General features: G+C 41.0%; 1 protein-coding gene and 1 long non-coding RNA gene across 2 annotated transcripts; both read left to right on the top strand.

The window, feature by feature from the left end:
- Positions 1–58,642: 58,642 nt before the first annotated feature.
- LOC120098206 (uncharacterized) lies at positions 58,643–105,188 on the top strand. Its single transcript, XM_039097309.2, has 2 exons — positions 58,643–59,963; positions 98,680–105,188. The coding sequence occupies exon 2, from the start codon at positions 98,941–98,943 to the stop codon at positions 99,958–99,960; it is 1,020 nt and encodes a 339-aa protein (XP_038953237.1). The 5' UTR covers positions 58,643–59,963; positions 98,680–98,940; the 3' UTR covers positions 99,961–105,188.
- An 8,812-nt stretch (positions 105,189–114,000) lies between these two features.
- On the top strand, positions 114,001–127,213 carry LOC120098243 (uncharacterized). The gene is made up of 3 exons (XR_005496371.2): positions 114,001–119,663; positions 122,401–122,551; positions 123,972–127,213. It is a non-coding gene; the product is annotated as an uncharacterized LOC120098243 (long non-coding RNA).
- Positions 127,214–144,179: the final 16,966 nt, after the last annotated feature.

Genomic DNA, 144,179 nt, shown 5'->3' with positions numbered 1-144,179 from the left:
TTGGTACAGAATTTCTTATATTGATACAGGTTAGGTTTTCATTGGTATAAATCTTTGTATATTAATACAAAATTTAAGATTAATTTTGTTACATTATGATATGTTTGTTTCAACTGTTAAATAGGTATTTTGCCTATGCAACTCATTTACAAATACAAGGCTTAGTTCCAGTCCTTTTAATAGCTGCTATTACAAACTGTTTAGAATAATTAAGTAATACAAGTTAATAGTCAGTCAAGTCCATGGTCATATTGGATACTAATTTAGTCAATTACGGTAAAATGTTTTCAAAGTTATTCAAATAGTAAATAGCTAAAAGTAAACAATGTTTAACAATTTAGATATGCTACAAATAGATAAATGGTCTTCAAAAAGTGTCAGAGATCCAAAGAATATGACATTTAAAATCATTTCATTACTAAAAAGTCTTTTGACTATGCGATAAATTTGCTTTTGACAGTTCCCCCATTCCACTTTAAGGAAGATGATGAGTATCAATAACTATCAAAAGGAACTGCTTAAAGTGTAGCAAGCTAGCCACTGGTGGGTAGGAAGCCCTGACTTAATACAGAATTCTGTCCAATCAGGAAAAACACTGGAAATTGATTGCTAAGCTCTGCCAATACAGGGTAAGCTATTCCTTCATAACGCTTGCTTGCCAGATGTTGTAGGGCAGAAGGATGAAGATAGATGCTTCAGTGTTGTAAGGAATATTGGGAAATACCTAAGTCATAAGTTTCTCTGTCATTTCTATGATTTTTGGAAGCATACTCAAATAATATTTATTCCTTCTCAGATCTCTGAATGGGTTGGAGACTAGATAGTTATAGTCCCACAATTAAACTTAAGTTGCTTATGATTTAAGAAGATGTTCTAGGTCTAAAATGGATGTTTTAAGGATGGTAACACAAGTTAAAATAAAAATAATTTACATACAAAATTCTAACTCACCAAGATATGATAGTTTATCTAAATTGCCAGATAAACAAACTGGACTTTTGAATATAATTCAAACTTAATAATATTCATAATTATTTCAAGGAAGTTCTTACTATATATTGTTTGTTACTATAAGAGAAAGAGCCTTTTTAATGGAGCAAAAAAGGCAGACTTAATATGTTGGCCTGATGTTGCTTGTATTCTAATGCTAATGCTGGCTCCTCAAGAGGTGATTGCTCCCAAGCAGACCGTCTTGCACTCAAGTGATGCCATGTGAACCTTCCCCCAGTTTAAAATAAAAGACTAGAGCCTGTGATTGTGCCGTGGAGGGGAAAGGTGGAACCGGAGGTTCAGGTGAGAGTTGCAGGTAGGGGGAGAGAGAGGAGAAGAAGGCAGAGAGAGGAGAAAAACACCATGGGTTACAAGTCAGAAAAGCATCACATAGGGCTGGCCAATATGAGTTAAGAGCAGCCCAGATGAAACATAGTAAGTATTAACTTGGGGTTATCAATAGGAAATAGATTGTCATAGCATAGAATGTAGATATCTGTCCACCCTTAGTGCTAATAAAGGCGTATTATAAATATAAAGGTTGTGTTTCTCTTTTATCTGGGAACTGAATGATCAAAGGCAGTGTAGAAGCCCTGATTTGAGATTAAATATTTTATACAACAAACTAGGCATGGATGGACGTTCTTGTTATCACAGCACTCAAGAAATGGGGGCAGGAGGAGGACTGCAAGTTCAAACTCATCCTGGGATCTATATCATGTTTGAAGCCAGCCTGGCACACACATTTGAGGTTCTGGATGTTCTTCAAGTCCCAATTCCACTCAGAGAATATTTGGGATGGTTTCATGTGTTCGAAGCCAAGAAGGCACGTGCTCCATAGCTACAAGGCAGGGTCTCTGACCCTTTGACGAGCAGATGAATAAGCGTTAGTCTTTCACTCTCTCCAGTTAAAAATCTTCCTGTTTGAACTGTACCCACCACCAGTCACTGTGTTCTCGCTTCTAGCTTATCATTCCCCCATTTCTGAAGAATGACATGTTAGAAAGGGCAGGCAGGGGGAATCGTCCTTCTTAGGCGGCCGGGGATATACCTACCCAAGGAAGAGGATCCTCTGAGGCTTGGTGACTTAGACTGAGAGAGGACGTGATGTGTTCCATGCCCTGGCCTGGCTTCCCCACACCTTACTTCTTGACCTGCTCTTCATGCGCTCCGTGCTTCTTCTCAGAGACTGAGATGCGTCATTCAGCTTTCCCTTTTGTAGACCACACAGTTCAGGTTCTTGTCTGGGGCTCTGATCTGGGAAAACCAAGGCTTTTGCCCAGTGAATGTGAGTTTATTTTGGTCCTGATCATGTGCACTGGAAAGTTACAAGAGCTCCCACACATTTGGATGACATTCTGATAAACCTTGTACTCAACGAACCACTCAGAGATTCAGCCATCCATTCACTCACTCTCTTCATTGGAGACCAAATATGCTGGGCACTAGATTTTGTGTTATCAGTTTACGTAAATCCTGCTCTATCAATATAGCTAAATTTAATTTATTTAACATGCTATTATATATATATACACATACATACAGTCAATATGATAACAAAAATATAGTTTATTTATCTTTAACTGCTATATGATATTAATGCATAAAATAAACATAACCACCTTTTTCATTTTCTTATTTATTTCATGCCTTGAATAATCATGTATTTATCTTTAACTGCTATATGATATTAATGCATTAAATAAACATAACCACCTTTTTCATTTTCTTATTTATTTCATGCCTTGAATAATCATGAATACAGTTCAACAGACTGAGACTCTCCTCTCAGTAGTGGGGTTGGTCAGAGTCTTCTCTGCATGTTTGTTTACTATGTCTATATCCTTGGGTAGAGGCTTGAAAATCTTAAGAGGGGGTGCTTCATCTCTGCTATACAACAGAGAGAGATGGACTGGAGAAAGGAAAACAGTGGCCACCTTTCAAGTTTGTCACCGAGGGCTGGGAGATGGCTCAGTGGTTAAGAACCCTCGTTGCTCTTGCACAGGACCCAAGTTTGTTTGAGTCCCTGCACCCACATGGTAGTTGGCAACCATCTGTTACTCCAGTTTCAGGGAATCTGAGGCTGTCTTCTGACCTCTGAGGGCACCAGGCACACATGGTACACAGACATAAATGCTGACAAAGCACACATAAAACAAATAAAAAGATCTAATTTAAAAACCAAGTTTGTCAGGGCTGGAGAGATGGCTCAGCCCCGAGTTTTATTCCCAGAAAGCAAGCACGTGGTGACTCACAATCATTCATAACAGTATCCAATGTCCTCCTCTGGTGTGGCTGAGGACAGGGACAATGTACTCATATACATAAAATAAATAAATCTGACACACACACACACACACACACACACACACACACACACACACAGAGTACTTTAAAATATTGGGTGATGGAAATCCGTACAGTAAATAACTTTGCAGAACCTTCTAATATATAGCTATCCAACCCAACTATATTTCTTTCTAGCTTAAAAAAAATCAAATTTGTCAGTTATTTAAGGAGTGTGATGAGTTCAAGTCCTTTGGCAAGCTCTCTCCTAAAATAACAATGTATATAAATATAAAAGATAGCAGGACTGGCAAAGTTAAAGTAAACGAATACATGTAGGAAACAGTAGAAAATAAGAAAAGACTGGCAAAAAGATTTTAGAGCAATATAAAAAAAAGTAGTTTATAGCACAGAATGCATCTGTTTCTTTCCGTTTCTTTTCTTTGGGGACCTGGTGTATTAATTACTTTTTTCATTGATATGTACCCAGTAAAGGCAGTCTATGGCAGGAGTGGTTTATCTTGGCTTACCATTTAGGGGACGGTCTACTATGCTAGGCAAGTGTGGTAGCAGAGGCAGGAAGGCTAGGCATGGTGCGCCAGCAGTTAGGAGGCTGACCAGTCCAGAGCTCAGCCTGCTTTTGCTTTCCTTCCCTTTTCTTCAAACTAGAATGCTGCCCACAGGTTCGTGCAGTTTTCATTTAAAGTTCACAGTGGAGATTAGCCTTCCCCGGCGGTAAGGAAGTGAGGAGGACATTGCAAAAAAAAATATTAAATAAAGAAAGAAGAAATGGTGCTGTTTTGCTCTGCTTTCGTACCTCTGGCAGAGAAGGTGCCGTGCATTTCAGTTCTCTGGAAATACTTTCACAGACGTGCCCACAGGTGTGTCTCCTAGGTGGTTTCCGGTCCCCTTGAACTAGTATTGATCAAGATTGATCATCTTACAGTGTCTCCTAGTGCGGCACAGGCAGCTTCAAACTCATGACCCTTTACCTCAGCTTTCCCAGTGCTGGGGGTGTGGGTATATGCTACTACATGCGCACTCAGGGCTGGGGTAGCGGGTAGGATGGGGGTAGTAGGTCTCTTCTTTAAGCCATGCCTGTTGGGCAGCCCTCCTACTGTGGCCCCTGTGCATGGTTTCTCAGCTGCCCGGTCTCCTTCCCTTCTGTATTGCTTCATCAACTCAGATAGACAGTAGAAAGGGGTCCTGAACCAGATTGCTGTGTTCAGACTGGAAAGTGGAGTCCAACATGCCTTCCATCACTAGATTGGTCAGAATCCCCTCATGTGATCCTGACTGCACTGCAGGGAATGCTGGGAAATGCAGTTTACCGAAGAGGCTGCAAGCACAGGAGTGGATTTGGATGCATGGCGCGGTCTCTGCCAGAGATATAAAAGCAGAGCAAAAACAACATTTCTTCTTTCTTTCTTTAATATTTTTTGCAATGCCCTCCTCACTTCCTGTCCACCAGGGAAGGGTAATCTCCACTATAAACTGTTGTCTGAAATAAGGCCACGTCATAATGGTAGGCTAGAAGGCCGAAGGGACAACGGAGTTCAGATACTTGGAGAAAATATGTTGGAGTCAGCAGGACTTGATGCCTTGCGCTGTAGGATACTGAATGAATCTTCAGCCATCATCTTGGGACTATTAGCTAGGAGAAGCAAATCACAGAAAGTCAGAAATACCCCTAAGGAGAGCAACAGGGTAAGGGAGGTGTCCATTTTTTTTTTTTTTTTTTTTTTTTTTTGAGAGGAGGAGTCAATGGCTCTGGAAATTTCAGGCCCATGAGCTTAACATTGATACCTGGGAACATATTATAAATCATTAATTAATGAGATAAGACCCCAAAAGATAAATTCTCTTTGGTGACCAGTGAATCTTCATAAACAGATGAGAGTATTATCAAATCAATTTAATGTCCCCCCATGACTGTTGTAGGCCATGCAGATGAGGAGAAAGAACCAATGCCATCCGTCTTAATTTCAGTGAAGACCTGGACATTTCAAGCAATATCTTCATTTGAACGTGGAGATAGGCATGGGAGTCTGCACCTCAGGGGCAGTATCAATGGCTGGACATCAATTGGAGGGACGGCACACATCGACACTGTCTGGAGGTATTGGGGTCAGGGTGTAGACTGCTCAATAACTATATTGATGGCCTTGATGAAGGAATGAAGACTGAATTCAGGAGGTCTGAGCTGCCACTGAATGGCACAAGATCTCTACTGCTTCACAAGACGAAAATAAAATTGAAAATGGCCTCACCTCACTGCGAAAATGACTCCACAAAATTGAAATAAGGGTAAGCAGACACCCAGAGCTCCCAGGACTAAGCCACCAACCAAAGAGTACACATGGAGGGACCCATGGCTCCTGCTGCATATATAGCTGAGGATGGCACTGTTTGGCAAGAATAGGAGGAGAAGCCCTTGGGTCTGTGAAGGCTCGAACCCCCACTGTAGGGTGATGCCAGGGTGTTGAGGTGGGTGTGGGAGGATGGGATGGGAAGCATCTTCATAGAAACAGGGGGAGAAGGAGGAACGGGAAAAGGGGATAACATTTGAAATGTAAATACATAACTATCCAATGAAAAAAGGAGAGAGAAAAATCAGGGTAAGCATAAAGTAGCCCAGGTATCCTGGCAGTCCAGAATGGGGCCTTGGGGATGTGTTGAGTCTCTTTAGTGCTGTCGCTGTGCTGCTGCTGAGAGAAGCAGCAAAGTGTCATCAGGGTGAAGACGTTCCCACTAGACCGCCACACAGTGCCATGAAAAGGTGCTGGGCTGCTACTCTAAGGAAAGGCATCAGTAAACGTGAGGAAACATGTCCTTGGAGAACACATTAAGGAAGCAGAGCTGTTTCCTGAGGAGAAGAAAGAAGAAAAAGGAATGATTTCATGAGTGTACCAATTTTAGCATAGTTTTAACATGGGGGACAATAACTTCTTCTTTATATGAAGGAAGAACTTTGGTTCCAATGACACAGGATAGCTTTCAGTTAGATGTGAGGAAGAACTTACCTTTTCTAGCTGCTGTCAGTGTGGGACTTTTTAGTCCATGGCAATTCCCTAAAAGTAGGATTTCTTCAGATCTCCAATGCTAAGAACAAAACTTGCTACACAGTGTACAGATGACAGGTATTGACTTTCAAGGATAAAAGATATTGCTTCAGAACCCGAGGGGTCATCATTCTGAAAGATCTTAAACGGCAGGAGCAACTGGACAGACCAGACAGCACAGCGGGAGATAGAGAACACTACAAAGCCTGTAGACCCGAATTTGGTCTCTGAAACCTGCCCTCTACACACATGCCATAGCAAGGGTGAGCCCTGCCCCCCAAATAAATACAAACGTGACAGCCAGTGTCTGCTTCTCCTCACTCCCCAGGCACAGTAGCCAGGCTGCTGTGCACTGGGTGGGACTGGAAGGAGGGGACGTTAGCTGGGCAGGTGGGTGCAAGCAGGACTTGGTCAGTGGTGAGTGTACAGGCAATGAACTCACATCCGGGAGAAGCATCAGAATATTGATACAGTCTATGCGTGGGGTGAGTAGGGATCCTGGGTGAGTGCTCATCCAGGGACCAGCACAGGGGATGCCTCATTAGCATGAGGAGGAATTCCAGCTGCTACTGATCATGACCTTATAAGGGGAAGGGAAGCTTAACCTGGCTACAGGCTATACAACCTCCTTTGGTTAGGCAAAGGTGGGGCACAGGGCTCTGTCTGCCAGCACATGCAGGCCCAGGGCAGGGGTAGGGAAGCAGTATTTCTATTCCTGCTAATCTCAGGATGAGATTTCAGGGGTTGGGATATGCCTTGACCCCACTCTTGCTCCAGGCCTGTTCCTCCTAGTCCTACAGCTCCCTGGCTACATATTCTAGAAGACCAGATGATTTTTATCAACAATGATTGTGTGATTATTTAGTATCATTGTACTATATGCTTTAGGCATATGATATAAGACAATTTAATGATATATTCTCTTAGCAAATACACCCAGGAGGAGTAGAAGGCAGGAAATAATCAAACTCAGAGCTGAAATCAATCAAGTAGAAACAAAAAGGACCATAGAAAGAATCAACAGAACCAAAAGTTGGTTCTTTGAGAAAATCAACAAGATAGATAAACCCTTAGCCAGACTAACGAGAGGACACAGAGAGTGTGTCCAAATTAACAAAATCAGAAATGAAAAGGGAGACATAACTACAGATTCAGAGGAAATTCAAAAAATCATCAGATCTTACTATAAAAGCCTATATTCAACAAAACTTGAAAGTCTGCAGGAAATGGAAAATTTCCTAGACAGATACCAGGTACCGAAGTTAAATCAGGAACAGAGAAACCAGTTAAACAACCCCATAACTCCTAAGGAAATAGAAGCAGTCATTGTTTTTTTTTTTTTTTCCCGGAGCTGGGGACCGAACCCAGGGCCTTGCACTTGCTAGGCAAACGCTCTACCACTGAGCTAAATCCCCAATCCCTAGAAGCAGTCATTAAAGGTCTCCCAATCAAAAAGAGCCCAGGTCCAGATGGGTTTAGTGCAGAATTCTATCAGACCTTCATAGAAGACCTCATACCAATATTATCCAAACTATTCCACAAAATTGAAACAGATGGATCACTACCGAATACCTTCTATGAAGCCACAATTACTCTTATACCTAAACCACACAAAGACCCAACAAAGAAAGAGAACTTCAGACCTATTTCCCTTATGAATATCAAAGCAAAAATACTCAATAAAATTCTGGCAAACCGAATCCAAGAGCACATCAAAACAATCATCCACCATGATCAAGTAGGCTTCATCCCAGGCATGCAGGGATGGTTTAATATACGGAAAACCATCAACGTGATCCATTATATAAACAAACTGAAAGAACAAAATCACATGATAATCTCACTAGATGCTGAGAAAGCATTTGAGAAAATTCAACAACCCTTCATGATAAAAGTCCTGGAAAGAATAGGAATTCAAGGCCCATACCTAAACACAGTAAAAGCCATATACAGCAAACCAGTTGCTAACATTAAACTAAATGGAGAGAAACTTGAAGCAATCCCACTAAAATCAGGGACTAGACAAGGCTGCCCACTCTCTACCTACTTATTTAATATAGTTCTTGAAGTTCTAGCCAGAGCAATCAGACAACAAAAGGAGGTCAAGGGGATACAGATCGGAAAAGAAGAAGTCAAAATATCACTATTTGCAGAGGATATGATAGTATATTTAAGTGATCCCAAAAGTTCCACCAGAGAACTACTAAAGCTGATAAACAACTTCAGCAAAGTGGCTGGGTATAAAATTAACTCAAATAAATCAGTAGCCTTCCTCTATACAAAAGAGAAACAAGCTGAGAAAGAAATTAGGGAAACAACACCCTTCATTATAGATCCAAATAATGTAAAGTACCTCGGTGTGACTTTAACCAAGCAAGTAAAAGATCTGTACAATAAGAACTTCAAGACTCTGAAGAAAGAAATTGAAGAAGACCTCAGAAGATGGAAAGATCTCCCATGCTCATGGATTGGCAGGATTAATATAGTAAAAATGGCCATTCTACCAAAAGCGATCTACAAATTCAATGCAATCCCCATCAAAATACCAATCCAATTCTTCAAAGAGTTAGACAGAACAATTTGCAAATTCATCTGGAATAACAAAAAACCCAGGATAGCTAAAGCTATCCTCAACAATAAAAGGACTTCAGGGGGAATCACTATCCCTGAACTCAAGCAGTATTACAGAGCAATAGTGATAAAAACTGCATGGTATTGGTACAGAGACAGACAGATAGACCAATGGAACAGAATTGAAGACCCAGAAATGAACCCACACACTTATGGGCACTTGATTTTTGACAAAGGAGCCAAAACCATCAAATGGAAAAAAAGATAGCATTTTCAGCAAATGGTGCTGGTCCAACTGGAGGTCAACATGTAGAAGAATGCAGATCGATCCATGCTTATCACCCTGTCCAAAGCTTAGGTCCAAGTGGATAAAGGACCTCCACATCAAACCAGATACACTCAAACTAATAGAAGAAAAACTAGGGAAGCATCTGGAACACATGGGCACTGGAAAAAATTTCCTGAACAAAACACCAATGGCTTATGCTCTAAGATCAAGAATCGACAAATGGGATCTCATAAAACTACAAAGCTTCTGTAAGGCAAAGGACACTGTGGTTAGGACAAAACGGCAACCAACAGATTGGGAAAAGATCTTTACAAATCCTACAACAGATAGAGGCCTTATATCCAAAATATACAAAGAACTCAAGAAGTTAGACCACAGGGAGACAAATAACCCTATTAAAAAATGGGGTTCAGAGCTAAAGAAAGAATTCACAGCTGAGGAATGCCGAATGGCTGAGAAACACCTAAAGAAACATCTTTAGTCATAAGGGAAATGCAAATCAAAACAACCCTGAGATTTCACCTCACACCAGTGAGAATGACTAAGATCAAAAACTCAGGTGACAGCAGATGCTGGCGAGGATGTGGAGAAAGAGGAACACTCCTCCATTGTTGGTGGGGTTGCAGACTGATACAACCATTCTGGAAATCAGTCTGGAGGTTCCTCAGAAAATTGGACATTGAACTGCCTGAGGATCCAGCTATACCTCTCTTGGGCATATACCCAAAAGATGTCCCAACATATAAAAAAGACACGTGCTCCACTATGTTCATCGCAGCCTTATTTATAATAGCCAGAAAATGGAAAGAACCCAGATGCCCTTTAACAGAGGAATGGATACAGAAAATGTGGTACATCTACACAATGGAATATTACTCAGCTATCAAAAACAATGACTTTATGAAATTCGTAGGCAAATGGTTGGAACTGGAAAATATCATCCTGAGTGAGGTAACCCAATCACAGAAAACACACACGGTTGCACTCATTGATAAGTGGCTATTAGCCCAAATGTTTGAATTACCCTAGATGCACAGAACACATGAAACTCAAGAAAGATGACTAAAATGTGAATGCTTCAGTCCTTCTTTAAAAGGGGAACAAGAATACCATTGGCAGGGAATAGGGAGGCAAAGTTTAGAACAGAGGCAGAAGGAACACCCATTCAGAGCCTGCCCCACATGTGGCCCATACATATACAGCCATCCAATTAGACAAGATGGATGAAGCAAAGAAGTGCAGGCCAACAGCAGCCGGATGTAGATCGCTCCTGAGAGACACAGCCAGAATTCAGCAAATACAGAGGCGAATGCCAGCAGCAAACCACTGAACTGAGAATAGGACCCCCGTTGAAGGAATCAGAGAAAGAACTGGAAGAGCTTGAAGGGGCTCGAGACCCTATATGTACAACAATACCAAGCAACCAGAGCTTCCAGGGACTAAGCCACTACCTAAAGACTATACATGGACTGACCCTGGACTCTGACCTCATAGGTAGCAATGAATATCCTAGTAAGAGCACCAGTGGAAGGGGAAGCCATGGGTCCTGCTAAGACTGAACCCCCAGTGAACTAGACTCTTGGGGGGAGGGCAGCAATGGGGGGAGGCTGGGGAGGGGAACACCCATAAGGAAGGGGAGGGGAGAGGGGAATGTTTGCCCGGAAACCGGGGAAGGGAATAACACTCGAAATGTATATAAGAAATACTCAAGTTAATAAAAAAAATGATATATTCTCTTTATAGTCTATGGTCGTAGGTTTGGCTCAGTAATACCCATGGATAGGCTGTCCATGGTGAGGGAGAGTCTGAGTGAAGGAGGGGAGGAGAGAAGACATTGATTTCAAGCTACTTACCTCCTACCCAACTGCAGAACCCTCACACAGAACAATGGTAAGAAAACGAGCTCTGACTCCCCTCTTAGTTTTAAAGTCACTGTTTTATACCTCAGCTGTTTGCTGCTACCTCTGCTTTTCTAGAACCTGTGATCCCGACCAGAGATGCCACAACTGGGGGCTCACATTATTTCCTTTGTGGATTCACCTTATGTCTTGTGACAGTGCCGGTGGCTAGGTAGGCTACTGTGAGGTTATTCCCAGCAGTATTAGCTGGGATTCTAGACAATTTCACCTCTCATTGAAGCTTTGTTTTTTTGTTTGTTTGTTTGTTTTTTTGTTTTTTTTTATAGATTATTGGATAAGTATAGTTATTCCTTTGCATAACAAGCAACATTTAATGGTTAAGTTTTACTCATAAGAACTCTCAAATTATGTCCAAAGGGAGTATTCTCTGGGACAGTCAGTCCAGATGGATGCCTTGGGTATTTCCGGTTATGATCAGTAACATCTTCTTTCTAGCTTTCTGGTTAGAAATTTGGTCTGAAAGTACATTGAGCTATACATCAAATTGGTAAGTTAAAACCTCTCATGGGGTGGTGATCAGAATGCTCTGTAGCCAAAATGAAATTTTCAGGGTCTGCGGGCGTATACATTGCTTAATACAAACTCTCATGGGATTCTGGGAGAGAGTCAAGCAATGAGAGGTATATCAACCAATCAAAATGGATGGTACCTGCACTAGGACATCTCCTCCTAGAGCTTCAAACATGTAGGCAGCTGAGGAGCTAATCACTTGGAAACCCCTGTGTGGTAAACGATGCCTGCTCACACAGAAGAGCCTACAAGTCCTAAGAGAATAGATTCTGACAAAAGGTTTGACAGTTGCAAGTTCTGTATATGTAAAACTATTTTATTTTTTATAAATTAATTTGATTAGATGTATATCTCACTGAGCTGGTAAGGAAGTTAATTATTATTATTTTTTATTATTATTAACTTGAGTATTTCTTATATACATTTCGAGTGTTATTCCCTTTCCCGGTTTCCGGGCAAACATCCCCTTAACCCCTCCCCCTCCCCTCTTTATGGGTCCTTGTCTCTTCTTTTGGTTTTCTATATCCGGGTTGTTTCAATGTGTTCTTTCTCGATTGCTTCTATTTCCATTTTTAATTCCTTCAACTGTTTGATTGTGTTTTCCTGGAATTCTTTCAGGGATTTTTGTGACTCCTCTCTATGGGCTTCTACTTGTTTATTTATGTTTTCCTGGAATTCTTTCAGGGATTTTTGCAATTCCTCTCTGTAGGCTTCTACTTGCTTATTAATGTTTTCCTGTGTTTCTCTAAGGGAGTTCTTCACGTCTTTCTTGAAGTCCTCCAGCATCATGATCAAATATGATTTTGAAACTAGATCTTGCTTTTCTGGTGTGTTTGGATATTCCGTGTTTGCTTTGGTGGGAGAATTGGGCTCCGATGATGCCATGTAGTCTTGGTTTCTGTTGCTTGGGTTCCTGCGCTTGCCTCTCGCCATCAGATTATCTCTAGTGTTACTTTGTTCTGCTATTTCTGACAGTGGCTAGACTGTCCTATAAGCCTGTGTGTCAGGAGTGCTGTAGACCTGTTTTCCTGTTTTCTTTCAGCCAGTTATGGGGACAGAGTGTTCTGCTTTCGGGCGTGTAGTTTTTCCTCTCTACAGGTCTTCAGCTGTTCCTGTGGGCCTGTGTCTTGAGTTCACCAGGCAGGTCACTCACAGCAGAAAAGTTGGTCTTACCTGTGGTCCTGAGGCTCAAGTTTGCTCGTGGGGTGTTGCTTATGAGCTCTCCGCGGTGGCAGCAACCAGGAAGATCTGCGCCGCCCTTTCCGGGAGCTTCCGTGCACCAGGGTTCCAGATGGCGTTTGGTGTTTTCCTCTGGTGTCAGAGATGTGTGCAGAGTGCAGTCTCTTCTGGTTTCCCAGGCATGTCTGCCTTTCTGAAGGTTTAGCTCTCCCTCCCACGGGATTTGGGTGCAGAGAACTGTTTATCCGGTAGGTCCCTTCAGGTTCTGGCGGTGTCTCAGACCCAGCGGACCTGCTGCTCCTGGGCCCTCCTCTACCGGAAGTTAATTATTTAAGGATCCTTTTTCCTCTAGAGACTTGAGAAGATGCTAGAATATTGATACTGAGAAGGCTAGGCTGACTCTAGGACAGGCTTCAAATTGACAGTCCAGGAGACTAGGCCTAAGAACTGGGTAAGTCCAGACAAGGCCAGACAAGTCAGTTACTAGAAACAAAACCCTAAGTTCTAGTCCCCATGCCCAAGTAATAGTTCTGGAATGCCTAGAGATAGAGTAAGATAAAGGTCATCTACCCTGGAATTCCTCAGCAACAGTTTCTAGTCCCCATACCCTGGCAATGGTTCTGGAATGCTGGAATTCCTATAACATGCTTTAAATCACTTGGTTGTCTCTCTATTTTGGTAGTGGGAGACCCCATCATGCTGGACTTCTGCAGAATAAAACATTCTTTGTGTTTGCACACTATTTGAGACCAGGGTATTACTCTTCCTCGAATCAAGAACCATTATAATACAATTTCAATATATAGAAAAACTTGTGGATGTCAGTCAAAAGTCCTCCAGGGTAGTTGTTGAGATGTTCACTTTCCAATTTGTGCCTGGATAGACAGTCAGGAAACAATAGTTTGTGTTCTGTGCCCATGGGAGATGGGCAAAAGGACTGAACATAGCACCATGACCCAGACAAAGCAGACACCGTGATAATTTCATAATTATTAAAGCAGAGAGTTTGATAATTGCATGACTGAGTCTGATGAGTGAACGGAAGTTGAATTTGGGGACAAAGTTGTGTTCGACGGTCATGACTGGGCCTGTAGGTGGTCTGGTGTGACTGAGCATGCTCAGTACAGATGGAGATGATTGAAAGAACTAGTTTAGGTGGAGCTGTCTGGAAAGGAGGGACAGGAAAGCCTGTCTGTGGAGGGCTGGAAAGACAGAGTTCTGAAGTATCCCTGTAGATACCAGGAAAAGACTGTCCAGACAGAGAAAGCTCGGTTGTCTATCACATGATGAACGTTGTTTACCTTGACCTCCTCTTAGGACAAAAGCTGTGTCCACCTGCCTCACACTTTATTATTTTATCTTAGTCCTTTCTTCTATATGAAAGACTTTACTTAGAAACCACTTAAAAATAACAGGTATAAAATTTCTGTCTTAAGACCCCTTTCCTCCCATCAAACTCTTTACCACTCTTCAAATTCATGGCTCTTTATCTAATTGTTATATCACACACACACACACACATACACACACACACACACACACACACACACACACACACACACACACACACACACACACTCACTCACTCCCAAATATAACCTGTTCCCTTGTTTATATGTATATTTTCAGGGCTGGTCATTTGGTACTGAACAACTAATTGGTGTGCTCTTCCCTGGGAAAGGTCCCCAGGAGAAGACTTTGATAACAAGTACATTGGAGCCACGAGACACTGCCAACAGTGACACAGTGCAGAACGGTGACACTGGTCTGTAAGCATCTTAACCATGGCCTTCCTTGCACCGGGACAGATTCATGCCACGGAATCAGTGTGGTGCTCAATGCAGAAGATTGAAGCCATTGTTGAAAACAATGCGTTTCCGCATCTACCCATCCCACAAGGAACCAAATCAAGGCACAGAACATACAGAAATGTTTCTCATGTCCAGTAGAGACACTGTGGCTGGTCTTCCTAATTTCCAACTCGCTCTATGTCCCCAGTCTTCAGGTACTTCCTCCTCCCCTCCCAGCTAATAGTGCGCAATGACTTCCGACTTTGCCTAGCTTTTTTCTTATTTACTCATTTTCCCTTGCTCCTCTTCTTTTAAACAAGAACAACCCCACCTGGAGTGATGCCGTACGCTTTTATCTCCACACTGAAGATGGTGAAATGGTGGCTGCGAGCTTTGGCGATGGCCCGCCTGTGGAAGGGTAAGAGGCAAGTGTGCCTGGGATTTATTTTCATCCTTAGATACCCAGATTATGTAATATTCAGAGTAATGTCCTCTGGAAAGTGTCTCTCCTGGAGGCTTCTGCCTCTCTCAGTGCATTTAAACCATGCTTCTCTGCTTTTAAAAAATGATTTTAAAATCCCCTTTCAATCAGTAAGTATTCCCAGAGAAATTTTGTTCCCATTCAAATAAAGTAGGGTGAGAAACTTAAGGGTGGCTGGGTTAGGGGGTCTGGATACTTGAAGGTAGCAGGGGAGATACATTTTCAGGCCACAGGAGAGATGAATGGGAGACTTCATATCCTATTGGTGAATATAAAATGTGTTATTGTAATATATTCCTCCAAGCTAATGTCTCCATTCTCAGCCAGAGCTGTTTCTGAAGGGATTTGGCTCCCTCCCATCTCTGGCTACCAGTGTTGACTTTTGCATAACAACAATGGTTGTAATTCCAAGGACAGCATTTAAGCCCCTGCTGTAAGCTGGGTGGTGAGGCCTAGTCTCAGGCTTTATGTGGGTTTATGTATGTGCGTGTTCATATATCTATGTGTTTGTTCATGTGTGTTTGTATGTGTAGGGTACATGTATATGTGCAGGTTTATGGAGGGCAGTCTCAGGTGTTGTCCCTCAGATGTCCCTTAGCTTGTTTTTTTGTGACAGGGTCTTTCTCACTAGCTTCGAGCTCACCACATAGGCTAGGATGGCTGGCCATGGAGCCCCATGGATCTGGTCCTCTCTACCTCTCTAGGGCGTGATGTGATTATTGCCAAGGTGATTCCTAGGCTCAAACTCAGGTCTTTAAGCTCCTGAGGCAAGTGCTTCCTGGACTGAGCCATTTCCCTAGTTCTTTACAATTCCTACATTTAAAACATGGATTTTTGGGGTTTGTTCTTCTCAGAGAACTATAGGTTCTTACTGTGCAAACTGCTTTGCATGTTTTAACTCACTTAAAATCAATAACCTTATGGCATAGCTAATATCATCCTTAATTCCAGGGCTGAAGCTGAGACACTCAAACACTGAGTCATTTCTCCAAGGATGCATTAGGTGCCTGGAGACTCAGGCAGCTGGCTCTGGGCTTTTCTCTGTTGGGTGCCTGGTATCTTCATGACAGTTTGAAAACCTCCTTACTCCACCACCTCCCTTCTTGTCTAATCTGAGCTTCCTACTGAGTTTTCTGCTGCAGCTTTTCCTTACAGTATCTCTTTCTTCTCATGCAAATGACCACAAAGCTGTCGCTATACTTCCCCTGGTGTCTGGGGTCTCCTTGTCTCATTATCAGGGTGCGTTTCTGATTTCTCAGCTAGCACTCTCAAGATATCCTTTCTCTCAACAACATTTATAAATGGTTTCTGTGTTACCCCACTTTATGTTTACTGTAACAAAATATCCAAGACTGAGAACTTATTAAAAAGAGAGAGGTTCATTTTGGCTCATGATGCTGTTGGCCAGAGGTTGAACGATTGTGTCCAGTGATGGCTCTTTGGTTGAGTTCTGAGGTATGTAGTGGAAACATAGATATACATGTCTCTTTAGGTTTCATTTTCTTCTATAAAGCCAACAGTATTCAGTCCACTAGGCTCCGTTCCGATCACATGAATACCAACTGCTTTCTAGAGGCCCCATATATAAATAGTACCAAAGTTGGTATTGAACACCCCCTTAACACACACACACACACACACACACACACACACACACACACACACACACACGGTTTCTCTGTGTAGCTCTGGCTGTCTTGGAACTCTCTTTGTAGACTAGACTGGCCTTAAAAATCAGAGATCTGCCAGTTTCTGCCTCCTGAATGCTGGGATTAAAGGTGTGGGCCACCACATCCAGCAAGTTCCTAATTTTTAAATATCTTACAATGAGGTGAAATAGCAACATACAGTTCCTTGAGGGACATATTCAAATGGTCCAGAACATAGCTGTCACATTGCCACACTGACAGAAGAAAAGTCCCTCTCCTAGAATTATAGATTTCCTATGCCCAGCAATGGGCTTTTCATGGTTTCTCCAGCAGGTACCCATTACAACTCAGATCTTAGGTTTGTCTGTCCTCCTCATCACCTGAAAGCTTTTGTTCCTCAATGCTAACTTAAGGACTCAAGCTCTCCTTGAGTCCCTGTTTATTAAAGATATAGAGTATTTGTTTTAAAGTTCTCTTGTGATCACTGAAAGTCAACATCTGATATGAAAAGAAATGTTTATCAGTGAAAAGTCTTGGATGGATTGTCTTTCTCTGAAAAAGGGTAGAAATCAAAGTTATAATAGTACCGAGGATTCAGGGATTATGTATTAGTTTAAGTGATTTAAGATGTTAAGAGATAAGTTTGTGACAGTCTTTTCCTACCTTCTGCTCCAACACTCAAACCTAAAAGAAAAACCTTCTCTTCTCTGTCTTAGCTTGGGCTGGGATAAACAAGAATGCCCAGGGATAGATTCCAGCTATGCTGATGCTGTTTAAGTAAGAAACAGTTTACAATTATTAGTTCTTTTTCTTTTGGTATAATAAAATAACATGACTAAAAGCAACTTAAAATGAGACAGCCTTCAAACTGGCAGTTCAAAAGACTAGGCCTAAATCTCTTTTCCAAGAACTGAGCAAGTCCAGAAATTGCACTGTTATCAGAAGCTGCCCTACCACCTGGCCTGAGGCAAAGGCAATGGGTCAGCAGCAGTATCCAGACTTCCCCAACACCAGTTTCCAGACTTCCCCAGACACAGTGTTCAGCCCCTCCCCCCTCAACCCCATTAATGGTTCTGAAATGTCCCTAGAGATACACTCAACAGACTGAAATAGAGGTTACCTACTTGACTCTCTCCTGGAATTCCCATAATGTCCTTTAAATCGGACTTTTGAGCTCATTAGGGTGTCTCCATCTTGAAATGAGAAACCCCAGCAAGCTGAACTTATGCAGAATAAAATGCTCTTTGCCTTTGCATACCTTTTGAGTCCAGAGTCTCATTCTTTGGCTAATCATGGACCCTTACAATAGCAGGAAGAATTTATTGTGGCTTATGATTCAAGGAGGAGAGTCCATAATGGCCAAGAAGGCACAACAGTAGGTGGATGCAGCATGAAGTTGGCTGACCACATTTCAGCGGCACAGGCGAAGCTGAGAGTGAACTGAGAGTGGGAGCAAGGCTATAATCTCTCAAGTCCTGATCCCAGTGACCCACGTCTTCCAGCAAGGCTCCACCTCCTAAAGGCTCTACAACCTCCCCAAATAGCACCACCAACTGGGGACTGAGTGTTCAACCTCCTAAGCCTATGTGGGACGTTTCTCATTTAAACCACCACACTAATATAACGAAGGAGAAAATGAAAGTCATGACGTGTACAGACGCACATAATGAGAGATTTAGACAATGTTTATAAAACCACTGAATGAAATTAGACATTAGGAAGGCAGCCAAGGCCTACAGGAAAGAAACCTGCAATCCCACATCTATGAAACCAGGAACTGCTTCTGTATGTTTGAAAACCACTTCTACACCTACACTGACAAAAGAGACCAATTTTGAGATGGAGATGTCTGGAACAATGTATATGACAGAGAAAATATCACAGAGTTAAGAAGGCAGATTCACAAAAGATGATAGTAATTAAGAATGTCCTTAAAAAAAATCCACAAAATGGAAAGGACCAAAGAAATTATGAGCATTGCTTGGTGGCATCCTTGATAGCTGGGACAATGGAGGACAGACTTGATGGGTTTGGAATGAAAGACTCTGGAAATTGGCAGAAACACTGTTAGTTCTGAGGCTTACTATCTACACATTTATATCTGAATGCAGCTCTTGTCACTGAAGAGGTGGCATGCTAACTCAAAGGTTTAGGAGTTCTAGGAGAACTGGAAAATGCTAGTATTCTCCTTTGGTTATCATTAGCATAAACTAGGGACATATGCCAAATAAAAAACAAAGCTGAAAACTTTAACATTAGATAAAATTAAAGAAAAAAATTTCTGAAATCAAAGGCATGTCTTTTAGCATGGCTAAAAGAAAAGAAAAAAAAGGGAATAAGAAAAAAGATGGCAATAAAACATATGGGATACCACTCAGCAAATGGATATACAAATTACAGATGCTTTAGAAGGAAAGAAAACAGGCATTAAAACCACTAACATAGAAAGATAGTTGAAAAAAATCCTCAAATGTTTGAGAGATTTGGATAGGCAGAAATGGGAGACCCTAAACAGAGTGGACCAGAAAAAGTGACACTGCAGCATATTATAGCTTAATGGTCTAAAATCTAAGACAAGATGAATTTTACAAACAGCAAGAGAAATGTATTAAATCACATTTTAAGAGAATTTCTATTAAAGTAACAGTAGATTGAGAAGCCTTCCAAGTCATGGAAAAATAAATGGCATACTCAAAGCCCTAACTCAAAAATGACCACTCCCAACAAAAAAAAGGCTAACCACACTGTTAATCAAAGATGCTTAACCAATAAAAATGTTCCTCAATTTTATGAAAATAAACAAAGTCTTCACAGGAAAAAAAAAAAGAGGAGGGAATTTATCACCACCAAATTAAGAGTAAGAAATTCCTATATCCACTAGTGAGGGCAGTCTTGCCAAGTGGAAACACTTTGAAGTATAAAAACCCACTAAAAGTACAGCTACACAAGAGAAAAAGGAAACCAACCCCCATCAATGCAAAAGAAAAAATTCAATCATAATGACTCATAAAAGAGGAGAAGAAGCAAAGGTCATAAAAAATAACCAGGAAAAATTAAGAAAATTAAAGGAGCAATCTATAAATCAATGAACACCTTAAATGTAAATAGATTAAATTTTCCACTTAAAAGACTTGGATTTGCTGAATGCATTAAAAATATGTAGGCTGCCTACAAGAAACATTTCACCAGTAAGGACATGAGCATGAATGGATAAAAAAAGAAATTTTACATGATGGGAAATAAAATTGAGCAAGAATATACACAGAAAATAAAGTATGCTTTAACTTAAAAATGTAAGGGAAAGACAAAAGTTCATTATATAATGATTAAAGGATTTATCTCACAAATAGAATAGTAACAATTTTCTGCATACTAGACATTGGGACACTAATTTATATGAAGTGAATATTAGATCTAAAGAGGCGCCCAGTAGAATCATGTCTGGGAACTTAAGCACCCCATTTCCATCACTGGACAAATCGCCCAGACAAAAATATCAACAAGCAAACACTGGGGTTAAACTGTACTGTGCGCCAAATGAATCAGCAGACCTCAGTAAAGCATTTTACTTAACAGCTAGAAAATTCCTCTCTTCAGTAGAGGGAGCATTCTCTAGTATACTCTCACAAGCCTAAAATCAAATCAAAAGTTAAAAACAAATCAAAATCATATCGTTATATTCTTGTCTGATTATAATGGAATAAAACTAGAACTAATTGAGACAAGGGGAAATGAAGACAATGTTAACCAAGACCTATAGGATCCATCCAAAGTAGAAGTGAATTCACTGCAACTTACAATCTATGTCAAGCAGAAGCTTTCAAAGAAACAACTCAAAATTAGTGGAAGAAAAAAAATACCAACATTAAGAGCAGAAGTAAATGAAATAGCCATGAAAATTTATATGAAATATCAATGAAATGAATTAATATTTAAGGATAAGCAAAACAAACAAGTCTTTATCTAGACCAAGATAAGGAGAGAAAGACTAATTAATCAGAGGTGGGAGAAGAGGCATTATGAATGACCCATACCACAGACGCACACGTCATTAGGGACCTTCAGGATCATGGGTCAATAGATAAAGCTAGAAAAAATGGACGGATTTGGTTGACTACAAGTCAACCAAAATTAGGTCACAAAGACAGAAAACCTAAGCAGACCAACAATGAATAATAAGATTCATTCAGTAATAAAAACTCCCTCAATGCTAGAGAACAACTTCTAAAAATGGGGCAGTAGGGTAAGTTGTTTTCTCTTGTGTCTCCATGAGCCTGGAAGAAAATCTTCAATTGACAGCATGAAGAGGTCAGAAAGGCAAGTGGGGTGTGCAGGGCCCGATAAAGTGGAGGAAACCAGATCAGTGCTTCTCAACCTTCCTGACGCTGAGATTCCTCATGCTGTGGTGTCACCAACCATATCATTATTTTGGTGCTACTTCATAACTGTAATTTTGCTACTGTTATGAATCATAATGTAAATATGTGTGTTTTCTGATGATCCTTGACGACCCCTGTGAAAAAGTCATTCCACCCCTCCAAGGGGTTGTGACCCACAGGTTGAGAACTACTGGACTGAACAAATATTGAACACTAGATCTGGAAGGAAGTCATGTGGACTATAACTTTGAGCCAAACAAAAATGGTTTGTGAATTCAGCACTCTGGATTCACAAACAAAAGAGAAAACAAACTCTCTAGAAATTAAAATAATAAAAGCAAGAGTATAGACAACAGAACAACAAGCTGCATGTAGCAGATAGTAAGTAACCAAACTGTCCTGGTCTCTTCCTGTTAAGGTCAGGAAGAAGCTAGAGAGAAATACTGCACTTGACCACTTGGCTGTGAAGCATAGAAAAGACTGTCACAACTGCATTTCCAGACTCTAAATTAACCAGTTCTTGAGAGAGAGAGAGAGAGAGAGAGAGACAGAGACAGAGACAGACAGAGACAGAGAGAGAGAGACAGAGAGAGACAGAGACAGACAGACAGAGACAGAGAGAGAGAGACAGAGAGAGACAGAGAGAGAGACAGAGACAGAGAGAGACAGAGACAGAGACAGAGAGAGACAGAGACAGAGACAGAGAGAGACAGAGAGAGACAGAGAGAGAGACAGAGACAGAGAGACAGAGACAGAGACAGAGACAGACAGAGACAGAGACAGAGAGAGACAGAGACAGAGAGAGAGACAGAGACAGAGACAGAGACAGAGACAGAGACAGACAGAGACAGAGACAGAGACAGAGACAGAGACAGACAGAGACAGAGACAGAGATACAGAGAGAGACAGAGACAGAGACAGAGACAGAGACAGAGAGAGAGACAGAGAGAGACAGAGACAGAGACAGAGACAGAGAGACAGAGAGAGACAGAGACAGAGACAGAGAGAGAGAGAGGACCCAGAGATTCAGAAACTAATGAACACCCCATGAGAGCTGATCTGATCTGTAACTCAGTGGAACAGGCTAACTTTGCCTTGGTAAGGTGAAAGGTTTTTTTTTCCATCAAATACGTGGGGGTGGGGCCTTGGGATTTGAAATCCACTCAGGAAGACTATCCACTCAGGACTACCCAGCACTCTTGGAAAACATAAGCTGGTCAAAGTAGTAAGTGCTCTAAAATTTATTTCAATGCCTTGAAAACTCCTAAGGGAGGAAGGGCCCTTACTGAGTCCAATGTGGAAAGTTAACACTCCAAGCAACCTATTTGATTTCCACAGAGACACTGCACACTAACAAATCTGGCCAAATATGTTTGAGCTAAAGACTCAGTTGAGGGCTCCATCACCAGAAGAGTTAAGAACAAGGCTCCCTCCAGGGAAGAGGGGTATTCTCTGGCAGTGTAAATAAGAAAGAAAATTTACTTGATGAAATCATACTTATGCATCTTCACTCTTGCATGAATCTTTGATTGATTTGCTTTTTTTTTTTTTCCAGAGCTGGGGACCGAACCCAGGGCCTTGCGCTTCCTAGGCAAGTGCGCTACCACTGAGCTAAATCCCCAGCCCCGATTTGCTTTTGTTTTATTGAGTTATATGATTATCCTGTTAGAGTCTAGTCTATTGTGTTTTCCTGTGTCTTGTACTCACAGACCAACTTTCTCTTCACACAAACTTCATTTTTCCTTTTGTCTCCCTGTCCCTTTATCTGCATAATTAATTATAACTTTCTATAACTTTAATACTCGTTAGGCTTCTTGTACACTCCAGTTCCCACCCCCACCATGCACTTACTGCTCTGGTGTTTCTCCAGTACTCTTATGTTACTCCCAGTTCTATCTCTGCTCTGTGCAATTGATATCCCAGTATCCACCATCCTACCCTTGTCCCTCCATTCTCCAGATGTGATTGGACTTGATGGGTAATTATTTTTAATCATCACTTACCAGTGAGGTATCTCATCAGTTGGAGTTGCTTCTGCAGTGAGTATTCTGCTCCAAGGAGTAAGCTGGAGGAAATTTAAGATAAAGGATATAAGAAGGCTAGGAAGCATCCTGATCACAGAATTTTACAGTGTATGGTACTCTAAGGTATAGATTTGTCTGCAGTGGAAGTTGTACATTTAAAGGAGGCCCTGTGTAGGTCTGCATGAAGGTCTTTGAATGTAACTGGTTGAGGATCCAAGAAGGGAAAGTGTCTAGAGGTGAGCCCATGTCCTAGGTATTTCCTGAAGCTCACTCATGGCTGTCAGTCCTTGGCTTTGGCAAAGTATGTCTGTTCAATTCAACATGAGTTTGAAGAAGCTATTTATAGGTCCTACAAAACATTTAATTGTTTTGAAGCAACTTTTCTTCAAACATTGAGAGCTGGGATAAATTTATTCATTTTCCATTTCTAATGGATTTGTTGCATGGTTTAGTTCATTACCTACTCAGTCATAAGTGTACTTGCCAGTGTGGGCACTGTTCAACATGGATACAGTCTGGACTAAGTACTGTCTATACAAGATGAGCGAAAGCTTTGTCTACCCAGGGAGAGAAGGGCACAGCCACTTGAAGAAAAGCACAAATGGGGGACAAAGATGGGCTCCTGTGGTGTGGAGATGGGCAGGGAGAAACTCATCCAAGAAAAGTGTTGACTTGAGTCTTGTAACAGGTACTTAGCAGGTCAGTGAGTTCTTATGCAGAGCGATTGGGAGAAGCATTCCAGGTAGCGCAGAGAAGCATACACTGAAAGCCAGCAGTTACGTCTGGCTTAGCATTGGACACTCATTTGGTTTCATATCGATGGAGAGAGTGTGGGTGTTGGTGAAGACATCTTCCATGCCCTACTCAGGACCATATTTATTATTTAGGTGATTGGAATTTTTCTTGCTTGGTTTTCAACAAAGCTAAAGATTCTTCATTTTCTTTGCCACTCTGGATACCAATGTCTTGTTCCAGGATCAGATTCAAATAAACATTGTGTTTATGTGGAACATCTCTTTACTTTTCTTCGGACTTGGATGATTCTTCGCTCTTTCCTTGTCTATGACCTTCGACCTTCGCATGTCCCATGAGTGTGAATATCCTGCGATTTGGACACTGTTTTGTGGTACTCAGCTGGCATTACAGATGTTCGGAGAGGATAACAGGTGCTTTTTTTCCATTGCTGTGATAAAAGCAACTTAAGGGAAAAAGAAATTAATTCGGCTCACAGTTTGAGCGTTCATCATGGTGGGAAAAGCATGGTGCTGAGCAAGGCTGTAGCTGTGGCAGCATGCAGGTTCAGAACCCGGATGCATATAAATTTTGGTGTTTAATTTTCCTTCTTTCCTTCCCTTCTTTCCTTCCTCCTTCTCTCTTTCCTTCTCTTCCACTAACCCTCCCTCTGTCCAAGAATATGAAGGACTGGAGTCTGTGGTGAGGAACCTAAGGGACCTAGCTCACATATGTGTGGATTGGGAAGCAGAGAACTAGATATGTTGGCTTTCTCGCTTTTCTCTTCTTCAGTCTGGGTCCTCATCCCATAGGATGGTGCCACGCACATTCAGGACAAGTCTTCCCACCTCATTCAAGCTCTCTGGAAATGCACCTCATGGCATGCTCGGAAGTGTGCCACCAGGGTGACTTCAAGCCTAGTCAAGTAGACAATGAGGTTTAATGGAGGTAAAATGCTCCACCCATGCACTGTTTTAGGAAAGGCTCAGACCAGCGTTTGTTTTGTGCTGCTGACCTTGACTCCTAGGTTAGTGGTACTCTAGGCAGATTTCTCTATGGGGGCTCATTATTTCTCCCTCTCACACTGCATTCTTCTGAGCATGTCACCATGCCAACACCCCAAGTAAGGAGACTTAAGCTCTACCTCCTACAGGGAGGACTACCAAAGATTTGCTGGCCATGTGTCAAAGCCGCTACAGCCATGAATTAATACATGCTATAGAGAAGATAATTCAAGATAACACAAGTATCTTGCTTCTCTTCGAACTTTTACCTTTTAATTTTAATATTTATCTGTAGGATTTGCATTGCTACAGCATTCTGGTGGTGATGTCATATTGTCTCATTGCTGTCCCGTTTGTTATCAGGAATTCTTTCGTAGGGCAGACTTATTCCTTTTCCACCCCTTATTTGGTTGTCCAGTTGCTTGTTTGTGCACCACCATTGATAGTGTACTGTGTTAGAACAATATTTGTGCTCTCAGATTGCTTTGTGTCCTGTGTCATAGTTACATGTTCCTGTAACTGTGAGCTTAAACATATCGTGTACATTGAGCACTTCCAAGATGCCCTTGACCCACATGGTATTACACTGGCTTCAGCTCTGGCATGGGCTATTTCTCTAGAAACTCTTGGCCTATTTATTGAAGAATGATACTTAAGATCAAATATCGTTACTAAGTGGACTGCTGCTACCCACCACCTCTAGGATGTTAATAGAGGAATAATGTAACTGTAATTAGAGAATGCTTTGATGGTTGACTGTCTTGGCAACAACTGAGGAGGCGTTGACCTTGGCTGTGGCAGCACTGACAGAAAGATCTTGAGGAATTTCAGTGGCTTGGACTGTTCTATGTCCTACTGTATTATTCGTGGGCTATGACCTTTGGACAATATGTATAACACTGGACAGGTTGTCCAACCTTTCTCCACCTTAGTTTTCTTACTAACTGCATTGTGGAAATTATATGAAGTAAATGTGAAAGTCCTTGTTGATTTCAAATCACTGTCCCTGTGGGAGGAACCTGATTTTAATATTCTTCAGCTCCTTCTAGTCCTTAGTGGTAGTAAAAAGCCATATTCCTTAAGGGGTCAAAGGAACATGGGATCCCTTAGAAAAGACAAACAAAGAAGGCCCAGGGGATCAGTAACGGTCACACAGACAGTCCCAGTGTAAGCCAGGAGTCTACAGCCCAGGAGCTGGGCAGAGCCACAGAGAACAACCAAGGCAAGAACAAGCAGTGAGGGCTGACAGGAAGGAGGCTGGGGAGCCTTGGTCCGGCATCGTCTGCAGGGTCAGTCTTTGAAGTTGCTGTGGGACAGCCTCATTCCCAGGTGTGGATGCCTGAAGTTGGGAGGTGAGAAAGTCTTGGTTCCCAGCATGTGGTGCTGCTAAAGGTGGTGGAATTAGACAGTGAGGCCTAGAGAGGAAATATGTCACTGGGGATGTATTGGGATCCCAGGTCCTTCCTCTCCTTTTGCTTCCTGGCTGCTACAGAGTGAGTGGCCTTGTTCCACCACCGTGTTCTGCCTTGTTTTAGTCCAGAAAGAATGGAGGAAAAAAAGAAACCTCAGACCAAAATCATAACCCAAAGTGAATTTTTCCTCTACAGCCTTGGAACTCTGTCCTACAGCCTTTGTCTAAGTAGTTCTGTGGAACAGGCTCACGGTAGACCTTTGCTTTCTCTGATTATGTTTCTTTTCTCTCTCCAGGGTAACGTTTCTTTCTTCTGCACCTCCTCCTTACCTCAGTCCCCCATGGGGCTCACTTCTTCACTCCTGTGTGTTGTTCCCACTCTCCTGAATGGCAGCTGAGTGTGTTGGAAGCAGAGTGGGGGAAACCCTATCATTAGCTTTCTGTCCTTAAGACAGAATAATCACATCAGAATAATCTACAAAATAATCACACCACTTCAGGGTTTTCCTGAACAATCCTATGGATGAATCAGGATAACAGAGATACTCCTATCTTTTGTCCAACTTAGTTTAGCATGTATATCTTTCCAGAGGAGAAAGAAGCATTATTATTGTCTAAGAAATCTATTATTTCTCAAGAATAATATATTAGCTAGTTATAGGATATTGTGTGACAAAATGACTTAAATGCCACTTATAAACCACAGAAACATATCTCTCACAGTTCTGAAAGCTGGGAAGGGCAAGATATGGGATTGGGAGGGACGCCCATTCTTTTCTCCTTGCTTCCTTGCTTCCTTTTCCTTTCTTCCTCCCTCCCCCCTCCCCCTCCCTCCCCCTCCCTCCCTCCTTCCTTCTTTCCTTCCTTCCTTCCCTCCTGTGTCAAAGCAAGGCTCGGTTCAGTCTATCCAACGTGAATGCCATGTCTAATATATGGACATAGAATAAAATTGCAGGTGGTAATCTAAGAAGAGACTCTGGTTAGGGCAGAGAGGTGTGCATTCTCAGTATCACTGATATCTAGAAGGCTGTTGTTGAGAGGAGACATGGTCATTAGAGAAAGAGGTGGGCTATGACTGCATGGGACAGGACCCAGGTTCTGCAAGTGTCAGAAACTACTCCTGGCAGGGAGGGAGATTTGCTGTTTCTAAGATATAATTTCTTAGTTTACTTCCTTTTCTTATGAGACCCCGAAGCGGCTTCCACAGCTGCTGTATTCCTAACCTCTTCCATACCATATAGTCTTCTTTGTAGTATAGGAACTTCTTTAATGTTGCATATTTACTGGGTTTATAAGCTGAAAGGTAATTTCAGAAGAAAATTCTTATGTGGGCTTAACGATTTTGTCTTCACCCAGGACTTTTGCCATCAGCTGACTGCTTTACCTCCATGAAAGTCAAGGCTGTTCTGAGCTATTTATTTTCTTAGCTCAAGTGACTCTCTGCTCCATTTGTGTTGATATAATTGAAATTGTTCACTCATACCATTTTCATAAATAGTAGAATGCCATTCTTTTTCTATTAATAATTGTTTTTTGAAATTAAAATATAATTATGTTACTCTCTTCTTTTCCTTCCTTTAACCCTCTCATGTACTATGTTTCTTTTTCAAATTCTCCTCTTTTTAAAATGGTTGTCACACACACACACACACACACACACACACACACACACAGTTGGTATGCTCCTCCCTGGGGAAGACTATTTCTCCGTCTCTCAGCATTTCTTGGTTGTCTGTAATTCTTCTTCTGTATCTGGGGCCCTGTGAGATGTTAGCATGTTGACGGCTGTAATCTTTGCTCAGGTTTTGTTTAGATTTAGTCCTGCTGTGGAGAGCTCCTGGGTGGAGTTTCCCTGATATTTCTAGGAGACACAGTCTCACAGCAAATGTCCTACTCCTCTGGCTCCTGCCCGCTTTCTGATCTCTCCTTGAGGTACAGAGCCTTAGGTGCAGGAATTGTTTTGAACGTGGTCTGACTGGACTGGGCAGCACATGGCCTCTGCTCCTTCATCTGGTGCTAGGAGAGGCCTCTTTGATGAGGGGTGAGAACTATACTTCTCTATGGGTAGAAGGATAAATATTTAGAATGCAATTAAGAGTTATACTAGCATATGAAAGTGACAGTCGTAGGCTCTCCTCTAAGATCTCTGCCCCAGGCAGTTGACTGGGTTTCCAGTACCTGGCTTCATTCCTTCTTATCGAACAGGCCTTACATCCATATAGAGGGCTATTGGTTACCACCAATACACGTGTACCACGGTTGCACTAGTAAGGTAGTGTGACCTGTGCGTTATTATTCTGGCATGTAGGTGTCATCCGTGGGGAAGGCTATTGGTTGCTTTCTTCTCTAGAAGGTAGAATGGCACCAAATACCACTGTTTTTATCTTCTTATTTTCTTTATAGTCTGTCCAGTAATGATGTGTGAATCACTCGAGGTAAATCACATACGACGTCAAGAAAAGTAGCAGTCTTTGAAAGTTAGTCTGGGCAGAATACCCAGAAATTTCTTCATGTTCATATTGGGCACATCAGCTCACAGGGCTTGACCGGCTATTTTTTTCTCTCCCCTGCCTTGGTTCTGCTTTTTTTTTTTTTTCCAAAAAATTTATTTTATTTTTTTAAATTATATGTGTGTATGCATGTCTATATAGGATTAAGCACACTTTAAGTGCAGATGTCTAAGGCGGGAAAGAGGTATCTGATCCCCAAGTTCTATAATTACAGGTAATTGGGAGCTGCCTAATATGGGGCTGGGAACTAAGCCGGGTCCTCTGCAGCACATTCCCTCCACTACTGAGTCGTCTCTGCAGTCCTGTTTTCTTCTGTCTTAGGGACCTCTCCTGTTCCTCGCAATAGAGTTGTGAGATGGGACTGCATAAGGTCACGAATCCCAAATGATGTCACTTACTGGAGTGAGGCTATCTTTGGAGGATACTAACCTTACAATAAAACCCCACTTACAGTAAGTCTTCTACAAGCGAAATGAAGGCACACCTCACCACAAGCTCTCTCCTCCTCAAGAGCTTGTCCTCTTTCGGCTACAGGGTTGGCGTTCTCGTGAATAAAATACCTCAAGACTTGATGCATCTAAGTCCTCTACTGTCTGCTACCATGGTCTTGGGTTGCCAGGGCTCTGCTGAGCAGTTCTTTTGCTACTTTTGATCTTGGTTGAGGCACCAGTTATCCAGTATGTGGCATGGCTGAAAGGTTTAAGTAGTCTGGTCTGTGGCTGGCAGTTGAGATTTACAGCCCAGACTTTTAGCATAGGCTAAGAAGCATCTATAATCCTTCCCCGATTCCTGGACAATTCATCATTGCTTCAGATCTCTATCTTGGCTAGTTAGAATGAGGCAAAGACAGTTAATGGTGTTTCCTTCGAGGTAACTATATATTGTTAGTGGTTAGAGGTCCAGGGCACCCAGGGGCTTAAATGATGTTATGTCACCCCTCATCCACTTTAGTAACCATGGACACACATCTTGTCTTTCTCTTACATGCTCTTAATCCTTCCTTCATGGTGAGTGAGATGTCCAGGATGGAAACTGTCCTTTCTTAAAGAACACATTACTGTTCAGACATTATGCTATCTGACAACTGTAGTTGCCAGGATTCCTGAAGTCCATGCAACATCTCTGGACCTTGTATGCTCTCCTATAACAAGCTCGCCCTTAACCCAGAGAGGCTTCCACGTATGCTGGGACCTGACTATGGACCAGCAGCAGAGCCTGACTCTGCTCTGCAAACTACTGCAGGCTGTGTGAAAGGTGAAAACTCCATGACAGAAGGCCAGAAAACAACACGTCCAGTCCTGTGTGCTCTCTTTGATTCTCTTAGCACAAGACAAATGTCACAAGGCTATAACTTGTGACATTTCACACTATCATTCGCCCACTCGGAAAATGAGGAAAACACACATTCTTTAGATGTCTGACTGAGAGATGATGAGAATCTGGGACAAGATCTCTGAAGTTTTGAATTCTATCTTGTAGCACCCAATACATCTTTAGCCTTACAGGTGCAGAGGAAGTGACTGGGATCTGTGTGCATGTTTGAGTGACTGCCACACTCCAAATGATGCCTCTGGGGCTAATGGAAGGAAGGCCTGTTGGGACCACCAAGTTCTTTTCCATCTGCAATTGCTGGACCCTTGCTTCACCCTGGGAAGGGTATCAGCAAATTCTCTGTAGTCTTGTGGCATTGCTGCCTTTAATTCATATTTGCGTGTGTTGTGAGACCAACCAGGCAGCTGAATGACTGCCCAGGAGTAGAGCTTGTGATGATGTGGAGAAATGAAATCACTGTTTAATGAGAATCGGTGAGATAAAGTCCACAGATGGACCATTCGGAGGGCTGTGTCTGAACCACAGTATTCCATTCATTTTATAGTACACCTTACTGTGGGCTCAAATTGCGTTCTTGGAAAATTTAGCCCAGCATGACTAGATTTCCTTAGAATAGCATCGCTAATGTAATGTGGTGTTCAACAAGGCTGTTGCATAAAAGGTTACCATGTAATTTTTATCATTACAAGTCTCCAGTGTGTCAAGGACTTCCTTCAGAATTGTGCAAGGTGATATTTCCTGGGCACACAGCTGTCTCAAAGTGAGATCTCGAGGCTGTGGTTGCCAGTCTCCCGACAGGGGTTACCATTTAGATCTGTTTTGTTTTTTAGGGAAGTTATTTTCACAGATCATTAAAAAAAATAGAGACACATATCAGTGGCATTTTTTTCTAGAGCACTTAATCTTTGATGTTCTCTGCCCCGCCCCCTTTTAATCTGTGCAGGATGTTGAAGTGAGTTTAGGGTTCAGAGTTACAGTGGAGTCTGAATCCCACCTTTTCAGATACTCGCTGTGATCATAGTTGCTTTTTTAGTTAATTTATTTCTTCACACATAACTGAAAGTGAATGTTATGTGAATAACGTAAGTTATTCACAACTGTGTAGTGCACACACACTTGTTTTGAAGCAGTAATTGTTTGCTTGAAGCTGGCTCTCACTAACAGCCTGGGGAGGCATTGAACTCACCGACTTAGACTCCAGCTCCACATCCTTCTGCCTTGGCTCGCCTGTTTGCAGTATGCATGTGCAGGAGTATGCCTGGCTTAAACAAGAACGTTTAAATAGAATTGAAAGGACTTGCCAAGAGGTAGGTTCAAAATAGAAAACATACTGCCTCTCTAGTTGTAAATATTCAACAACCAATTCTAGCAATCATGATTGCCAATAAGAAGGCAGATACTGTAGCCAATCAACCATTGGAGTGAGGTTGGGGAACCCTGTGGAAGAATTAAGGGAAGGACTGAAGGAACTGAAGGGGGTGGCAACCCCATAGGAAGACTAACAATGTCAACTAACCTGGACCCCTGGGAGCTCCCAGAGACCAAGCCGCCAACCAAAGAGCATACACAGGCTGGCGCATTTGTAGCAGAGGGCTGCCTTGTCTGGCCTTTATGGGATAGGATGAGCCTAATCCTGTAGAGACTTGATGTCCCAGGAGAAGGGGGACTGGGGGAAGGCACCCTATCAGTGGCGAAGGGAGGGGGATGTGGTGAAGAACTCTGGGAGGGGGACAGGGGGTGGGCAACATTTTGGTTGTAAAGAAATAAAATAATATTTTTAAAAAGGGAGAAAAAGAACGTTAAAGCTTCTGGTTTTGACATTTGAAAATTTCACCTGACATTGGTTCATCTGCATCCGTAGAGTGACTTTTCTCAGAAGATCCACTATACATGGCTAATTTCAGGACCAGGCGTTCTTATGCACAGTGGGAAATTAATACTTGAATTAAACATATATTTCAGAAGGGGGAACGCTGTATGTGTATACACACACACGCACACACACACACGCGCACACACACGCACACACACACACGCACACACACACACGCACACACACACACACACACAAATGGAAAGCAGTCATTAGTAGCTCATTTCCTGAGATGACACGACAGGAACACAAATAACAATGCCTGACTAGACAGCTCAGCCAAGGTTGAGCCTCGCGCAGGCACTCATGGTTGTCTATGTTACACTCATGCGGGACGCTGGATAACAGAATGGCTGGCCACAACATACATGCATTGTTGAAAAAAAAATGTTGACTAACTTGAAAAGAAAAGAAAAGCCTTCTAGAATTTCTAGTCGCAGAGAGTTCGGACCGAAAGAACGAATCTGCTGCCATATTTCTGGAAAAAGCTTAGAATTTTATATTGGACTAAAAAAATTGGCTGAGGGAGGGAAGGCTTCTCAGGATGAATCTTTTCCAGGCTCCCTCTTGCTTTGTTTTTGCCTGGGGCATTATTTTTTGTTTGCCAAGACCAGCTGCTTCCTCGCTGGCCAGGCTTCCGTTTAGCGGCCCAGGGCTGCCTCTCTGATGTGGGGGAATTTGCCCCTCTGAGCTTGGACAGGGCAGCTGCGTGTCCCCAGGCTGGGCGAGGGGGGTGAGCTGCCCTGAGGCCTGGACGGATGCATCCTCTCGGCAGCTCTTTCGCCAGCATCTCTTCTCGAGTCGTCTACAAATGTGACCCTTTGCCAGCCTGCCTGAGTTTCTCGGCTCTGCTGCCTCTGGGACCCAGGCCCGGAGACAAAGGGGGCTGGCTCAGCTTTAGATGCCAGCCAGCTCTTTTCCTTCCACATGGTCTCTGGGAACAGTTACTAATCGTATCAGACCCTGAAATGATTTAAGCCTTTCCTATCTGCTAGGCATGAGATCTGTTGCTGGCACACAGACAAATCCCAAACTACCTCCACAGGATAACATACACAATTTTAAATTTTAGCGTAAAATGTACCATTAATCAACCATCAACAAGTACTCGTTCATTTATTGCATGCTGTGCTCGCCAATGTGCAAGAGACAGAAAGGAAAGCTTGGTCTACTCATAAAACCTGGCCCAGAGCATTGTGGGTAATTCTATTCCTTCACCCCGCCTGAAGGGCCTCCTTCATCATCAACTTTTTGTCCTGGTTGAACTGTGTCTTGAGAAACTCATATGTCAAAGTCCTGGTTAGTAGTACTGAATAAAGATGAGACTTAATTTAGAAATAGTATGTTGCAGAAGCCATTATATGATAGATATGTCATCCTACAGTAGTGTGGTCTTTGGTAAAGTTTGGCTATATTTTGTTTCTTGGGACTTCATGGCTAGAAGCTTGGTCCCCAGTGTAGCAATGCTGAGGTGACAGCATCTAGTGAGAGGTCTTTAGGCCATTGGAGACATTTCTACTAGAAAGAACTGATGTTCTCATGGAGGATTATTAATAAGTGGAGGACTGGCACTCTCCGTACTGGCTTCCTGTCTCACCACATGCCTCCCCTCTTGTCCACAGTCCTGTTATGATTCCATCTATCATGTGATATGCCCAGGGCCGTCCTCACCAGGGCTGTGCTGTTTGGACTTTCAGGCTTCAAAGCTATGAGCTAAACGAACCTCTTTTCTGTATAAAACACTCAGCCTCAAATATTTTGTTAAAATAATGGAAACGGACTAAATTCAGTAGAACTGAAAGGCTAATAAAATGGAAATTTGGACAGGGGGTGTCTTAGTCAGGGTTCCTATTCCTGCACAAACATCATGACCAAGAAGCAAGTTGGGGAGGAAAGGGTTTATTCAGCTTACACTTTCCACATTGCTATTCATCACCAAAGGAAGTCAGGACTGGAACTCAAGTAGGTCAGGAAGCGGGAGCTGATGCAGAGGTCATGTGCAGAGGGGGATGTGACTTACTGGCTTGCTTCCCCTGGCTTGCTCAGCTTGCTCTTTTATAGAACCTAAGACCACCAGCCCAGGAATGGCACCAACCACAATGGGCTGGGTCCTCCTTCCCACCCTTCATGACTAATTGAGAAAATGCCTCACGGCTGGGTCTCATGAAGGCATTTCCTCGACTGAGGCTCCTTTCTCTGTGATAACTCCAGCTTGTGTCAAGTTGACACACAAAACAGCCAGTACAAGGAGAAGAAGGAGGAAGAAGAGGAAAGGGATGGAGTGGGGGAAAGGACATACGCATACTGGAGTTTTGCCACAAACCAGAACTCCCGGAGACACAAGATAGTCATGGACCAGCTCCGTGAAGCATCGTGAGCATAGGCTGGAGCACAGTCCTGCCGACACCTGATCGAGGATTTCTGAATTCCTGAATTGGGAGGGAGTTTTCCCTTCCTTGAAGCTACTCCATTGTAGAACTCTGCTGTGGCAGCCCTAGCAGAAGAACACACCCATGCAGCACATCGCTATCCATTTGTCCCGGGGTGGGGGCGGGGTGCTGTCCTATGACCCACAGCCCTGCTGCCATTGATCCTCACGGGCTTGTCATTGCAGACTTAGTCTACATTGCTCAAAGGTTTTTTGTTTTTTTTCAAAATGTATCTATTTTCTACACCAGAGTGCCTGTTTCAGAAGGTTCTTGCCTATCTAATTTCTGCGTTGGCACACAGTAGATACTAGAAAGCTTTTTTTTTTTTTTCAAAAGAAATAAGAACTTAAACTCCTTTGCCAATACAAGGCCTTCAAGAGCTGTGTTTCTGGAAATTCCTGTTTCCTTCTTTCCTCTCTTTCTTTTCTTTACCTTTTTTTTCTTTTATTGGATATTTTAAACTTACATTTCAAATGTTATTCCCTTTTACCCCTCTTCCCTTTTTCTAAGGGTGTTCCCTCTCTCAAAACACCCTCACTTCCCACCTCTCCTGACATTCCCCTGCACTGGGAGGTCCAGCCTTGTCAAGACCAAGGACTTCTCCTCTCATTGATGCCCAACAAGGCCAACCTCTGCTACAAATGCAGCTGGAGCCACAGGTCTGTCCATGTGAAGTCTCTGGGTACTGGCTTGGTCCCTGGGAGCTATGGATGGTTGGCATTGTTGTTCTTATGGGGTTGTAAGCCCCTTCAAGTTCTTCAATCTTTTCTCTACAATTCCTTCAATGGGGACCCTGTTCTCACTTTACTGGTTTGCTGCTAGCATTCACCTCTGTATTTGAAATGCTCTGGCCAAGCCTCTCAGGAGACATCTATATCAGGCTCCTGTCAGCATGCACTTCTTGGCTTCATCAATATTATCTAGTTTTGGTGGCTGTATATAAATGGGCTGTATACCCAAGTGGGGCAGGCTTGAATGGCCATTGCTTCAGTCTCTGCTCCAGACTTTGTCTCCATAGCCACTCCTATTAATATTTTTGTTCTCCCTTTTAAGGAGTGAAGCATCTGCACTTTGGTCGTCCTTCTTGAGCTTTATGTGGTCTATGGATTTTATCATGGGTAATTCAAACTTTTGGGCTAATATCCACTTATCAGTGGGTGCATACCATATGTGTTTTTCTGTGATTGGGTTACCTCAGGATGATATTTTCCAGTTCCATCCATTTGCTTATGAATTTCATGAAGTCATTGTTTTTGATAGCTGAGTAGTACTTCATTGTGTTAATGTACCACATTTTCTGTATCCATTCATCTGTTGAGGGACATCTGGGTTCTTTACAGCTTCTGGCTATTATAAATAAGGCTGCTATGAACATAGTAGAGCATGTGTCCTTGTTATATGTTGGAGCATCTTTTGGGTATATGCCCAGGAGAGGTATAGCTGGATCCTCAGGTAGTGCAATGTCCAATTTTCTGAGGGACCTCCGGGCTGATTTCCAGAGTGGTTGTACCAGTCTGCAATCCCACCAACAATGGAGGAGTGTTCCTCTTTCTCCTTTTCCTTGCCAGAATCTGTTGTCACCTGAGTTTTTTATATTAGCCATTCTGACTGGTGTGAGGTGGAATCTCAGGGTTGTTTTGATTTGCATTTCCCTGATGACTAAGGATGTTGAACATTTCTTTAGGTGCTTCTCAGCCATTCAATAGTCCTCAGCTGAGAATTTTTTGTTTAGTTCTGTACCCCATTTTTGAATAGGGTGATTTGGCTCTCTGGAATCTAACTTCTTGAGTTCTTTGTCTATTTTGAATATTAGTCCTCTATTGGATGTAGGGTTGGTAAAGATCTTTTCCCAATCTGTTGGTTGCCATTTTGTCCTAATGACACTGTCCTTTACCTTACAGAAGCTTTGATGTTTTATGAGGTCCCATTTGTCAGTGATCTTAGACAATTGGTGCTTTGTTCAGGAAATTTACCCATTGCCCATGTGTTCAAGGCTCTTCCCCACTCTTTCTTCCATTAGTTTCAGTGTATCTGGTTTTATTTGAAAGTCCTTGATCCAGTTGGACTTAAGCTTTGTACATGGTGATAAGAATGGGCTGATTTGCATTCTTCTACATGCTGTCCTCCAATTGAACGAGCACCATTTGTTGAAAATGCATCTTTTTTCTACTGGATGGTTTTAGTTCCTTTGTCAAAGATCAAGTGACCATGGGTGTGTGGGTTCATTTCTGGGTCTTCAGTTCTGTTCTACTGATCTACCTGCCTGTCTCTGTATCAGTACCATACAGTTTTTAATCACTATTGCTCTGTAATACTGCTTTGAGGTCAGGGCTGTTGATTACCCCAGAAGTTCTTTTATGGTTGAGGATAGTTTTCGCTATCCTGGGTTTTTTGTTATTCCAAATGAATTTTCAAATTGCTCTTTATAACTTTATGAAGAATTGAGTTGGAATTTTGATGGAGATTGCACTGAATTTGTAGATTGCTTTTGGCAGAATGGCCATTTTCATTATATTAATCCTGCCAATCCATGAGTATGGGATGTCTTTCCATCTTGTGAGGTCTTCTTTAATTTCTTTCTTCAGAGACTTGAAGTTCTTGTCATACAGACTTTTCACTTGCTTGGTTAGAGTCACACTGACATATTTTATGTTATTTGTAACTATTGTGAAGGGTGTCGTTTACCTAATTTCTTTCTCAGCCTGTTTATCCTTTGAGTAGAGGAAGGCTACTGATTTATTTGTGTTAATTTTATGTCTAGCCACTTTGCTGAAGTTGTTTATCAGGCTTAAAGTTCTCTGGTGGAATGTTTGGCGTCATTTAAGTATATTATCATATCATCCGCAAATAGTGATATTTTGTCATCTTCCTTTTCAATTTGTATCCCTTTGACCTCTTTTCATTTTCCAGTCCTGGCTAGGACTTCGAGTACTATATTGAATAAGTAGGGAGAAAGTGGGCAGCCTTGTCTAGTTCCTGATTTTAGTAGCATTGCTTCAAGTTTCTCTCCATTTAGTTTCCTGTTGGCTACTGGTTTGCTGTATATGGCTTTTACTATGTTTAGGTATGGGCCTTGAATTCCTGATCTTTCCAGGACTTTTATCATGAAGGGGTGTTGAACTTTGTCAAATGCTTTCTCAGCATCTAATGAGATGATCATGTAGCTTTTTTTCTTTGAGTTTGTTTACATAGTGGATTACGTTGATGGATTTTGGAATATCGAACCATCCCTGCATCCCTGGGATGAAGCCTACTTGATCATGATGAATGGTCCTTTTGATGTGATCTTGGATTCAGTTTGCAAGAATTTTACTGAGTATTTTTGCATCAATATTCATAAGGGAAATTGGTCTGAAGTTCTCTTTCTTTGTGTGGTTTCGGTACAAATGTAATTGTGGCTTCGTACATGGAATTGTATAGTGCTCCTTCTGTTTCTATTCTGTGGAATAGTTTGGACAGTATTGGTATGAGGTCTTCTATGAAGGTCTGATAGAATTCTGCACTAAACCCATCTGGTCCTGCGCTCTTTTTGGCTGAGAGACTTATAATAACTGCTTCTATTTCTTTAGGAATTATGGGACAGTTTAGATGGTTTATCTGATCCTGATTTAACTTTGGTACCTGGTATTTGTCTAGAAACTTGTCCATTTCATCCAGATTTCCCTGTTTTATTGAATATATGCTTTTGTTGTAGGACCTAATGATATTTTGAATTTCCTCAGATTCTGTTGTAATGTCTCCCTTTTCTTTTCTGATTTTGTTAATTTGTATACTCTCTCTGTGTCCTCTGTTTAGTCTGGCTAAGAGTTTATCTATCAGGTTGATTTTCTCAAAGAACCAGCTCCTGGTTTTGTTGATTCTTTGCATAGTCTTTTTGTTTCTACTTGGTTGATTTCAGCTCTGAGTTTGATTATTTCCTACCTTCTACTCCTCTTGGATGTATTTGCTTCTTTTTGTTCTAGAACTTTTAGGTGTGCTGTCAAGCTGCTAACGTATGCTCTCTCCGGCTTTTTTGTTTGTTTGTTTTTGCTTTTTTTTGTTCTTTGGGTTTTTTTTTTTTTTTGGAGGCACTCAGAGCTATTGGTTTTCCTCTTAGCACTGCTTTCCTTGTGCCTCATAAGTTTGGGTATGTTGTGTCTTCATTTCCATTAAATTCTAAAAAGTCCTTCATTTTTTTCTTTATTTCTTCCTTGACCAAGTCATCATTGAGTAGAGCATTGTTCAACTTTCATGTATATGTGGGCATTCTTTTGTTATTGTTGTTATTGAAGAAAAGCCTTAGTCTGTGGTGATCTGATAGGATACATGGGATTATTTCAATCTCCTTGTATCTGTTGAGGCCTGTTTTGTGGCAAATTATATGGTCAATTTTGGAGAAGATACCATGAAGTGCTGAGAAGAAGGTATATTCTTTTGTTTTAGGATGGAATATTCTATAAATATCTCTTAAATCCATTTGGTTCATAACTTCTGTTAGTTTCACTGTATCTGTGTTTAATTTCTGTTTCCATGATCTGTCCATTTATGAGAGTGGGGTGTTGAAATCTCCTACTATTATTGTGTGAGGTGCAATGTGTGCTTTGAGCTTTAGTAAGGTTTCTTTTATGAATGGAGGTGCCATTGCATTTGGAGCATAGATATTCAGGATTGAAAGTTCATCTTTCTTGATTTTTCCTTGATGAATATGAAGTGTCCTTCCTTATCTTTTTTGATAACTTTTGGTTGAAAGTTCATTTTATTACATATTAGAATGGCTACTCCAGCTTGTTTCTTCAGACCATTTGCTTGGAACGTTGTTTTTTAGCCTTTTACTCTGAGGTAGTGTTTGTCTTTGTCTCTGAGGTGTGTTTCCTGTATGCAGCAAAAATGCTGGTTCCTCTTTCCATGTCTAGTCTGTTAGTCAATGTATTTTTATTGGGGAATTGAGTCCATTGATGTTAAGAGATATTAAGGAATAGTGATTGTTGGTTCCTGTTATTTTTGTTGTTAGAGGTGGAATTAGGTTTGTGTGTCTTTCTTCTTTTGGTTTTGTTGTAAGGAGACTACTTTCTTGCTTTTTCTAGAGTGTAGTTTCCCTCCTTGTGTTGGAGTTTTCCATCTATTATCGTTTGTAGGGCTGGATTTTTGGAAAGATATTGTGTAAATTTGGTTTTTGTCATGGAATATCTTGATTTCTCTATCTATGTTAATTGAGAGTTTTGCTGGATATAGTAGTCTTGGCTGGCATTTGTGTTCTCTTAGGGTCTGTATGACATCTGCCTGAGATCTTGTGGATTTCACAGTCTCTGGTGAGAAGTCTGGTGTAAATATGATAGGTCTGCCTGTATATGTTACTTGACCTTTTTCCCTTACTGCTTTTAATATTCTTTCTTTGTTTAGTGTATTTGGTGTTTCACTATTATGTGACAGAATGAATTTCTTTTCTGATCCAATCTATTTGGAGTTTTCTGTAGGTTAAGGAAGTTTTCTTTTATAATTTTGTAGAAGATAATTACTGGCCCTATAAGTTGGGAGTCTTCACTCTCTCCTGTACCTATTATTCTTAGGTTTGATCTTGTCATTATGTCCTGGATTTCCTGGATGTTTTGGGTTAGGAGATTTTTGCATTTTACATTATCTTTTGACAATTGTGTATATGTTTTCTATGGTATCTTCTGCCCCTGAGATTACCTCTTCTGTCTTTATTCTGTTGGTGATACTTGCATCTATGACTCCTGATCTCTTTCCTAGGTTTTCTATCTCCACGGTTCTCTCCCTTTGTCCTTTCTTTATTGTTTTTATTTCCATTTTTAAATCCTGGATCATTTTGTTCAATTCCTTCACCTGTTTAGTTGTGTTTTTCTGTAATTCTTCAAGGTTTTTTTGTGTTTACTCTTTAAGGGCTTCTACTTGTTTACCTGTGTTGTCCTGTATTTATTTAAGGGAGTTATTTATGTCCTTCTTAAAGTCCTCTATCATTATCATGAGATGTGATTTTAAATCCAAATCTTGCTTTTCCGGTGTGTTTGGATATCCAGTATTTGCTTTGATGGGAGAATTGGGCTCTGAAGATGCCAAGCAGTCTTGGTTTCTGTTGCTTGGGTTCCTGTGCTTGCTTCTTGACATCAGGTTGTCTCTGGTGTTAACTTGTTTTGCTGTCTCTTGACCCTCCTGTAGGCCTGTGTGTCAGCACTCCTGTAGACCTGTTTTCTTTCGGCTAGATCTGGGGCTGCTGGATTTTTGTAACCTGAAGCCTCCAGGCGGGTTGCTTGATGCAGAAGAGTTGGTCTTACCTCTGCTCTCAGGCGTCTAGGCATTCCTAGTGTCTGGCTTTCAGCTCTTGGGGCAGGCAGAAACCTGAAGGGTCCTGCCCCTGACTGCTCCTAGGTCCCTCCTTCCTTTCTTTTCTTTCTCCCCTCTTCTCTTCCTTTCCCTCTTTCTGATTTGACCTCCTTGAACTTTGAAATCACAGTGGAGCCCAGAAGTGGCTCACAAAATCATTTGGTCACAAGATGACAGTGGGGCTGTGGCTCTGTTCACCAGGGAACCAGAGCTGCACTGGTGTGGGGGCAGTAGGTACAGGAGGCTCCTGGGGAAATACTTCAGATATACACTTGTGAGGAACAGGCTCAGCAGGTGGGGGTGAAGGTGGGAGGTATATAATGATTGATGGTGTGTTTGGTATTCTGTTTATGTATGGTTTATATCTCACCGGCTTCCCAGAAGGATTTGGAGGGCAGTTGACTAGTTGAAGGTGAAGGATATTTTGGGAATGATGCTGAGTCCTCAGGCATGAGTAATGAGGAAATAGAGGGGTCCTTATCACAGGCAGGAAGGGCTGGGAGGAGACAGTCTTTCTGAGCAGACAGTGATGTGTTTGGTTTTGGATTTCTTCCTCTTAAGGTGATGAAGGGACTTTCAAGTAGAAGACACTACTAGCTGATTGTAAACACATTACTTAGAGAATTTATCTTTTATAAGCAGGGTGCCTGAAAAAACAAATCTGTGTGATTAGCACATGAACAGATTCGAAACTGTGAAGCGGGAGGGGTTGGCTTCCAGTGTACTATTTGTGTTGTAAATGAAGTCTAATTCTGATGATCACTAATGTGTGCCTGAGCTAGGAGCAGGCTTCATCTGTAAAGTGTTTGGTGCTCAGGCAAAGACCTGAGTTCAATCCGTAGTGCTCATTTAAAGCACTTGGTGCCATGTCTTACATTTGTAATCGGAGTGCTGGGCACTTAGAGAAGGGCTCAGCCTAGACTAACGGTGAGCCACGGGTCCCACTTAGATATCCTTTCTCAAAAGTCAAGGCAGGGCTGAGGAGATTGTTCTGTGGGTAAAGCATTTGCTAACAAGCTCCAGCATTCACATATGTGTTGGGTGGGCACGGTGGCCAATCTGTGATCTCAGCATGCAGGAGGTGAAGGTAGGAGATTCCCAGAATCAGTAGCTAGACTAGCCGAATCAGTAATCTTTGGGTTCAGTAAACAACCTTACCTCAATAATAGGGTGGAAACGAGAGGGGTGTGTTTCTAACCTCAAGTGTCCATGCACGCACTCATGTGCACATACACACACATCAATATGCATACAAGCACACACACACACACACACACACACACAGACACAGACACACACACAGACACACACACACACACACACACACACACACACACACACACACACACACAACCAATTTTGTACATTTGTGTCCAGGGCTGTGAAGCTTGAGCAAATTGCTGAAAGTTTGCTTTCCTGGGTCCTGGGAGGACCCTTTGTTGTCCTGTCGTCTGGCTGAGCACCGCTCCAGTCCAGTTCAGTGGCAAGCACTTCCACGTATCCTCCTGTGATGTCTCCCTTGTTTGTATCTTGGGTAGCAGAAATGCATACTGGCAAGACTCACCCTTCTGCTGTGACAGATTGCTACACCACAGGGCCCATTCAAGCAACTTTTCTTCTGTCTGCCTTCATTCTGAGAGCAGCTTTTAGTGTCCTCCTTGGAAAAGCACATGAAATGATGTGTGGTATCCAGGGCCAGAGCTCAGGAAATGAGCACCAAGTTAGGACTTAGAAGCAAAATAAAGGGGTTATAGCCACAAGAAGTTTCCGAGGTTGCTGATGTGTAAAAATGTCTAATTGGTGAGTATGGTCTCCTTGAAGGCTGAAAGAGAACAGGTTTTGATTTATGAATTCCCCCTAGCCTGTGTACTTTCGCAGAGTCTAAGACAAGGCTTTATTTGTATTTTATGTGTGTTAGAACTTAGAATATGCCCAAATTGTAATAATATTTAAAATTTCCTATCTACCAACATTTCTCTTCAGACTGTGCTTTAAGACAAGAATTATTTTTATATTTATTTATATCCTCATGTGAATGTCTATGCAGGCACCAATAGATGCCAGAAGATTTTAGGTCCCTGGGACTAAAGTACAGGTTAGCCACTGATGTGGGTGTGGGGAACAGAACTTGGGTCCTTTTGAAGAACAGAACATGCTCTGAACAGCTGAGCTGTCTCGCCAACTCCCTGGTTATCCTGTTAGACAAGGCATCTCTCTAGCCCAAGCTGGTCTGGAATTCACTATGTAGCCCATGTTTACCCCACGTCTATGCTGACCCTACTATGACAAACTCTGAGTGCTGAGACTGAAAGTGTGAGCTGCCAACTCAGTCAGCCTTTTTTTTTTTTTAAACCTAAGGCTTTATAAACTTAAGTGCTTTCTTAAAAATATTCACAAGTAAAGAATATTCAAGCATAGAATATAGACTCACCAGTAAAGGCTATCCCCGTCCACCCAGAATTTGGCAGCTCTCTCTGGAAGTGACCTGTGAATAGTTTGGTACAGAAATTTCTATACCCCTATCTGCATATATGTACGTGTGTGTGTGTGTGTATGTATAAAAATATATGCCTGAAATGTGCTGCTCCGATGACCACTGTAGGAGGCCATTTTTCAGGGGAACATCTTCTTTGAAGAGGAAGTATGTTCTACAAGGCTCAGGTCACAATGTTCCAAGGCCATCATGGAGGCTTAACTCAAACAGTAGATTAATGCATGGATAGAATCATAATTTAGTGTTGTTACAAGGTATTGAAGCTTAGAGAAGGAAGCAGATCATTGAGGTAGTGTCTAGGAAAAGCATATACTGGCCTAGGTCCCTTCCTCATTTCTCTGCCTCCTGGCTGACATCAGTGGAACAACTTTTCCACATATGTCTGCTTCATATGTCTGCCTTGCCTCTGGCCCATTGTGGTGAAGACAATCATGGACCCATCTTTATGAAACTGAACCCCAATAAAATTCTCCTCTTTTTCTTTTTCAAAGATGTAGTCTCACTATGCATGCCTGCCCGATCTGATTCATGATCATACCACCTTCCCATTCTGAGAGCTGGTGGCATGTGCCACGCCATGGCTTGAAATCTTTTGTTCAGCTGTTTATGGAAGGTTTAGCCCAGTGATAAAAAGTGACAAACACAGAAGGTCTCTCTCACCTTCCAATCTAAATCATCCTTTCTATATACTTTTCGCTCATCATCATTTTTGGTTCCATTGTAGCATCATTTATTTCTGTGGGTGAGAAATCCATTCCCTCATCCCCACAACCTGTTTAGACATCTTTTTATAGCTAAATGTATTAAATATGATGTGATATTTAATACATTTGAGTTTGGGGGAGAGTCCTGGATTATTCTCACAGGTCCGACCTAATCATTCAAGTGTAGTCTTCCCTGAGTGGACAAGTTAGAAGAAAGACAAGAGATGCAGAAGTAAGAGTGGATTGGCCCATTGCTGTTGGCTTTGAAGGTAGATGAAGGAGATACCAGACCAAGAGTGCAGTTGGCCACTGTGGGAATGGCCCTCTGGGATAGCTAGTCAGGAAATGGGGTCCCACAACCTTGGAATTCTCGAAAACATTCAAAGGACAGAAGAGACTTCTTTTTCCCTAGTGCCATCAGAAAGGATGCAGTCATTTCTAGTGAGACTTGGGCTGGGTGTTAGACATGTAGATTGGTATGTTAATATATTCTGTTGTTGGAGACACTGAAGATATGGTGAGTTGTTATGGCAAAGACAGAAACCTAACAGACCCTCCAGTTGTTTAGGGTTTACATTGTTTAGCTGCTCAATAGACAGTGGACGAAGGGAGAGACTGATGTTGTCTCTTTGGCCTACTCTGTCATTACTTCTAAACAGAACTGTCCCTGCATGAAGTGAGCATCAATTGTTGTTGCTGTTCAATGGATAAATGAGTAAATGTGAGCACATTTGCAGATGGCACCAAGTTATATGTATTAATTGATGACTTCATTTTACATGGTTCATAATGGTACAGCTCTATCTTTTAAATTACCAGACTACTTCTAGTCCATAATTGTATGTACAGTTATTTTAAGTAGTCACTCATTAATTATAGCCATTTTTAAAAACTAGTCGTGCATCAATAATCATACAAGCTGCTTTTAGTTTTTCATTATCTGTATCTCTTGGCACTTGCCTACATATTTTTTATCTATCTATCTATCTATCTATCTATCTATCTATCTATCTATCCATCCATCTGTTTGTAGATCTATTATCTGTCTATCTATCTATCTATCTATCTATCTATCTATCTATCTATCTATCTATCTATCTGCGTGTGCATGCTAATGGCCCATGTGTTGAGATCATAGGAGTAAGTTGTTAGGCTTAGTGATGTGTACCTTTACCTGCTGTTTTTGTCGTTGTTGTTTTTGTTTACTCCAGACAGCAGGGAGGAAGGAACCTCCCCTGAGGAATTGACTCCAACCAACTGGTCACTGGCTATGTCTTTTGGGCATTTTCTTGATTAATTATTGGCATGGGAGGGCTCAGCTTACTGCGGGTTGTGTCGCTCTTGGGCAAGTGGTTGTGGGATATGTAAGTAAAGTAGCCAGGCAAGTCATGGAAGTCACCAGTAAGAAGCGTTCCTTCACTTACGTTTTTCTAAAAAGGCATTTCTGTCATCTATTGAGTCTCATTCATACCCTACATTATCTTCTGTAATGTGTTCAGTCACTGTCTCTGGTTTCTTGGAATTCATTGATATTTTGTAAGATCTTTTGAATTCTTTATCTGGCTTTTCATATACTTTGGAATCAGTTTCTAGAGACTTACTATAAACTTTATATTGGGATAAATATGACTTCTACCTTTATGTGAGACCCTGTATGGGATAGGAGAGAGGGATGGAGAGAATGAGGAAGAGAGAGAGAGAGAGAGAGAGACAGACAGACAGACAGACAGACACAGAGAGACAGAGACAGAGACAGAACCTCCAGTGGTCTCAGCATTGAGGCTTCCTTCTTACTTTGGTCTAATAATTGGAGTCTCTAGGTCTCTCAAACTCTCTCCAGAATTAAACTTGAGTATTTGCTCCTCACCACCTCAGGGAGAAGCTGTTGGAAAGCACTGCTGGCTTCTAATCAGCCTATTTATATATTTTTATGTGTTTTATGTGGAGCTCTTGAATTGCCTTGAGATTCATTTCTCTACAGGGACTTGAGTAGGAAACCGAGCACATGACACCTATTTTACACACCCTGCTTATTTTCTACCAATTTAATCTTGCAAAGGTTTGTATTTGACTTTCATGCATTCAGAACTGAGGCATTTCTAGTCATTCATCTCTATTTTTCCTGATGAATACTCTTATAAATACCACACCATTTTAGTTTTTGTAACCATGTGGCATACTTACAATCTGGTAGCATAAGTTCACATTCTTTGTCCTTTGTTTAAAAAATAAAAGAAAAAGCAAAACAACCATTTTCTTATATGATTTTATAATCCTGTAGAGTTCATTTCCAATGGGCTTTAACATGTAACTTTGAGTACAGAGATTACATACACACTATTGAGTCATTTAGCAATTCATTATTAAGTTTAATTGAAGTATTTTGTTATCTTAAGATCTTTGCTTATTAATTTTTCAAAGCAGATGCTATTGATAAATGGAGATGCTTTTGTGTTTTGTACATTGTTCTTGTATCTGGCTATCTTTGTTATTGCTCTGATTTACTGTAATACTTTCCTAGTTTCTAGTTGATTCTTTACATCTCTGGGCAGATACTCTGCACCGTGCACAAATAGTGACAATTTAATCTCTTTCCATTTTCCCATCTCATTTCTGTGACTTCTTATCTTGGGTAGGACCATCCATGCGATGGTGGCACTAGTGGAAAGATCTTTTTGTGTGGTTTTCCGTGATTTCAACAGAAGAAACTTTTCTTCCTTAGCTCCTGAGTAACTAGACTTTTTAGATTTAGCATGGTGAGTGGATGGTGATTCCTGCCATTGTAGATGATATGCTAACATAAGGGACTGGGAACGGGGCACAGCTGAGAAGAGGTGGAAGAATCAAAGTATGGAGTACAAGAGAAACATCCTGAAATAGTAGGAGAGAAGAGAGGAAATGCAAGAACAAAGCCAAATCAGAACAGGATTCCAGTTCCCAATCACAGTGGAGGACGTGGTGGCTGGACTGTCCATGCCTCGTAGTTAGGAAAGGCCACCTGTGGCAGGAGAGAGGAAAGCAGTGCACAGATGCCAGGTGAGCATGTTCAAGGACATTTCCTCGAAGCATCCTGTCCTAGATAGGGTGGTGGTTAAAGTCTCTGAGTCAAAGCTTTCTCAATAAGCTGCCAGAATCTGTGCTGGTCTAAGGGAGGCAGTGCCTACCTCAAGTCACATGTGGTCTATGTAATATTGTTGTGGTGTGGAGACCTGGACATGCCATCACCAGCTCTGAGTTTAAGACAGCATGTGCAGACTTTCCTCGGGAACTTGGGCTTTTTAGCACGTGTTTGTAGATTCCGTTAGATTCGACAACCTCCACCCTGACACAGGGCATGTAATAGGGTGTTGAATGCTTGCTACTGATTGACAATTTCACAGGATCTAGAACCACTAAGAGCTGCTTTCAACACTCTATCCTGTATCATCAATGACTCACTCTAAAATCAGGTACCATGAAACCTTTAAAACCTAGGCGTCAAGATAAACTTTTACTGCTTTGAAGTTGATGTCTCAGGCATTTTGTTACAATGATGAAAATATAATGAACACATTTTTGTTTCTGAGGGTGTTAATTCCAAACATAAAGTATTTCTATCTCTCTCTCTCTCTCTCTTTCTATCTATCTATATCTATCTATCTATCTATCTATCTATCTATCTATCTATCTATATATCTATATATCTCTATTTATCTATCTACTTATTTAATCTATCTCTATCTTCTATTATCGTTTATTTATCTAATCTACCATCTATATATCTAATCTATCATCTATCTACCTATATATCTATCATCTATCTATCACCCATTATTGATCTATCTATCTATCTATCTATCTATCTATCTACCTACCTATCACCTGTCCATCCATCCATCCATCCATCCATCCATCCATCCATCCATCCATCCATCCAATCACATCAAGTACAGGATTCTCAACAGATGCAGACTTTGGAAAGAGATTACAGAAAGGGTAGAATTACAAGTGTTTATAAAAGGATAAGGAGAGTTGGGAGATGTTCTATGGAGGTCTGGGGAAAGGGGATGCCTCAGCGGGCCCATGCTGAGACATCCCTTCGCCCTGAGGGACATGATGGGTATAAAATAGAGTTTATTCAGGGCATGGGAAAGGGAGTTAAGAGGGTAGTAGGGCAGAGGAAGAGAGAAGAAGTAGAAGAGTAGAGGCTGGCCATGAGCACATGGAGAGAAAGGGGGAAGGGAATGGGGAGAAGGGACAAAGGTGGAAGAGGGAAAGAGCAAGAGAGAGAGGAGGGGCAAGCAGTCCCCTCTATAGTGTCAGGCACACCTGGCTGTTTGCAGGTAACTGTGGGGGTGGAGCTTAGACAGAATGCTAACAAAAAGGCTGTGGCCCTACCTCTTACTAGACTGTCTCCTCTGTCACATAAACTGCTGTGTGGCTAGGACGATCAGTCCCCAGCAAAAGTCAGTTTAACCCTCTAAACTTTAAATGATCCACTCCTTAACTTCAAAGCTTTGTCAGGTGTAAGAAATCTCCCGGTCTTCCTGGTTGCTGCAGCTGCAGAGAGCCCGTGGGCAGCACCCCACGAGTGAACTTGAGCCTTGGGACCACAGGTAAGACCAACTTTTCTGCTGCAAGAAAGCTGCCTGGTGAGCTTGGGACACACGGAAGCAGAATTCCTCTAGGACCAGGCACGTTCTGTGTTTACCGGAAGTCCCACACCCGCGGATCCCGGCCCGCAGCAGCTCTCTGCTCCCAGACCCCGTGAGAGAGAGACCCAACCGCCTGGTCAGGTGGGCACTCCTGAGGCTGCAGAGCGGAAGAGACCACCAACACTGCTCACCCCTGCCCACATCCCTGGCCCAAGAGGAAACTGTATAAGGCCTCTGGGCTCCCGTGGGGGAGGGCCCAGGAGCGGCAGGACCCCTGCCTGAGACACCGCCGGAACCTGAAGGAAACAGACCAGATAAACAGTTCTCTGCACCCAAATCCCGTGGGAGGGAGAGCTAAACCTTCAGAGAGGCAGACACGCCTGGGAAACCAGAAGAGACTGCTCTCTGCACACACATCTCGGACGCCAGAGGAAAAAGCCAAAGACCATCTGGAACCCTGGTGCACTGAAGCTCCCGGAAGGGGCGGCACAGGTCTTCCTGGTTGCTGCCCCTGCAGAGAGCCCGTGGGCAGCACCCCACCAGCGAACTTGAGCCTCGGGACCACAGGTAAGACCAAATTTTCTGCTGCAAGAAAGCTGCCTGGTGAACTCAAGACACAGGCCCACAGGAACAGCTGAAGACCTGTAGAGAGGAAAAACTACACGCCCGAAAGCAGAACACTCTGTCCCCATAACTGACTGAAAGAGAGGAAAACAGGTCTACAGCACTCCTGACACACAGGCTTATAGGACAGTCTAGCCACTGTCAGAAATAGCAGAACAAAGTAACACTAGAGATAATCTGATGGCGAGAGGCAAGCGCAGGAACCCAAGCAACAGAAACCAAGACTACATGGCACCATCGGAGCCCAATTCTCCCATCAAAACAAGCATGGAATATCCAAACACACCAGAAAAGCAAGATCTAGTTTCAAAATCATTTTTGATCATGATGCTGGAGGACTTCAAGAAAGACGTGAAGAACTCCCTTAGAGAACAAGTAGAAGCCTACAGAGAGGAATCGCAAAAATGCCTGAAAGAATTCCAGGAAAACATAAATAAACAAGTAGAAGCCCATAGAGAGGAGACACAAAAATCCCTGAAAGAATTCCAGGAAAACATAAATAAACAAGTAGAAGCCCATAGAGAGGAGACACAAAAATCCCTGAAAGAATTCCAGGAAAACACAATCAAACAGTTGAAGGAATTAAAAATGGAAATAGAAGCAATCAAGAAAGAACACATGGAAACAACCCTGGATATAGAAAACCAAAAGAAGAGACAAGGAGCTGTAGATACAAGCTTCACCAACAGAATACAAGAGATGGAAGAGAGAATCTCAGGAGCAGAAGATTCCATAGAAATCATTGACTCAACTGTCAAAGATAATGTAAAGCAGAAAAAGCTACTGGTCCAAAACATACAGGAAATCCAGGACTCAATGAGAAGATCAAACCTAAGGATAATAGGTGTAGAAGAGAGTGAAGACTCCCAGCTCAAAGGACCAGTAAATATCTTCAACAAAATCATAGAAGAAAACTTCCCTAACCTAAAAAAAGAGATACGCATACACATACAAGAAGCCTACAGAACTCCAAATAGATTGGACCAGAAAAGAAACACCTCCCGTCACATAATTGTCAAAACACCAAACGCACAAAATAAAGAAAGAATATTAAAAGCAGTAAGGGAAAAAGGTCAAGTAACATATAAAGGCAGACCTATCAGAATCACACCAGACTTCTCGCCAGAAACTAGGAAGGCCAGAAGATCCTGGACTGATGTCATACAGACCCTAAGAGAACACAAATGCCAGCCCAGGTTACTGTATCCAGCAAAACTCTCAATTAACATTGATGGAGAAACCAAGATATTCCATGACAAAACCAAATTTACACAATATCTTTCTACAAATCCAGCACTACAAAGGATAATAAATGGTAAAGCCCAACATAAGGAGGCAAGCTATACCCTAGAAGAAGCAAGAAACTAATCGTCTTGGCAACAATACAAAGAGAATGAAAGCACACAAACATAACCTCACATCCAAATATGAATATAATGGGAAGCAATAATCACTATTCCTTAATATCTCTCAATATCAATGGCCTCAACTCCCCAATAAAAAGACATAGATTAACAAACTGGATACGCAACGAGGACCCTGCATTCTGCTGCCTACAGGAAACACACCTCAGAGACAAAGACAGACACTACCTCAGAGTGAAAGGCTGGAAAACAACTTTCCAAGCAAATGGTCAGAAGAAGCAAGCTGGAGTAGCCATTCTAATATCAAATAAAATCAATTTCCAACTAAAAGTCATCAAAAAAGATAAGGAAGGACACTTCATATTCATCAAAGGAAAAATCCACCAAGATGAACTCTCAATCCTAAATATCTATGCCCCAAATACAAGGGCACCTACATACGTAAAAGAAACCTTATTAAAGCTCAAAACACACATTGCACCTCACACAATAATAGTGGGAGATTTCAACACCCCACTCTCATCAATGGACAGATCATGGAAACAGAAATTAAACAGTGATGTAGACAGACTAAGAGAAGTCATGAGCCAAATGGACTTAACGGATATTTATAGAACATTCTATCCTAAAGCAAAAGGATATACCTTCTTCTCAGCTCCTCATGGTACTTTCTCCAAAATTGACCATATAATTGGTCAAAAAACGGGCCTAAACAGGTACATAAAGATAGAAATAATCCCATGCGTGCTATCGGACCACCACGGCCTAAAACTGGTCTTCAATAACAATAAGGGAAGAATGCCCACATATACGTGGAAATTGAACAATGCTCTACTGAATGATAACCTGGTCAAGGAAGAAATAAAGAAAGAAATTAAAAACTTTTTAGAATTTAATGAAAATGAAGGTACAACGTACCCAAACTAATGGGACACAATGAAAGCTGTGCTAAGAGGAAAACTCATAGCGCTGAGTGCCTGCAGAAAGAAACAGGAAAGAGCATATGTCAGCAGCTTGACAGCACACCTAAAAGCTCTAGAACAAAAAGAAGCAAATACACCCAGGAGGAGTAGAAGGCAGGAAATAATCAAACTCAGAGCTGAAATCAGCCAAGTAGAAACAAAAAGGACCATAGAAAGAATCAACAGAACCAAAAGTTGGTTCTTTGAGAAAATCAACCAGATAGATAAACCCTTAGCCAGACTAACGAGAGGACACAGAGCGTGCGTCCAAATTAACAAAATCAGAAATGAAAAGGGAGACATAACTACAGATCCAGAGGAAATTCAAAAAATCATCAGATCTTACTATAAAAACGTATATTCAACAAAATTTGAAAATCTTCAGGAAATGGACAATTTCCTAGACAGATACCAGGTATCGAAGTTAAATCAGGAACAGATAAACCAGTTAAACAACCCCATAACTCCTAAGGAAATAGAAGCAGTCATTAAAGGTCTCCCAACCAAAAAGAGCCCAGGTCCAGACGGGTTTAGTGCAGAATTCTATCAAACCTTCATAGAAGACCTCATACCAATATTATGCAAACTATCCCACAAAATTGAAACAGATGGAGCCCTACCGAATTCCTTCTACGAAGCCACAATTACTCTTATACCTAAACCACACAAAGACCCAACAAAGAAAGAGAACTTCAGACCAATTTCCCTTATGAATATCGACGCAAAAATACTCAATAAAATTCTGGCAAACCGAATTCAAGAGCACATCAAAACAATCATCCACCATGATCAAGTAGGCTTCATCCCAGGCATGCAGGGTTGGTATAATATACGGAAAACCATCAACGTGATCCATTATATAAACAAACTGAAAGAACAGAACCACATGATCATTTCATTAGATGCTGAGAAAGCATTTGACAAAATTCAAAGTCCTGAAAAGTCCTGGAAAGAATAGGAATTCAAGGCCCATACCTAAACATAGTAAAAGCCATATACAGCAAACCAGTTGCTAACATTAAACTAAATGGAGAGAAACTTGAAGCAATCCCACTAAAATCAGGGACTAGACAAGGCTGCCCGCTCTCTCCCTACTTATTCAATATAGTTCTTGAAGTTCTAGCCAGAGCAATCAGACAACAAAAGGAGATCAAGGGGATACAGATCGGAAAAGAAGAGGTCAAAATATCACTATTTGCAGATGACATGATAGTATATTTAAGTGATCCCAAAAGTTCCACCAGAGAACTACTAAAGCTGATAAACAACTTCAGCAAAGTGGCTGGGTATAAAATTAACTCAAATAAATCAGTTGCCTTCCTCTATACAAAAGAGAAACAAGCCGAGAAAGAAATTAGGGAAACGACACCCTTCATAATAGACACAAATAATATAAAGTACCTCGGTGTGACTTTAACCAAGCAAGTAAAAGATCTGTACAATAAGAACTTCAAGACACTGAGGAAAGAAATTGAAGAAGACCTCAGAAGATGGAAAGATCTCCCATGCTCATGGATTGGCAGGATTAATATAGTAAAAATGGCCATTTTACCAAAAGCAATCTACAGATTCAATGCAATCCCCATCAAAATACCAATCCAATTCTTCAAAGAGTTAGACAGAACAATTTGCAAATTCATCTGGAATAACAAAAAACCCAGGATAGCTAAAGCTATCTTCAACAATAAAAGGACTTCAGGGGGAATCACTATCCCTGAACTCAAGCAGTATTACAGAGCAATAGTGATAAAAACTGCATGGTATTGGTACAGAGACAGACAGATAGACCAATGGAATAGAATTGAAGACCCAGAAATGAACCCACACACCTATGGTCACTTGATTTTTGACAAAGGAGCCAAAACCATCCAATGGAAAAAAGATAGCATTTTCAGCAAATGGTGCTGGTTCAACTGGAGGGCAACATGTAGAAGAATGCAGATCGATCCATGCTTATCACCCTGTACAAAGCTTAAGTCCAAGTGGATCAAGGACCTCCACATCAAACCAGACACACTCAAACTAATAGAAGAAAAACTAGGGAAGCATCTGGAACACATGGGCACTGGAAAAAATTTCCTGAACAAAACACCAATGGCTTATGCTCTAAGATCAAGAATCGACAAATGGGATCTCATAAAACTGCAAAGCTTCTGTAAGGCAAAGGACACTGTGGTTAGGACAAAACGGCAACCAACAGATTGGGAAAAGATCTTTACCAATCCTACAACAGATAGAGGCCTTATATCCAAAATATACAAAGAACTCAAGAAGTTAGACCGCAGGGAAACAAATAACCCTATTAAAAAATGGGGTTCAGAGCTAAACAAAGAATTCACAGCTGAGGAATGCCGAATGGCTGAGAAACACCTAAAGAAATGTTCAACATCTTTAGTCATAAGGGAAATGCAAATCAAAACAACCCTGAGATTTCACCTCACACCAGTGAGAATGGCTAAGATCAAAAACTCAGGTGACAGCAGATGCTGGCGAGGATGTGGAGAAAGAGGAACACTCCTCCATTGTTGGTGGGATTGCAGACTGGTAAAACCATTCTGGAAATCAGTCTGGAGGTTCCTCAGAAAATTGGACATTGAACTGCCTGAGGATCCAGCTATACCTCTCTTGGGCATATACCCAAAAGATGCCTCAACATATAAAAGAGACACGTGCTCCACTATGTTCATCGCAGCCTTATTTATAATAGCCAGAAAATGGAAAGAACCCAGATGCCCTTCAACAGAGGAATGGATACAGAAAATGTGGTACATCTACACAATGGAATATTACTCAGCTATCAAAAACAACGAGTTTATGAAATTCGTAGGCAAATGGTTGGAACTGGAAAATATCATCCTGAGTGAGCTAACCCAATCACAGAAAAACACACATGGTATGCACTCATTGATAAGTGGCTATTAGCCCAAATGCTTGAATTACCCTAGATCCCTAGAACAAACGAAACTCAAGACGGATGATCAAAATGTGAATGCTTCACTCCTTCTTTAAATGAGGAAAAAGAATACCCTTGGCAGGGAAGGGAGAGGCAAAGATTAAAACAGAGACTGAAGGAACACCCATTCAGAGCCTGCCCCACATGTGGCCCATACATATACAGCCACCCAATTAGACAAGATGGATGAAGCAAAGAAGTGCAGACCGACAGGAGCCGGATGTAGATCGCTCCTGAGAGACACAGCCAGAATACAGCAAATACAGAGGCGAATGCCAGCAGCAAACCACTGAACTGAGAATAGGTCCCCCGTTGAAGGAATCAGAGAAAGAACTGGAAGAGCTTGAAGGGGTTCGAGACCCCAAAAGTACAACAATGCCAAGCAACCAGAGCTTCCAGGGACTAAGCCACTACCTAAAGACTATACATGGACTGACCCTGGACTCTGACCCCATAGGTAGCAATGAATATCCTAGTAAGAGCACCAGTGGAAGGGGAAGCCCTGGGTCCTGCTAAGACTGAACCCCCAGTGAACTAGTCTATGGGGGAGGGCGGCAATGGGGGGAGGGTTGGGAGGGGAACACCCATAAGGAAGGGGAGGGGGGAGGGGGATGTTTGCCCGGAAACCGGGAAAGGGAGTAACACTTGAAATGTATATAAGAAATACTCAAGTTAATAAAAAAAAAAAAAAAAAAAGAAATCTCCCACCTTACAATTTCAAGGCTCTCTCCAATCCAATCGCAATAGTTTTTCTTTCGCTTTTGGAATGGTTGAAGTAAGTCATTCCTACTTAAGCACCCTAAATGGCTAAATGCTCTATGTTTGGGCCAAGTCGCTGTATCCGAAACAGTCTCTTCAGAGGGATGGTGGGAGGAGCAATCTGGCTGGAGTAAAGAAACTGGAAGAGGGAGCTGAGAAATTTCAGGACGGCTGTCTTGCTGGCTCTGTCCTATAAACAAGGTTGACAATGTCCCCTTCCCCACTTACCTTAACTGAGGAAAAGAAGATCTGAGGCAACAGGTTGTTGACCCATGAAGCACACAAACTGTTTTGTCAGTAGGCAATCGGCTCTTTCAGCACCATAGATCACGGTGTTTTTAGTTCTTTGTGACATGTACTCCTCCCACCCCATCCTGAGTCGGAAGGTAGAGACAGGTAAATGGTCTTAGCTGCCCATATACCTTTCCCTTTCGGAGGGTTGTTTCAATTTCTGACAGTTCCGACAGCTCCACACATAAATCAGCGGTAAAATCTCTTGTGTTAGCAGACAGTGAAAGGTTTAAATCATTTTCTGTGAAGTCGGTTATGTTGCTCAATCTCTGATGCTTTATCGTGTCTTTTTAGCCCTCTCTTTGGTAAGGCAAGGATATCTATATTAGGCAAATGAAAAATGAACTGTACTCTATCCTCTTGGTAATACAGCTGGTGCTTTTCCAAAATCACACACTGCCGTTGACAAATAACTGTAATAATCACAACCGAGCTCTAATTTCTTGGACCATATTTTTCCAAGCATTTGTCTTCCAGCTATGAAGATGGACAGAATTGTTTAACGTTTTCTCACTTGGAATCTGAAGGACACTGTCAGGGGCTGTTCCTATGGCTTCCATTCACTAGAAAGGCCTCTGTGCCGGTGCCTCAGTTTCCTTGTGTGTAACATGTCTCATCCTCGGACTGGAAAGTGACAGAGAGTGGCAGCCAGTCCTTTAAGGGAAGAACCCTGGCTTGCTGTTACTTTTCTTGTTTGTTTGTGGCAAGGTCTCATGTGGCCCAGGCTGGCCTCCAGCTCTCTGCATAGCTTAAGATGACCTTGAACTCCTAAATCCTCCTGCCTGCACCTTTCTAATGCTAGGATTGCAGGCAAGTGCCACCAGGCTTGCTTTCTGCAGTGCAGTGGGAATCACACCCAGGGCTTCGTGCATGCTAGGCAAACACTCTCCCAACTGAGCTAAATCCCCAGTCCCGATATTTACTTTGAAATTGAGAACATGTACGCTTTCCTTTCAGAAGACATCTTTGAGAATTTAAGAATTCAAAATTATACCTCCAAATAAAACACAGAGAGTTTCCCCAAAGGACTTCCCCGAGAGAACCACTTTGGCTCTAACACAAACTGCTTATTGCTATAAGCAAATACCTTAGAAAGAGAGGAACTAGGCAATCTAGAAGAGGAACCAGGCCTCTTATGGGCAGAAGGGGCCTGTTATTTCTTGTTCTATATCCCAAAGAAGCCACTTAGCTGTTGTCATCCAGCTGAATCTGAGAAAGAGGCACAGTTTGTTTCAGGAGACATTTTCTTTTCTTCTCTCTGTGTCTATCTCTGTCTCTGTATGTCTCTCTGTCTCTCTGCCTCTCTGTCTCTCTCTCTGTCTCTCTGTCTTTCTCTGTCTCTCTCTGTCTCTCTCTGTCTCTCTCTGTCTCTCTCTGTCTCTGTCTCTGTCTCTCTGTGTGTGTGTGTGTGTGTGTGTGTGTGTGTGTGTGTGTGTGTATGTGTGTATGAATGTATGTGTGTGTCTGGTTGGAGACCAAAGGACACCCTCAGGAGATGTCCACCTTCTCTTACCAGGACCTGAGTGGCACTCACTAACTAGGTTAGCTGGCTGGCCCACAAATCTCAGTGGTCCTGTCTGCCTCCTGAGTGCTGTTTTGTTGTTGTTTGTTTTTGTTTTTGTTTTGTGTGGGTATGGGCACATGAAAATCCAGCCCTCATGCTTGTATGACAAGCACTTACCAATGGAGCTATCCTCAGGCCTCTTTGTCTTTTGCAGCATGCTCTCTTATCTCCTGTACTCTACCCTTGGGGTTGGCACTCTGGTGGGCTCCCCAGGACTCCATGGATATTTTACCTAAGGAAAAATTGAATACTGGGTTCCATTGAACCCCCTTCTCTAATAGAATGAACACTATTTTGTTATGTTCCTTCCTGACCTTGTCAAAGAAAAGTCATTGCTATAAGCATAGCCAGAGACATCTCCATCTGCTGAGGGAAGGATGATCTTTAAGGGGGAACATAATGGACACCACCCCTTGGCTTCCACTTTCCTGACACAATTGTCAACTGGTATTCCCAGCAGACAGGGAGTCAGGTCATGGAGGCCTGCTAGTTTCCATGAGAACTTTGGGACTCTGGGCTCACCTGAGAACACAGAACAAAAGTAGCCAGGAGCTTGTGTAGCTAACTTTCAATACAGGATCTTTTTTTATTGCAGACGTGTCTCAAGGGCCCAAGCCAATGGTGATCAAATGTAGTCTGCTATGGATTCCAGGAAATGACTGACCGAAAGACCACAGTACTGCAGAAGCCCTGTAATGAGAGGGCAACGGACTCATAAATGGGCGAAGGAAGGGATTGGCTCGTGAACTGTCCCTCTCCGTGAGTCCATGGTTCCGCGGGTCCACGGCTTCTTTCAGGTGGACTTTCATACTCGTATCTCCAGATTCCACGGGACATCTGTGCTTCATTAGCTATGTGTCATTAGGTTTATAATGTGATTTAAACAAACCTCCCTAAGCTGCAAAAAGGGAGGCTCCTGAGAGTCCCAAGTTCCCCATCTGGCCTTGCAGGATGCTCACAAAATGGCTACATGAAGCCACGAATATCATGGGGCCCGGAAGACGGATCTCAAGCCAGGATGAAGTCAGATTTGTTTATTTATTTATTTATTTTTTGGTCTCCTGTTAAGATCTTTAAAAGGGGCCCTGTAAATCTGAGAGCATCTCTCCAGAGACAAAGAAGAATTTGGCTGTAGGGCTTGGAGGGCTCTGCTAATTCCAGAAGTTTGGGTCTCTGAACTCCCCCGCAGCCTTCCTTTCCCTCTGCTTTGGAAGGGAGCACAGTTAACACATGCTTTCTGAGAGGGAGAAGGAAATGCGAAACACCGTAGCAGTTTGCTGGGACTGCAACAGGAAGCAGGAAGCGGCCACTTTTTGAGTGTTCCCTCCAGCAATGATTAAAGTAAAAGCAGGTAGTCAGTCATGTGACAGGGCTGAAATGTATAAACTGAGTATCACACTGCTCTGAGAGTGGTTGCTATGGTAACCCAGACAGAGATGGAACAGCAGTAAAGGAGAGCTGCCCTGAAAGCAAATGTTATTGATTAAATGAGATTTTCTTGGGGGGGGGGGTATGGAGGGGAAGAGACCATAGTGGCGAGAATGGACGTAGGAATCAGGTGGACCTAGGATAAGGACCTTGTGGAGAGTCTGGCTTGGTCGTATATTGACAGGTCTTGTCAGGACTCCTCATAGAAGTGGGAAGTTAAAATAATCCCCTGCACAGGCTGCTGTTTCCAGGAGAACTTCTCGATTTCCACATTATATAGTAAATCCATTGTTTCAGGACACCTCAGAGGCTGGAGGTGGGCAGTAGTGCTTGGCTTGACTTAGAAGCTCCATTTGGAAGCAGGAGTATCACCCCACAGCGTTTCTTGGCTACACGAATCAAGCGTCTGCTTATGTCTGCCTGGGTTCCCTGTTCTGTCTTCAGTTGTCCAAACTGCCACTGTAGAGATGGGAGGCAGAGAAGCCCTGCACGTGTGCTTTCAAGTCAAGTGGGAGAGGCTTGCCACAGCTTTGCTTTTAATTATCTCTTGAAGAGACAAACTCTGGTCCACGCCTCAAGATCATGGGGGGAAGTAACTTATATGTGGCCATAAGACAGCCTGAAGACAGAGGTTCCACAAAATGTGAGATAGAAAGCATGTGTGTGGGTGACAGTACCAAGACCAGCAAAGCGGCAGGAGAGGAGGCTCAGGAACGCGTATAGAGGACATGAGGTTGGTCCAGGTTGGGGGACTCACAAAGCACTGTAACTAGCTCCAGAGGATCTGACTCCCTCTTCTGGCCTCTGAGGGGAACTGTACTCATATTTACATATCTATACATACCAACAGTGAAGTAAAGTGTGTGTGTGTGTGTGTGTGTGTGTGTGTGTGCTAGAGTAGGGCCCGATGTCCACAGACAGAAGCACCGACGACTGGAGGCTAGCCCTTGCTGTACACCAGATAAGCTCTGAGAGCTGCCAGGTTCCAGGACTTCAGGAACTGCCAGCTGTGTGTTCAAGCCTCTGTCCTCTCCGGGGAGGAGTTTCAGATTTGGTAAAAAGCTTTCTTTTAAAAATGGAAATTGATGATCTAAAAATTGTTATCTACTTGTGCCTTTGCCGTCGCCACACACCGGTGGCGTGGCTTCCCAGGATAACCGCTGTCCCTCTGAGGCTCATGACCTTCCTTTTGTCCCTCACCTTCCTTTTATTTATTTACTTTTTATTTTCCCCCAGCAAAGCTGTACAATACCATGCAGCCCTCTGCCAGCAGATCTGTTACTAAAGGAATTCATGCATCTTGCATCTTGAAGATGCATTATTAATGCTTGGACAAATCACATCAGGTGAAGCCCAGCAAGTCCCTGGCACTGCAGAAAAGGAACAAAGGCTGGTTCTACAAGGGAGCAATGGATGAGACAAATTATAACAGCTGGGAGTTTCTTGTAAGTAAGATGACATAGAAAGCAGAAATGCTAAAATTGTGTGCACAGACAACAACTTCGTAATTCTGCAGTAAGGCAGATGCCACATGGTGCTGGGTGAAAGCCACTCTAACTGTGGCTTCCATCAAGTCACCGTGATGCAACTCTGAATTTCCCAACAATAGAGGCCAGCTTGCTGGTGACCAAATTGCTACCAAGCACATGATTTTCAAGATGGACTAGGAAAGGTCCATTTAATTTTTTAACAGAGCCAGTAATCAGCCTTGGCGGCATAGTGGGAGAAATAAAGTGTGGCTTGGGAGAACGTACTAGAAGGGTCTGGGGTGAAAAAAACCCTCTGGGACCTCTGTCCTTCAGCAGAATCTCTCTTGTCATCTTTCCTGGAAGGGGATGCTTGGGTAGTGTGCCCAAGACTACAGGGCGATTTTACCCTTCTGCATGTACACTCGCAGACTGGATGATTGGACATAGATAAATATCAGGTTTATTTCAAATGGATTAGAAAAGGCCACGAATGCACAATCATTTGGCTGTGCGGATCCATGGCTGTGCTGAGTCCCAGTGGTCACTGATGACACATGGCCTGCTAGCGAGCTGCTAAGACTCCTCTGCCTTCTCCTGTAGGACCAAGGCAGGGGAGATTTGTCTGCAATGGTTGGTTACAGCTGCTTTCGGATGCCAAGCTACGCATATCCAGCCAGTTCATTAAACAAGAATCCTTACGGCATCTTGAAAGAAATGATAATTGTTTTTAAATGCAAGAGCTGGGGACAGGTTGCAGGAAAGGTTTCTTCAGTGTGTGTACGTGTGTGTACACTCACACACGCTTGTGTCTCATGCGTACACTGATCTCTTGTTTTATGCAGGAGTGTCCACATTTTCTATGTGGAGAGTAATTTCCATTCTTCGCAAGTCAACAACAAACATGAAATCATTTGATTATGCTTTCATAATCTTGATTAAGAACCATCTAAATTATCTTGCTAGATTCACCCAAAGAGTTTGCTGATTGCTTTTTGATGTGTACCAGAGTTTCCTGTACTGCTACCTCAAAGGGTTCTCTTCACAGTGAGCTGAAGGGAAACTCCCTGCGACTTGGACAGTCTTACTTAGAATACACGTGATGAAATCCGTATTGGGCCAATTAACCTGCAGCAACACAAACCCATGACCATGAAATATGAGGGTGCTGATGGCCTTCTCACCGCGTTTTCCATTTCATTTACATATGTGTGTGAAATGAAAAGTAATGTATTTATATAGAATATACATTTACATATATGTGTGCATATGTTTGTGCATTTGTGTATATATATATGAGTGTGTGTATACATGTACATGTATATATGAGCCTATGTGTATTCATGTATGTATATGTTTCTGATGTGTGCATGTAATTTGTGTATGTATGTATGCATGCGTGTATATGCATGTTTGTATGTATGTATGTATTACTTTATAGTATTGGATCTGTCTTCTACAAAAGTCATTTCACCTTTAGAACCATTGATTCCTCAATGTGTTTTTGACATTCTGTGAGACAGCTGTGAGATGACTTAACTTGAGAATTTTATTTATGGCAGAATCTCATGTATATTTTCTTCCTTCCCTAATACACGTTGCTTTAAATGATGGAGGGATTCTGGACCAGGTCACTTGATAAAAACAGGAACTATTCACAGTCTTCAGCTTCAGCTCATCTGGTTCCTTATAGACAAGGGGCCAGAACTCTTGGGAACTAGCCACACGCTGATACTCTTGCTTCTCCTGTTCCCCACAGTGGCATATCCCAGGAATAGACGATCGTGCTTGTAGGCTTAAAATTGCCTTTTTGGGCTGGAGAGATGGCTCAGCAGTTAAGTGTATTGGCTGCTCATCCAGAGGTCCTAAGTTCAATTCCCATACTCTGCATGCTGGCTCACAACCATCTGGGATCTGATCTGATTTCATCTTCCATTGTGCCTGAAGACAAGACAGCTTCAGTGCGCGCGCGTGCGCGCGCACACACACACACACACACACACACACACACACACACACACACACACACACACAGCCTTCTTTGAAGTGGGTACACAATAAGATAAGCCTTCAAATAATTGCCTTCAGCTTTCGGACTTGAATTTCACCAGACACATCAGACATACACAGATTATTTCCAACAGAAATGTTTGTAACTTGTAGTAATTGGGCATTTCATACTACGGTAAGTCTCCACAGGACTTGGGGCTCATCTTTGCATTTAGGGTCTTACCTATCTCTTGCTTTTGGAGACCATGGCCTTGAACCAACAGGGAGTTTGTAGGCAAGGGCTGTCTATGAAAGAGGTATAAAGAAGGGGAGAGAAACATGCTTCTTTGTTCAGAAATAAGGCGATGCTAAGTCTGAACAAGAAACCAAAGTAACAATGTTTTCAAACTTTAATGTGAAGAGAGAAGGATCTAACTATTGCCTCACCAGTCTCTAAGAAGGTGGTTTGGGTTTTGTTTCATTTATTTCCAGGCAGAGTATAGTCTTGAAAGGTCATGGTAAACCCAAAAGAACTGAGATGTGTTTGCTCTCCTGGGTAGGAAAGTGACAGCAACAGTCCAACGCAATGCAAGGATGGGTGCGAGGGACATTTGTGGAAAGGGTGAGGAATATGAAGAACGGCTTCACAGTTGTGTAAGAAAAGGCTCTGTGTGAGAGTCTCCAAGCACAGGTCGTGTCTTTCCTTATAGGAAGGCACTTGAGGCAAAGGGGTGTATAAATATTCTAGCATGGGGAGGCAGAGTGCTAGAGAGCATGGGGAGAAATTCTGTCACTGCACTTGAACTTGGGAGGTGGAAAGAGGCAGGTAGTCCCATCAGAAAGGCTAAAGACCAAGATGTGACACATCTACTTAGAAGTCTGGATTTCACTTCCAAATGAAGAGCAGGAAACAATGATCACATTTACACTTTGGGAAGGTAAATCTCTTAGACTGGAAAAAATAAATTGTAGGGGGAGAGGGGCAGTCCTCTTTCCAGAGCATCAATGAGAGCCAAAATAAGGTAATGACCACGAGGATGGAAGGAATGGAAAAATCTGTTATTTCTATACCTGTCCAAACAAACAAACAAACAAACAAACAAACAAACAACCCCGCCAAGGTTCCAAATCCCCAGCTCCCCATGAGCTACCATGGCTCTACCAGACCACCATTCCTTGCAAACGGAACATGGTTTGCTTTTAGTCTATTCAGCCATGGCCAGCATTACCTCCTCTGGTAAGCCCAATCCCCTCTTGTTTGAACTCAAATGGGATAAGAAATACCCATAATGGAGCAGTTACCAGAACATGTGGTGTGTGCATAGGGTCTTCTTGATGGTGGGACTGTTCCTCACAGATCATAACATGACCTCCACCCCATGGGCATTTGCTGAAGATGCTTCAAAATGATAAACGTGGCAGCTCAGTTGCCATTTCATCAACCAAAGGAACTAAGAGTGCTTGCCATTCCAGAGCTGTGGCTAGAACAAGTTTCTGGCCATTCTGTACCTCTGAATGGCAGCTGCAGAATGCAAACTCCTGTTGGGTTGATGGTTCTGTGGTGAATTATTTACATCCATGTAGACCAACAGATAGAAATAAGATAGGAATCTCAAATGTGCAGTCATATTGGGCTTATTTACATAGATGTGTGTGTGTGTGTGTGTGTGTGTGTGTGTGTGTGTGTGTACATGCTCAGAATGTGTATGTGGAATACATAGAGAAAGGATATACTACCATTCACTTGTCTAATTTTGATGATGATGTAGGATCAGTCACTGAATTTTAGTGACTTCACTCAGTCCTTTAAGTATACTTAAAGCTGTATTTTCAGGTCAAAACTTAAAAACACATTATTATCACTATTTTGTCTTTCTGTGATTTTGGGAACCCGACCATGTTCAATGAGTAGGATGAAGGCTGATTTTCTTTCCCTCCTGTTCTATGTGTTATCTTGTTTGATTTTTTTCCCCTGGAAATCATTGAAGTTATTGTCTACCCTTCTGTTTTAGACTACAGAGATTCTTCTGGTGTCTAGCATACTTTCACTGTTGTGGAAGCTAAGGTTCTCTGTTTCCGGGTGTCTCTATATTATCCTCAGGGCAACATCGAATGCTGGAAATTGCATGAAGATATGTTACGGCTTGGTCCTGCCCATAAGTGCTAGGTGACATTTGAGATACCCCAGCTAGGGGACATTTGAATATCCCTCTGAGCCTGAGAGCTGTTTTCTTTCTCCTGTAAACTACAGTTGTTGGACTGACTGTTCTAATGGTTCTTGTACTTAAGAAACGAACTGTTTTACTGTGATCATTACTTTAGCAACATTTATCAACTATTGTTGAAAGCCCTCTTCTGGGCAAGACAGGAAACAGCAAAAATGAATGAAATAATAAGAAAATAAATAATAAGCTAGATTTCCAAAGCTCATTGTCCTGCATAGATACTTTTCTTCTGGAATTTTGAGGCAGTGGATCTTGAATTCCTTACTACTCAACTTCATCTCATAATAAAAGGTGATATGTTGTGGCTGGAGTTCGAAGGGTGTTCAGAAGTCAATGCATTGAACCAGGTACAATACCTAATGACAACCCAGGCTCAGGCTTTTCTCAAATACTTTCAGAACAACTAATTTATTAGTCTCGAGGAATTCCCAACGTTTCCTCATTATAATACTTTTTCTTGTATTGAAACAATTCTTTTTATGATTCTTCTGTGTACTCATGCTTTTCACTGGCAAATATTTTTAGGGTACCTGTTAGATCTATAACTTGACTCTGACTCAGTGAGTTTCACAGTCTGCTAGAGAGATGGACAGTTATCCAGAAAATTGCAATACATCTGACACCCCAACAATAGTAGAGATACAGATGCTTGATATAAGCACAAATGAGGGGTTGCCAGTTTCTCATCTGAGTGCTCAGAGAGCTTCCTTACACACCCCAGCTGAAGACCGGGAGACACTACAGTGATTTTAACATCTCATAGTCATCTTGAGCACAGAATTTCCCTCTAGCCGTTTTTCTAAGCTCAAGCTGTAAAAGTCCTCTCCATTTTCATTCATAGATTTTGTAGGTTTGCCTTCACCACCTCCTACCTTATCATGAAATCACTTTCTTAGGAAACGAATAAGGCTGGCTTGGCTGAATTTCCTCTAAGAGAGTCCATCTTAGCTCTAGTGACAATGGTTTTCCTCTCAAAGCACTCAGCAATGATCTACTGTGTTATCATTAGAGAGTTTGGTTGGCCATTGGTTTTATTGGAAAATGTGTGCTACTTAAGAATTACAGTTGTTTTTACCCGTTTGCAGCTTGTTGGTCTCTCTCCTTCTGAGGGATTATTCAGGAATTACTGACAATGGCTCTCCAACTGTATTTGCAGATTCTTTCTCCTGAGGGCAATTACCTGAGCCAAGGCAGAGTTTTCCTCTCATCCCATAGTCTTGGTGCTCTAATTGTGTTTACTCTTCCCTTTCTGCTTACTGATCACCCTCCTTGGTGAAGATGATTATAAGGCACACACAGTTTGTTTTACACCTCCTGATACTGTTGTGGCATCTTTCTAAATAAAGACAACATCCTCTCATTTTACTCTCACCTCTGTTTCAAACATAGCATAGAAAGTTTTATTTTGAAACAGACTCTTGATGCATAGTCCAAACTGGAGTCCTAGCTCCCCTGAAGTGCATCACTTGGATTCTGTATGACCTGACTTTATTTTATTTTTGTCTCAGCACTTTTGCCATGCTAAACTCAGCTCATGGCCTCTGTGTTCCTTTTTGAAATGCCCTTTGACTCATCTTCCTTTTCCTCCTCCTTCGGTAGTACAACTGTCCCATCTTTTTCATTTGCTTACATATATTGACCTTATTGGAAGATACTCCAAGTAGTCACTCTGCCTTCTTGCTGTATTTACCCATCCATACATATAATCAGGTCTTCATTTTTGGACCTTCTAGATTTCATGGAACACATTTGGAATTGATCTATCTATCTATCTATCTATCTATCTATCTATCTATCTATTACCTATCTATATCTATCAAATATTATCTATCATCTATTATCTACCTATATATTACTATTCATCTATTCATCTATCTACCCATTCACCTATCCATCCATCTAACTATATCTCAAGATGTATTATCCTTATGACTCAAAGAGAAAGAAAATTAATATTTATTGAGTACTTCATATATATTTCAGGCCCAACTTTTCTCTATTTTGCCCACTTTCTCAACATCCTTAGGGTCTATTATTTCAATGGTTCAAATGAGTACATAGAGACTCAATATATTAGTCAAAGTAGTAAAGAAAAACCTGAGACTTTAGTCCAAATCTATGAATTTATTTTCCTCCAAAGTACCTTCTTTTTTTATCTTATTTTTTTTAAATTTAGAGAATACTTTATTAGTTTTTGTAATCAAACCCACGTAGATAAGACCTTACATATTTAATACAGTGTGTTACCCCTGTACAAATGGAAAAAACTTAAGTTCAACATTTCTAGACCAATATGGCTGTTAATTTCTGTACAGTGCCAACTCAACACAGTAAAAGGGGATACTTTTTTCCAAAGTTGACAGCACAGCTAAAGTTTCAAAAAATTCAAATTATATATCTGTATATATATTTATATTTATATAAAAAGACCAATAATAGCAGTGTGTTATGCATCAACAGCAGCAACAGCTTTTCCAGGTTCTGCAGTCATCTGAACAAAACTGTAGAGACATCCAGCACATTCCATTAAAAAAAAAAAAGTAAAAAAACAAAACCGGAGAAAACAGCACAGTTCTGTTACTCTTGTGGTACCTGGCACCATTTTTTTTTAAATTAGCTTCTCAATCATCATCTGGAAAGAAAACATTCTGAGCAACATCATTAAAAACAGCTCTGATAAAGCACGGTCACTACTACGTATCATAAAGCAGGTATAAGCTATTTTACATCCACAAAGGTATGATACAGTACTGTCCTACATCTATAATACTAGAGGATACAATTTAAAAGGCATTATTTGAGACTTGATTCTACTTTTCCAGCAGAGGGCCCAAAGGATGGTGTGACACAGCTTTGTAAAGAAACATACTCTAGATAGGATTTCCTTTCACTAGTGGCACAGTTCTAAGGATTCATTCTCTCCATGAATGTCAGCTAAAACCGTTATTAAAAAAATGAAATATCCCTAGAACAAAACCGTATAACCACCGGATTCACATGAAGATGACCTAGTGGAGACAAGCTGGACCTCACCTTACCAACAAGCTATCAAATCTGTTATGTTTAAACAGTGAGACCTCCAAGGAAGGAGATGCCAAGTAGTGCTTCAAAGCTTCGGACCACAATCAAACACAGCATCCTTTTCAACAGAAGCAGAAGCTCATCTGAATATGCTCAAGGATGCTGACATCAACATTTAATCATTTCCTCACTCATCCAGGAAGAAGGGGAGATCAGTTACTACTGTACTTTATTGTGTTCAACCAAATCACCATGTTACAAAAATAGCAAGCTGCCATAATAAAAAATAAGGCTCCTCTATCCAGCACCAGATAGCATCATTTTACTTTCAAGCCTAGAAATTGCACACTTGTATATAAACCAACCGAAGATGAGGATTGAGAGTTCATCTTGGTGGATTTTTCCTTTGATGAATATGAAGTGCCCTTCCTTATCTTTTTTGATGACTTTTAATTGAAAATTGATTTTATTTGATATTAGAATGGCTACTCCAGCTTGCTTCTTCTGACCATTTGCTTGGAAAGTTGTTTTCCAGCCTTTCACTCTGAGGTAGTGTCTGTCTTTGTCTCTGAGGTGTGTTTCCTGTAGGCAGCAGAATGCAGGGTCCTCATTGCGTATCCAGTTTGTTAATCTATGTCTTTTTATTGGGGAGTTGAGGCCATTGATATTGAGAGATATTAAGGAATAGTGATTATTGCTTCCCTTTATATTCATATTTGGATGTGAGGTTATGTTTGTGTGCTTTCATTCTCTTTGTTTTGTTGCCAAGACGATTAGTTTCTTGCTTCTTCTAGGGTATAGCTTGCCTCCTTATGTTGGGCTTTACCATTTATTATCCTTTGTAGTGCTGGATTTGTAGAAAGATATTGTGTAAATTTGGTTTTGTCATGGAATATCTTGGTTTCTCCATCAATGTTAATTGAGAGTTTTGCTGGATACAGTAACCTGGGCTGGCATTTGTGTTCTCTTAGGGTCTGTATGACATCAGTCCAGGATCTTCTGGCCTTCATAGTTTCTGGCGAGAAGTCTGGTGTGATTCTGATAGGTCTGCCTTTATATGTTACTTGACCTTTTTCCCTTACTGCTTTTAATATTCTTTCTTTATTTTGTGCGTTTGGTGTTTTGACTATTATGTGACGGGAGGTGTTTCTTTTCTGGTCCAATCTATTTGGAGTTCTGTAGGCTTCTTGTATGCCTATGGGTATCTCTTTTTTTAGGTTAGGGAAGTTTTCTTCTATGATTTTGTTGAAGATATTTACTGGTCCTTTGAGCTGGGAGTCTTCACTCTCTTCTATACCTATTATCCTTAGGTTTGATCTTCTCATTGAGTCCTGGATTTCCTGTATGTTTTGGACCAGTAGCTTTTTCTGCTTTACATTATCTTTGACAGTTGAGTCAATGATTTCTATGGAATCTTCTGCTCCCGAGATTCTCTCTTCCATCTCTTGTATTCTGTTGGTGAAGCTTGTATCTACAGCTCCTTGTCTTTTCTTTTGATTTTCTATGTCCAAGGTTGTTTCCATGTGTTCTTTCTTGATTGCTTCTATTTCCATTTTTTTTAAAGATTTATTTATTCATTTATTATATATAAGTACACTGTAGCTGTCTTCAGACACACCAGAAGAGGGCATCGGGTCTCCTTACAGATGGTTGTGAGCCACCATGTGGTTGCTGGGAATTGAACTCAGGACCTCTGGAAGAGCAGTCGGGTGCTCTTAACCGCTGAGCCATCTCTCCAGCCCTTCTATTTCCATTTTTAATTCCTTCAACTGTTTGATTGTGTTTTCCTGGAATTCTTTCAGGGATTTTTGCGATTCCTCTCTGTAGGCTTCTACTTGTTCTCTAAGGGAGTTCTTTATGTCTTTCTTGAAGTCCTCCAGCATCATGATCAAATATGATTTTGAAACTAGATCTTGCTTTTCTGGTGTGTTTGGATATTCCGTGTTTGCTTTGGTGGGAGAATTGGGCTCCGATGATGCCATGTAGTCTTGGTTTCTGTTGCTTGGGTTCCTGCGCTTGCCTCTCGCCATCAGATTATCTCTAGTGTTACTTTGTTCTGCTATTTCTGACCGTGGCTAGACTGTCCTATAAGCCTGTGTGTCAGGAGTGCTGTAGACCTGTTTTCCTGTTTTCTTTCAGCCAGTTATGGGGACAGAGTGTTCTGCTTTCGGGCGTGTAGTTTTTCCTCTCTACAGGTCTTCAGCTGTTCCTGTGGGCCTGTGTCTTGAGTTCACCAGGCAGGTTTCTTGCAGGGGAAAAGTTGGTCCTACCTGCGGCTCCAAGGCTCAAGTTTGCTCGTGGGGTACTGCCCAAGTCCTCTCCACTGTGGCAGCAACCGGGAAGATCTGCGCCGCTCTTTCCGGGAGCCTCCGTGCACCAGGGTTCCAGATGACGTTTGGTGTTTTCCTCTGGCATCTGGATGTGCACAGAGTGCAGTCTCTTCTGGTTTCCCAGGCGTGTCTGCCTCTCTGAAGGTTTAGCTCTCCCTCTCACGGGATTTGGGTGCAGAGAACTGTTTATCCGGTCTGTTTCCTTCAGGTTCCGGCGGTGTCTCAGGCGCAGGGGTCCTGCCGCTCCCGGGCCCTCCCCTACGGGAACCCAGAGGCCTTATACAGTTGCCTCTTGGGCCAGGGATGTGGGCAGGGGTGGGCAGTGTTGGTGGTCTCCTCCGCTCTGCAGCCTCAGGAGTACCCACCTGTTCAGGCGGTGAGGTCTCTCTCCCATGGGGTTTGGGAGCAGAGATCCAAAGTACCTTCTAATCTACAACTGACTAATTACATCCACTCATTACCCTGTCTCCATTTTCTTTTATGTTCCACAGAATATAAATTGTTACTGTTTCTTTAGGAAATCAGAATTCATTCTCCTTGGTGGGTACATGGAGCTCCTACCAAGAGTGCTATTGCTTCTTCTATGGTTCATGGCTCCCTCATATCTTGTCATAAAATCTGGCTCTTATTGGATCCCTGTGAAGTTTCCTTAGATGTATTTTACAGTGCATGTATATAGTGACTACACTGTGTAATGGAGACTCTCTTAAGGGAAAAAGGCAACTTTTCAAAGTCCTTGGCATATATATTGACTCCTTACTGCTTTGTAATGATACCATAGATGTGGCATTTCCAACAGCATGGGTATGTTACAGCAGGATCTATAGGGCAGCATTCTGGGTACAGCTTGGCTGGCTTCTCTTCTCAGATAGGAGGGCATGATACAGGACATGAATAACTGTAGAGACCATTTTACAGTACAGCTGGCACAGCCACACTTTTGGACGTCAACACAAACCCTCTATTTCTTGGGGAAGCCCCTTTCCGAATTCCCTCTCACTGTCATGGGATTATGCTGACTTTTCTTTTTACTAGGATTTTGTTGTTATCTTTTCTAGTATTAAACACACTATTCTTGGGTGAGTTTCCAGCACCCCTCATACACTGTGGTAATGTTTTACTACTAGTAGTTTATCATATGTTCACACACAAAGTACAATTCACACAAATATACCAATGAACATAGACACACATACATCATACATGCATACATACATACATACATACATACATATATACATACATACATGGATACACATAGGACATAGCACCTGTCACAATCCACTGATCTTCTCAATGAAGGGTGGCCTCTCACATGGTCACCTCTGAAGCCTATCAGTCCCTGACCTGTTACTACTGTTCTTCCCAGATTTGGATTTCTTTCTTTCTATAAATAATACAGGAAAGACATTTGCTTTGTTCACCATGACCTTTCTAGTCTTAAAAGCTTACTTATATGCTTTAAAGAATTCACATCAACATTATACCTCTTGCAGGAACTTTGGCCAATTTCTTCATTATAGCCTGCAAAAAATAGCCTGTGGTCAAGTTAATTCAAGAGAGAATGCATGGAGTCTACAGCACTGCCAGGCGGGAATGACAGTATTGACCCAAGTCTCTGCTGCTATCAGCCAAGTGGACCACTTATGTCGTAAAGAAAATCAGCGCGGCTGGAATCTGAGCTGTTAGAACTCGGGTTGCTATTCGCCTTTTTGGACTCTTGCTTCCCACCGAATACATTTTATTTTATTACAGGAAAAATAATTTAAGACTTTGGCAAAAACAGTTCAATAATTCAGAGACTAGTGATTATTTTCAAATTTGCAGCTGGATGAAATATTCATAAGATGTAGATTTGTAGGTACATTTGTTGGGCGGGAAATGTGGGGACAGCCAATGCTTCATCACAGCGTGCTTGACATGGCTGAAAATCGGGTGGCTTTGGTTTGGAACGCTAACTGAACGCTGTCTGAACTTTCGACTTCAAATCCATTCTTTCCTACCTAGACCCTGGTGTATCTCGCTCAGTGAGGCACCATTGACAATGGCTGGAGATTCAAACACACCTTTTGTCATCTAAGGTGTTTCTTGTATCCCATTAAGTAAATTTTTAATGATCCTTTCAATTATGGGCCAAACTACATTTGACAGAACGCACCCTTGTCTGATACCAGCACTTAGACTCCAGTAGTGCTTTTAGATGGCAATTAGCATCCACAGTGCCGCCACGATATTTCAGGGCATACTTTAGGGTTAATCTTAAGCATCTCATTACAATAGGTTCTGCTATTTTCCAGCCACTGAGGCTTTGCACCGAGGATATCGGGAAGTACCAGCCAACTCATACTTTGCTCTTTGGAGCTTGTCACTCTTTAGAATCATCTATGGACAATTTATAGATCCCAGCATTGCCTAGCAGTACAGCATGAGAGAGATGCAGCTAGTCTATGTGGAATCATGAGGAACAAGATGCTGACACAATGTCCTCAGTAAGCAGTAGTTGAAAGAGACCTTGTGGAACTTTACAGAAACTGGAGGGCATGAAACATTGTCTTATTTCCTACTTTTCCTCATTCATAAACAATTTTTGAATGCCTTCAACAGTGTATAAGCTTTTTGTAGAAGTATAACAGCTATCACCTTTGACTCCAGTGGGTTCATTGTACGCAGGGTAGCTAAGACTTGAGCAATTATTGTGAAAAGGCTACACGCACTCTTGGAAGCAACAGGAATGGGAATTTCTGTGGCTGTGTTAATTATTTTGGTTGGCATTCTGCGGTTTCCATCTTGGGGGTTGGTTTTCTTGAAAGTGACTATAGATGATAGCTTATGTTTTAATAGTTGGGTCCCATTAGAGTTTGGGGATTGATGGCAAAGAAATCAGAAAGCTACAGGGTCCAGAGTGAGTGCACACACCCCTTCTGGATTTGAGGAGGAAAATAATTGTAATAGTTTTTATTCCTGAACCTTGAGTGAATCAAGTACACAGGCAATTAAGGGCTTGTGGAAACAGCATAGTCTTCTGTAGTAAATCACATTGCCAGCTAGGTTCAATATCCAAAGCTATCTTGGGGGTTGGTTCCCAACTTCTTTATGAGGAGCACGCCTTTGTAGAACTAGGGGTCACTGGAATTCAAAGAAGTTACTCGTGTTGATTTTATTTGTCTCTGGAATGTATCTGTACTTTCTGTGTTTGCTCTTCCCTTAGGAACTGAGGTTTGTGTTGTAAATAATGGACCTAGCCCTCAGGTAGTATGGATTCTGTATTTCTGTTTTACCAAACAAGGTGCTTTCTTTCTTGACTTGATAATTAGCCATGTTCCCACATGTTTCTGCTTTCCCATTGGCTTGTTTCTCGTCCTGGGATATGTTGCCATCCTCTTTGCCTCAGGTATCTAACATATCCTATTTCTCACACCTGAAATACGTGTGTTCTCTTTTTGCCCAGTTAACTCACATTTAAAGCTTACCTTAAGGTAGTTTTTAGTGAATATTCAGGAAACCCTTTAATTTGCCATGGTACTGGCTATTTTTTTTTCAACTTGATACAAACCTAGATGTAGCTTTGATTCTCAATTGGGAAACTACCCAACAGATTGGTCTGTGGAAAAGGCAATAGGGCAGTGGTTCTCAATCTGTGGGTTACTACCCCCATAGAGGTCACAGCTCAGATATCCTACATGTTTTTACATTACAATTTATAACTAGCAAAACTATGGTTATAATTTTATGTTTGGGGGTCATCATAACATGAGGAACTGTATTAAAGGGTCACAGCATTAAGAAAGTTGAGGACCACTGCTATAAGGCATTCTTTTGGTTAATGATTAATCTGTGAGGGATTACCTTACAAGAGATAGTGCCACCTTTGGGTAGGATGTTTGGGTTGTAGAAAAAGGCAGGCTTAGTAAGACACAAGGAGCAAGCTTCTATGTTCTGCTTTAGTTTCTGCCTTGAGCTCCCACTTTGGTTTCCCTTCATGGTGGACTGCAGGCTGTAAGATGAAATAATGCCTTTGCTCCCCAAGCTGCCTCTGGGCATGGTCTTTGTTACAGCAATTGAAAGCAAACCAAGATATTGAACAAACTATTCTGTGCATCTGTAAAAAGTTCTATAGCTCTTCTTGGTGGTCCCAACCCAAGTCCAGCTCCATGTCACATTATGCAGACAGGCTGACATCTGAGTCCCCAAGTATCACATGTTTGACCTGACACTAAACAGTTTTACTCACAGTTCCTCCCCAGGCATCTCATTCAGGTTGTCTGGCACCAGAAGTTTTTGGTTACCACTTATTGGCCAGTGGACTGAGTGTTGTTTGTGGAATTTGATTTTGATCCAGTTTGATAAGCTTCTTAAGATTAGCTATGGGTGCTTTCGGTCTTGTTTGTGACTTCAACTGTGACTGATGCTGTGATCTTACATATCTCAATCCTAAAACTCTCCTTGGAGCCATAGATCCACTTAATAAACTTCTTATGGGAGTCTTTGTCTGAAAAGAAAAGATGCTTCTCAACAGAAGCTATTCAAATTGGAATTCATGAGAACTGATGCCCCTTCTTCCCCAGATGCTGCTTCTCTTAATATATTATCTTGACTCATAACACCATTCTCCACCTGGTTGATGCTGGAGTGACGATATGCCTTTGACCCCTAGACTTCCAGTGTCCACTTTCATATCAATTCATGCCATGGTTTCTTCAAGTTCACTGACCTTAAAAGCAAGCTTCTCCAATCTAAAGGGATGCTTTTCTGTCAGGAGTAGTAAGTGACAGTATTTCCTGGACCTTAAGGTCCTGAGAAAGTAGGAGCTATGAGCGTCTCTTTCCTCTCTCTCACTCTTATCTAAATCAATAAGTCCTGCCCATGTTGCCTGTTAAGTGTCTGTCAGGAGCCTTCTGTCATCTCCAGTGTCTCTTGCACACACTTATGAACTCTCCAGGACTAATACAGAAACTCCTAGTTGCTTCCTCTGTGGCCAGCCTTGTTTCTTGCTAGCCCAGTCCCTCTCGGACCTTGGTTTAATAGGAATACTTTCCAAAGAGTTATCTGGTCTTTGAGGTGACTTAGTAAAAAGTCTGCGGGACTCCAAGAGAGTTCCTTCTCCACATTTTTCATGATCTTCTTCAATTATATTTCTGACCCCAGGTCACAGCACACCACTCTCTGAACTCCAAGGCTTGGCACTGTGTGTTATTTGTTATCTCTTCATGTTTACATGTAGAATTCTCTGCCAGAATGCCTTTCCTCAGTTACTTCTCATATTGTTGTGTATTTGCTTATGTATAACTAATGTGCTGGGGTATTCCTAATGGTGCATGCTCCTGTGTCTGTGTGGATTCATATTTACAATCTCATCAACATTTTTTGTGACATGTTCTCATTATATTTACTTATGAACACATATGTGTATAGGGGCGTGCACAGCATGACACATTCTTGGAAGTCAGAGGACTTCTTGCAGGAGTTGTTTCTTTCCTTCCACCATGTGGGTTCCAAGGATAGAATCCATGTTGTCAGGTCAGGTTTGGTGGCAAGCGCCTGTACTGGCTATTTTGTGTCAACTTAAAATAGCTGACTTTATCGCAGAAAAAGGAGCCTCAGTTGTGGAAATGCCTTCAGGAGATCCAGCTGTAAGGCATTTTCTCAATTAGTGATCAAGTGAGGAGGACCCAGCCCATTGTGAATGGTGCTGTCCCTGGGCTGGTGGTTTTGGGTTCTATAAAAGAGCAAACTGGGGATAAAGAGAGTGGACCACTCAGGAGTGCAGACATCCTGAGGCCGCAGGACAGACTGCCACCTCTGCAAACCTCGGCCCACATCCCTGGTCCAAGGGGAAACTGCACAGTGCTGCTGGACAGAGGGATATAGGAACAGACAGTTGCTGGTACCCTTGGTTCTGGTCTGCACCCAGGTCCGAACTGATCCCACCAAACAGATCCCTGAACCCACATCCCGTGGGAGAGAGAGCTGGAACCACAGAAGTGCGGATACTCCTGAGAAGTCAGAGGAGAATACCCTCTGCCCACAGTCCAGACCCAAGAGGGAATTGCATAGCGCCAACTGTGCTCGCTGGGTGCAAGGACCTAAACGAGCAATCAGGGGCAGGACCCTTTGATTCCTGCCGGTGCCTAGAGCAGGAAGACAGTCTCCAGGAGCACCGCCACAGCTGAGAGCAGAGCACCTGTTCTCAGGAAAGGCTGAAAGAAAACAGGAAAACGGTTATACAGGAGTGCTAACACAGAGGCCTACAGCAGGGCCAAGACACTCTCAGAAACAGCAAGACGAGCAAACACCAGAGACAACCCAATGGCTAGAGGCAAGCGCAGGAGCCTAATCAACAGAAACCAAGACGACTTGGCATCATCAGAGCCCAGTTCTCCCACCAAAGAAAATACTGGACATCCAAACAAACCAGAAAAGCAAGATTTAGATTTGAAATCACATTTTTTGACAATGATGGAGGACTTTAAGAAAGACATAAAGAACTCCCTTAGAGAAATGCAGGAAAGCACAAGTAAACAAGTAGAAGCCCTTAGAGAGGAAACACAAAAATCCCTGAAAGAATTATAGGAAAACACAACCAAACAGGTGAAGGAATGGAAAATGGAAATAGAAACAATTAAGAAAGCACAAAGGGAGACAATCCCGGGTATAGAAAACCAAAGGAAGAGATGAGGAGTCGTAGACACAAGCATCACCCACAGAATACAAGAGATAGAAAAGAGAATCTCAGAGGCAGAAGATACCATAGAAAACATCGACACAAGTGTCAAAGACAATGTAAAACACAAAAAACTCCTAGTCCAAAGCATACAGGAAATCCAGGACACAATGAGAAGATCAAACCTAAGGATAATAGGTATAGAAGAAAGTGAAGACTCCCAACTTAAGGGGCCAGTAAATATATTCAACAAAATTATAGAAGAATACTTCTCTAATCTAAAGAAAGAGATGCCCATAAACATACAAGAAGACTACAGAACTCCAAATAGATTGGACCAGTAGAGAAATTCTTCCCATCACATAATAGTTAAAATCCCAAATGCACAAATAAAGAAAGAATATTAAAAGCAGTAAGGGGAAAAGGTCAAGTAACATATAAAGGCAGACCTATAAGAATCACACCAAACTTCTCACCAGAGACTATGAAAGCCAGAAGATCCTGGACAGATGTCATACAGATCCTAAGAGAACACAAATGCCAACCCAAGTTACTATATCCAGCAAAACTTTCAATTAACATTGATGGAGAAACCAAGATATTCCATGACAAAACCAAATTTATGCAATATCTTTCTACAAATCTAGCCCTACAAAGGATAATAGATGGAAAACTTCAACACAAGGAGAGAAACTATACTGTACAGAAAGCAAGAATATAATTTCTTTGCAATGAAATCAAAAGAGACAAACATAATTCCACCTCTAACAATGGAAATAACAGGAAGCGACAATCACTATTCTTTAATATCTCTCAACATCAATGGACTCAATTCCCCAATAAAAAGACATAGACTAACAGACTGGATACAGAAAGAAGACCCAGCATTTTGCTGCATGCAGGAAACACACCTCAGAGACAAAGACAGACACTACCTCAGAGTAAATGGCTAGAAAACAATTTTCCAAGCAAACAGCCAGAAGAAACAGGCTACAGTTGCCATTCTAATATCAAATATAATTGACTTTCAACCATGAGTCATTAAAAAAGATAAGGAAGGACACTTCATATTCATTAAAGGAAAAATCCACCAAGATGAACTCTCAATCCTAAATATCTATGCTCCAAATGCAAGGGCACCTACATACATAAGAGAAATCTTACTAAAGTTCAAAGCACACGTTGCCCCTCACACAATAATAGTAGGAGACTTCAACATCCCACTCTCATCAATGGACAGATCATGGAAACAGAAATTAAACAGAGATGTAGAGAAACTAATAGAAGTTATGAACCAAATGGATTTAACAGATATTTATAGAACATTTCATCCTAAATCAAAAGGATATACCTTCTTCTCAGCACCTCATGGAACCTTCTCCAAAACTGACCATATAATCTGTCACAAAACAGGCTTCGGGGTTGGGGATTTAGCTCAGTGGTAGAGCACTTGCCTAGCAAGCACAAGGCCCTGGGTTCGGTCCCCAGCTCCGAAAAAAAAGAAAAAAGAAAAAGAAAAAAAAAACCAGGCTTCAACAGATACAAGAAGATTAAAATAATCCCATGGATTCTATCAGATCACCACACACTAAGACTGGTCTTCGATAACAACAATAATGATAGAAAGCCCACATATACATGGAAGTTGAACAATGCTCTACTCAGTGACAACTTGGTCAAAGAAGAAAGAAAGAAAGAAATTAAAGACTTCTTAGAATTTAATGAAAATTAAGATAAAACATTCCCAAACTTATGGGACACAATGAAAGCTGTGCTAAGAGGAAAACTCATAGCTCTGAGTGCGTGCAAAAGAAAACAGGAGAGAGCATATGTCAGCACACCTTAAAGGTCTAGAACAAAAAGAAATAAATAAACCCAAGAGGAGTAGAAGGCAGGAAATAATCAAACTCAGAGCTGAAATCAACCAAGTAGAAACGAAAAGTACCATACAAAGAATCAACAAAAGCAGGAGCTGGTTTTTTTGAGAAAATTTACAAGATTGATAAACCTTTAGGCAGACTAAGCAGAGGTCACAGAGAGAGTATCCATATTAAGAAAATCAGAAATGAAAAGGGAGACATAACAACAGAATCTGAAGAAATTAAAAAAAACATCAGATCCTACTACAAAAGCCTATATTCAACAAAACTGGAAAATCTGAAGGAAATGGACAATTTTCTAGACAGATACCAGGTACCAAAGTTAAATCAGGAACAAATAAACCATCTAAACAACCCCATAACTCCTAAAGAAATACAAGCAGTTATTAAAAGTTTCCCAACGAAAAAGTGCTCAGGTCCAGATGGGTTCAGTGCAGAATTCTATCAGACCTTCATAGAAGACCTCATACCAATACTGTCCAAACTATTCCACAAAATTGAAACAGATGGTGCACTACCACATTCCTTCTATGAAGCCACAGTTACTCTCATACCAAAACCACACAAAGACCCAACAAAGAAAGAGAACTTCAGACCAATTTCCCTTATGAATATTGACGCAAAAATATTCAATAAAATTCTTGTAAACCGAACCCAAGAACACATCAAAACGATCATCCATCATGATCAAGTAGGATTCATCCCAGGCATACAGGGATGGTTTAATATATGAAAATCCATCAATGTAATCCACTATATAAACAAACTCAAATATAAGAACCACATGGTCATTTCATTAGATGCTGAGAAAGCATCTGACAAAATTCAACACCCCTTCATGCTAAAAGTCTTGGAAAGATCAGGAATTCAAGGCCCGTATCTAAACATAGTAAAAGCAATATACAGCAAACCAGTAGCTAACATCAAACTAAATGGAGAGAAACTTGAAGCAATCCCACTAAAATCAGGGACTAGACAAGGCTGCCCACTCTCTCCCTACTTATTCAATATAGTACTCAAAGTTCTCGCCATAGCAATCAGACAGAAAAAGGAGGTCAAAAGGATACAAATTGGAAGGGAAGAAATCAAAATATCAGTATTTGCAGATGGTATGATAGTGTACTTAAGCAACCCCAAAAGTTCCACCAGAGAACTACTTAACCTGATATACAACTTCAGCAAAGTGTCAGGGTATAAAATTAACTCAAACAAATCAGTAGCCTTCTTCTACTCAAAGGACAAACCGGCTGAGAAAGAAATTAAAGAAATGACACCCTTCACAATAGTCCCAAATAACATAAAATATCTTGGTGTGACTTTAACCAAACAAGTGAAAGATCTGTATGACAAAAACTTCAAATCTCTGAAGAAAGAAATTGAAGAAGGTCTCAGAAGATGGAAAGATCTCCCATGCTCATGGATTGGCAAAATTAATATAGTAAAGATGGCCATTTTGCCAAAAGCAATCTACTGATTCAATGCAATCCCCATCAAAATTCCTACTCAATTCTTTATAGAGATAGAAAGAGCAATTTGCAAATTCATTTGGAATAACAAAAAACCCAGGGTAGTGAAAACTATACTCAACAATAAAAGAACTTCTGGGGGAATCACCATCCCTGAACTCAAGCGGTATTACAGAGCAAAGTGATAATTGGTACAGAGACAGGCAGGTAGATCAGTGGAACAGAACTGAAGACCCAGAAATGAATCTACATACCTTTGGCCACTTGATCTTTGACAAAGGAGCTAAAACCATCCAATGGAAGGAAGAGAGCATTTTCAACAAATGGTGCTGGTTTAACTGGAGGTCAACAGGTAGAAGAATGCAAATCGATCAATTCTTATCATCATGTACAAAGTTTAAGTCCAAGTGGATCAAGGACCTCCATATCAAACCAGATACACTCAAACTAATAGAAGAAAAAGCGGGGAAGCATCTCGAACACATGGGCACTGGGGAAAATTTCCTGAATAAAACACCAATGGCCTATGCTCTAAGATCAAGAATCAGCAAGTGGGACCTCTTAAAACTGCAAAGCTACTGTAAGGCAAAGGACACTGTGGTTAGGACAAAACGGCAACCAAGAGATTGAGAAAACATCTTTACCAATCCTACATCTGATAGAGGGCCAATATCCAAAATATACGAAGAACTCAAGAAGTTAGACTCCAGAGAGCCAAATCATCTTATTAAAAAATGGGGTACAGAGCTAAAAAAAACATTCTCAGCTGAGGATTATCGAATGGCCAAAAGGCACCTAAAGAAATGTTCAACATCCTTAGTCATCAGAGAAATGCAAATCAAAACAACTCTGAGATTCCACCTCATAGCATTCAAAATGGCTAAGATCAAAAAACTCAGATGACAGCAGATGCTGGCAAGGATGTGGAGAAAGAGAACATTTCTCCATTGTTTGTGGGATTGCAGCTGGTACAACCACTCTGGAAATCAGTCTGGAGGCTCCTCAGAAATTTGGACATAGTACTACCTGAGGACCCAGCTATACCACTCCTGGGCATATACCCAAATGATGCTCCAACATATAACAAGGACACATGCTCCACTATGTTCATAGCAGCCTTGTTGATAATAGCCAGAAGCTGGAAAGAGCCCAGATGCCCTTCAACAGAGGAATGGATTCAGAAAACGTGGTACATTTATACAATGGATCACTGCTTAGCTACTAAAAGCAATGACTTCATGAAATTTTAGGCACATATATGGAACTTGAAAATATCATCCTGAGTGAGGTAACCCAATCACAAAAGAACACACATGGTATGCACTCACTGATAAGTGGATGCTAGCCCAAAAGTTCGAATTACCCATGATAAAATCCACAGACCACATGAAGCTCACAAAGGACAACCAAAGTGGCTTCACTGTTGGATGCTTCAGACCTTCTTAGAAGGGGAATAAAAATAGTCACAGGAGGAAATATGGAGACAAAGAGTGGAGCAGAGACTGAAAAACCATCAAAGACTGCTCACATGGGTATGCATCCCATATACAGCCACCAAACCCAGACAATAGTGTAGATGCCAAGAAGTGCATACAGACAGAAGCCTGGTATATCTGTCTGTTGAGAGGCTCTGCTAGAGTGGTACAAATACAGAGGTGGATGCTTGCAGTCAACCTTTGAACTGAGAACAGGCTTCCCAATGGAGGAGTTAGATAAAGGACTGAAATAGCTAAAGAAATTTGCAACCCCATAAAAAGAACACAGTATCAACAAACCAGACCCCCCCCCCCAGAGCTCCCAGGGATGAGACTACCATCCCAAGAGAACACAGGAATGGATCTACGACTCCACCCGCATATGGTAGCATAAGATGTCCTTGATGGGCATCAGTGGGCGAGAGGCCCTAGGTCTGTCAAGTCTTGATGTCCCATTATAGGAGTATGTGGGCAGGGGGAGTGGGAGGGAGTGGCAGTTGGGTGAGGGAATGCCCTCATAGAAGCAGGGTGTAGGGGTGGTGGAGTGGGTTTCTAGAGGGGAAACCAGGAAATTGGATAACATTTAAAATGTAAATAAAAACTGCAATTAATTTTTTTCAAATTTTCTTGGTTTTTTTGAGACAGCATTTCTCTGTCCTGGAACTCTCTGAAGACCAGACTGGCCTTAAACTCAGAGATCCACCTGCCTCTATCTCCTGAGTGCTGGGATTAAAGGTGTTTGCTGCCAAGCTTAGCTTTAAGATGTTGATATTTAATTTTCTAGGGTATAGAAAGGATTTTACTTTTTTTGCTAAGAATGCATACACACTGAACATCTCTGATGTGATTTCTGAAGTGAATGTCAGAGGAAGAAGTGTTTATCTATGAGACAGTTGATGGCACCATCTTGGAATACCCTATTCTCAAATTCATATTGATTTGGATTTCCAAGTATCAGATTACCTTAATAAGAGAATGATTTTCTCTGGCTCAGGTTCCTCTGATGAACATTCACAGTTTAAGCTAACTTCACTTCTTACTTAGTACTTTTCGGTGTTTAGCCAAAAGCACAGGAGGCCCTCATTATCTGATAATTATGGATATCAGAATAGCATTTCAATGTGTGTGTGTGTGTGTGTGTGTGTGTGTATATGTGTTGTGGTCAGTTGAGAAGAGGACACTCTAGAAACTTGAACCACAGGGATTGGTTAGTGGACTGGGGAGTCTACTAACCACAGTGTAAGTGCATTTCTTTTGTGTGCACTTTTGTTTTTCTTCAAGGGTAAGACCCTGTAAGGCCTCAGCATTTCATCTTTCAACGGGAAATTGTGTTTGTATCCAGCTAGAGAAGTAGCCAGGGATAACCCTATCATCCTAGACTTTAGAGGATACGTTTCTGGAGTTGCACACAATTAGAGGTAGCACACAATGTGCATTGTTTAGCTCTAGACGCTTTTTAATTAAGTAATAATTACAATTTTGTATTACTAAGGTTTGAACACAGAGCCTTATACACATTAGGCAAATGCTATGTGATTGAGCTATAGTCCAAGCATGAAGACATTTATCAATTTATTTATTATTTTGTTTTGATACGTATTGTATATTGAACATGTTTTCCCAATACTCCCTTTCCATTTCCTACTTCTCTACCATTAGTACTGTTTTCCCCTTAGATAGTCTTAATTCTCACTTCATATGTACATACATTGTTTTATATATCTATACAAAATCTAGGACCCCCCCAAATGAAATTAATCTCATACATTTATTTTTCTTAGACTGTCTTAATACATTGACTTTGATTATCTGCAGCTGCATTTTTTGTGTGTTGTTGTTGTTTTTCCAAATAACATAACTTCTTTATGGCTTAGAAAACCTCATTTATCCATTACACTGTTGTTGGACACCTAGGTTGTCCACTGGGAGCAGTACTGCAATGAATACTGATGTGCAAGTTCCTCTATGATATGTTGACTTGGAGTTCATCGAATGAGTCACAGGAGCCAAACAGCTGGCTAATATGGTAACCTGTTGTCCGGGAGGAGTCTCCACACTAATTTCCATAGTGGCAGGACTATTTCATGGTGTTAAAGAGTTCTCGTTCACCTGAATTCTCACTAACATCCACTGGTATGTTTTCTTAATGGCTTCCATTTTGAATAGGGTGATTAGAATTTCAGTGTAGTTTTGATTTGATGCAGTGTAGTATCTATTTGAAGCTGAATGAAGAAGTTCATATTTTTCTAGGTTTATTGCCCATTTGTATTTCTCTCTTTGTCTGCTTATTTCATTGACTAATTTATTGATTGGATTATTTGATTTCTTCTTTAGTTTGTAAAGTCTTGAATGGTCTAGCTCTAAATCTTCTGTTCTGTGTGTAGCTAGCAAAGGTTCTCTCCCTGTCTGTGGGTCATTGCTTCCCCCAGTCAACCAGTTTCTTTGCTATAACAAAAGCTTCTGGATTTCATGAGGTTCTACTTGTAAACTCTAAAGTTGTTTCCTGAATGTCTGGAATTGTCTTCAGAAAGTCTGCAGTTTGCTGGCATTTTGAGTATTTTCGTCACCCTTCCCTCTAACAGTTGGGAGATGGAGGTCTTTCACTTTGGTCTTCGATGCGTTTGGAGGGAAAGAGCTAGAGATCTAATCTCCTTTCCCTACTCATCCAGTTTCCTAGTACCACTGATGAAGAGTCTGGGGTTTTTGTTTTGTTTGTTTTTTGCCAACGTGTATTTTTAGCATCTTTTAAAAAAATCAGATGGTTATAGATGCATGGATTTGTATCTTGGTCTCTCGCCGACTTCCAGGATAAAGGGGCTTCTTGAATCCGAATGGGGACACCAGGGAACTTCTTTCTGATGCGAGCACTTAGGTGAAAGAAACTTCGCTACAAGAAATAGGAAGTAGATAGCTAGGACCTGGGAGACTCCTATCATACTGGCAAAAATCTCAACAGTTGGTGATCCACTCTTGGTGAGCCTGCCATGATAGGTCTTACCATCCATTGCTGGAGGTAAGGAAAACTGTGTGAATTCCATGAAGAGAATTGTGTAGGACCTAATGATGTCCATAAGCCCCACTACAGGGTTTGTGAGTCAATGAATGTGAACACATAATTATTCATTGACTAGAGATCTCCAGTCTAGGAGTGTATTTCAAAGAGAAAATTTCAAAACAGTAAAACAAATATACACAAAACTGTTCACTATCAAGACTTACTGATTTTAAAATATACAAAGACTCACTGGCAGCCAACAATGTATTAGACTAATAAGTTGCCTCTCAATGACAGGACAGAGTACAAGAAAGCTGTACAAAGAAATCTTCACTATCTACATATTGCTATGGAGAGATCTACCTAGCTGGATACAACAAAGTGAAAAACATTGTATCTGACAAACTACTTTTCACCAAAGAAAGATGTGGGATAGAAAACATAAGGGGGCTGGGGATTTAGCTCAGTGGTAGAGTGCTTGCCTAGCAAGCGCAAGGCCCTGGGTTCGGTCCCCAGCTCCAAAAAAAAAAAAAAAAAGAATAGAAAACATAAATATACATATTTATATTCAAACAATGGAATCACAACATAATATCTAATAAAAATGGTTGCTCCTAGGTACAATGCCTTGTAAGATTGCCTTTAGAGATATAAATATGCTATATATGTAGTGAGATTAAAGCCAAGTGAAATGAGCCAATTAAAGGCACCATGAAGAAAATCAATTAATAAAGCAGCATATGCCTTTTGTTGGACTGAGGCTGGAATGGTAGAGCAAACCATACATTGTTCAGAACTGCAAAGCTGGGGCACTGAGGGCTGAGCTCTGGTTGATGGGACAGTGAATGCCTTGCAGCAGGCAAAGCCTCTGGTCTTGGCTGGTTGACCAGCTTTCCTTTATCACACCTGCTCTCATTTCGGAAATGGGCATCTCATAGGAATGGAACACGGATGTCTCACACAGCCAGCCCTCTACAAAGACGTACTGCAATGCTCTCACCTGCTCCATTTACCGCTGCTGCTAGAGGACCAGCCACATTGAGAGCAGCTCGGGACTGAAGCCTGTCACTGTTTTCCTATACAGATGGAGTTGAACCTATGGGAGTGAAGCTCGGATGGGGGGGAGAGCTTGGAGCACCCGAGCCGCTGTTCCTTGGACATTGTCCTCGGAGTCATATTCTTCAGAATATGCACGTTCTTGCAGAATATTCTCATTGTGCAGAGAAATGGCATCTGGTTGCTTGGTAGAGCTAGCCAGAGAAGTCAGTCCCAACTTCCAGAGCAGCTTTCCTTAGAGTTGTTCTAGACGAAGATTCCAAACAGTGCTCCTAGCACTTTGTAAAAGTTTCTGCAGCCATGGGGAGAGAGCGGATGCATCTGCATCGCTGCCAAGACAGTGTTCGTTTCCCTCCTGGAACGGCCAGAAGAGCCAGCTTCTTAGGAAGCAGCCTGCTGCTGTAGGATGACAGGGGCCTCGGCACCACTGAAACGTCTCCCACCATCCAGGAGTTGGAGGCCATCCCAGGGAATCTATGCAGCATACGCTGGGGTGGGCCAAATGGCCACTTGGAACTGCCAAAGGCTGCCTGGATCACTAGTTCACATAAGCTTGGGGCTCAGCAGGCTAAGCTGCTGGCATTTGTTCAGTGGGGGGGAAATAAAATAAACTTGTGTAGCAAGTGATAACCCTGACATTTCGATATATTTACCACAATGTTGTTTCCTAGAGATGCAGAACACAACAAATTACAACGATAAATACACTCCGACTTACCTAACAGCTCTTGTGAGTTTATTAGTGGGAGTCAAATCACCTAAGTCGATCAAAGGCAGCTTAGAAGCTACTATGCTCTTCTCCCCCAAAGATTCAAAGGCCCATATCATTCCTGTGCAGTGGCTTGTGCCCCAAGACGTGACAGGGACTGAGCACATTTGCATAAATTTGAAAATCAAATCCATGATTTGCAGTCCTATTAAGATCTGGTTTATACTTGGTGCCTTCTCTGGACTTGGATCTTAAAATCTCATCAGTGTTTACCATGTTTCCTCAAATAATGTAGGGATGAATAAAACATATGAGTATCTTTTTGTTGTGTATGTCTCATATATGTGCAGGTGCATGTGAACATGGAAGCCAGACACCAACCTTGGGTATTTTCCTAGTTGCTGTATGCCGTTTGTGGCGTTTTTCCTGGTTATTTGCTCCAGGCTCTCTCTCTGAATGTGGAGGACTCCAGCTGGTCAGTGAGCATCAGGAATCTACCTGCCTTTGCCTCCTCACCACTCGAGCTTCTGCAGTGTTCCATTGTTTTGCATGAGGATTGAACTTAGGTCCTCATGCTGTGCAGTAAGCACTTTACTGACTGAGCAATTTCTCCAGTCATGCAACAATCCTTTCTGCGTGAGGAGGAGTTGCATTAGAGTAGAACAAGATACACGTGCTGAGTGATTTAAAATCAATGTACATCCTTGAATATTTCGTGGTCTGTAGGGTGGGATTGGGGGCCTATTACTGTTTTATGAGGAAACCCTGCTGACTGAAGAGTAAGGAACTCAGAAGCCTGCTTGAAAGGAATCTTTCATTCCAAAAAGCCTTCACCTAAGAAGGAAACAGAGAGGCCCACGTTCCTCTCATGACCATGGCTTACCGTAATTGCTGAATACTTGGCTGAGCTGTCAACTTGATAACTGTTTGTCATGTCCTCCTTAATTGGAGCCCCATAGAACAATAATGAAGTATGCTCTCTATGCAGATGACTTTGTGATTGATGACCCAGCTCAGGAAATCACTTACAAATACAGGCCAAAATTCAGCTGGGTTGATGGATCTCATCTGATATTCCCTTGGTCCTCTGAGTGTGGCTCTTTGATTGACACCCACAGTATTGTGATAACCCAAGAGAAAAATCTTGCCTCTAGACACAACAAAGGCCCATAAATTGACTCACTCTTATTGAAATGGAGTGAAACTTTGTTAGCTTCTGTTCAAGCTGACTGAGGGTTTAGTGCATATATATTTTTAATGCTGTGTGACTGAAAATATTACATTGAAAGTAATATCAGTTGATTGACATTTTTAGAAATTGAGTTCTGTTTCTGCAGAGTCATTTTCTCAGCTAGATAGACAGAAGCACGAGGGGGCTAGAGGCTCTGGTAGGCCCATCACAGTGACGTCTCCTTTGGGAGGGGAGCTCGGAAAGGGCACAGAGGACATGTTGATTTCATGATCAATTTCTGTTGGCACCTGTCTTCCCAACTCCTTTCAATAACAAATTAAGTAGCACAAACACATTTCTTTTTTTTATGTTTTGTTTTGTTGTTCTGCTTTTCAGAAATCACTGTCAAAAACATTTAGGTTAATTTAAAAATTATAAATGAAAGGTAGACTACTCTAAGAAAGTGTGAATTAATAACCAGGGGCAGTCATTTGCAAAGAAACGTGTTATTAGTCTTTAGAAGGGAGTTTGAGGGATATGTGCTTTTCTTCTTAAATCAAATGGCTGTGGTGCACTAGGGGCTGTTTTCAATAGCTTGTTCTCAACAAATACAAAGGAATCAACTCAGAGAGAGGGTTCAGTAAATAATGAAGGAAGAGCAGGATGTCAGATTTTGTCATTAGCATTATGTATGGCTCTGTGGAGTGCAAGTCACTTGTACATATGTAGTCACACTCTTGAATGTGTGTCTTCCCTTTAGAACTGTACTTAAGCAGAATGAATGTTTGCTACTCTTAGAACCTGCAAATGTGCTCTGAGGAACTTGAAGAAAGACATTGGCAAGAATATAGGGCAACTGAAAATAGTGGGAGTGGATTATGAGACCTCATTCATTCTAGAGTGACCAGTGGAAATCCCACCCCTTCTTCACCCACTCATCCAGTAATTTACACAAGATTGAGGGACAATATAAGGTTCAGATTATATCTATATCAACTTTTGGTTTATAAAAGTATCTGTGATTAAAAATAATTTGGAATATTTACAAATGTATATCTACATGTATTTGTTTGATCATTGTTAGGCACCTATGAAATGTAGGGTACTGTGTTAGGCACAGCCTACCACAATGATACCTAACCCATTTGGTAATCCCAGTCTAGCAGCAGAGCAAAGTGAAGAGCTACTCAAAAGGAAGGTAGGGCTTTTAGTTTGCCTGAGAGAAAGCAGTAGCAGACGGGGCAGCATTTGAGCCTGACCTTAGGTTGGATTAGATTTCCCTAAGTAGGGAAAAGAAAGAAAAAGTAGATAGAACTATTTTATTATTAATGATAAATTTATTATAAATAATAAATAATTTTATAATTAATGATAAAGATTGTTGTTCTTTTACAATTTCACATGTATGTAATGCAGTAAATATGGTTACTTTCTCTCTCTCTCTTCTCTCCCACCAATGCCAGGCCCCCTTTTCCTTAAAAATCTTCTTCCCACATACTTGACTATTTGTTTTGTTTTGTGTTCCTCAGATTTAGCTAGGGTCGTCTGTGATCATGGTTTTGGACTTGCATTAGAGCTTGGTAGACTCACTAGTGATACACAGCTCGATCTTATGCCTCACGCTCTCCCAGAAGCTGTTAGTTGCCAATAGTTCAGCACTATTGTAGGGTGAACCCCTTCTTCATTCACAGCTGACAATTAGGTCTGACTTGTGTAGGTCCAATGCAAGTAAGCACTGATGCTGTCAGTTCATGATTGTCCTGGCACGTCACCTTAAAAGATGGCATCTCATGGACCTTTTCTCTATTTTCAGCTATTTCCATTATTTTTCTGCAGTGTCCCCTGAGCCTTAAGGAGTGCTATACATGTCCTGCTTAGGGCTGAGCCCTCAACCATTCTCTATTCTCAGCATCTGCAGCTATGGGTCTCTGAGTTCACCTCCACTCACTACAAAGAGAATGCTTCTCTGATATGCCTCTGGGCTTATAATCTAGATACTTAGAAAGTGATTGTTGTTATGCCAATTTAGCTAAGCAGGAGTAGTAGGTTCTTTCCTTGGACTTGAAACATCCTGGGTCATAGGTTTTTGAGTGGTTTACTACACTAAGCATGGATTCCCTCCTGTAGTACAGGCCTCACGGCCAATCACAGAGCCATTAGTCATCCCCATAAGTTTGCCACGGTTGTAGCACTGGGCACGTTTTGCCTGGAAGGTTAGTATCATAGCTCATAACATTGTTAGGTGGGCAACAGGATTGATACTGCTACCCTCCCTTCCTTACAGCTTGACTTTTCTACAGTATGCATTCAAGGCATGTGACATCTTCAGCCACAGGGTCTTACTGACTAGTTCTGGTAGGGAACAAAAAGGAATCGCAAACGCCTATATTTTGGAAAATCGTCTAAAGCCTCCCTGACAACAGGTTCTACGAAGTAGCTCACACCTGCTTGGCATGGGTTTTTCAGAGACCCATTACTTCTAGGGCTGGCATTGGGTAGCCTTGTGGGATAATCATTTTGTGCATTGCCTCTTGACATGGTTGACAGTTTTCTTTACTGTGGAGAAGCGTTTTAGTTTCATGGGATTGCACTCGTCAATTGTTCATCCCATTTCCTCTTTTACATGGAGTCCTTTCAGAAGATCTTATGCCTGTGTGGTAAAGCATACTCCCAACTGTTTCTTCTGGCAAGTGCAGGAAGCTGGGTCTCATATTGAGGTCTGCGATCCATTTAGAGGTGAATTATGTTCAAGGTGAGATACAGGGCTAGAGTTTCATTCTTCCACATGTTGACATTCCCAGCGCTATGTATTGAGAACGGTTGTCTCATCTCCATCGCTTACTGTCAGCCTCTTGGTCAAACTCAGATAGCTTTGGTTTCATGAGTTTTATGTTCGGGTCCACTATTCTATTCCATTGATCTATATCTCTGTTGAGAGCTCCTACCACACCGTTTTCATCACTACCACTCTGTGGTGTAACTTGAAATAAGGTATGGTGATACCTCCAGAAGTACTTCGTTTCTTCAGGGTAGCTTTGGCTACCCATGGTTCTTTGAGTTTCTATAGAAAACTGAAGAATTTTTTTCTATGAATGGGTGAAAATTTTAAAGTAAATGTTCAGAGATGGAAAACGGTATTGGATGTTGGATTGTAACATTTAGCAATATTGGTGCATAATATGGCACAACCCTAGCAGGGCAACTGCAGGTAGGGAGTGTCCCACCCAGAGCAGAATTCACTTGGACACTGAAGCACAAGATTTGAACTCTCTCTTGGCATGTTCATGTGTTATCTATATTTTGGGAAACAGGTGATAAGCTGGGTCATATGAATCTATCAGTTACTGTTTTACGGGGTGTCTCTAAGAGGGGTGGCTCAGCTCTGACCAGCGCATAAGGACACATGTGAAAAGACCTGACCACTCACCAAACCTGGACCATGAGGAAAGAGACAAAGATAACACACAGCAAACTAGAAATGGGAAAGGACCTGAACTAAAGATAGCAAACCTCACAACAGCATGCAAATGCACGGCAATTTTTGCTAAGAGGGAAAAATAAAAGCTTTTACTTCCTAGAAGTAAATGGCTGGTAGTTTCCTAAAGTGGGTATTTCTCAGCGAGCAATTCTCTGTGCCAGGAAAAAACAGCCTTAGGAATGTGGTTATACCTGATTATGTAAATTTCAGGGGGTGTAGGTAAGGCTGTACTGGGTAAAGGTATGGAAGCAAACTTCACCTTCTGTTCCCCTTTCCTCCCCTCAGCCCTGGTGGGCTCAGTGCAGGGGAGCTGATGCTGGGACCAAAGCCATGTGCATCCATGTGCATCCCAGTCTCCCAGCAGCATCCCTGTTTGAGGCTAGCATTGGGCTGGAAGTGAAAACGAAGAATAACTCTTGCTTTCACCCATTGGACACTCCAGTCCACACTCTCTTTTCTTCTCTCCTGATCCCCTTCATTGTCTCCTCATGCCTTCCTTCTTGCTTTGTTTTTGTTTCCCCTCTTTCAATTTTTCAGCAATCGAACTGTAAATAAGTAATTCCCACAACCTGCTGCATTTCCAGCCTTGCATCTTGCCACTCCCCTGCAGCCTGCTTCAGGTTGCATTTCTTACTATGAAGTGCTTCAAGTGTGACGAGTAACTGAGAGTGAGTGATGTCTAACACACCTATTTCCCAACCATGAAGTCTTCAGAAATGTTAACATTTTGCCTCACTTGCATAGGTTTTATTTTATTTTTTCATTTTTATTGGTTATTTATTTACATTTCAAATGTTATCCACCTTCCCAGTTTTCCCTCCACTAACCCCATCTCCTCCCTCCCCACTCCCCCTACCTCTATGAGGCTGCTCTCCCACCTGCCCACCCATTCCTGCCTCAGCACTCTAGCATTCCCCTACTCTGGGTCATCAAGTCTCCACAGGACCAAGGAGCTCCCCTCCCAGTGATACCTGATAAGGCAGTCTTCTGCTACATGTCCAGTTGGGGCCATAGGCCCACCCCCCATGTATACTCTTGGTTGGCGGTTTAGTCCCTGGGAGCTTTGGGGTGTCTGGTTGGTTGATATTGTTGTTATTCCTATGGTAGCAAACCCCTTCAGCTCCTACAGTCCTTGCCCTAACTTCTCTATTGGGGTCCCTGTGCTCAGTCTGATGGTTGACTGAGAGTATCCGCATCTGTATTGGTCAGGCTCTAGCAGAGCCTCTCAGAGCTATACCAGGCTCCTGTTACTAAGCACTTCTTAGAATCAGCAATTGTGCCTGGGTTTGGTGTCTGCAGACAGGATGGATACCTAGGTAGGGCAGTCTTTAGATGGCCTTTCCTTCAGTTTCTGCTCTACTCTTAGTCTGTGCATTTCCTTTTGATAAGAGGAATTCTGGATTAATATTTTTGAGGAGGGTAGGTGGCCCTATCCCTTAACCAGGGACCATGACTATCCACTGGGTATGGTCTCTACAGGTTCTCTCTCCCCTTTGTTAGGTATTTCAGCTAATGTCCTCCCCATTGGATCCTGGAAAACTGTTGGGTCCCTGGCACCTGGGACTTTCCCCCAGATCCCCCTCCCCCATTGCTACACACCTCTTTTCAAATTTCTGATCCTCTGTACCTCTCCCCACTCTTCTCCCCTGTCTGAACTGGCTCCCCTTGTCCCTCCCCCCCTCTCCCTTTCCAGGTCCCTCTCTCCCTCTACTTCCCAGAGACTATTTTTCCCCATTCTGGGTAGGACTGTAGTATCCATACTTTGGTGTGATCTTTCCTCTTGGGTTTCATGTGGTCTATAAATTGTATTGTGGGTATTCCAAACTTCTTTTTGGCTAATATCCACTTATCAGTGAGTGCTTACCATATGTGTTCTTTTGCAACTGGATTACCTCACTCAGGATGATATTTTCAAGTTCCATTCATTTGCTTGTGAATTTAATAAAGTCATTGTTTCTAAAAGCTGAGTGGTATTCTATTGTGTAAATGTCCACATTTTCTGTGTCCATTCCTCTGTTGAGGGACATCAGGGTTGTTTCCAGCTTCTGGCTATTATAAATAAGACTGCTATGAACATAGTGGAGCACGTGTCCTTGTTATATGTTGGAGCATCTTTTGGGTATATGCCCAGGAGAGGTATAGCTGGGTCTTCAGGTAAAACTATTTCCAATTTTCTGAGGAACCTCCAGACTGATTTCCAGAGTGATCATACCAGCTTGCAATTCCACCAGCAATGGAGGAGTGTTCCTCTTTTTCCATACACTCACCAGCATGTTCTGTCACCTGAATTTTTGATCTTGGCCATTCTGACTGGTCTGAGGTAGAATCTCAGGGTCCTTTTGATTTGCATTACCCTGATGATTAAAGATGCTGAACATTTCTCTAAGTGCTTCTAGTCATGCAAAATTCCTCAGTTGAGAATTTTCTGTTTATATCTGTACCCCATTTTTAATTGGGTTTTTGGTTTTCTGGAGTCTAACTTCCTGAGTTCTTCATATATTTTGGATGTTAGCCCTCTAGCAGATGTAGGATTGGTAAAGATCTTTTCCCAATCTGTGGATTGCCATTTTTTCCTATTGACAGCATCATTTGCCTTACAAAAGCTTTTCAATTTTATGAGGTCCCATTTGTCTATTGTTGATGTTAGGGCATAAGTCGTTAGTGTTCTGTTCGGGAAATTTTCTCCTGTGCCAAAGTGTTAGAGGCTCGTCCCCACTTTCTCTTCTACTAGATTAAGTGTATTTGGTTTTATGTGGAGGTCCTTGATCCACTTGTACTAGAGCTTTGTAAAGGAAATAAGAATGGGTCAATTTGTATTCTTCTACACGCTGACCACCAGTTGAACCCGCACCATTTGTTGAAAATGCTGTCTTTTTTCCACTGGATGGTTTTGGCTCCTTTGTCCAAGTGACCAAAGGTATGTGGGTTCATTTCTGGGTCTTCAATTCTATTTCATTGATCTACCTGTCTGTCTCTGTACCAATACCATGTGGTTTTTATCACTATTGCTCAGTAGTATAACTTGAGTTCAGGGATGATGATTACTCTAGAAGTTCTTTATTGTTGAGAATGGTTTTTGATATCCTGCATTTTTTGTTATTCCGGATAAATTTGAGAATTGCTCTTTGTATATCTGTGAAGAGTTGAGTTGGAATTTTGATGGGGATTGCATTGAATCTGTAGATTGCTTTTGGTGAAATGGTCATTTTTACTATGTTAATGTGCCAATCCATGAGCGTGGGAGATCTTTCCATCTTCTGAGATCTTCTTCAGTTTCTTTCTCCAGAGACCTGAAGTTCTTGTCATACAGAACTTTCACTTGCTTCTTTAGAGTCACACCGAGGTGTTTTATATTATTTGGGACTATTGTGAAGGGTGTTGTTTCCCTAATTTCTTTCTCAGCCTGTTTATCCTTTGAGTAGAGGAAGGCTACTGATTTATTTGAGTTAATTTTATACCCTGATACTTTGCTGAAGTTGTTTCTCGGACTTAGTAGTTCTCAGTGGAACGTTTGGGGTCACTTAAGTATACTATCATATCATCCGCAAACAGTGAGATCTTGACTTCTTCCTTTCCAATTTTTATTCCTTTGACCTCCTTTTGTTGTCTGATCACTCTGGCTAGGACTTCGAATACTATATTGAATAAGTAGGGAGAGAGTGGGCAGCCTTGTCTAGTCCCTGATTTTAGTGGGATTGCTTCAAGTTTCTCTCCATTTAGTTTGATGTTGGCTATTAGCTTGCTGTATGTGGCTTCTATTATAATTAGTTATGGACCTTGAATTCCAGATCTCTCTAATACTTTTAGCATGAATTGTGTTGTATTTTGTCAAATGCTTTCTCAGCATCTAATGAAATCATTATGTGGTATTTTTTTTTGTTTGAGTGTGTTTTTATAGTGGATTACATTGATGGATTTCTGTATATTGAAACATCCATGTATCCCTGGTATGAAGCCTACTTGATCATGGTAGATGATCATTTTGATGTATTCTTGAATTTGGTTTGCAAGAATTTTATGAGTATTTTTGCATCAATATTCACGAGGGAAATTGGTCTGAAGTTCTCTTTCTTTGTTGCGTCTTTGGGTAGTTTAGGTATCAGTGTAATTGTGCTTTCATAGAATGTATTGGGTAGTGTTCCTTCTGCCTCCCTTTTATGAAATATTTTGAGAAGTATTAGTATTAGGTCTTCTTTGAAAGTCTGATAAAATTCTGCACTAAAACCATCTGATCCTAGGGATTTTTTGGTTTGGAGACTTTTAATGACTGCTTCTATTTCTTTAGGGGTTATGGGACTGTTTAGATGGTTTATCTGATCCTGATTTAACTTTAGTACCTATTATATGTCTAGAAATTTATCAATTTCATTTAGATTTTACAGTTTTGTTGAGTATAGGCTTCTGTAGTAGGATCTGGTAATTTTTTGATTTCATCCATTTCTGTTGTTATGTCTCCCTTTTCATTTCTGATTTTGTTAATTTGAATACTGTCTCTGTGCCTTATGGTTATTCTGTCTAAGGGTTTATCTATCTTATTGATTTTCTCAAAAAATCAGCTCAAGGTTTTGTTGATTCTTTGTATAGTTCTCTTTTTTTTCCTGCTTGGTATTTTCTACTTGATTTCATCCCCAACTTTGATTGTTTCCTGCCTTCTACTCCTCTTGGATGTATTTGCTTCTTTTTGTTCTAGAGCTTTTAGGTGTGCTGTCAAGCTGCTCATGTATGCTTTCTCCTGTTGCTTTTTGGAGGCATTCAGAGCTATAAGTTTTCCTCTTAGCACTGCTATCATTGTGTCCCATAAGGTTGGGTATGTTGTGCCTTCATTTTCATTAAATTCTGAAAATTCTTTAATTTTTTTTCTTTATTTCTACCCTGACCAAATTATCATTGAGTAGATAGTTGTTCAGCTTCCATGTGTATGTGGGTTTCCTGTTGTTTTTGTTGTTTTTGTTGAAGACCAGCATAGTCTGTGGTGATCAGATAGGATGCATGAGATTATTTCAATCTTCTTGAATTGGTTGAGGCTATTTTTGTGTATTTATATGGTCAGTTTGAGAGAAGGTACTGTGAGGTGCTGAGAAGGTATATTCTTTTATTTTAAGATAAAATGTTCTCTATATATTTATCTGTTAAGTCCATTAACATAACTTCTGTTAGTTTCACTGTGTCTCTGTTTAGTCTCTATTTCCATGATCTGTCCATTGATGAGAGTGGTATGTTAAAGTCTCCTACTATAATTGTATGAGGTTCAATGTGTGCTCTGACCTTCAGTAATGTTTCTTTTAGAAAGGTGAGTGTTTTTGCATTTTGGGCATAGATGTTTAGAATTTAGAGTTCCTCTTGGTGAATTTTTGTTTTGATGATTATGTAGTATCCTTCCCCATCCTTTTTGATAACTTTTGCTTGAAGGTCTATTTTATTGATACTAGAATTGCTATTCCAGCTTGTTTCTTGAGGCCATTTGCCTGGAAATTTTCTCCTTGCCTTCTACTTTGAGGTTGTATCTGTCTTTGTCTCTGAGGTGTGTTTTCTGTATGCAGCAAAATGCTGGGTCCTGTTTATGTATCCAGTCTGTTAGTCTTTGTCTTTTTATTGGGAATTGAGTCCATTGATGTTAAGAGATATTAAGGAACAGTGATTGTTGCTTCCTGTTATTTTTGTTGTTAGAGGTGGAATTACGTTTGTGTGGCTCTCTTCTTTTGGGTTTCTTGCATTTTCTAGGGTGTAGTTTTCCCTCCTTGTGTTGGAGTTTTCCATCTATTATCCTTTGTAGTGCTGGACTTGTGGAAAGATATTGTGTAAATTTGGTTTTGTCATGGAATAGCTTGATTTTTCCATCTATGTTAATTGAGAATTTTGCTGTATATAGTACCCTGGGCTGGCGTTTATGTTCTCTTAGGTCTGTCTGACATCTTCCCAAGATTTTCTGGCTTTTAGAGTCTTTGTTGAGAAGTCTGGGGTAATTCTGACAGGTCTCTCTTTATATGTTACTTGACCTTTTCCCCTTACCACTTAATATTCTTTGTTCTGTGCATTTGGTGTTTTAATTATTATATGATGGGAGTAACTTCTTTTCTTGTCCCATCTTTTTGGTGTTCTGTAGGCTCCTGTATGTTTATGGGTATCTCTTTCATTAGGTTAGTGAAGTTTTCTTCTATAATTTTGTTGAGGATGTTTTCTGACCCTTTGGGTTGGGAGTCTTCACTCTCTTCTATACCTATTATGCTTATGTTTGGTCTTTTCATTGTGTCCTGGATTTCTTGAATGCTTTGAGTTAAGAGTTTCTTTGCTTTTTGTATATTCTTTTACTGTTCTGTCAGTGTCTTCTAGGGTATCTTCTATCCCTGAGATTCTCTCCTCTATCTCTTGTATTTTGTTGCTGGTGCTTGCATTTGTGACTCCTGATCTCTTTCATGGGTTTTCCATCTCCAGGGTTGTCTACCTTTGTGTTTTCTTTAATGTTTCTATTTTCATTTTTAGATGCTGGACAGTTTTGTTCAATTCCTTCACTTGTTTGATTGTGTTTTCCTGTATTTTTTTTTAAGAGATTTGTTTCCTCTTTACAGGCCTTTACTTTTTTTTACCTGTGTTCTCCTGTATTTCTTTAAGGGAGTTATTAATGTCCTTCTTACATTTCTCTATCATATGCATGAGATGGGATTTTAGATCTGAAACTTGCTTTTTAGGTGTGTTGGGGTATCCAGGCTTTGGTGTGGTAGGAGAACTAGGTAGGTTCTGATGTCAAGCAGCATTGGTTTCTTTGCTTATGATCTTGCACTTGTCTCTCACCATCTGGTTATGTCTAGTGCTACCTGCCCTTGTTGTCGCTGACTGAAGCCTGTCCCTCCTGTGATCCTGGTTGTGTCAGAACTCCTCATAGTCTAGCTGTCTCTGTGATCCTATGATTCTGTGATCCTTGATCCTGGGATTCTGGGTTTGTCAGAACTCCTGGGAGTCAAGCTTTCTCTGGGTGTTGCAAGTGTGGGTGGGGAGCCAGAGTACTCTGGGCACAGGTACAAGTTGGAAGGAACCCATGCCTCTGACTGGTTAGGGGTTCATGCTTTCCTGGTTCTTGTGGGGGGGGGTCCCAGTTACACCAGGTGTTGGGGGCAGATGTAGTCTCAACTGTGATCTTAGGTGTAGTAGAGCTCCAGTGCTCTTGGGTGTGTCAGATCTCCTAGGACTTGAGCTTCCTCTATGATGCTGGGTGTTTTGCAGCACCTGGATGTTGAACTTCCTCTGGGTGTTGTAGGAGTGAGTGAAGAGCCAGCACCCTGGATCTGCTCCAGGCACTGGTACAAACTAGGAGGAACCTGTGCCTCTAAGTGGGCTGGGGGAGGGCAGTTTCCTGTGTCCCTGGATCCTGGGGGTCCCAGTTATGCTGGGTGTGGGGGCAGGTGTTGTGGTGTCACCTGTGATCCTGGGTGTTTCATAGCACCTGGGAGTCAAGCTTCCTTTGGATGTCGTAGGAGTGGGTGTGGAGCCAGCACCTCAGGTCTGCTTCAGGCAAAGTTCAAATGGGAAGGAACCTTTGCCTCTGACTGGGTCGGGGTTCCCTGCATTGGTGTTATTTTTGAAAACTAAAAATTGATTCTCTCATTCTATCTATTTATCATCTATCTATCATCTGTCATCTACAATCTATCTGTCTGTCTGTCAGTCTGTATGTCTATCTTCTTTCTCCAAAACGTCTATTATAATGCCTATTATAACATCTGACTTAAAATAAACTTTTGGTTCTCTATCTATCTATCTATCTATCTATCTATCTATCTATCTTTCTATCATCTATTTATCCATCCTTTATGATTTGTGTATCTCTTTACCTACCTACTTGCCTATTTACATATCCATTGATATATCCATCAAGTAAATTATATATATATATGTATATATTTCACAAGTACTATCTTTTTATAATTTTATCCTTTTATCTTTTATGTGTGTTTTGATATTTATTAGTAGAATATCCACATATATCATAAGTATTAAATAGTGCTATTTTATACATTTTTATTCTTATTTTGGTAATATATATATTTTGTAGCTGTTTTTTGGTTTTGTTTTGTTTTTCCTTTTTAGCTTAAACTAATGATCTTGAGACTTATTTATTCTGGCAATTGCAGCTTTAATTTATTTATTTTGTTTGCTGTGTAAATTCCTTTGTATATTTATACTATAATTTATTTATCCAACTTTCTCTAAATGAGCATTTAAATTGTTTGCAATTTTTTTCTAGGCACAATGAAATTTGCTGCAACTATCATTCTTGAGCATGTCCCATGTGCCAGAGAACTGGTCAGAGTCATATGCCAAGGACTGAAGGTATTAGGTAGTGGGCACGCTGTCTTTGCTAGTAATTGCCCTGTTGATATGAAAAGGTGAGTAATTACCCACCAGCAGAGGTGTGCTTCTTCCTTCCTTTCTTCCTTCCTTCCTTTCTTTCTTTCTTTCTTTCTTTCTTTCTTTCTTTCTTTCTTTCTTTCTTTCTTTCTTTCCTATGTATATGGTCACTGTTCTATGTACAGTGATACTGTTCTATGTACAGTGGTACTGTTCTGTGTATATGGGTACTGTTCTATGTATATGGGTACTGTTCTATGTATATGGGTACTGTTCTATGTATATGGGTACTGTTCTATGTACAGTGATACTGTTCTATGTATATGGGTACTGTTCTATGCATATGGGTACTGTTCTATGTACAGTGGTACTGTTCTATGTATATGGATGTTGTTCTATGTATATAGGTACTGTTCTATGTATATGGGTACTGTTCTATGTACAGTGGTACTGTTCTATGTATATGGGTACTGTTCTATGTACAGTGGTACTGTTCTATATACAGTGGTACTGTTTTATATATGGGTGTTGTTCTATGTATATAGGTACTGTTCTATGTATATGGGTACTGTTCTATGTACAGTGGTACTGTTCTATGTATATGGGTACTGTTCTATGTACAGTGGTACTGTTCTATGTATATGGGTGTTCTATGTATATAGGTACTGTTCTATGTATATGGGTACTGTTCTATGTACAGTGGTACTGTTCTATTTATATGGGTACTGTTCTATGTACAGTGGTACTGTTCTATTTATATGGGTACTGTTCTATGTACAGTGGTACTGTTCTATGTATATGGGTACTGTTCTATGTACAGTGGTACTGTTCTATGTATATGGGTACTGTTCTATGTACAGTGGTACTGTTCTATGTATATGGGTACTGTTCTATGTACAGTGGTACTGTTCTATGTATGTGGGTGTTGTTCTATGTATATAGGTACTGTTCTATGTATATGGGTACTGTTCTATGTACAGTGGTACTGTTCTATGTATGTGGGTGTTGTTCTATGTATATAGGTACTGTTCTATGTATATGGGTACTGTTCTATGTACAATGGTACTGTTCTATGCATATGGGTACTGTTCTATGTACAGTGGTACTTTGCCTGCATGTTTTGTGCCACCTGTGTACAGTACCCACAGAGACAAGGAAATGTCATCAGATTCTCTGAACTGGAGCTATGCTGTGAGCCATGGTGTAGGTGCTAGGAATCAAATTCCTGGAAGTATAGCCAGTGTTACTAACAGTTGAATCCTCTTTGCTACCCCATGGCAGTGCATGGCCGTCAGCTGCTTAGCCCTGTTATCTTTCTCAAGGTCAGTACTACAAAACCTTTAGATCTGCCAGCACATTGCAATTGAAATGGCATCTCCTCTTGCTTTGCCTTTCTTTCATTAGTGATTAAGTATCTTTTCATAAACATATTGCCTGTACTGGTTTCCTATTCTACAGCTTCTTGTAGGTATTTATTTTACCCATTTCCATGTCTTTTCTTTGTAATTTTTTTTGTGTTTTTGTGCATTCTGCTATTTTATATAGACCATAGACCCAGAGTTAACTTCTTTCAAGAGATTTTTTTTGTGGGAGAAATTTTTTTCATTTCAATCATGATAGCTTTTTGACACAAAGAAGGTTTTATTTTAATGAACGAAGTAAATGGTCAAGATTTCTCTGTTCAATTTTATTCTGCTTTTGTTTATGCTATATTTGATGCTCTCTCTGTCTCTGTCTCTGTCTCTGTCTCTCTCTCTCTCTCTGTGTGTGTGTGTGTGTGTGTGTGTGTGTGTGTGTGTGTGTGTGTGTGTGAATTTAATTGACTTGACTTCATGGTCTGTTTCTGAGACAGATTTGTGTGAGATGAGGGAAATTTTCTCGAAGGTGTGCTGGATGCCACCAATAGTCCTGCTGTTCCTTTGGGCAGAGAGAACTTGGATGCAAGACTTTGACTTTTGTTAATTTGGTTACTCTCCCTGTGCCCTCTGGTTAGTCTGGCTAAGGGATTATCTATCATGTTGATTTTCTCAAAGAACCAGTTCCTGGTTTTGTTGATTCTTTGTATAGTCCTTTTTGTTTCTACTTGGTTGATTTCAGCCCTGAGTTTGATTATTTCCTGCCTTCTACTCCTCTTGGACGTATTTGCTTCTTTTTGTTCTAGAGCTTTTTGGTGTGCTGTCAAGTTGCTGATATATGCTTTCTCCTGGTTCTTTTTGGAGGCACTCAGAGATATGAGTTTTCCTCTTAACATGGCTATCACTGTGTCCCATAAGGTTGGGTATGTTGTGCCTTCATTTTCATTAAATTCTAAAAACTCTTTCATTTTTTTCTTTATTTCTTCCCTGACCAAGTTATCATTGAGTAGAGCATTGTTCAGCTTCCATGTGTATGTGAGTTTCCTGTTGTTTTTGTTGTTGTTGAAGACCAGCATAGTCTGTGGTGATCAGATAGGATGTATGAGACTATTTCAATCTTCTTGTATTGGGGGAGGCTATTTTTGTGTCTGATTATATGGTCAGTTTGAGAGAAGGTACTGTGAGGTACTGAGAAGGAATATTCTTTTGTTTTAAGATGAAATGTTTATATATATGTACATATATATATATATATATATATATATATATGTTAAGTCCATTTTAGTTCATAACTTCTGTTAGTTTCACCGTATTTCCATGATCTGTCCACTGGTGACAGTGGTATGTTAAAGTCTCCTACTATTATTGTATGAGGTTTAATGTGTGCTCTGACCTTCAGTAATGTTTCTTTTACAAAGGTGAGTGCCCTTGCATTTTGGGCATAGATGTTTTGAATTGAGAGTTCCTCTTGGTGAATTTTACCTTTGATGATTATGTAGTGTCCTTCCCCATCTTTTTTGATGACTTTTGCTTGAAGGTCTATTTATTGAATACTAGAATTGCTATTCCAGCTTGTTTCTTGAGACCATTTGCCTGGAAATTTTTTCCAGCCTTCTACTTTGAGATTGTGCCTGTCTTTATCAGTGAGGTGTGTTTTCTGTATGTATGCAGCAAAATGTTGGGTCTTATTTATATATCCAGTCTGTTAGGTTACTCTTTGTCTTTTTATTGGGGAATTTCGTCCATTGATGTTAAGAGATATTAAGGAATAGTGATTGTTGTTTTCTGTTATTTTTATTGTTAGAGGTGGAATTATGTTTGTGTGGCTCTCTTCTTTTGTGCTTGTTGCAAGAATATTACTTTCTTGTCTTTTCTAGGGTGTGTTGGAGTTTTCCATCTATTATTTTTTGTAGTGCTGGATTTGTGGAAAGATATTGTGTAAATTTGGTTTTGTCATGCAATATCTTGGTTTCTCCTTGTATGTTAATTGAGAGTTTTGCTGGATATAGTAGCCTGAGCTGGCATTTGTGTTCTCTTAGGGTCTGTATGACATCCGTCCAGGATCTTCTGGCTTTCGTAGTCTCTATTGAGAAGTCTGGTGTAAATCTGATAGGTCTGCCTATATATGTCACTTGACCTTTTTCCCTTACTGCTTTTAATATTCTTACTTTGTTTTGTGTATTTGGTGTTTTGACTATTATGAGAAGGGAGGGATGGATTTCTTTTCCAGTCCAGTCTATTTGGAGTTCTGTAGGCTTCTTGTATGTTTATGAGCTATCTTTCTTTAGGTTAGGGAAGTTTTATCCTATAATCTTGTTGAAAGTATTTATTGGCCCTGGTTTGATCTTCTCCTTGTGTCCTGGATTTCCTGGGCGTTTTGTGTTAGGAGCTTTTTGCATTTTGCATGTTTTTGACAATTGTGTTAATGTTTTCTATGATATTTTCTGTGTTTGAGATTCTTCTGCCTCTTGTGTTCTGTTGGTGATGCTTGTGTCTATGACTCCTGATTTCTTTCCTAGGTTTTCTATCTTGAAGGTTGTTTCCCTTTCTGATTTCTTTATTGTTTCTATTTCCATTTTTAGATCCTGGATGGGTTTGTTCAATTCCTTCACTTGTTTGGTTGTGTTTTAATTCTTTAAGGGATTTTTGTGTTTTCTGGTGTATTGGGATATCCAATATTGACTTTGGTGGGAGAACTGGGTTCTGATGTTGCCAAGTAGTCTTGGTTTCTGTTGCTTAGGTTCCTGGACTTGCCCTTCACCATCTGGTTGTTTCTGGTATTAGCTGGTCTTGCTTTCTCTGCCAGTGGCTTGACCTTCCTTCAAGCCTGTGTGTCAGCACTCCTGGAGACCAGCTTTCTCCCAGTGGGATTTGGGTGTACAGAGATGTGTCACAAGGTCATCTCTGGGTGCAGGCTGAAATGGAAAGGATCCTTTCCCAGACTGCTCCTGGGTTCCTGTGTCCTGAGGGTTCCAGGAGGGTCCCCTGAGCAGATGTGGTGGTCTTGCCTCTGCTCTCAGGTGTCCTAGAACTCCTGATGACTGGCTTTCAGCTCTGGGCACAGGCAGAGACCTTGTCCATGACTGCTCCTAGGTTCCTGTTTTGAGAGGACTCTATGTGGGTTCCTCTTGGGACAGGAGTGTGACCAGAAGTGATGGTCTCCCCTGAGCTCTCAGGATTGTCCATAGTTCTGTAAATCCAGCTTTCTCTCCCACAGGATTTGGGTACAGAGAGTGACTTTGGCCATTTCTTTCTTTCCTCCTCCTTCCCTTCCTTCCCCACTCCCCTCCTTCCTTTTTTTTTTCCCCTAATGTGGACTTTATTGGTTTGCTTTGGTTTTCTGTTTCTTTAATGCTTGGAAATGGTATTTTTAAATAAAATTATTTGCTAGTATAAACTAATTCAAATATTTTAAATGATTTTTTATGTTTTCTTTCTGTGGTCATATTCTTTGTATTTCAGTATTATTTTAAGGTCTTATTTCCAAAATGGCCAGATCTCATTTAACAGACCTCCCCTTTGCTTCTATTTCAAACATGGACTCTTTCATTTTTGCAGAATTTCACAGGGTACTTTCTGGGCCCTTTATTAACTTTTTGTATTTAAATAGTCAATTATTAAAAATATTGTTGATCACAAAATTAAAAAGATATTTTTATTTTGGAAATTTTTTCATACATTTATAATGCATTTTGATAATTAATTGATGGGCATATACTTAAATTTAAGTACTACATTAGGTGCATAACACAAGGTTTTAGCTTTTTGTAGCAATTGCTTTTCTAATTTTCTTTTACTCCAGTATACAGCAAGGCCTGGTTTTTAGTTTTCAAGTGTGTGTTCCTTAGCATCTAGTGTTTGTTGGAATGAGAATGACCGCCCCATCCCCAGTAGGCTCATAGATTTGAATGCTTGGTTTCCAGTTGGTAGAACTGTTTGGGGAAGAATCAGGTGATGTGGCTTTATTGAAGAAGGTATGCCATGGGGGCAACCTTGAAATTTCAGGGGTCCAAAGTATTGCCAGTCTCTTTTTCTCCATTGCCTCCTACTTTTGGATCAAGATGTGAACTCTCAGCTACTCCAGCTGCTATACCTTTGCTATGCCATCATGGATTTTAGCCCCCTGAAACCCTAAGCCCCAAATTAAATGCTTTATTTTAGTCATGGTTATTTTATCACAGTAATAAAAAAGCAACTAAGACAAATACTGTAACTTAGCATTATTGATTTTGAGCTTAACTTTATTGTGGTAAGAAAGTTTGATTTACATGATATATATATATATATATATACATATATATATATATGATGTACATTCTTTTTAAGCAAATTACCTTTATGTGTGTGCACCTATTGTCTGTGTTAGCATATGCCATATCCCAAGGAAACCAGAAGAAGTCTAGGGTGGGACCCCTGGAGGTGATGTTACAGGGCGTTGTGAGCTACCTAAAGCAGGTGCTGGAAGAGCAGTTTATTCCCTTAACTGTTGAGCTATTACTCAAGACCCAGGATGTATACTCTTTAATTGGGGAACTATCAGGTCTCTCTTTATTTATATATTACAAATATAATTAATATAGTGTCAAATAGTCAGTATTCCCACTACTTAAAATGCTATCATAGCTATAACACTGTTAGGAAGGCAGAGCATGCAAATCATTGGTTTCTCTTTAATTCTTTACAATTAGTTTAACTGTGGTAGTACCTTGCTTACTTTGGGTTCAAAATAATGAGTTCAGGCTTCCTTGCTCCCAGGTTTGTGCATATCCTGATTAAATCACTCATTTGTGTAATTTGTGTATTCACTCTGTCAGCAAATATTTAGAACTTAGAGTGTTTTTGGTGGACTGCACTGAATTACATACCAAAAATACAAAAATTATGGCACCTCTGACAGTAAGAAACAGATAGTTCCTAACATAACAAACACCAACCAGTGTTGGAAGTGCAGCAGGTGAGGGCTAGACAGATAAAGCCTGCAAGGAAGAGGGGGCCGGGGTAAGGGTGGAGTGGTGGATGGGAGTCTCTCATGTACAGGGGAGTCTGGAAGCTGAGGTAAAGCAAGTGGATGAACTATCTCTCTCTGTGTGTGTGTGTATGTATGTGTGTGTGTGTTTAAGTGTGAATGTGTGGTGTGTGTGTGTTTAAGTGTGAATGTGTGGTGTGTGTGTTTAAGTGTGAATGTGTGGTGGTGGTGGTGGTGTGTGTGTGTGTGTGTTTAAGTGTGAATGTGTGGTGGTGGTGGTGTGTGTGTGTGTGCTTGGAGAAGACATCCTAGTTGGGTACTAAGAAAAAGTCTCCAAGGAAGAACATACAGTATTGAGAGAATACACAGTAAGGGTCTTTGGAAACAGCAAGGCCAAGATGAAAAGAGATGACTTTTATTTTGGAAGAATATCTCTTCTGGTCGTGGGGAGACCCAACTGTAAAGAGACAGGAGGAAACAAGAGGGCCAGAGAGGGTTGGCTAAGGTACTTTATGCCAGGGGAGGGGTGGTGGTTTGGAGCAACAATAATCAGTAAGAGCCTTCAAAACATGCCATGACCCCTCACCTGTGATTTCATTTTTAGTGTTTTTAGTCATTCACAATCAATTCTGGTTCAAACACATGAAATGAGAATTCCCAGAAATAAGGGCACAGGGAAATAACTCAGTAAATAGAGTACTCCTAACATGCCTGATAACCGGGATTTTATCCCCAATACTGCATAAATCTGGTCATGGTAGCATATGCTTTTAATCCCAGCATTTGGGAAGCAGAGGCCGTGGTTTGAATAAGAATGGCCCCCGTAGGGTTAGAGATTTGAATGTTTGGTCACCAGGGAGTGGCACTGTTAGGAGTTGTGGCCTTGTTGAGGAAGTGTGTCACTGGGGGTGGGCTTTAAGATTTCAAAAGCTAAAGCCAGGTGCAGTGGCTCTCTCCTGTCCTGCTGTCTGCAGATCCAGGTGAAGAACTCTCAGCTCCTCTGCAGTACTATGTCTGTCTGCATGCCGCCATCCTTCTCTTCATGCTGATGAAGACTGAACCCCTGAGACTATAAGCCAGCCCTAACGGAATACGTCCTACGCTGTGTTGTGGTGTCCCCTCACCTCAGTACAACACTGACTAAGACGATGACAAAACCAACCAAGCAAACCAAAGTTTCAAAGATGGTTCACAGATCCACAGATGCCTTTTCTTGCTATACCCATTACAATTTTCTCTCCATAGCCATGTGCTCTGTCTTGAATCACAGAAGACTGCAATTCCTTCTGTGCATCTCTCTCCCACCTGAGTGTCCAGCTTCACCGCAGCTGTTCTGAGATGGAGAAGAGAAGGCATGTGCATTTTGGGTGGGGGTGGGGAGGGGATGATGATGCAGCCAGAGACTAGAGAGGAAGAGGGAAGGGTACTGCAACCAGTAAGAAATTAGAAGGGACTCAAAAGGGAGGCCATTTTCTTTTCTTTTTTTTTTTTTTTTTTTTGGTTCTTTTTTTCGGAGCTGGGGACCGAACCCAGGGCCTTGCGCTTCCTAGGTAAGCGCTCTACCACTGAGCTAAATCCCCAGCCCCAGGAGGCCATTTTCAACTGTGCCAAATGCTGCCCACAGGTGCACAGGCTGGAGTTTGGAAGTCAACCATCTTTGGCAACACTGATAAGAGAGGTTTGGTGGGAAGACTGGGGCCAATGCTTGAATGTAGAGGGACTAGATTTATGTTGTAGTATAATGGACTTTTTCATTTGATGTCCCCTCCCATGCCTTTAATACCATCTGGCTTCAATTCTGTTTTATCTGACATTAGTAGTGACACAACTCTCTTTTTGATAATGTTTTGGCTTCCTCAGAATTCCATCATAAGGCTCAACAGAGTGGGTGGCTTATATTATAACCATTCATATTTTCACCATTTTGGAATTCAGAAGTCAGAGTACACAAGGTTCCCATCTCCTAAGTCTTTCCCTAAGTTGCAGGTGACTGTCTTCTTCTCTGTGTCTCACTCTGTGTGTGTTTATCCCAACTTCCCACTTTTTTTTAAAGACTCCAGTCATGTGGGATTGGAGCACATTCTCAAAGCCTCATTTCAACCCAGTTGTTAACTCTTTGAAGACTCTCCCAATATGGCAGTTTGATATACTGAAAATGGTACCTGAATGTGTCAGTTTTGAGAGTACAATTGGACTCAGCTAGTTTGCTCTAGTTTCCACTGTCTCTCTTGTGTGTGCAACATGTATGTGAGTGTGTGTGTATATGTGTGCGTGCGTATGCGTGTGCATGTGTACATTTCTGTCATCCATAGTTTTTATTGATGTTTTTCTTTTTTATTCTTTTACAACATCAAAAAGTTTTATTTAGAAATATCATATTTATCAGACTTGGTTTGATCAAACTGATTGATCTCATATGCAGTTTGTTTCATTCATTTTACTGCAACTTTTATGTTTGGGCCTATTAGTACTCCTTCCTTTCTCCTTTCCTCCCCATCTCTCTTTCTTTCACTCCCTTCCTTTCTTCCTTCTCTCTCATTTCCCCCCTAATTTCACTTGAATTGAGAAAGTCTTCAATAGGTCCCTTTAACGTTGCTTTCATATGGGTATCATAAAATTTAAGCATATGTAGTATAAGACTTTTTGAACAAAGCTTAAGATTATCCAGCAATTCCCTGCTTTCTAGAATATGCTTTAATTCTCCCAGGAACACATGTTATTATTGCCTAGAGATTTATATGTTTATTAAAAAATAGTATTTTCTAATTGATTTTTAATTAAATTTCTCAGCATATTTTATCAATTTCTGTATTCTTTCCAGTTTTCCATAATTGTTCTTCACAGTCACGATACTGTGGTAACAGACAACTTGAGAAGTGGTGGCTTAGCTGCAACATTTTATTTCAAGCTTGCATCCTATGTCAAGTGGGGCTCATTCCTCATTCTGAAGATGCCCTAAAGCAACAGTTCCACCTGGAAGAGGACAGAGAAGATAGGGCCCAGGAGAATAGTTCAATTCTTTGAACTTGGAAGGCAGAAAATTATATTTTGTTTCTACCCACTTTGCTTTGTGTAATCACCCCAAGATGGACAGAATGCATTTTCTGTGAACATAATTATGGGATATGGTGAGCCGTAGAAACTGTAGGCTGACTTTTCTTTCTTTCCTAATAAAATACATTCATCCCCCAGTCATTGTTTTAATTAGCAGTTTGAACAGCACACCCTCAGTTTTCCATGTGCACCAGGGCCTTTCTATTACTTTCGCTCCCAGTGAGCAGAATGACTGTAGATGATGCAAGAATGTGTTGGTTGGTGCTGAGATGAAGTTCTGTACCAGCATGACTACCATGCTTGTCATGTCACCTGTCATTTTGTGCAGCATATACACATTGATTTCCAGACTGAGCATGTGGTTGACTCTCTGCTGTCTCGCTCAAAGCTTGAAGGACGCATTTAACACAGGGCCATGTCTGTCTTCAAACCTGAATGGCCCAGGCATTGCTTGCTTACTCTACTTTGCTGGCTTGCTCATCAGACACAGGCTAGAACCGCTCAGCTTGCTCACCCTTCTCCCATCCAGTCTAGAATTTATCCTATTAATTCTCCTATTTACTCATATCCATAATTATATGCAAAATTACACTCATTTCTAAGATTTCTATTGATTTTTGTAAGTGCCTTGTTTTATTTCACATTTGTTTTTCTGAGTGCTGTTCTTTTTATCTTCTTGGACATTTTAATCATATTTTAAAGCATTTGCTCATAATTTTGTGACATTGATTTCATTTGAAATAAGCTTAATTATTTAACTTATGTATTTTGATGGCTCTCTTCTTAGTGTTCTTCTTCTTCCTTTTTTCTTACTTGTAAGCCAGCCCCAATTAAATTTCATCCTAATAAGAGTTGCCTTTGTTATGGTGTCTGTTCACAGGCAGTAAAACCCTAAGACAAGAATCATTTTTGGAACTTTAAACTATATGATCAATTATGTTACCATTGATTAGTGTTTTAATTTTTGATTGAATATTTTATGTAATTACACTTCAAATGTTATCCCCTTTCCCACTTCCCCCTCTCCCATCACTTCTACCCCCGCTTCTATGAGGATGCTCCCCCTCCCACCACTCCCTCCTCAACACCCTGGCATTCCCCTACACTGGTGAAATGAGCCTTCACAGGACCAAGGGCTTCTCCTCCTATTAATGCCAGACACTGCTATTCTCTGCTACATATGTGGCTGGAGCCATGGGTCCCTCCATGTGTACTCATTGGTTGGTGGTTTAGTCCCTGGGAGCTCTGGGAGATCTGGTTGGTTGATATTGTTGTTCTTCCTATGGGGTTGCAAACTCCTTCAGCTCCTTCAGTCCTTTCTCTAGCTCCTCCATTGGGGTCCCTGTCCTCAGTCTGATGGTTAGCTGCAAGCATCTTCATCTGAATCAATAAGGCTCTGGCAGAGCCTCTCAGGAGACATCCATATCAGGCAAGCACTTCTGGCATCAGCAATAGTGACTGGGCTTGGTGGCTGCATATGGAATGAATTCCCATGTGGGCAGTCTCTGGATGACCTTTCCTTCACTCCCTGCTCCATTCTTTGTCCTTATATTTCCTCCCGTGATATTTTGTTCCCCCTTCTAAGAGGGACTGAAGCATCTACGTTTTGGTCTTTCTTCTTGAGCTTCATATGGTCAGTGAATTCTTTTTGGGTATTAGCTTTTGGGCTAATTCCATTTATCAGTTAGTGCATACTATATGTGTTTTGTTTTGTTTTGTTTTGTTTTTGGACTGGGTTACCTCACTCAGGATGATATTTTTTAGTTCCATCCATTTGCCTAAGAATTTTATGAAGTCATTGTTTTTAATAGCTGAGTAGTGTTCCATTGTGTAAATGTACCACATTTTCTGTATCCATTCCTCTGTTAAGGGACATCTGGGTTCTTTCCAGCTTCTGGCTATTATAAATAAGGCTTCTATGAACATAGTGAAGCACGTGTCCTTGTTATATGTTCTAGCATCTTTTGGATATATGCCCAGGAATGGTATAGCTGGGTCCTCAGGTAGCACTATGTCCAAATTTCTGAGGAACCTCCAGACTGATTTCCAGAGTGGTTGTACCAGCTGCAATCCCACAAACAATGGAGGAGTGTTTTCTTTCTCCACATCCTTGCCAGCATCTGCTGTCATCTGAGTTTTTTGATCTTAGCCATTTTGAATGCTATGAGGTGGAATCTCAGAGTTGTTTTGATTTGCATTTCCCTGATGACTAAGGATGTTGAACATTTCTTTAGGTGCTTCTCAGCCATTCAATATTCCTCAGTTGAGAATTCTTTGTTTAGCTCTGTACCCCATTTTTAATAGGATTATTTGATTCTCTGGAGTCTAACTTCTTGAGCTCTTTGTATATGTTAGAGATATTAGCCCTCTATGGAATGTAGGATTGGTAAAAATCTTTTCCCAATCTGTTGGTTGCCATTTTGTCCTACTGACAGTGTCATTTGCCCTACAGAAGCTTTGCAGTTTTATGAGGTCCCATTTGCCTATTGTTGATCTTAGAGCATGAGCCATTGGTGTTCTGTTCAGGAAATTTCCCCCTGTGCCCTTGTGTTTGATGCTGCTCACCACTTTCTCTTCTATTAGTCTCAGTGCATCTGGTTTTATGTGGAGATTCTTGATCCACTTGGACTTGAGCTTTGTACAAGGAGATAAGAATGGTTAAAGGAGCTAAAATCATCCAGTGGAAGAAAGACACCGTTTTCAACAAATGGTGCTGGTTCAACTGATGGTCAGCATGTAAAAGAAAGCATTCTTCTTCTTTGTGTTTTATGGTTTGTATTTATTGTATTCATATTGTGTGGCAAGAAGGTTTTTTCCCTTGTTCTCTTCTTTTTTGCTTCTCCTCACAGTACCATACCCCGGTTATGAAAAGGCCCTATAGTCAGATGGTATTTCTCATACCTCACTCGACTCTTGTTTTCTACCATATGAATTCTTAGACTCTATTCTTCAGCCTCTGAAGCCATGTGGGAGGGGTGGAGGGATACTCCAGCTCAAGCTCCAAGCAATAAACTCCAGATTACTGTCTGTGATGGAACATGTTTAGGCTCCATTGTCTGGAAGGAGCGAGTTTTACCCCAGCAGAGTCTGAATGATGGTTGCACAGCCATCCCCTCACTGCATGCTGACCCAAGAATGTCCGACTTGATTTTGAAATGGAAACATTTTTCTAGTCTGTTTATTTATTATTATTATTATTAATTATTATTATTATTATTATTATTTAGTACTACTACTACTATTGCTTGTTCCTTTTCCATATATTCTTCCTAACTGCTTGAAGCAGGAGTAGTAAGTAGGTTGTGGGATGGTAATCCATGCCAGGAAGCTTGGTGGGTAGAGCAGGTCTGAGACCCCCAGAAACGTGGTGGGTACACACCTGAGATAGTAGGCGCCTCCCTGATTCCTGCCAAATTCCTGGCCTGGTACATGTGCCACACATATGAGGAAATGTGACCTGTGGTCATGTAGGCCTAGAACAGAGTTCTCGATGCTAATGAGGTGCCTGGAGGCCTTGAGGGTTTAGCCAATATGTTCCCCTTCCCAGACATTGCTCCCTGCACAAGGTATTTAATCTCTGGTCCTCCCTGAGAAATTAGTATGAGATGCATTCATTTTCTATGATGAACAACCAATAAACAATTTGAAACCAAGGACTGTGTCTTTCATCAAGAACCACCCTGGGGAGCATGGAGTACGCCTTTGTCCACTGAGAAAACCTCTGGCCAAGCTAAGGACAATCACCTCTGAGCTAAGCTGGGGCTCTCATTTCCCCAGCCCCTGGGATGGCTAGTCACCATACTTAGCCCATGGCCCAAGACTCTGCTCTCAACTCCTTGGGACTCAGTGGCACCTGAATGTCCAGGAGTTTGGGAGTGCCCAGTCCTGGCCTCTTTCCCAACTTCTCTGTGCAGTTCTCTAGTGGTGATTGGAGGTGTGGAAAGCCAGAAAATAGCAGCTTTGGCTTTCTCACATCTCAGACTGTGTTTTCCCTCCCCTGGAGCAGTGACTAGGCACGTCCCTGAAGCCCAGCACCCACCCGGGTTAAGTTTAGTCAAGTTTGTGTGATCCTCTCTCCGATGTCTGTGCCCAGCAGCAGGGCAGAACACAGACTCCCAGTAAATCACCTTTAGATTGTGAACTTACTAAGTTGTCTTGATGGGAGACAACTTGCCTCTCTGTTCCCCCTTTATTAGAAGCACCATAAAAACGAAAGTCTATATCAGCAAGCACCCGTCACAACACAACTCTCTATGGGTACCAACTCAAGAAAACTGAAAGCTGCATAGGAAAAACTAATGGTAACGAGAGTCAACTATTACACTGGTTTGATTAACAACATATCTTTTTTTTTTTTTTTTAAATCATGTCAGGCAGGGAAAAACCGCTGTGACACAATGCTTTTGGCCAAGATTGTGAATGCATCAGGAAATCCCACCAAGATCCAACATAACTCACATTCACACCTAGCTGGTCATGAGCTATGATGCCTTCTCCTACATTCATACATTTCAGGCCTTATCCTAGAACTTCAGAATGTAAATAAATTCCGTGCTAAAGTCTTTACAGTAATTACGAAGATATCATAGAGTAGGCACTAATTCACGTGCAACCTTATTGGTTTTCAGGTAATTTTGAATGGTGCTGCTGATTGAAGCCCTGAGTCTTACACAACCTAGGCAAGCACCCCACCATTGAGCTACACTCCCAGTGCAGTGCCTGATTCAGTGCAATTGGCATTCACAGGATAAGATGTCATTAGAACACAGTTAAAGTCAGAGGAGGGCCATATGCAGACAGCTCTGATGGCCAGTTGCCAGCTAAGGAGAAGCCTCAGAAGAAAACAACCCTGCTGATCTCTAATTGGGGATTTCCAGTCACGAATTATAAGGAAATCAATTTCTGTTATTTGAGCTAACCAATCTGTGGTAGCTTGTTGCGGCCACTGTAGCAAACTCATTCAGCATAAGGCATCTCTACTGTCTACCTGCATGACTTTAACACAAAGAAGAACAAATCATCCAGTCATAGCCCATCCCTGATGCAGGGACCAAGGTCAATTCTCCTGGGCCTTCCACTAGCCGAGAATCATATTCATAGCGATTAAAATAAAATTCCACACTGCTGTCCGCCACCAAGCTTCTCTCTGGTCATCTTGTTCAGATAACAAGGGCTCAGGGCAAGCATGTTGAAAACATCTCTCACTGCTGGTGGCAATCCACTGATTAGTGTAGCTAGCTGTGCCTCTCTACGTTTTTTCCCTCAAGTTAGATACAGGCACTTGAACTTGAGATTTCTTTATGATGAATTTACTCTCATATTCTAACCAAGTTATGAATTATGAATGTGTTGGATTCTAAACAAGTGATCAAAACATGCGATAATTCTGTTGGTTCCATAACCCATAGTACACACTTGTTTCTACTCTAACATTCTTTGATTATTGTAGAAACAGTAGCTGCTATGGATGTGTGTGTGTGTGTGTGTGTGTGTGTGTGTGTGTGTGTGTGTGATAATACATAGTAGATGTTCTTTTTTGCTCAATAAAAACTCGTGAAAGGATGTGTTGAGACACTCACTATTTTCTCTTCGGGCATGGAAATGCCTAACATGCACAGAACATTTTAAGTTGTGCTCAGTGAAGTTCCCTGTTGAATTTCCCAGGGATGGATTTTGTCTGAGAGCCACCCTATCTGCATGGTTTTACAGGGTCTTGGTGCTTCAAGCAAAGATGCTTCTATTTTGAACACTTGGGGTTTCAGAAGTATAATTTACCCTGAAATCCCTTCTGCATTTTAAAAATTGTGTCTGAATTCTCAATGCAGTTAGAATGACTGTTTGGTAGACAAAATGTATCCCTAAACCATCAAGGGATTTTCCTAAGCAATTGGGATTACTCCAAAATACATTGCAGATTGGTATCAACTCTCATATTTGAATTTGTATTCTAGCGCTGAGAGCAATTTGTAGCGCATTATAAATCGCAACTCCTCCCTCACAATTCCAAAAGGCTCCTGTCTGTGACAAGCACTAAATATGCTGTTGCTACAGTAGCAACATCAGAAATGGCCCAGAGACATCACACAAATGTGAGTGACGGGATGAAATTTCTTAATCACTTTATAAACACAATCCTTCAGTATAGCCTGGTCTCCTTCGACTGGGAGGAAACAAAGCAGCAGGTAGACTGAGAATGTTAATTGCAACCTGAGATGCTTGGCGTTCTGGCGCTGTTTAAATGTTGTCAGGGCTGTCTTCCCATTCAGGGCAACCACAGAAAGCTAACTTATTCCCATCATCCTCAGGGGGGCAGAGAGAGAAAGAGGGAGGGAGGGCAAGAAAGCTAGCAAGCTAGCTCCTATTGAGAATCCAAGCCAGATCCATGGGAAAATTTTCTAAAACTGCAAACTCTACATCTATGAATTGACCTTAATAATGGCTTTTATTATTTAGATGTAATACAATTTCGAATGATCTACAGAACAGTAAGGTCTCTAGTTAGGCAGGAGATTGAGGTGCTTCTTGGACTGTTGTATGAAATCCGTCAGAGACAATAGAGCTTTTGATAGATCTCCATTCTAACATTTTCAGAAAAGCATTAACAATATATCACACTTCGCTGCCAGCTGAAAACCCATAATGTTATTCACAGATTATGTATTTAGATTGGGGAACTGGAGACATTTTTGAAATGCTAATAGAAAGACACCCCCTCCAGAGGTTCTGAGAGTCTCTGTCTGCATTTTTCATATTCACCTTACCACTTGACCACGTGACTGGGAAGAAATGGATGATTTTGAAATTGTTTCCTGGCTACCTGAACCCCACTTCCCACCATATGATCTGCCCGTGTTCAAAGGGTTATGTTCAGAAACATTCTTCCAACTACTGGGCTGTGATTCAAAGAGTTTATATAAGAAAGTGTCCATGTCACGATTTTCAACTGTAAGTCAATTCATTCTAAGGAAAGAGTTGCTTTGAATAATGAACTGATAATAAGACTAGGAAAATTAAAATTGAATGTCATGCAAATAACATGGGCATAGGGAATATTCCTTAAGATATAGTTTTATTCTTATTGTTTTGATTAAAAATTATACAGAAGCCCACAGAATAGAAACACAAATCAAATTTATAGCAGATGCCTTTATAGAGCCCTAAAACTTTCAAGTATCCCAGAGGAAGTAGAATTAATTTATGGTGAGTTTGGAGTCTTTGATATCTTTATTAAGATGAACAAGAAAGAAGCATATGGTGGGGGAAATAATAGGAAGGTAGACATCTCTGACTAAATGGTATAAAGTTAGAGGATTAATTAAGATACACTGACAATAAGAATACCAACTGCAGTGGCATCAGCAGCCACAGCGATATGAGACAGACTGAGGGGATAGGGGAAGGGAGTAGGGAGACGAGGTTGGCCAGCATCATAATGCAATGAGCTGTATCTTTCCCCATGGCTGGTCACCTAATGTTCTTCCCATTCACTGGAATCTAGGATCAGATTGGGCTGTCGGGCACAGCAAAAAGGGAGAGACAAAAAGGCAATCTTTGAAAAAAAAAAAAAGCACAAGGGTGGAAATAATTAATTAAAGTCAGCTTCTAAAGTTCGTGTCTGGCAGAGACAACACAGAAAGTTGCAGTCTTAGGAGAATGCCAGAAATGCATTTTAACTCCAACCCTTTCTCGCCGGTCAAGATGTATTTGAGCTTTTGACAAATAATTGAATTGATAAATCTGACTTGCACTTTTATCTCTTTACCCTGTCTATCTAAGTAATGCAGTTTGAAAAGGAGTAAGACATAGGGCATCTATCAAACTGCAAATCAATGCTTCAGCTTTCATTGATCCTCAGAGACAACAGACTGTGGTGGGCCAGGGCTTTGGACTGAAGCAGATCTGGGTATGAGCAGATATGCCTGTGCACAGCTTCCTCCCCTATAAATTAGGTCAAGAGTATGAGCACACGGGGATGTCAAGATGGTTCATCAGGTAAAGGCATGCGCTTGCTAGCCTGATGAACTGTGTACCATCCCTGGAACCCGTAGGGTGGGCAGAGAGAACTGACTCCTTCCAGTTGCCCTCTGACCTTCATGTATACACTGTGGTGCCATAGTGCCTGCCTACCCACCCCAGGGGTGTTAAAAAAGCAGCAAGCACTGGGTGTTACAAGGATTGTTATGCAGTTAACTGTCTTTATACATTATAATATTGCCATCAATATTTTATTATTATTGATCACACATGAAAATAAAATGGACTGGCAGGAATTATTTATGTTGGGAAAATTGGATACATTATTCTAAAATTTATTGTACATCTTTAAACACTTGAAGGAAAGTATTATTCTCCAATTAAAGATATGATAAATACTAATTTCAAAATAACCTCCTTGGAGATATATATTCATATGGATAAGTATTTTACTTTATGTAATTTTCATATCCTAATGCAATTCAGATCAGAGTTAATATATAATGAAAAAGCGGCTTTCGTGAATAACTTATTGTAGAAGTTGGCCAATTGTGTGTGTGGTGTGTTTAAGGAACCTGTGGTGTTTGCAGCCACTCCATTGGACATTTAGTTAATGGGACTGGCTTCTGTTTGACAGTGAAAAAAGAACATTGCACAAGTCACCATGTTCTAGAGATTTCTTGCCAGCGTGCTTTATGCTCATTTGATTGGTTACCTTTGTAATTGTCCTATGCCTGGCTAGATTTCAAGCTTCAGAAAGGCCATTTGATTTTGTTATTCTATGTTGCCCTTGGATTTTCAACAAACAGGACTTTAAAAATGAATATTGGTCCTAACATAATTCCTCCTCATAAAACAACCAAAAACAAAGAAAGTAAACTCTTTAGATGGAAGTTAGTGATTCAAAACCTTTTCAAGTAGAATAAAAGATTTCTCATGGTGGTTTGCTGCACAAAAGGAGACTGAGAATTTATACTGGACTGTAGAAGGAAGCTTGTATCAAACCTGTATTTATGTGGAAAACAACCAGAAAAAATACAGACACACATACACAGACATTCAGACAGACATACAGACACATGCACAGGTACACACACAAACACAGACAGACAGACAGACACGTACACAGGTCCGCACGCACACGCGCGCACGCACATACACACACACACACACACACACACACACACACACACACACACACACAAGAGAACCTGTAATAAGTGGTTGGTCACTTTTATTACCTTATGTCTTCCAAAGGATTTTTGTCAGATCTAGGCCAAAGCTGAATAAGGTGGTTGTCTCAAGCAGAAAATTCCTGCTAGAATTTTAAAAGAAGACAATAGTAATGTTTTTATTATATAAGGTTAGAATAGCAAAAATTAAATACTTGAGGGCTTAAATATTTTCGTTTGTTTTCTGTCGAAGCACTTGCCAAATTTTGAAAGTATGTTTGGTGAACCTAAGAAAACAAGGATTTCCCACAGGCTTGGTGGTCTATCAAAGAAATTCATTTTCTTAGTTTAAAACTCCTGAGTTTTAGGAATGGGTTAAATTAGATCTGGAGTAAGTCTTACCAAAATGCTGATACAGCTGTGACTCAGTTTAGTCCCAGTTGAATAAATATTACTCTACCCCCTAAAAATGTAATGTATCTAGCGGAGGGAATGTACAAAATCTTTAGGGCTCATCAAGTATGTCAATAAGACAGAGGTTAAAAAACATAATTACATAACCAGATTCCAAAAGAAAAGTCAGACTTTGGGAGAGACAGCCTAATGGTTAAGTCTGCTCTTGCAGAGACCTGGGATTTAATTCCCAGCACCCATATGGCAGCTCACAAGTGTCTGTAACTACAGTCCTAGGACTTGTACGTATGAACTTCATGGGCATCAGCCACACACACGGTGTGTATGGTACACAAACGCAGGGAAAACACTCATACATAAAGAATAACTAAATCGACTTTTTAGTATCAGACCATAAAGACAGACTCACAGATGGTCTGGCATGCTTATGTGTGATTACTTTGTCTACAACGTTAACTATTATGCTGAGCAACACGAAAGGAAACAAAAACATGTAGATTTGTAGGAAAGTTTGCTGGAACCCTAAAAATGTAAACAAAAGTTGAAAAATAAGCTCTAGAATATGCAAATTTAATTACCTCAAAGATAGATGTTAGCGTAGGTTAGACATATAACAAAACAGGACTTGAAAAGACAGGGTAATACAAATTATCCAAGTAAAAGAATAGATGAAAGAGTGGGGATAGGCTTGTGTGGAATAGATATGTATTCACAATGGAAGTATTCAATATACAGATCGAATCCAAATGAAAGCCAGGAATAAGTTGGATGAGTCAGACAGAAATGTAAGGTGATATAAGCAAGGCTGATTATGTCATATTAAATTTAGTGTCGATGGACTAAATTCTAGCAGTAAGACTAAGCTGGTGTGCTAGTTGATTTTAAATATCAACTTACCACAACCTAGAACCACCTAAGAGGGAGCCTCAAAGAATTACATAGGTCAAATTGGCCTTAGGGTGGGTCTGTGGGGAGCTGTGAGCCAAAGGCATCCTTTCTCCCATAAGTTCCCTTGGGTGAGGCATTTTATCTCAGCAGCAGAAAACAAGATTAGATGGTGTCCTGGAAAACAAATTTTTAACATACAGCTATGTCAAAGGGTCGACTTTATACCTTACAATGCACATGTTTTTGTGGTGTTTATGCTAAATATCAATTTGACAGGCTATAGAACCACTCAGGAGACACACCTCCAAAGACAGCCGGGAGAGATTATCTAGATTAGATTATAGAAGGTGTAGACCCTCCCTGGACGCCAGCAGCACCAGTCCCTGGTCTTGGCTTCTAGACCATATAACAAGGAGGCAGCTAGGTGACTGTGAGTACTTGCCACTCTTGACTCTCCACCTGAGGACACAGAGTGACAGGTACTTCAGTTGATTGACAGCTCTTTTAAACTTCCTCATTGTGGACAGCTTTTGGGGCCATTTCTAGAAATTTGGTAGGAATTTGACATTGGCCCAGGCTGAAGAAGTAGGCTTCAGGCCTGAATTTGACTTTGGGCTAGGACAGGGAAGTAGGCTCAGACAATCTTGGTCATCCTGATAAGTCCTTAGAAATAGTGATCACGGGATTTTGCTTATTGCCTTGTTTGTTCCTTGACTATTTGTGTTTATTGACTTGTCTTTTCTTTAATCTAGAACTGACATTATTTGCGTGTAATTGAAATGGTATAAAAGCAGACTGGAAAAAAAAACAATTTTAGTCTCAGAACTGGCTGGAGTCATGCTATAGTGATGTCTAATTGTCTTTTTTCTTTTTAATCCTTGCTCCCTCCCTGGAGAACCTGCTGACTGACTGAGCTGGCTTGGTCAGATGGCACCTCAGTGTTGGAGATCCAGTAAGCAGGATATAGTGAAGAACACTTCAGGAATAGGAAGTGTGTGAAAAGGAAAGTAAAGAAGATTTGGGCCAGCAGTGAATAAACCCTGTAAAAAGGGACAAGGTAATGGTAATTGTGTGTGTGTGTGTGTGTGTGTGTGTGTGTGTGTGTGTGTGTGTGTGTGTGTGTGTTTAGAGATAGGGTAAAAATCTAGAGGAGTGAAGATAATTCTCATAGATGCTTTTGGTCTTTGTACCTCAATTAGAGATAATTTAGTCCTTAGACATGAGAAAAAGAAATGGGTTTGAGAAGAGCCATCCTCTCTGCTATCCAGGGATGCTTTGGCCAAAGAGAAGGAAAATGAACATAAGTTGTTTCAGAACACTCCTGGAGAGAGGAAGCGATCAGGAGATGTCTTGCCTCCTTTCTGGCTCTGACAGGAGTTTTAGTTCTGGTTCTGGGTCCCTTAGGAAGGATATCTGGGTCCCCTTGGCACATTTAGTACTCTTCTCTTTCTGCCTATTGTTTGTCCTTGGTGTACCAATCTATGTTTGTCAGTTTATGCCTGTGGTTTTGTTTCACTGCTTGATTGTTGCTCTGTGTTTCATGTTCAAAGGAAAAGGAATGCTTAAAACTTTATCTGCTGGCTGTCTACCCCTTGATTTAGTTTTAACTTGCTACAAAAAAAGGCAGTTTCCATTGACACAAACAACAAAAACTGGTAAAATGCCTTTGGAGCCTTGCACCTGTAGCCAGGAGTCTAGCATAACTGGAGAAGCCCTGCCAGGGGTTGACTGTCTATAGGAACCTCTCTTAAAGGGGCCACCAGGTTCTCAGCTTCTCTGGGCAGGAAGCGGATGGCTGTGCCTTCTACAAAAATCTGTGATTGTGTTTATTGGTTTCAGCAGGTGACAGATGCTCTTCTTGTGAAATTACAGCTAGAAAAAAGTAAGAGAATTTTTTTCTTTATAGTATATAAGATCTGTGTAGCTACTTCATTTCTGTTTCTGATTGATTTTAAATGTATAAATATGCTCTACATGTCTTGGTTATAGATCATTGGCTTATAAATTATTGGGTATGGTTAAAAATTTGTAACATTGGTATCAGAAAGTTGGCTTAAACTAGTAACCCGGGGTTGGAGTCATTCAGAACAACAGTGTGTGGCATGAGCCAAACCAGGTTTCTAAAGATATCTCTAAACTGAGTAATATTTTATATAATCCTTATCCTACAAACCAAACTTATAAGAGATAGGATGTAGGGCAGTATCTCTTGGTGAGGTATTGGAGGCTACATCATCATGTGTTTGTGTGCAGGAACTGGCAGCCAAACTTTGTAGCAAGGGGATGGTGCACTTGGTGTTGATTTTGGAGACACTGGATTGCTTGTTGGAGTTTTGCTTTCCAAAGTTGTGGTTGTGCTCTGGTGTTGCAAGGGAAACTTGAAGATTGTGGTTGAGCTACCCGTGTTCCATTGCCTGCAGTTTACAGTTAAATCACAGGCTCAGGATTCTAACTCAGGCAGGTGGAGATTGTTGCAAAGTGTTGATGAGGCTATGGAACTTGTGGGGCATTGTAGTGAAAGAATAAAAAATGCAGCTAAGAAGTCAAAAGTTTAAAAATGCTATCTCACCCCTAAGAAGCCCTAAATACTCAGATTCCAGACCCTGCCCTTTACTAAGTAAGTAAAAGGTCACATTTCTTGAGCCTGCTCTCCCAGGAACTAGATAAAAGGACTTAAGATAAGGTCCTTAGATGTGCGATTCCAGACCTAGTAAAGATAACAGGAAGCTTCTTCCAGGAACTAGCGGACCATAAAGTTAAGCAATCTTGAGAGACAGGAAGCTTCTCCTTGTGATTTTCCAATGATGCCATCCCTGCCCCCTTGGGTTGTGGCTTCTTCCTTTAAATACCTTTTCTCCCAGCCTCTCGGGGTTGAACTCCTGTGCCCCTGCGTGGGATATGAGTCTCGACCCCAGTGCACTGGTTCCTATCAATAAACCTCATGTTTATTACAGCAAGGACGGTCTCACGTGAGTTCTTGGGGGGTCGCATCATCCCGAGACTTGAGTGAGGGTCTCCCTGCTCCAGGGGTCTTTCAGTAGCCTGGTTTGCTTACTCCAACTGCATTCTAGGAAATGCAAATAGAATTATTATGTATTTGGAAGATTGGTTTTATACTGTTCCTTTGTATCCTGATGACTGTAAAAGCTTTGCATTTAGTGTATCTGCTTGTAATTTTAAAGTACCCATGAAGCGATATCATTGGAAAGTTTTATCTCAAAGAATGGCTAATAGCCTTACATTATGTAAAAAGAATTGTTGCTGTTTCAATACAACAAGTTAGTACTTTGGATCTTTCAGTATATATTATTCACTATATGGATGGTACTTTATTAGCTGATCCCTCTGAAGGAGTTTTACTACAAGCCTTTGCTCTTATATAATGAACTTTAAAATTCTGGGGCTTAGTTGTTGCTCCAGAAAAGATTCAAAGACAATATCCCTTTCAATATTTGGGACATCAGTTATATCCTAAACAGATGGTGGAACAGAAAATTCAAATAAGAAAAGATAGTTTACTTACTTTAAATGATTTTCAAAAGGTGTTAGGAGATGTTAATTGGCTAAGACCTCCTCTTAAGCTTACCACAGGAGAACCTCAACCTCTGTTTGATATTCTCAAATGGGGATGTAAATCCCAATTCCCCTCAACAATTAACTGGTGAGGGATGAATAGCTTTTCAGAAAGTAAAGGAAGCTATTAGTCAACAGCAGATACATTATATAAACTATAATCAATTGTTGGCTGTTTGCATTCTTTTTTCTTTCTTTTTTTTCTTTTTTCTTTTTTTCAGAGCTGAGGACCGAACCCAGGGCCTTGTGCTTGCTAGGCAAGCGCTCTACCACTGAGCTAAATCCCCAACCCAGCTGTTTGCATTCTTGCTACTTCTCATGCACCCATAGCAAAAGGGACCATATTGTGGATTCATCTTTCTTCATCTCCAAGTAAAGTTTTAACTTTATTCCATATTATGAAGCTGTTGCTGTGTTAATACAGAATTGTAGGATAGAATCACAAAAGTATTTTTGGAAAGAACCTGGTAAAATATTTATTCTTTATTCCAAACAGCAATTAAATTGGTTATTGCAGAATAGTGATATTTCGCCTATTGCATGTGCAAACATTTCTGACAAAATTGATAATCATTATTCAAAGGACAAGTTATTTGCTTCTACGCATGCTTTTGCATTTCCTGTAAATTCATGCATGTAGCTGACAGAGAATGCACTTACTGTATTTACAGATGGCTCATCTAGTGGGAAGGTAGCATATATAGTTGGATCACATATTCATTCTCTTGATTTTACCCCGGCTTCAGCACAAATAATTGAACAACATGCTGTAGTTGCTGTTATTGAAATGCTGAAAAAATCAAGCTTCTAATTTATATACTGATAACCAATATCATGGTTTATACTTGCTTGAAATTGTTCCTTTTTTAGATACTGCTAATTCTCAAATTTTGCAATTATTTATGAAAGTACAACTCAATTTAAGAAAACATACTATTCCTTACTTTATAGGACATTTAAGAGTTCATATTGGATTGCCCAGATCCCTTAGTGAGGGCAATGCCACAGCAGATTTGTATACTGGGCAGATTATAGACCTTATACAGGAACAATTGACCATAGAAATTCATTCCTTACATCCAAAATAGTAATAGCTTGAGACGACAATTTGGTATTTCTAGAGAATGTGCACATCAAATTGTAAAGATTTGTCTTCAATGTCCTCAATTCTTCCTGTACCATATAATGGTGTTAATCCTCAAGCACTTATACTTAATCAATTATGGCAAATGGATGTTATTCATATTTCTGATTTTGGAATATTAAAATATGTACATGTGACTATTGATACCTTCTCAGGCTCTCATGTTGCAACTGCTTTAACAGGAGAAGCAACTAAAAATGTAATTAGTCATTGCCTACATTGTTTTTCTATGCAGGGTGTTTCAAATCACTTAAAACAGATAATGCAACTGGCTATTACAGTTGAGTGTTTGAGACTTTCTCTTGACAATTTATTAATCCCCATATTACTGGGATTCCTTATAATCCTCAAGGACAAGATATTGTGGAATGGGTCCATGGAACTTCAAAACAGTATCTTTGTGAAGTAAAAAAGGGGGTGTTATATTCTTATACACCACACAATTATTTAAAGCATGCTCTTTTTATTTTAAAAATTTAAAATTTGGATGCCAAGGAACAAGGATGTAAGGTGTCTGTCTATGGCACCCTACAACTAGGCATACTTATACCTTGGTAAAAATGGAAACATCCACTTACTGGCATATGGCATGATCCTGATCAGGTATTAATATGGGAATGAGGAGGGCATGTTTGTGTTTATTTGCAGGATGATGGTGGCTTCTAGAGTGATTGGTGAAACATGCTGATGCTGGGACAAAGAATGATGCTGACCTGTGAGTTGCTGAGTGCCTTCTTCGACAGTGGTAACAGGGAAGTTGTATTGGGCATATGTTCCTAACCCACCTTTGCTTGCCTATATCCGAGATTGGACAAGCTGCCTTGCCTCAAGCTTTTAGACCTGTAGTCAGAGAACATGGAGACTGTGGAAACTGCCTTCAAAAAAATTAATCAAATAGGGAAGATATAATGACTCTTCTATTTCCTTTAATGTGACCAGATACTCTGACTCAATCATGGACTGGTCTAGGAATCAATCCAATATTGGACATGACAGTCTTCATTTGGAAGACTAGTACTAGACATTCAGAGACATATTTGAAAATTGACAACTGCCTTGCATAAAGTTACATTTGCAGTGGATAAAATTGGGATAGTATCTAGATTTCAAATAAGGTTCCTAATCTTTTATTAATTGCTCATGTTAAAATTACTTTTCTTTCTTCTACAGTATTTAATGTAAATCATGTTGATTGAATATTTTCTAATTGTGTTAGTGTGTTGAAACCTGGCATGTCTGTTATGGTGGTATATCAATAAAACCAGCTTTTGTTTTATTGCCTATGAGTATTTTGGGACATTGGTATTCTGAAAAAAAGTTTGCAAATACTATAAGAAGTCAATCATGCTTTAAGCGGAAGCAAGAGGGTAGTGGTCTTGATTGTTGCTGGCATAGCAGCCTTTATTACATTAATAGCTAGCACCACTAGCTTCTGCAATTGCTTTGACACAAGAAGTTAAGACAGCTACTTTTGTTAATCATTTAGCAAAAAATGTTACTAATGTTCAGAGTATTCAAGAGGATTTAGATAAGCATTTGGAACAATGAATTGATGCTATTCAAATTATTGGAGAGGAGGTTCAGAGTCTAAGAGTAAAAACCCATCTTGAATGTCATGCTAAACACCAATCCATTTGGGTTACTTTTAAAATTTATAGTTGGGAGAAAGTTCAAAGACACTGGCAGGATATTTGGCATAATTTTAACACCTCTCTGGATGTTTTAACTTTGCATACCGAGATTATGAACTTAAAGAACCCTGCTCTGCTGATATTGCTGTCAAATTATTCATGGTTTAAGGTCAGTATTTCTATCTCAGTCAATCTTCAAGAATGGCATATAAAGCTTGATCGTGCTAGCCCTTCTTGTCCTGGGAATACTTTTACTCCTTCTCATTGTAATAAAACTTGCCTTTATCAACATCAATATGTTGGGGGCCAAAATATGTATTGGCTTGGAACTAAATTTAACAGTGTGGCAGTCAGAGGCAAGTAAGTTTCTGCACAGAGCCTTAGCAACCTAAGACATAAATGCATTGCTTTGATAATGCATGTTCTACGATGGGTAACGAAGGCATTCTTGTCTGAACAACCTAAAATAGATGTAGTCTTGTTTATGAAATTAAAAAGGAGGGGATGTAGAGAGCTTTTAGGGATACTTCTAGAAAGTTGGCAAGAATCTGACTTTGGCCTAGAACAAAGAAGTAGTCTTCAGGCATGAATTTGACTTTGGGCTAGGACAGGGAAGTAGGCTCAGATATCTTGGCCATCCTGATAAGCCCCTAGAAACAGTGATCACAGGACTTTGTTTATTGCCTTGTTTGTTCCTCGACTATTTGTGTTTACTGCCTTGTCTTTTCTTTAACCTAGAACTGACCTTATTATTTGCATGTAATTAAAATGGTATAAAAGCAGATTGGGAAACAAATAAGCCCACATCAGCCTATGAACTGGCTGGGGTCATGCTACAGTCTTGTCTAATTGTCTTTCTTTCTTTTTAATCCTCTCTTTATCCCTGGAGAACCTGTTGACTGACTGAGTTGGCTTGGTTGCCTCATCATGATAGACTGTCTGCTAGAGTCATGATACAACAAACCATGCTTTCCCTATGTTGCTTCTGTTAGAACATTTTAAGACAGTAAGACTGGTAAATCTATACAAACAACAGATAAATTAGTATTTAGAGGTTAGGAGAGTCATTTTATAACAATCTAGGAGAGTTCCAGAAGAGAGTATTGCAATTCCATTTTGCATGGGCCCAATAATATGGTTTTAAAATAAAGCAAGCTTTGAATTAACAGAAGTGAAAATCTGTCTATCATTAAGCATTAGAATATATGTACAAGTTGACATTCATATGCATAGGATACTGCAAGCAAATTCTGCACCCATGTTATTTTCCAGAGTGCAGTACACCTGCACTGTTGCTGCTGAACCACCAGACAAAAGTTTAAAAGTATTCGAAGCATGCTTTCTGTCTGCAGTGTAATAATATATACATGAATTTTAGGTAGGGCTCTAGAAAATACTCAGCAGTTTTTTAAGGTTAAATGATATTTTCCTGAAATGTGGAGAAGAAACCATAATAGGAATTAGAGAATTTGTGCTGGACAATCAGAATATATCAACAGAAGTGCACTAGACTAACACAGTGCTCAGAGAAGCTGATAGTCCTTAAATGCTCACATTAAAACATGTAAAGGTAATGATGATCAAAGGCACCAGTGTGGTGCTCAAGAAGGGAGAACAGTGGAGCAGCAAGATAGACACAAAGAGCAGGAGAAAGCGATGGTATTGGTGAGAACAGAAACCAGTGGGAGAGATAAGAGAGGAGTAATTCAGTAAAGTAACAAAAACAGTGCTGGGATCTATCAGTTAATGACATCCACAGACTCTCAGAGCAACTAAGGAAAAGAGAAGTCATCAACACCAGGAAAGAAAGAAGAGACATTATTAACCAGCCAACTAACATTAAGAAGAAAATGAGCCTTTTTTTTTTAACAATTCCATCTCAATGTATTCAGAGAATGAAGAAGGACCCTGTTTTTCAAACAACACAGTCTACAAAGCCTTAAACATCAGACTGAAAAACTGGGATGACCTCACAGTGTTGAAAGAGCCTATTTGTGTAAACTCAAAACTTTACCTCACAAATGAGATGTCTTTATGCATAGATTTTCTTTCCATTATGGAATAAGTCACATGAAGTTTATGGAGACATTTCAGTAGATGGAAAAACAAAGCAAAAGTCCCTAAACAGTTTTTTATGAAACAGTCTAGTTTTATTTCCAACTGATAAGAATATTGGTAGCTAAGCAAATATAACAGCTTAGAATTAGAAGCTCTGATAAAAATAATAGAAATTGATGAGCTTTAAATAAAAGAGAAAAATTTGAGTGAGTCTGAGAAGGGGTGGAGGATCTGGGAGGGGATGGGGAGGAGGGATGAATATGGTCAAAATATAGTGTATAAATCTCTCAAGGAACCAATAAAAACCATAACATTAGTTAACCAAAATTAAATAGTTATTAAGATTAATGCCAGAAAGCTAGTCAAGGAGTGTTAGGGTTTTAATGTTAATGAAAATAAATTAATGTAACTTACCATATTAGTACATATAGGGAGGTAATATTGCAAATTCAATGCCAATTCACTGCAAAATACTGGGCAAAATCGCAACAGAAAGGAAATTCTTTAAGTTGATAAAGATTGTCTAAAGATTAAAAATTGAAAGAGTGAAAATCATGCTAGCAAAACAGTGTATGATTTCTGGTGAGCCTGAGAGGTGGACATGGATGCCTTTCATGACCATTTCTGTCTAGCCCTGAACCAAAAGTTTTTATTAGGGCAGGGGAGGAGCAAGGAAATCTGCACATGTGAGGAATGAAAACATGGAGTGTCTGGACTGTTTATAGATGATATGATTGTGTGCAAACAAGCTATGATGTTCCAAAGCAAATGCAGCCAGACCACAGTGCAGGAAGAGGCTTACTCTTACTTCAGCAAGCTCGGCCTCACTAACAGGTGGGAGAAAAATCTGCTCATTTGCATTTCCACTTGGGAGCAACAGATAATTAGCCAACGATATTTATTTAACTGATATAATTTTTCGTAGTGACAAAAACGTCAAATATCTGAAGGTAAATTTATTGGAATGTTTGAGGATGAAAATACACATTTTATGCTGAAAAATATCATAATTTACTACTGTTAAAGTAATTGATTTAAATAAGTGGAGTGGTGTCCAATACTCAGAGTTAGAAAGACTCAAAACTGCAAATGCCAGCATTTTCCAAGTTGAATCATATATTAAAAGGCCTTCTATTTTGGGGAAGAGATCAGAAACTAAGAAAACGATTTTTATACTAACATTACATATTATTAGTTAATTAAAATCAAAGCTTCACCCGACAGATCAGGATGGCCCCAAACTCATAGCAATTCTCCTGCCTCAACTTAGGTTGATTTTAAATGTATATACACATAGAAAGGAGCTAAAACATGCAATGCAGTTTTGAAGAAGAGAAAATTGAAGAAGAAGGAAACTGCAGAGTTCACCAGACTGAGGGTCTATGTTAAGACTCTAGTAATAAAGACAGTTAAATTTGCTACCGGTAGCTCAGATCACATGATGGAAGAAAATAATAAACTTTCCAACACATGGGATACACAGATATCTTCAATATGCATTCAGACTATATAAAGAACTGTAAAGGACTCAGTGTTTTGGGATGGACAACTCCATTGAAGTGAAGTTCAACAGCTGTTGGGCCAGAAGCAGGGTCGTCTTTACTGTGCCAGATCAGGGTAGATGGAGTCCCAGTGTTTTTCACTTGCCTGGCCCCTGCCTGTATCCTGGTATTGGATACATGCATGCATTACATGCATATACATCCTGGTACATACACCCAACTTTCCCCAAAATCAGTATAACTTTATTGAAAACTTCTAAACAATATGAAACAAGGCACCATAAAACATCTGCCAATCTGCAGCAAGAAATGGAGAAATGGCAGCTTCCTTCGAAGGTGAAAGACACCTTTCCTATCATTGCATCAGAATGCTGTGACCAGTGGTCACCAACCTTGACTATCAAGAAGGAATAGTTTGAGTAAAGCATCACATTGTGTCTGTGCTTTTCCATGTACTCCTGGACACTATAAGCCATGTCTAGTACTGTCTGAATACTGGATCACAGAGATGGTGAAAGAGAGATACTTTAAATATTTTTAAAATGTGTTGGTATTTTTTTTAATCAATAATGCAAGATCTTCTGAGCTCCCCCCACCCTGGAAGAAGAGAAGAGCACAAGAGAAGAGTAATTTAGCATGTCAGATGTAATTAGGTCAGCCTGATTCTCCCTCATACAGTGCGGCTCGGTGAGTACACACTAGGAATAAAAACCCACTCAGCAATTTTCTCATTTTCTTGTCCTTCTATTATTTATGCTGCCTCCAATCTGCACTTTCTTCGAAAGAATCATTTCAGACAATTTGTCCATTTTGTGAGGGGTAATTTAGTTGATACTGCATGACACAAACCATAAATTCAACTAACCAGACACATGACATACATTGTGATCCATGGCAATGCTTGAAAGTAGCTCTCAGAAAACACTTTTTTCCTTGGGTGCCACATGACACCCAGCCACTGTCAATCTGTATATTTAGTATCTGACATGACTTATGTCTTGCTTAGTGTTAATACAGACATTGTAATATTTGCTTCTAGTTTCCAGAGGATTGTCTTGAGGGCACCTGGAATGCTCACACTCTTGGACAGTTTATGCAAACCACCTAGTTTTGCTCACAAATCTGCAAGTGAAAGTCAGCAAATACATCTGAGACTAAAGTGAGCAGAGTTAATGTGAATCTCTCTCTCTCCCAATCCATAATAAAGATGCTGGGATGAACATAATGCATTTTACATTACAACTCAGGGTGTAAAACAATGATTTCACAAAACCATTTCTCTCTGTAAATTTTTAAAGAACAGAGGACCATAGTGTAGGAGACATTTTGTCCTGTTCCAACATCATTCTTCCCCTGCCAGAAGTCTCTTATACCTGATGTTTCATGTCCAGAATCCAAATTCTTTAACTCTTAGGTAAGGGATTGGTAACAGGTGCATACAAAACCTTGTTGGGTTACTCTGGTTTGTGATGAACTGTCACTCCCACATTCCTGTGTGGAATTTTTATCCTCAGAAGTACATTCAAAAGGGATGGGCTGCATAAATAGGTCATTAAGAAAGACAATTAAGTTAAAATTAGTTTCTCAGAGTGTGCTCTAGGCTACCGGTATCATAAGGATGTGAGACTAGGTCACAGTGCACATGGAGGGAGACATATGAAGACATAGAGGAAGAAATTGACATGAGGAAGACATGAGGAAGAGAATAAAGGTGTTAGAAGAATCAAATTCTCCCGGATTCCTACTACAAATTTCTAGAATGCTGAGAGAGTAACATTTTGTTTCAGCCACTCAGCCTATGCAGCTTATGGAGAGTTCTAAAATTTCAAATAATAAGGAAATTATAGTTTCCAGAAAGTTCTGTGCTTACACCTGGACTTTGCTTTAAAAACTTCTAAGTATCCCTTCAAATTACTGAGTGTAGGAAAAGTGACTACATTTATATTGCTACCTAGAAATAAATCCTTAAACTTCTACAGTTGCTTGCGAAGAATCACACTTCTGCGTAGAGGATGGTTCTGATGCTTTGATCGAGAATCTGTGTCTGCTGATGCTGAAGGTCCTTGTCCCTAATTGGATTTTTATCTATCAATGAAGATGCCAGTAGCCAATGACTGAGGATTGGGCAGGACACTGAGAATTGTGCAGGTAGGACGCAGATAGAATCAGGAGGCACTGGGAGAGAGAGGAGAGGGGACACAGTGGTGGAGGAGATAAAGCCAATCGGCATGTGAGTTTCTGGTAAGTGTCCTCTGACCACTTCCCTGACTTGGCTAGGAATAGCAGAGGAAGATTTAGGAGTGCGAAGTCATTGAGTTAGCAAAGACATTTCAAGAATAACTGGTGTGTGTGTGTGTGTGTGTGTGTGTGTGTGTGTGTGTGTGTGTGTGTGTGTGTGCGTGCGTGCGTGCGTGTGTGTGTGAGTGTGTTTTCTATTTGTGGATTTGAGATAGCTCCTGAGTAGGTGCACACTTGCATGTGTGTGGTGTGACTGGGCAGGAACACAAAGAGGTACAGACAAAACTACACACACTTCTGACTTCTACTAAGTTCAGAATTAGAATCTCTACTTACAGGTCTTCTCCCTACAAATGCCATGGCATTAGACAGGGTAGCAGTTGGCGTCCATGAGAAGCCAGGAGAATTCAAAGGTATTATAGGTCAAGTCTATGGTGATTTTATTGTTAGTATTTAATATTTATGGAGTGCCCAGAGCAATGAGCCAGTGTGTTACCTGTTTTCATTAGGCAAAAGTACTTCTCTGCTTGTTCACTCACCGAAGAGTTTCTCAAAGAAATAGCTATCTAATTTGAATTTATAACAACCTGGTTAGTTTTCATTTATATTCTAGGAACAATTTTCAAATAAAACATCTGGTGTCCAGATAGGATGGCTCTAAATCTGGGAAACTGAAAGACTATGCTTTGCCAGCAAGGTTGCATGATCAAGGAGAATAGACAATGCATTGAAATGGATTCTTTCAGCCCCTTTCCCATGGCCAGAGGCCATTCTGGGAAATGAACAAAAGGCATATGAGAGGGAGGCTGCTGGAGATGTTAAAGCTTTGTGTGTAATCCATTTAACAAATGACTTTGTAAATGAAGGTGTACTCAGGCAAATGTTCAAAGATAATTTAATCTCGTCTTCATTTTGAATGGCAGTGAGGTCAAATAAATGGCAGGGAAGGGAAACAATTTTGGGTTCTACACTTTCTGGTGGGAATTAGTCTTCTGTTTCTGCATTGATGAAATGAGTGAAGGAATGAATTTTTTTTTTAGCTAACGGACTCATCCACAGGGAGATGAGGAAGTGTTCAGAGAGGTTTTCAAGCCCTGCCATGTACATCACAGGCAACAGGAGGAGAATGCACTAGTAGATGGTGAGTTAGTGGATAGCTGTTTTAAGTGTCACCTGCTACCTCCCAGGCTTTGGTTAAAAGACCCTAGGGCCTTTCACCAGCCTTACATCCACTGCCTCAGGTCAAGACTAGGCCAACTATCAGCTTCTCACCTTGGGTCAAGGCTAGGCCAAGTTCCATTGTACACCCACAGTTCTCGGGAGGAGCAGGGACATTCTTGCAATACCACAGAATGTACTGATAGTCACCTGATCCTCGTTTGAATGCATGCTTGCTAGCCAATAGATTCAAAGGTCAATATGCTTAGCCAATAAGTTTAAACTGTAACCTTGGTGATGTAACCTGCACCCCTAAAAAGTATAAAAACTGCTTGTTATAGACATTCAGAGTTGCCTTCTAATCACTTGCCATGAGGGGCTGTTGAGGGTTGACCCCAATGTGCCGGAAAAATAAACCTCTTATGTTTGCATCAAACTCCGTTCTCATATCTCACTTGGAAAGTCTCCTGGTAGTTAAGACTCATTTGAACCTTACATGGGTAGCTTCACATGTTAGACTTTGATTAAAGTCCCAACACCCAAACCACAATGAATACTGGATTAAGAATTACTCTTACTAATTTGAGTCACTTGTGCTTTATAAAGTCATAGACACTGAGTGTAAATGGTTTTTCAATGTTCCTACTCTGTCATGCTGCTGTGTCTCTCTTCGGGTGGGATGTCTTCCTTCTGTTATGTGACTGTAAGCCCCTTCTCCCTCCCTGTGCATCTGCAGATGGATTCTTCTTGTCTCTAAAGGGAGACGGGGCTTCCTTTTGTCATAGGCAAGTATAGATGGTTGTGTCATAGTGTGGTCAGTACCATTTTTTCCATGTGGGCTCTTTCTCCTAAATGTGGAGGCAAAGTGCTTTCACTCCTTTCTGGCCCCATTTACCTGCATTTTTCCTCCAGAAAGAGTTTACTCTTGGATTCTAATAGTATGTGAAGCCAGTAGATGGTATCCAAAACAGTTCACATGAATGAGAGTGTAGGACAATGTAATCAGTTGTGATGCCTGAAGTTATGTTTTAAGTTTAAATCACTGTGCTTAAAAGATCTCTAAAACAAAAATGCCTCTAACCTGTAAGCCCAATTTGTCCAAGGACAGAGAGCCTCCTCTAATGCTGGGACCTATTGTTTTTGAAGGCCAATAAGCCACTAGTTTTCACTTCTATACAAACGTTTGGTTGCTCCAACAGCAGAGGATGTGCTTGATCACATGTAGGCAGGACATCGGGATGTATGCTTGCCCCCAATTGGATGAAAGTGGAAGGACATAACCTTGTAGGCTCTGTCTTCTTTATAAATACCAGACTAATGTAATTTGCAGCTATTCTCTGGTAATCCTGGGTGTGAACCTGGGCAGTAACCATCATCCTTGACGGTATTTAATAAAACTTGCTTCAAATCTGGCTCAAAAATTGTGGCAATGGCCTTATTCTCACCCAGTGGGATTAATGCTGTGAGAGCATTAGATCCAAGATATTATTTTCTACTTATTCATTTATCAATCCAACACTTTAATGTGGAGTTCCTATTACCTGAACACAGTAATTAATATAGCCATCTCAGCTCTGAAGTGACTTAATCCATGGAGAGAAACAGACCCATGAACAACTATTTGTGATGAAAATAAGCCATGGTACAATAATCTCAGGAGCTAATTCCATCCCCTTCCTGGGTCACATAGTCTCAGAGGTTCAGGGCTTAGGACTGACTACACTGGATCTGTTTTTCTGCTTGGAGGAGAACAGTGTGGGTAGCTTTTTAAAGAAAATGGACAACTGTTAAAGACTTTTGTCCTTATAAGGAAGTTTAAAGAGCTCATCTATGTGTAGAGTGCCCAAGAATGGCTGGGCATTTACAATTTAAGTTTTATAGTTCATGTTGGTAAGTGTGCTAGTGGGTGTTTCATTTCTGTAGTAAGTATCTCAGAGAGTCAACAAAGAAAGAAAAGAGGGTTGATTTGTCTCAAGGTTTCAGTTTATGACTCATGCTTTTGAGCTGGCGGTGTGACACTGTACCACAGTGGTGAGCGTGTGGTGCTAGCTATGCATCCTCTAATTTGTACCTGTGCCATGTCGTGCCTCACATCAAAGATACTAAGTAAGGTAGGAAGGGGTCAGAATTTCATTGGGTGTGTTTCCCTAGACCTAAATCCTCCTAGGTGCCACCCCTTAGATTAAAACTGTAAGAGCAATGGAAACTTTGAATGCTGTTTTGCTTTGTTTTGCATCAGTGGATATATTGTCTTTCTCTTAAGGGAGGATGTGTTCTACCATGTGGGATTTTATTTGGCAGCTAGCATCAACAATCTGCTCCCAATGGCTTAAGCAGGTGAAGGGTTGATTTTCCTAAACAGAAATGAAGGCTAGAGAATTCCTGGGAAATCACATGGTAAGTCTGTAAAATTGTCCCAAGCCCAAGGTTCTTCTAAGTAGTGTCTCTGTAGTGATTTAGCTTTCAGAGTTTAGTCATGTGTCTGTGTGCAACTGCAGGTATGTGCAAGGGTCAAAAGAGGGCAGCAGATTTCCTGAAATGGAATTTATAAGTGCTTGTGAGCCACCTGACCGAGGTACTGGGAACTAAACTCAGGTCTTCTAGAAGAGTATTGTGTGCTCCTAACTGCTGAAGCCATCTCTCAATCCTCTCCAGACCCCACCCTCAGCACCAGCTTCTGTCCTCAGAATTCCAAAACATTGCTGTACTGGCTGGTTTTGTGGGTCAACTTGACACAAGCTGGAGTTATCACAGAGAAAGGAGCCTCCCTTAAGGAAATGTCTCCATGAGATCCAACTGTAAGGCATTTTCTCAATTAGAAAGATTGAGCTCAAGGTGGAGGGCCGCTTGTGGGCTGGTAGTCTTGGGTTCTATAAGGAGCAAGCTGAGCAAGCCAGGGGAACCAAGCCAGTAAGTAACATACCTCCATGGCTTCTGCATCAGCTCTTGTATCCTGATCTGCTTGAGTGCCAGTTTTGATTTCCTGTGGTTATGAGTAGCAATGTTGAAGTGTAAGCTGAATAAACCCTTTCCTCCCCAGCTTGCTTCTTGGTTACAATATTTTTGCAAGAATAGAAACTCTGACTAAGGCAAATTGGTATTGGGAGTTGGGTATTTCTGTGACAACCTGACCATGTTTTGGGGAGGATTGTGGATGGTCTTTGTAACTTTGAGCTAGAAGAGCCATTGGTGTGTTAAGAGCACTGTAGGATATTCTGTAGGAACTTGGAAGATAATGTTGAGAACAGTGCATAAGATGGAGGCCTGGTTTGTGAAATTTCAGAGGGAAGATTAGACTCTTATCAGGGCTGTTGTTATCTTGATTGTGAAGGTTCTGTGGTTTTGATTAGCTGGGGCTGAAGAATCAACTGTGGTTAACGAGAACTACTAAAGTGAAACCTTTGCATTACTGGGACTATTGATGCTGGTCAGCTGGAGCTAAGAAATTGGTGATGATTAAGAAGAGATCAACATCATTGAGGTAAAATCTTCTGGGAAGTGTTTTCTGAGAGCACAACAGGCTGTGTTCCAGAGATAGCCAAGGTTGTACCTCATGCTGGGGCTGGACTTGGTAGTGTGTAAGAGTCAACCAGGTGGTACTGGTTTTGAAGGCATGAAGGGGTCATGAAAAGCAGTTGAGGCTGGGCACTGTGAGAGGCCATAGACGGCCATTGGTGAAGGTGCAGCCTCAGTTGCAATTGATGGCCCAGGACTGAAGGGGTCATGCAAAGCAGTTGAGGCTTGGCACCACGAAAAGAGCCTTTGAGAGGATATTGGTGAAGCCTGGTTGCAGCAGAAGACAGCAGTGTTTTGGAGATGGTACCATGAGATGACCACCAAGAACAGCAGCAGCAGTGGAGAATAGGCAGCTAGAGCCTAGAAGACCAGGTGTGCGTTACAAAGGGCAGAGCTGGAGAAGTGACCCAAGCCCTTGGAGGAGCCCAGAAGATCATGAGTGGATCCCAGACACTGGATGTTTAGAGTTCAATTTCACTTTTGGTTGTGACTGTGCCATGATATTTTCCCTCTTGAAGGAAGAAAGTATTTTAGTGGAGGCTACAGTTAAGAACTTTGAATTGTAAAAAGACTTTACATTTTAAAAGAGATTAGATATTTTAAAGGGATTGAAAATATAATATTTGTAAAGTAAGAATTTGTAAAGACTGTGGGACTCTTAAAAGTTATTTAGATCTTGGGGTTGAATAAGAAAGTAAGGGTTGAGAATTAATAACGATGTGTTTGTGTCAAGTTGATAAGGGGTCAATTGTATTGGCTGGTTTTGTGTGTCAACTTGCCACAAGCTGGAGTTATCACAGAGAAAGGAGTCTCCCTTGAGGAAATGCCTCCATGAGATCCAGCTGTAAGACATTTCCTCAATTAGGGATCAAGGTGGAGGGCTGCTTGTGCGCTGGTAGTTTTGGGTTCTATAAGGAGCAAGCTGAGCAAGCCAGGGGAAGCAAGCCAGTAAGTAACATACCTCCATGGCCTCTGCATCAACTCCAGCATCCTGACCTGCCTAAGTTCCAGTCTTGGCTTCCTGTGGTAATGAACAGCAATGTTGACAATGTAAGCTGAATAAACCCTTTCCTCCCGAACTTGCTTCTTGGTCTTGATGTTTGTCCAGGAATAGATACCCTGACTAAGACAATTGCTGTGATTCAACCATCTCCTCAGCATTCGGGAGAGAGGGAAAATGCAAATGATCCATCCCAAGTGGTGTCTGTCTGTCATTATTCTAAGATGCTCTAATCATCTTTGATGTTATTTTCTTGTTCAGAACTTTAAGGTAGGTCTGTGCCTCACTGAAAGGAATCTAAGTGCCTTTAAACAGACTATTTCAGACTCCTGCTGCTTAGAATGAAGGAGTTTTATTTAGGAAGAGAAGGTTCTCGATGGTCACTGGTCATCTCAGTGGTAGATATCTTGACCATCTGAGCAGTGCCTTTGCCCTTCACTCTCCTTCTTGCTCTTCATTGGCTATAGAAACAGATACTTTCTAATGGGGCATTCTCCAGTTACCAGATGTGCTTAAAGCTCTGTTTCTCTCCCAGTGCTGAACTGTACTTTCCTCCTTATTAAAGTAACCATTCAACAGATACATTTTAATGTGAATATTATTTCTCAAATATCACCAAATTTAATAATACCCAAATTTCATCTTTATTCCTTAGCTTAATCAAAGTATACAAATGATTAGTTCTCTACTGAACAGAAATAATTTATGGACTCTGATTCTTTCAGTATTTAATAACTCTTTTGTACTAGAAAAGATGACTAAAACTGTACATTTTAGCATTAAATGAAGAAGCTTTTTAGCAAGTTTCAGAGAGTCACATGTGCTCTGAAATTATAACTAAGTGTACAGTACTAAAAATACAGGTTATTATAATAAACGATATGAGACTGTATCAAGAAAATTATCACCTTATAAAAGCAAATGGGGGTCTACTGAGGATTTGGAAGTAGAAAGGGAGGCAATTGGTGTAAGGAAAGGAGAGTGGTGGGGCTGATGAAGTGGCTAAGCAGGTAGAGGCACCTGGTAGTAACCTCAAGTAACCAGGTTCTATCCCGGGCCCCACATGATTGAAGGTGAGAACTGACCTCTGACCTCCTCATGTGCTCTTCCCTCTCTCCCAGAATAAATACATTAAAATATAGCCTAAAGGTATGAGAGAAAGAATATTATTATCAAAAATATTACATGTCATAATGAAAAAAATGAACATGGAACTAATTAAAGAGCAAGTGGTGACTTCATTACATACACATAGAACCAAAGCAGCATTGAAGAGATTTCATCAAAGGCCAGGGAGACCACAAAAAGTGAAATCCAGGAATCTTAATGTCTCCTGCCATAATATAACCATTGAAGATATGAGTAAACTTGCATATTGCTTTTAGGGCCTGGAGATTCTAAATTAATGATATCAGTGCAATTTAAACTTTTAATTGTGATATGTCATGTTGTTTAATCATTAGAGCTCCTAGAATCTATCATCAAAACAATTATGATCTTAAGAGTGAATCACTATTCATAATTAAAAGCTATTCACTGAAAAGATTGAATGCTTCATTCATTTTTTTCTGTAAAATGCTAAGAATGTAGCTGGGGATGAGGCCTTATGCCAGCGTTGGGGGTATTAGATAGATGTCAAGTTTGATCTGAGAGGTATCTGTCATTGACAGCACAGATGTAGGAATAGAGGAAAGCGTCATTGTATAAGTGACATACTATTGATACAAGCAGAGTATTGAAGATGGTAAAGCAGCTCATGTGGAGGACTTCAGGGTGGACTTCTTTACTGCTTGAGAACTTCTTACATGCACATGATAAGTTTTGATCAAATCTATCTCTATCCTCTCCCCTTGAACTCTCCACCCCAGTGCCACTGTGGTTCTCAGTACCATGTGCTCTGCTTTGAAAAGATCCACTGAGTCTTCATGGACATGGGGTTGGAACAGGGGTTGCCTCTCAAAAGCCACATTTCTGAATAAAACTCAACTTTCCTCTTCCCCACAGCCACAAACTGCCATTAGCTCCTCAGCTAGAGGTGAGATTTTGTGACTTCCCCATCTTGGGACTTTCGTCTAGCTTGATCACATATAGGTCTTGTGACTGCAGCTATAGTTGTTGTGAGTTTTCATTTGCAAATGTCTTGTCATGTCTGGACAACACCTGATGTCACAGAGGACATCCAATGCGAGTGGACGGAGAAGGAGTGGAGAGGCTTTCTAGGCATGGGGTAAGAATAGCTAGAGCTTTGAGGAGCCAGTTCTCTGCATCCTTTGCTTAAATCCTCCTCTGAGGAAGACAGAGAAGCCAGGCAGACTGTCATAAACAGGAACAGTGGACTCCCTACTTCTTTTGGCCACAAGAGGTTTGCATCCAGCTTTTGATGGGGCCCACATCCTGCACCTTACAGACAGAGGGAAAAATCAGATATGTGACTTTTTGTGGAGAGAGCCCCCAAAGGAGGAGGAAGAGCTGCATATTATCCACTTTCCTATGCTCATGTCTCTCTGCTTTCTCAGTAGAAGCTGAAGGTAGGGTTAAATAGTGGAAAGTATTCAATTTGTGAAGCTGGATGCCCCAGCAGTCTGAAGGCCCAGAAAGTGGCTGATCTTCAGTCCACATTGAAAGGCTGAAGAAACTGGTGTCTGACGTCAGGGAAAGATGATGGCAGCAGGGGTGACGGCAGTGGCGGCAGCAGTAGGATAGATTCACTCACCAGCATAAGCCAAGGCAAAAAATTGCTTGGGAAATTGCTTCTGTCTGTAAAGTGGTATGAAGTCTAGAATTAATAAAATAAAAAAATGAATAAATAAAAATTTAAAAAAACAACTGCTTATGTACATCAGACTACACTTAACCCAAGACTTGTTCCTCAGAGCTACACTTAACCCAAGACTTGTTCCTCAGAGAGGGAAACCACCGAGGCCAGTTTTATCCCTTCACTTTTGCTCTAGACACAAATTCCAGGCTAGAGGGACTAGGTGAGGGAGATGTCAGATGGTGTGGTGCTCAGAGCTCAGGGAGGAGACCCTGGCTAGAGGCTGCAGGGCAGAGGAATTGGAGAGAACAAGTAGCTACTTTGACCAAAAACCTGGAAATGTCCAAGGAGGTCTGCCTGTTTCTCTGTGGGATCCCACAGTGTGTGTAAATAGAGGATGTCACATCCTGCTGAGCAAGGACTGACCATAGTGCCTCAAGGTCACACAGCAGGTAGGAGAGTTGGGCATTCAGACTTAGTCACCTATCCATGAACTTAAAGCCAGTTAGGAATGACGGCATATGTGGACTCTTAAGTTTTCTGCCCTTGAAGCAAGAAATATTTTGCTTCTTGATACTTCTTATACCCTTGCTGCTCACTTCTCTCTTCCTCATAATATTCCTGGAGCATAGTATGTGCTGAAACACAGTAGGTGGTGGAACATACTAGGTTCTATATTTGTTGGTTAAATCTATGAAGTTCAGCTATGCACTTAACAGAGGGTTCTGGCGGATACAGACCAGACCCAAAGAGCTGTGTGTTTTGTAAAGAGAATAACAGATACAATCCAGGCCAGTCATGGAAGGAAGGCGTTACCCCATCCCCTCCAGTGATACGTGTGGGTTGCAGGCTCTTCTACCTAGACCTGATTCAGCTTCAGCACCTGCTTGTGGGAAGGCTGCGGGCCATTTGTCTGGCAGGGTTTGAGCTTCTGGGAAGTATGGAAGTTCTTATTAGATTATTGACCTCAGGCAGCATGTTAATAATACTGCCCAGAATTGTGAATTTTGAGTCCCAATGTCTCATAACATATTCATAGAAGTTTAGAAGAAAAATTTACAAATCCAACAGCCCTAAACATCAGGTCATGAAGAATGTTCCTAATTTTAGGCAAGTGTGAAGTGATGTCATTAGGGTAGTGTCGGGGTTGGGAGTCATGAGTCACCCTAGAAACTCTTTGATTCAATGGGGTACATTCATTCTGTTGAAGAGTCAGCTTCAGCATTTCAATGGACTTGGTTTATAGATGTATTATTAATAACACTGTTAAGTTCCCAAGCTGACCTGACTTGACTCTGGTTTGCTTTCATTCTTTATAGATATTATAATTGTACTCTTTGTTGATTTGCTTCTTTTTCAGCAACCTGGTGACTGTTTAGAACGCTGTTTTGAAAGGGTGTCACAATTTTCATTTATTATGAAATGCAGCATTCAAGCTCTGTTTGTTTTTGTTTTCTGAAGCTATGGTGCTGTGTGAAAACACACTCACTCAGTTCTCATTGTTATTGATATCCAGTCACTGAGTCCTGAGCCAGCTAGCAACTGAAAAAGTTCATGTGTGTGTATTTATATATTATTATGAATATATGGGTATTTATGTACTCAGAAAAGTTTATAAAAGTCACCAAAACCAGATGGGCAGGCACATGCCTGTAATCTCAGCACCCAGGAATCTGGGGCAGTGGCTTATAAAATGGCACTGTTTCAGACAAAGAAAAATCACTAATAATATGTTCTCAAAAATAAATCACTGTAAGACTCCAACCTTCTTGTTGTAAAAAACAGTCTTTCTATAACCTGAAATCTTTTATGAATATGAATTTTGGGTGGTTTTAATAGGACTTTTTCTCTAATTGATTAAAATGACAGTTCTATATACATAATCACAGTTGTTTCCATTTGAACCCATAAATGGTCTAAGGATGTTTTCAGAATGTTACAAGAGGATGCGAGTTTCCTGTGGTCATGCAGGCTGCACAGGCAGGCGTTAGAACATCCACCTGTGTCATGACTGCAACATACAAAGCCATCGTCCCAAGGAAAAATAGTCCTTGCAAAGAAATCACCCCTGGCAATGCTCAAGGATCTTTTTAATTAAGTGACATGCTACCCTTGGGGAAATAAAGTATGCCAAAGCATCTTTTTTTGCATTTTTTAAACCCAAACAGAAAACAGGGTCAATATTCTTGCTTACCATCTATCTCTCTTTAAAACCTTTTGCTACATTCCCCCCCTCTGTGTGTGTAGGTGTGTGTGTGTGTGTGTGTGTGTGTGTGTGTGTGTGTATGTGTATGTGTATGTGTACACGTGTGTGTGCATGCATGTGCCTGGTGCATGTGTAGATGTCAGAGAACAACTTGAGAGAGACCGTTCTCCTACCCTGTGGCTTGAACTCAAGCCAGGCAGCAAGCAGCCTCAATTTTGTTGAGCCAGCTCCCCATGACATCTGTTCTTTAAAAGCCCTTTACACCTTGCTCAGCTCTTACTAATGGACACACTTCTTTGCAGAGCATCTATGTGACAAAAGAGGAGCTCTTCGTTTCAGGTGCCCTACACACTAGTGTACCTGGCTGTGTTGCTTAACACTTTTATTCCTTTTTTATAGTAATCCTGTTCATTACTGGAAATGAGATGTGGTCTTTCAAGTATAACATTTTGTGTAACTTGGGCCTCCCTGTGCATGTTTAACCCTTGATGAGAATCATAACTATGTAGATGACTAGAGAATGTAGATGGCCTTGTTAAATGTGCACTCATGTGTCACTAAGGGGATCTTTCCTTGGAAGCTGGAGAAACTACGGGCTCCACTCAGTCTAAAGTTGTAAAACAAGGAATCCTAGTTTCATGGTGTGTGGCTTATTTTCACCCCAGACACTGAAATTTCTTATTCAAAAATAACTAACATAAATTGATAGGCTATTTAGGTTTTGTGAATCATACCTACTGGTTTTCAGGAATTATGGGGCAGGTGCATCAGGAGGAGACCGATGGCTTTTTGAAGGATATAATCTTTATATATAATCTTTATATATGTATGTGTGTGTGTGTGTGTGTGTGTGTGTGTGTGTGTGTGTGTGTGTGTGTTTATTGGCCTACTGCTTTGCTGCTTTCACTGCATAATTTTGCTACCATCGGGGCTATCATAAACAAAGAATGACTTGTGATATATGATAGCCACAAAAGCCCTATGTTTGATATTATATCTTCTGATGATAATTAAAGCTATCAGAGAGGATTCAATATATTCAAACAACCCTCATAAAGAAAGTGATATGTACTCTTGTTCCAAAACTCTGATATTGATTATCAAGATGAATCGATCTCATCTTGATATTCGTATATCTGGAGTCCATTCACTCGTTCACTGTGGTAAGACAGTGAGAATACTTTAGTAGTGAGAAGAGAGCCATGCTAGTACTGTGATGCGAGATTATACATCAGGAAGCACTTTGCCAGACATCATTTCGGTTCATTCTTACGGCTTCTCAGTAACTTTTAGGCACCTGTGGCCAAAGCAACATCTCCCTAGCCTGAGCTAATTCTCAAGTCAATTTGCTGTTTTAAGTCTATCATAATTTCATAACAGAAAATTTAAGGCAGAAACCTGCAAGTTATGTGTGATCTATGGTAGAATGGTTGATAACCATGCTAAATCCTGGCATGCATGTGTGGTTTGACAGGGGTTAGACACTCTCAACATCTCATTACATTACATTTTCCATGCACCTGCTATTTTAGTGCATTTCTGATAATATCTGTGCTATAAAGTAGCATGGATTAAAGAAGCCATTGGATGATTAAAATACTTATAATAGAAATTTGAATCACTTCCCAAAAGTAGGCATAAAATAATAATCATAGGTGATGTTTTAATTAATTGTAAAAATGCACTGAGTTCTGGCTGGTTCGTGAGGGTTCCAAGAGAGAGAAACATGCTTGAAAAGTCTACTTCTCCAGTGCTTTGTGTTCCAAGGTTTCCCTGCAGCACTTGTGTCCACATAACACAGATCATTCAATTTGTCCGAATCTCATCATCACTTGTACTCGTGTTGCAGTTGTAGAAGGTCTGAACCATTTCTCTAAGAGTGGAAATTGAGAACAGTTATGTGTCACGGAAACATACCTTCTCCGGCCCATGTACTGAATGAACACTTGGACCTCAAATGGCAACACTATTTTTGGAAGGTTCTGAAAACTTTAGAAGTGGGGTTTTATTGAAGGAAATAGGTCACTGGGGTCTGCTTTGTCACAGTTCTCACCTTCACTTCCTGTTTCCTAACTATCGTGAAGTCAATACATTCTCTCTTCCCCTACCGTGATGCTCTGCCTTAGCAGAAGGGCAGACTCAACAAGGCAGAAGACCACGGTCTAACATCTCTAAAATCGTGACCCAAACTAAACATCACATCCCTGTGAGTTGCTTCCATCGGGTATTTGATTAGGGCTGTGCACAACTAGTGAATACAGCAGGCATTTCCAGTTAACGTGTCCACAATGGAGAGCCTAGCAGACACTCACGGAGTCATTGGGTCATATGAGTTGGGAGAGATATCTTAGGACTCCCACAGAATTTGTGGGAAGTTTGCCTCATCCCAAGGGAGTCAATTATTTTTCTGGACAGTGTAACTTGTTAAACAAGCAGATCTCTTTCTTCCCAATATCACTATAGGTCTTAGATCTTCCAACGAAGAATCTCATGTGAAGTCACTCTCACATCCACAGGATTCCCATTCAGATCCAGACCATCACTATCTGATGATCCATATTCTAGGATGTCCATCTTCAGGTCTTCCCAATGTTGGTATTTAGTCCTTTGTTTGACTCAGACTCCTCTGGCCAATACCAGACCTTGTGAATGTCCTTCCAGATGTAACACTCAGCTGTGGTCTGACCTATGAGGAAAACAGTGAGAGAGACCATAACGTCCCATAATTGGGCTATGATTTTTCCTATTAAGGCAGCCTAAAATTGAATTAGTTCTTCCCATTTCTGTAGCAC

Source organism: Rattus norvegicus, chromosome 18 (genome assembly GCF_036323735.1).
Source record: "Rattus norvegicus strain BN/NHsdMcwi chromosome 18, GRCr8, whole genome shotgun sequence".
NCBI classification, from domain to species: Eukaryota; Metazoa; Chordata; class Mammalia; order Rodentia; family Muridae; genus Rattus; species Rattus norvegicus.
This window is presented reverse-complemented; position numbering and strand designations above follow the sequence as displayed.

Coding starts and splice junctions, on each gene's coding strand:
- LOC120098206 (XM_039097309.2), top strand. CDS start 98,941: ATGTATATGGTCACTGTTCTATGTACAGTGATACTGTTCTATGTACAG.